Raw genomic sequence first — 139,552 nt, forward strand, 5'->3', positions numbered from 1 at the left:
TTGATTTCTCTTATGCTCACCAAGACTGTAAAAACACAAAATACAATTAGGAAATATTATTACAGTTTAATAATACTTTTCTATTTAAAAACGTTTTGTATAATAAATGTAATTTATTCCTATGATGAATTTTCAGCATCATTACTCCAGTCTTCAGTGTCACATGATCCTTCGGAAATAATTCTTATATGTTGGTTTGATGCTCAAGAAACATTTCTTAAGATCAATGTTAAAAACCGTTGTGCTTCCGTGACACATTTTTTTTTTTAGGATTCTTTGATGAACATAAAGTTCCAAAAACAGCATTAATTTCAAATAGATTTTTTGAAACACTATATAACTGTTTACTCTCACTTTTTGATAAATTTACTGCATCTTTGCTGAATAAAACTATTAATTAAAAAAAGACCCCAAAACCTTTGAACGGTAGGATATATAGCTTAACAACATAAATGGTCCCGTTAGTTACTTTGCAATCCCACTGAAAAAAAAAAAAACAATGTTGTAGGAACCTCCTTCAAGACACCTGACTCTCCTGTCAACAGCACTTCAGGTAAAAGAATCACACTCAGTCTGTCAGAGGTAGAACTCTATGAACATGCTTGCATATTAGTATAAAAAACCACAATGGCCCCATCCTTCTTTCAGATGACGTCAACCACTGTAACAGGATATATAGCTGGTGGTTGGGCAATCGCATGCACTGAGGTTCAAGGCCTTTGGATGAAAGAAGAGAAGAGATTGTGGCCTCTGTTTCCCCCTCTTGGCACTACAAAGTACTGCAGGTTGAATGAGCGCTGCCGCCCCGATACAGGGAGATGCTTGTGGTGTATGACTCCCTCTACCAGCGAGATTTATGAATTGCTACTAAGACGTCTGCGTAAGAGAGAGGCAGGTTTTGTGCCTGTATCCTCCTGATCGCTCTCGCAGTCTCTCTGATTGGAAAACACCAGGAAAATGAAGCATTGAATTATTTACAAGAATTAAGCACATCTACCCTGTATTTCTCATTAAGATCTTTGCAAAAGATATTTGGCATTTAAAGGTGCAGTATGTAAAAATGACATAGGAAAACACGAAACTGCAGCCCAACTTCAAAATATCAGAAACCGTTGTTTCCCCCGCCCCCTTCTCCTCAGACTCGACGCTCACGCGGGTTGCCAGTTTGAGGAAACGCAACAGGAGCGAGCGCAATTGACGACGAAAACCGAGGAGACTGCAAGTTAATGAGTTGATTTATCCACGTTTTAATATGCTCTTGTTCATATAGATTTTTAGATGGATACAGAGGCTTTTTAGGTTGTGTGGAATCTGCAATCTCTGACCAGTTTGTTTGCTCGTTTCCAAGGCTGCGATACGCTGTTTCCTGCCAACTGGCATCCCCGGGTGTCGAAATACTATTGGGTGAACCGGCAGTCGGCGAGATCACACAGACCAAAACAAAACCCGACTGACAACACGGAACATATAAAATAATATATACAGTGCTATGCATAAGTTTAGACACCCATGCTAAAGTTGACTAAAAAGAGGAATAAAAAATCATCTTTGGGGAATTGAACTTAATGCCTTAATTAAAAAAATTAGGAAAAATCCAACCTTTAAGGACACCAATTTTCTTTGTGAATGAATAATGTATCGTAAATAAATAAATGTTCTTCCTTAAAATACAGGGTGCATAAGTCTGGACACCCCTATGTTAAATTCCCATAGAGGCAGGCAGATTTTTATTTTTAAAGGCCAGTTACTTCATGGATCCAGGATACTATGCATCCTGATAAAGTTCCCTTGGCCTTTAGCCCCACATCATCACATAGCCTTCACCATACCTAGAGATTGGCATGGTTTTATTTCAGTTAGCCTAATAGCTGGTTTGATTTGCATTGAGAGATGATCTTATGGAAAGTACTCCATGCCAATCTCTGGGTATGGTATAGTATCCTGGATCTATGAAGTAACTGGCCTTTAAAAATAAAAATCTGCCTGCCTTTATGGGAATTTAACATAGGGGTGTCCAAACTTATGCACCCTGTATTTTAAGGAAGAACATTTATTTATTTACGATACATTATTCATTCGCAAAAGAAAATTGGTGTCCTTAAAGGTTGGATTTTTCCTAATTTTTTTAATTATGGCATTAAGTTCAGTTTCCAAAAGATTTTTTTATTCCTCTTTTTAGTCAACTTTAGCATGGGTGTCTAAACTTATGCATAGCACTGCATATAGAAGCGTTTTTCAGAGAAACGAGTATGTGAACTTAGCATGTTTCCTAAATATATGCAAACATATTATGTTATTTTTATGCTTTAGCAGAGTAAAAAAGTTACATACAGCACCTTTAAAATTGTATTTATACTATACATCATGTTAGTGTTTATTGTAATGTCTTTAATTCAGATTTAAAATATTTAATAAATAAAAAAAAATATGATTTGATGAAGTTTTCATCATTGATTCTTAATACTGTGAAACTGCTTTGAAACAGTTTTCTATTGTAAAAATAAATATTAAATAATAAAAATAACGTGAGATTTGGTGGCTTGCTGTGCTTAACTGTTCTTAAAAATAATGTCACCATACAAATAAAACAAAAACTCAAGTACAAAATTGGGTTTTATTTTATTAACCTGCTTGATTATTTGACTAAACTTAAATTTTAAATAGATTGAAGTATATTTGGGGGAAATATGAACCTGTTTTCATGAGACTCTTACCAGTTCTTGTTGCTCTGGACCGCGGGCCTTACACAGTAACTGCAGTCGACAAAACCGATTACAAGCCGAAACCATGTTAAAGGACATCTACAGAGTGAGATGAGAAAATCAACAAGATTTACATAGTTAATAAATATTACATTGTATTTCCACAAAATATGTGTCACAATCCAGACAGAAAAAGAGCAACAAAAAGGCATCATGATAGGAAAAACAGTGACTCAGTATTTCTACTGAACAGCAGGTGTCTCTCTTTACGCATTGGTCTGTTAGGTCAGAGGAGACATTTAGTCAGCTAAGGTAGTGTTAGCAACCACTTCAGACCTTTAAAGGAACTGTTCTTTTTAGTCATGGTGTTTTTTTAGAGCTTAAAAGCCCCTAGTTGCGAAACACCTGTTGTTACATTCCTTTGCTAATTATTTTATGTATGATTTATGGAAATAAAACCCCAGCATGTGTATGGAACAACATGATGCTGAATCAATATCAGATTTTTGGGTGTACTATCCCTTTAAGAGAAAGGCTACCATTGACATCACAATGAATAAAAAGAGTGTGCATCATCAAGACTCATATTATGTAAAAACATGGCTGCTAATTACAGTTTTTTTTATTCGCTTTGGTACTATTTTTACAAGTAAGGTGTACATTTTCAAAACTCTTAGTACAAAAATCCAAACTGATCACACTAGTAACACAGCGAGTCATTCTTTCAAAACCTGATGTAATGCTTTCAGTCAGTTGCACATGTTTTCAGTCCACATAATCATTGTTTCAAACACAAGATTATTGTAATATGTAATGAGAACATTTGGTTTAATCACAGAAACACAACAGTATGATCTTCTTTCAATTTAGTACTTTTAACAATCAGCTCATTCAACAGCAAACAATGCAAGATACATATTTCAAATCACCGTTTTTGCTGAATTAATTACAGTAAAACAGGCTATGCCACATTAGAAAATACACGTGCATAACCTAACTTATGTAATTTTATCCATGTTTGTAATAGTATCTATCCAGTGTGTTATCAAAAGGTGTGCTGAAGCGAAAGCCATGATGTTCTGTGCTAGAACAGAGTTTGCTGGCAATGAATACAGTAAATGAGTTTGACTATTTGACTGAATATACTGTAGTGGACCTTTACAGATGAAGGTTGAGTTACAGTAATCTAACTACAATGTCTCTACCATGTTTACAGTATCACATGGCATACATACTGTAATGTAAAATGCTGTATTTGATGCCGTCTGTCTCCCTTCTACTGATGCATCTCTGACCAGGGCTGGACTGGGACAGAAAATCGGCCCTGGCATTTTGGCCCAGACTGGCCCACTACATATGATCATAAACACCACCCATCTTTGCACGCCTTTGAATATGTTTTTGTTTAACTCCTATTCATTAAAACCGCTAATGCCATGTAATGAGTGAGTATAAACGAGTGAGAGTTAACAGATGAAATAAGTACAAAATTGTAATTTATTAATACAGTCGAACTATACTCCACAGTGATGAATCCAAAAAACAAGCTATAAGCTGCATTGACAGTGTTTCTCAAAGGAATTTTGGTAAAACTGTGGTGGGTGGACCTCTAGGGGGGTTTGGGGGCATGGTCCCCCTAAGAATTTTTTTTGCATTTTAATGTTAAATTCATCAATCTGGTGCAGTTTGAGGGTTCAAAATTAAAAGCTCCAACCCATATTCAGTGTGCAAGTATAACAAAGAAAACAAATCAAACCGCTTTTAGTAACAGTGTCTGTCTATATTACACTACTACATAATAATAGTTATAATATTAATCTCATGATAGTAGCCTATATATTGTAAAAAATAATGCACCGAAAAATAAAGAAAACTTTCATAATTAGTTTTGTACTAATTTCTAAACTTGAAAGAGATAAGCACATGATCTTTTATTTTGACGGAAACTGCATCGAGCTTTTATTTTGGCGGAAAACATGGATACAAACGTGTCTCATTAAACTTCTAGTAAATTGCTGTAATTGTCAACTATGCAGATGTGGAAATAATCTGTAACCGGGTTATGGGTTCCTACACTCATAGCCAAAGTGTTTTGAAAGTAGTTCTGCTTACCGCGGAGTCGACTCTACACTTTCTCATCTCTCTCTCCTGATCCTCCTCACTATCCTCCTCATCAGCCACTGGAGCTGATGAAGGTCCTGCTGCTGCAGAAAACATATCTTGACACATTTTACAGCGTCAGCTTGAAGGGCCTGTATCTATTTTTCACGCTATTTCTCTGCACATTCCTTGCGTTTCCTCTCCATCTCTCAGACTATTTTGACAGATACACACTTGACACTGCACGCTCGCTCAGAGCCCAGAGGGGGAGGTGTTTAATGATGTGATTGGGCCAGCCCAGTGTCAATCAAGATAACAACCAATGGGCCGCTGATCTACGCGTTTCATGGGCCGGTCTGTCAGTGGAAAAAAAAACTAACGCTTACTTTTTTTTTGACCAATGCATTACACCGGCACTAACCCAGCGCTGTCAAAACAAAACGAATGGGCCGCCGATGTACGAGTTTTATGGGCCGTCAAAAAAAAAAAAAAAAAAAAAGTATGAGATGTATCGGCCCAAAAGCACGTCGGCCCACCGGGCATTTGCCCGGTATGCCAGATTACCAGTCCAGCCCTGTCTCTGACCAATCTAATGTTTTACAGTCATTGACTGTCTCCTCCCCTTATACTCTATTCTGCTTTACAGTATTTGCACAAATGGCAAATTTCTCTGTATCTTTCTCTCTCTCTCTCTCTCTCTCTCTCTCTCTCTCTCTCTCTCTCTCACACACACACACACACACACACACACATGCGTGTTCACACTCTTTGAACATGATGGAGGTTATTATCTATAAATCACTTATGTAAAATTTGGTTTGGTTTTGGTTTTCCATATCAGAAATTGCAAACAAGTTCTATAGAAACTGTATATAGAATCAATATCTATTGAAATCTATAGGTGTACCAAATGATTCATTGATTAACCATTAAGATAAGTTGGATTAAATAATAGACAAATGTATTAAACTGAACAAGAGGAGATGCAAATCAAAAGTTTGGTAGTAAGAGTTTTATGAAAGGCAGTGACTGTGAATGAAACATGTATGTAGATGAAACACTTATTTTGTGTTGTGGAAAGGATACTTTGTGATTTTGTGTATTGTACTAACACAATTGAAAACATAATGAAATGTTTGAAAAAAGTGCACTTTTGATGATCTGTTGTGATATTAGCACTAAGAGTTTGGAAAATGTACACCTAACTTGTGAAAATAGTACCAAAGCGAATAGAAAAAACTGTAAATGCAAAATCACTGAATTCAGAAATAAAAAGGCTGATATGAAAAATTATGCAAAACTAGATGTTTATCAATAGTACAGGAGGGACAAAGATTGACTGAGGGAGACAGAAAGACAAAGCATGCAGAAAACCAGGTAGTGACAAAAGTTGGTCTGTGGGTGACAACAGCCTACACACTCCAGCCAATAGCGAGTTTCTCTGACCATGCTTACAAAACCCCCAGCAGGGCTGTTTAACAAACTAACACCAACCTTCCATTTCCTCCTCGCATTGAACTTCTTAAAGTTTTTCATGTTGATGGAGGAGCGGTTCCTCTTGGCTATTTGAGTTCTATTGAGAGGCTAAAAGAGAAATGGATATGGAAAAAGGTTACTGAAATAATCCTTATGAGAATGTAAAATGATGTATAGTTACGCCATAAAATATAAAAGAGGAAAGGGGAAAGTTTATGCATCTCACCTTAATCCAGGGATGAATGAGGCACTCGTCTGCTGTCATTCTTTCACTAAATACAAATGAACAGAAGTAAAATAAAAATATTTAACCCTTATTGAACTTATTTATTAGACAAAAGTTAGTTTAGACAGTTAAAGATTCAAATAACAGCTTGAAATCTCAGATAGATAAATAGATAGATAGATAGATAGATAGATAGATAGATAGATAGATAGAGACAAAGACAGATAGATAGATAGATAGATAGATAGATAGATAGATAGATAGATAGATAGATAGATAGATAGATAGATAGATAGATAGATAGATAGAGACAAAGACAGACAGACAGATAGATAGATAGATAGATAGATAGATAGATAGATAGATAGATAGATAGATAGATAGATAGATAGAGAGAGAGACAAAGATAGATAGATAGATAGATAGATAGATAGATAGATAGATAGAGACAAAGACAGACAGATAGATAGATAGATAGATAGATAGATAGATAGATAGATAGATAGATAGATAGATAGATAGATAGATAGATAGATAGATAGATAGATAGAGAGACAAAGATAGATAGATAGATAGATAGATAGATAGATAGATAGATAGAGACAAAGACAGACAGACAGATAGATAGATAGATAGATAGATAGATAGATAGATAGATAGATAGATAGATAGATAGATAGATAGATAGATAGATAGATAGATAGATAGATAGATAGATAGAGACAAAGACAGATAGATAGATAGATAGATAGATAGATAGATAGATAGATAGATAGATAGATAGATAGATAGAGACAAAGACAGACAGACAGATAGATAGATAGATAGATAGATAGATAGATAGATAGATAGATAGATAGATAGATAGATAGATAGATAGAGAGAGAGACAAAGATAGATAGATAGATAGATAGATAGATAGATAGATAGAGACAAAGACAGACAGATAGATAGATAGATAGATAGATAGATAGATAGATAGATAGATAGATAGATAGATAGATAGATAGATAGATAGATAGATAGATAGATAGATAGAGAGACAAAGATAGATAGATAGATAGATAGATAGATAGATAGATAGAGAGACAAAGATAGATAGATAGAGAGACAAAGATAGATAGATAGAGAGACAAAGATAGATAGATAGAGACAAAGACAGATAGATAGATAGATAGATAGATAGATAGATAGATAGAGACAAAGACAGACAGATAGATAGATAGATAGATAGATAGATAGATAGATAGATAGATAGATAGATAGATAGATAGATAGATAGATAGATAGATAGATAGATAGATAGATAGATAGATAGATAGATAGATAGATAGAGAGACAAAGATAGATAGATAGATAGATAGATAGATAGATAGATAGAGACAAAGACAGACAGACAGACAGATAGATAGATAGATAGATAGATAGATAGATAGATAGATAGATAGATAGATAGATAGATAGATAGATAGATAGATAGATAGATAGATAGATAGATAGATAGATAGATAGATAGATAGATAGATAGATAGATAGAGACAAAGACAGATAGATAGATAGATAGATAGATAGATAGATAGATAGATAGATAGAGACAAAGACAGACAGACAGATAGATAGATAGATAGATAGATAGATAGATAGATAGATAGATAGATAGATAGATAGATAGATAGATAGAGAGAGAGACAAAGATAGATAGATAGATAGATAGATAGATAGATAGATAGATAGATAGATAGATAGATAGAGAGACAAAGATAGATAGATAGAGAGACAAAGATAGATAGATAGAGAGACAAAGATAGATAGATAGAGACAAAGACAGATAGATAGATAGATAGATAGATAGATAGATAGATAGATAGATAGATAGAGACAAAGACAGACAGATAGATAGATAGATAGATAGATAGATAGATAGATAGATAGATAGATAGATAGATAGATAGATAGATAGATAGATAGACAAAGATAGATAGATAGATAGATAGATAGATAGATAGATAGATAGATAGATAGATAGATAGATAGAGAGACAAAGATAGATAGATAGAGAGACAAAGATAGATAGATAGAGAGACAAAGATAGATAGATAGAGACAAAGACAGATAGATAGATAGATAGATAGATAGATAGATAGATAGATAGATAGATAGATAGATAGATAGATAGATAGATAGATAGATAGAGACAAAGACAGATAGATAGAGACAAAGACAGACAGACAGACAGACAGACAGATAGATAGATAGATAGATAGATAGATAGATAGATAGATAGATAGATAGATAGATAGATAGATAGATAGATAGATAGAGACAAAGACAGATACATAGACAGATACATAGACAGATACATAGACAGATAGATAGATAGATAGATAGATAGATAGATAGATAGATAGATAGATAGATAGATAGATAGATAGATAGATAGATAGATAGATAGATAGATAGATAGATAGATAGATAGATAGATAGATAGATAGATAGATAGATAGATAGATAGATAGTCCCAGTGATTAAAATAGAATGACTGCTATAACTACTCGTTACCTCTGGTCTTTAACTAGTAGTTTCAGGATGAAGTCTTTGGCCATGTTGCTGGTTTGGCTGAAGTGGTGAGGCTCAAACTCATAGTTCATTGCCACGATGTTCCTCAGCGTCTCTTCATCAGTGTCCCCTTGGAATGGTGACAGGCCACTCAAACTGATGGCATAATAAACATGAATAAGACATTTTTAACTTGGGGGCAAATGTTTGTTTGCCTAGAGATCCTAAGGAGAGAGTAAACTCTGCAGATATAATTTTACGCACTGAGTTTCATATGGGGCAAGAGAACCACAGTCAACATCAAGCACACAGTTTTCCTTAGGCCCAAATATAATTATTTCAGTTTTATTTTCATTTAAATTTAGAAAATTACTCGAAAGCCAAAGCCCAGGTCCTTTAAACAGGCCAACAGTGGTTGTAAACCATTTTTAATCATTATGTTTTAAAGGAAAATAGATCTAAATATCATCAGCGTATAGCTGAAAGCATACTCCGTATTTATTAAAAATGGAAGCCAGAGGTAGCATGTAAAGGGTAAACAATACAGGCCTGAGGATTGATCCCTGTGGGACTCCACAGTTTAGAGGTAAAATAGAGGAGGACTGATGACCAATACGAACACTAAACCATCTGTTGGTCAGATAAGAATGGAACCAATGTAAGACAAGCCACGAAAGCCCACAGATATCTCCAGACGTCTCAACAGGACCTCATGGCCGACCAAATCAAATGCAGCCCTCAGGTCTAAAAAAACTAAAGCCATAGATTTCCCAGAATCAGTTTCTGTAAAAATATCGCTTGAAACTCCTAAAAGCGCAGATTCAGTACTGTGTAGAGCTTTAAAACCAGATTGAAACATTTCATGAAGAGAATTTACAGCCAAGTAAGATTGTAATTGAGTCAGTGCAACTCTTTCAAGGATCTTTGAGATAAAAGGTAAATTAGAAATATGACGGAAGTTAGAAAAAGAGGAAGGATCCAAATATCCCCAAAGTTTTTTTTTAAAGGTGCCCTAAGCGATGTCACACGTTTTTTAGGCCAAAACATTTTTTGTCACATACAGCAAACATCTCCTCACTATCCGCTAGCTGCCTGTCCCCTGAACAAATTGTAAAAAACAGCAACAAAAACAAACTGGGCTAACCCGCACCACGAAACATAACAAACTGTTCCAGCCAATAACCGACAAGAAGGATTTGGGGGTGGGGTTTGGGGGGTAAGTGCAGGATGAGGAGGAGGGAGGGTCTAGCTAGCCTCCATTTTGTTTGACAATACTTCGAATGTCAACAAGAAGTGACGTCACCCAACATCACTTAGAGCACCTTAAAAGGAACACTCCGACTTTTTGGGACTTTAGCTTATTCAAAGTATCCCCCAGAGTTAGATAAGTCCATACATACCTTTTTCATTTCTGTGCGTTCTGTAAGTGTTATTTGACGCACCCACCGCTAGTCTAGCTTAGCACAAAGACTGGATGTAAAACTAGGCGTAGGAGCACAGCTACTTGGGCGGAGTGGCTACTTTGTTTACGGAACCATCAACAGGGCGTCTCGTGTGCTGCGCTAATCACTCCGCCTAAGTAGACACTCCGCCCAAGTAGCTGTGCTCCTACGCCTAGTGAGAATATAGTTCCCAGTATTTATACGATTAAAAATGGTCTCTGTCTCATATAGCCTTGTTATTTGTACACGCTGTGACTATACAGATCACAACATGTAAATAGGAAAATGTTTGCATTATTTTGTCACTTATTGGGATTAGTATGCTACCTTATCCATTTACATCCAGTCTTTGTGCTAAGCTAGGCTAGCGGTGGGTGCGTCAAATAACACTTACAGAACGCACAGAAATGAAAATGGTATGTATGGACTTATCTAACTCTGGGGGATACTGTGAATAAGATAAAGTCCCAAAAAGTCGGAGTGTTCCTTTAAGATATGGCGTTACCACAGCAAATTTAAGACTTTAAGGAACCAGTAGACAGGCATTTGTTAATAACCAATAACTGGCCAGGACCAACTGTGTCCATGATTTGTAAGATTTAAGTGACCAACGATTTCATTACATGAATCCAGATCAATCGGCTCAAACTCAGACCAGATGGAAGAACATAATGGAACATCATGCACATCATGCAGTATATCCAGAATTAGACTACTGAGATATTCAAGTTGGGATCTTATCAACAAAACAACTTTCCAAATTCGTCACAGAGAGCAGTAGAGGGCTCTAAAATGGAATGCACAGGAGGATTTAAAACAAAGTTAATAATGGAAAAGAGAACTTGAGGTTAATGAGAATTGTTTGTGATAAGTTCAGAAAAATATTAGCATTTTTAGCAGTGACCTTTGCAGCTTTCTGAAACAAGCTGTAAGAGTTTCAAGATTTCATTAGGATTGTGCAATCTGTCTTTTTTCCATTGGCGCTCAGCCCGTCTACAGTACATACCCGTCTAAAGCCTGGTTCACACGGCAGGATAATTAGGCCGATTTTAGCCCCGATTCACCCTTCCGACAATCTTAAGGATGCTCCGATTATCGAAAAATAACCTGATCAGATATTCCTGCTGCCGTGTGTGGTGTGTTAAGACTGCTCTCGTCTGCTCGGAAGGACTTCGGGACCGCTCCGATCTCAAATCGGGGATATCCAACATGTTGGATTGTCTTGGCCCGATTTCTCCTCGTGTGTGGACAAACGAGCACGCAGCCTGTGGACTGTGGCATGTAGATTTTTTCTTTCATCCATTGGCTGCTCTATACTATAGTATTTTATTACGCTATCATTCATTCAAGTGCTAAGAAACAATTCAAGCGCGATAAAACGCAAAACAGAACTTAAATCTGTACTGGCGGCGCGCTGTCTGTAAATCTCCTCTCTGTGTGATGAACACACACACACACAGAACTCATGCGCACAGAATGCCGCTTCAGACAGCGCGCTGCCGCATTGAGTTCTCTTTCACGCTTGAACGGACAAAAACACACAAAAGTATGCCAAAATGTTCACTTTGTCAAGTATCCTCGTAAGCACAGTATTAAATTACGTTTGATCTCGAGGGATTTTGCGAGATTTTCCGTCTGACCTGGGAATGCTCGGGAGTCAAATCGGTTCGTGTGTGATGTGTTGATTTTGCCGTGCGGCTGCGCACCACACACTGTACGACCAAAACTGTTAGACCTGTGATTTTTTATCGCCGTGTGTGGGGTCTCTCAGGTTTGGAAAATCGGCCGACAATTTTAAAATCGTCCCGTGTGAACCAGGCTTAAAGGTACGTGTAGTGTCAGCGTGCCAGGACACTGGTTTAGAAGCACAGCAAATATGAATGTTGAATGTATTCTTATACTAACACCTACCGGCGTGCATGCAGCAATATGCATATAAAGGTTACAGTAATGAATGTGACTGTTAATGCATGATTTATAGTGACCATGATTATTCTGTGTGTTTCCTAGAATGGGCAGGTTGCGTGATCAACAACATACAATAGCACTGTATTACACAACATTCAGTGGCACATGCCACTCAAATACAGATGTGCCACCAGCTGAATACATGTTTGAAAAATATTACCGATTTGTAAACATGTTTAATTGATATTTATTTAAAAAAATCACTAAATTATGCTATTTATTTAGGATTTTGCATCACAATTATGTCAGTATAGCTGCTCAACTCTGTCAGTCACTACTGGAGGTGCCACAACATAAGGTGACATGTTCCACAGAATTGTCAGTGGTACATGACACAATCCATCGGCATATCACAAGTTTTAGTGCCGCATGTCACTATCTGCTGGCTCATGCAATGAAAACCGCCAATGGCTTCTGTGCGTAAGATGCCATGCCACTTAATGTTACTCCATCAGCGGGAGGTGTTTGATGCACAGTGGGATTGTGCTAATTTATTAAATCCTGCTATGAAAAATGTCAAAATTAAAATGAGGTCCATGTTGCTTGGTGGTTGGATGCTCCCTCAGGCCTGGAACTAACCTACGAAACTCAATGTGTCATCTGGATTGCAGAAGTGAAGCGAGAAGTCAACTCTAGGATATGCAGCACACATTTTGATTCTGGTAATTAAATTTTTTTTTTTTTTCATTTAATCATTTGTATTCCTTTACATGAACAATTTAAGCATTATGCAGGATAATTTGAGCTAGCATTATGGCTTCGTCATTGTTTACATATGTAGCTAGCTAGTGTTTTGATACGCGTGTAGTGAAAAATTCGCATTAATTGTCTATATATCTAGTCACCTGACAAATGTAATGAGTAACAATACACATTACAATAATAATTTATAGGTTAACATTAGATAATTGCATTAGTGCGAAATACTTTTTCATCACTTATTAAGCTTGGCTATTGTTAATTCAAACATGCACTGATGCATTAAACAATAACAGTAGTATCTTTAAAGACTGTGCAATAACCAGATTAAGTTAAATAATTACTGTTTTTCTACTTTTGTCTTTAGGAAAGCCATCAGATGACCTTGTACAGACTACAAAAAGAGTTGTTTGCATGCTTGTTTTTAAAGAACCATAAAAAGGTCTTGTTTCTGTGTCTGACATATCTCCACAATAATCTGTGAGAAAATATGTTAACATTTAAAAATTACACACACCCCCTTTAAGATCAACTGCTTTATTCCTGCTTAAAGCTGCAGGCTTTTACTAAACATTCTGATGGTTATCTACTCCATATCTGGTGTGCTTCATTTTTGACATCACTGATCTCATCCCACAAGACCTGACCTATAAACTTGAGAAAGCACATCGCTTGTCAAAGGGAGGCTTTATTTCGGAGGCAATTTATGTTCTAGTTAAAATCTGAATATCTGGAGCAGGACCTTGGTTTGCAGAATAATTCCTAAAGGATTTGGCTGTCTAGAGTGTTATCATATGATGAACAATGAAAGATTACTTACAGAATGTAGGTAATGACACCAATACTCCTGAAAAACATCACAAGAGCATGATTAATCATTAGTAATTGAATCTTAAAGTCTATGCATAGAATTCTGAGCTATTCAACATGCAAACCAAAATAAATATTAATGACATAATAAAAAATATTTAATTAACTATTTTACATATATTTTTAAAAAAACATTAAAATAAAAATGTTTATATAAAGACTATTTGTATCTCACAACAACGAGTGAAATTACTATTGTTATTATTATTATAAATATATAAAATGTTTTCCAAAAATAATTAAAAATATTTTTTATTAGCTATTTTATATATAATATTTTATAAATAAATATGTAACATTTTTATTAAAATAAACTTATAATTATAAAATATTATTCACAAAGTCTACACTTTGATATAGAAATTCACCTTATTAATTTAATTTTTGCTAATAATATATGCTAAGTGACATGAAATTGCTTCAGATTTTACAAGTGTTCTCTGGAAACTGAACCCATGACCCCGGCTTTGTTTATGCCATGCTCTACCAGTTGGGCTTCAGGAACGATTGAGATGTAAACCGAACACATATTATGCTAACAATTATGCTAACCAGGCATGAGTTGTTGTCTTTGGCACAGCAGACGATAGCTACTGCTTTTTGTCAAAAGCCAAAATAGCTTGCCTTCTGACTATGTTTCGTAAATGACATCCATGTTCAGTTGCATATTATGACCTACAAATACATACACGTTGAGACAGATGCACACACTTAAATGAGCACCAGGTAATGTCTGAGGAAGGACGAATCAAGTCTGAGCATGCCTAAAACTCCCTTATGCATTCTGACACTGTAGTAAATTTGAGTGTTTGTTACTAATTTAACCAGGCAAGACTTACCACATATCAGCCGCCGTACCGAGAGGCTCAAAGTTGATGATCTCAGGGGCTGAGAGAAAAGGAAAGATAATGTAGAGTTAAAATAAAACTCACAAACTCTCCTGTTGGCTCTCATAAAAACTTTTTTCAGTTACAACAGCGCACTGATCTCATTTTATTGCATTAATCAAGAGTTTCAGACAGCTTTGGCCAGACAGAAGCAAGCTTTTTTGAGAAATCACACCATAAAGTGCATTCTTTGAGATCCACATGTCCTCATGTGAACCACAGAAGACTGTGCTCTGTTCCCTACTGAGTTTCAAACGAACAAAGCTTCACTTTACCTTGACAGAAAATCTGCAGGATTTTTTTTTTTTTTTGGTTTAAAGTAGCTGACTAACAAACAGACTGCCTTAGTTAACATTCTAAGAGATGAAGGCATCTTCTGTTAATCTCTAATTGTTTTGTGACTGAAAATGACAAAGTAATAGTAACAAAAAAGTCAGTAAATGAGGAAATTGTACTATTTAGGTGAACTATCCCTTTAAACCTACTAGTCTATCAAACGAAAGTGTATTTTAAATGACACAGTGGTGGTGATAACTTAATTATTTGGGATAGGTTCAGCCATAAGTAGGGCAGACTCAGGCACTGGTGAGTTACTGAGATCACAATTCGGGCCTATCACAATATGTGCTTAGAAAAACACTTAACCTCTATTGTTCACAAAGGATATCCTCATGATAAATAAAGTGCTAGTATCTTTAGACAAAGGGGACAACTTAATATCAAGTAGCATACTACTTCTGCCTAGTCTCATCTGGAAAAAATCGGAATACTTGCTTTGCCCAATACCAATATTGACAGTTTTCTACTTACATTTACATTTATTCAACATGGTACAAAAAAAAATTGTATTAAAAAGTATTTCTTTAATAATAGACAAAAACTAGTAAAATATTATTATTAAAAACTATTATTATTAATTATAAATGTATATTTATCAAATACATTATTTATGATTTATTATTTAATATTCATATTATGCATATTTAACAAAATCTATTTATATGAAGTATTTATATCTCAAAACAGCTACTAAAACTATTATTATTATTTACAAATATATTTATTACATTTCTTGATTTTTTTATCATTCATAATTTAATATTCATATTAATTAAGCATGTCAAATCTAAAGATTTGACTATTTATTATTGTGCCAGAAATCAGATTAAATAATAATAATTAAAATCGGTTCTGCATTTAAGTATTAAAAATAATCCCTATTTGTATTGGTTGTAAAAATAATATTGGTCCATAGTCTCCTGAAGTACAGTTTGAGAGTACAAAATATATATGCATGTGCTTTTCTGTCAAGGTTAATATTTAAAAGAGCACTGGCAAGTGTGGCAGGCCAACCAAAGGATGTGCGTTTGTGACATTTCAGTATGTTTTCTACACACACACACAAACACACACACATTCACACGCAGTAGTTTAAGGGAACTGATGAGCTGTTAAACCACTCAAGGCCATTTGTGAAATACATCAGCCGTGACATCACATCTCACAATAATTTTTTCTGTTCATGTCCACTCATTTTTTTTTTTAGCTGAACTGACGCAGCTCTGCCATTTCATCTGAAGTTTGCCCATCTCCATGGAGACGGCTAGAACTAAAAATTGTGCATATTGCTAAAGGCAGGAACAACACATGCAGAGACAGAAGAAGGTGCTGACTGCTGAGTCAAACACACTCGAGCAGATGCAAACTAAACATGCGCACACACACTTAGCCAAAAAAAATTAAATATACTGTACGCAGTTATGCAAATGCAGAAGCAATTTAGTTACAAAAGCACACACTCAGCTGTTGACACATTTATAGTTAGCTGCTTAAATAATAACAAAACCGGTATAACAGCACAGACAACTGAAGGTAACTCTTTTTTTACCGCCATAGAAGAACGCAAAGTATACAATATCATTCAAATAAATGGGGTCAGTAAGATTTTATATGGACAACTAAATATGACGCAAAACAAAAAGAACTGTGATTGGTTGTGTTACATGTCAGTCAAACGTCCTCTTGGGACCAACAACACCTGGCACAAAGGGTTTAGAGAGCGCATGCTGAGAGCGCCGTGTTCGACCCTCCACCAGCACGTCTCTCGTCATGGTGCTTTTTTAGACTCTGCTCTGACACAGCGTGTGTGTTTTGGAGGAGCCGTGGCTTTGGAGAGCACTCTGAAGGGAGGGCGGGATCTTATGCTTTCAAAGATAGCATGCTATTGCTAGCTTCTCCAAAACTGCCTAACCTATCTTTAATCAAAGAATCCTGAAGAAAATGTATCATGGTTTCTAGCAAAATATTAAGTAGCACAACTGTTTTTAACATTGATATTAATAATAAAAGTTTCTTGATAACCAAATCAGCATATTAGAAAGATTTTTGAAGGATCAAGTGACAATGAAGACTGGAGTAATGGCTGCTGAAAATTCAGCTTTGCCATCACAGGAATAAATTACATTTTAAAATATGATAAAATAGAAAACACTTATTTGAAATTGCAATAATATTACACAATATTACGTTTTTTACTGTATTTTGGATCAAATAATTACAGCCTTGGTGAATGGTAGTGCATGTCTCATGCTTTTGTTATTGGACAAGCATTCAGGGCTGCATTTGCATATTTGTTTATGGCTTTTAAATGAACACATTCACTTGAAGTCAAAACCACACAGACTGAACCACTCACCAATATACTGAGGGGTTCCACCTAAACTCTTATACTCTTCTCCTTGAATGAAGCGATGAGCCATGCCGAAATCAATGATCTTGATGTCTGGATTGGGAGCGAGCTTGTCCGACAACATGATGTTCTCCGGCTGAAGAACAAAAATATAAAAATGTCTTTAGCCTGACTCACAAAGTGTTTATTGATTTTTATTGTAAATTATATATTTATCCTAACCTTGTTTTTTCTACATAGTAAAATTCTGGTATGGTTTCTTTGAGAATCTCAGTTAAGTTTGATGACACAGATATAAATAAGTATTACAGATATTTTGAATGAATATAGCCAATATAATGCATTTCAACAATGTTCACATAATCAAAATATCTGGATAAACATCGTTGTCGTATGAATATATCATCAGGAAGTGTCTAATTTTGGTCAGAGGTGACAGTTTAAGTGAGAAAGGTACACAGTCTACTTCCTCATTACTATGTTGAAATCTTTATAGGAAGTGACAAGCTTGCTACACATGGAGTTAAAAATAACTTTTGAAGGCCATTTGAAACTGTTGGTGTGGTTGAACGGTTCGCTTTTCTGACTTATTAAGCTGGGAGTTTCAATACAGCTGGGCATCCCTCCTACCTTCAGGTCAAAATGGCCAACGCTTTTTTTATGCACATAGCTGACACCTTCCAGAATCTGCTTCATAAACTCAATGGCCTCCGTCTCGGTGAGGTTTTCTTTCTCAGCGATGAAATCAAAGAGTTCTCCACCCTTTATGCTATATAAAAAATAAAAAATAAAATAAAAAAGCTATGTCAGAGAAGACAGGATTCATTGTTGCAATGCAAAAACTTTTTATTTCATTGTATTATTTATTAAGCTAATAATATTTTTATATATTTTAATAAAACATGAAAATAATTTCACAATTTAAACCGAGGTTAAAAAAAACCTTTTTGCAAAATATACAGTATATTTAATATTTTACTTTTGATTTTATTATAAAAAATATGATGGACATTTCCTTATAATATTTATTATATTATCACTTTCTGTTTTATTTTCTATATTAAGAAGCTTCCTCCACCTTAAAAAAAAAATTGTAATTTGAAATAAAAAAATAATAATATAAATAAAAAATTGTACCGCAGACATATACATTTACTCACAGCTCAACGATGAGGACCACCTCTGCCCTGCTCTCGAAAACATCTCTGATAGCCATGATATTTTGATGTTGAAGGCTCTGTAGGATCTCCACCTCCTTCTCCACATTCTTCCTCTCCAGGCCCAGCCTGCTTCCTGCACCTTTCTTCAGCTTCAGGAACTTCCCGGCCCACAGAACGCCAGTGGCCCGCTCCCGCACCTCACGCACCTGTCCGAAGTGACCACTAAGACAACGGCGATGGACAGAATGAACCGAGATAAGTGTTAAGAACTAGGAAGGTATTCAGCTGTGTAAGTCCAAGAAAAAACTGGGCCAAAACAGATAATCATAACAGTACATGCATGTACAGTGCACCAGCTGTGTAATACACATAGTAAAATACTTCATATATATGGCACTATAAATTATTTGAATTATATTTATTTATTTTAGATTCTTCATTTTACCAATAATTTTTTCTCTGCCAAGTAATAATTTATTATGGCACATTTTAATGTAATAATTAACCAATTATAATCACTTTATTTAAATAAACTAACTGTAATTCATTTTTTGTAGGAAATTTTGCCATGTTAATACCAAATTATTATTCGAAGTGCCTTTAAAATACCAATGTATATGGATATGATCATAATATTGTTATAAAATATAATATTTTGATAAACACTACTGTCCAAAAGTTTGGATCTGTACGATTTTTTATGTTTTTGAAAGTCTTGTATGGCCACGAGCTGTATTTACTTGATTAAAAATACAGTAAAACTGTAATTTTGTGAAATATTATTACAATTTTATTCATTCTTGTAATGGCAAATCTAAATTTTCAGCATCATTACTCCAGTTTTCAGTGTCACATGATCCTTTTTTAACTCATTTTTTAACACATTTCTTATTATCAATCATGAGTTGTGCTGCTTTTTGTTAGGATTCTTTGATAAGTAGAAAATTAATAATAAATTGATGACCCTAAACTTTTGAACAGTAGTATATACCATGGTACGGTCATCTTTTTTTGAAAGGAAAGAGAATATAGCAGAAAATTGTTTTACATCTATTTACCTTCCCAAAACATTTCCAATCTCATAAAGGTCTTCAACATTATCCAGCTTGAAGACAGCCATGCTCTCTCTCTCTCTCTCTTTTCAGTGTCCTCTGTCTGTGAATGTCCAAAGGAAAGCTATGAGCTATATAGTGCTCATACTGAGTTAAGCATTTGATCCATACCTGAAACACAGAAGATAGTAGTTAGTGGTCTATATCTGTTCCATAAGAAAGCTCCAAACCTGTTGAATATATTTCCTTCAGCATTTAACTAAACTAGCACAATCATTTTGCAAAGTACAGTATTTGATGACTTTAAAGGCTGCCTGATGGCACTACAGAACTAGCTGGGAACAGAAAAGGACAGATATCTGGAAATAATTTACATCCCTAAAGGGTAAACATCTGGAATCCAAACCCCTCTGATATGCTAGAACTACATACATGAGAAAGAATGTTGCTCTAAACGCTCTAGAATGTCGGTCACAAGTAAACAAACCAGTCCTTTAAACTTCTGCCAAATGTGGACAAACCGTAAGGTCAATGTGCAATACAGAGCATGAACATACTGTGAGAGACTGCCTAACAGACCTCAGTCACCCTCTCATGGTTATGTTAACACATTCTTAAATAATGAGACCCTTTCCCACATTTAGTTGTTGTGTAATTAGTTTTCAATGGCTAACATTGTTTGTTACTAGGGGAGGAAGAAATGAGAAAACTAATGAGGAGGAGATATGAGGAGAAAGATTATTTATGGAGTGACGAGATACACAAGTTATTATTTTGGCATATCTATCTGTCTGCCTGTCTGTCCATATAATGTATAATTTCTCCATTTCAGATGAGAAAATGTGAGTTATAAATCTCAATTCTACCGGAGACTGATGATTTCCCATTTCATGGACACAGCTGATGTGGTTCTGTTTATTTGCATAAGCTAAATAATGTAAATGTAATGTGAATGTGGAAAAATTGGCATTGAGAAACTGCAATTGGCACGGCAGTTTATCTGATTTGAATACAAGCTGTTCAAACACTAAAATTAGAGATGCACAGACTTCAGGAAGAACTTAACCGAAAATAAATGATAAATAAATAATCAATTCATTAATCAAACTTATTTCATAATCAACACTTAAATAGCTAAAATTGAGTACAAACATTAAAATTGCATTTAGGCAGTTCTTTCTTTTTTTTAATAAACCTTTTAATAACAGAATTGTTTCTACTCCAGTTTGTTAGTGAAATATAAACATTTAAACGACAATAAGCTGTAATAACTGGTTTTTGTGACAGATTTATTCAAACATAGCCTACATTAAATAAAAAACATCAAGTAAAAATATAATGAATATGTAATACAGTGCATATATTCAGCAAAATGCTAAATTAGTTATTTTTTTATAACTAATTAATGAGCTTTTTTTCTAGTTTATGGACATTGAATAACTTTTTTTTTGATAACTTAAACATCAGGTGTCATTGTATAGCCTACAAGCTGTTTTATTGACTGTCTTTCCCCTGTTGAAACACTGATTGAGCGATTACAGTGCAACCTAACTAAAATGCAATGACACTCTCTTTCTTAGACTGCTGAGAGGAGCATCACTATTATTATTCCTTATTTAACAAATCCCAAATCTAAAGTTCTAAACTTCACTCTTAACAGCCACCCAGCTGTGATTTTTCCAAGCAACATCTTTTGTTGATCATGGAACAACATTCCAGTCCAATCACTGTCCCTAAACCTAACACTACCCATTACTTATCTCTACAGTCAGAGGGAAATAATAGGTAGGCTAAATAAGAAGCCCCAAACCTTGTTATAAACCTAAGTGAAGTTCCTAAACGTAATTTCGGAGGAGTGAACCCATCTAATCTTTCAATTAACTACTGGAGGAGCATATAAGCAGCCGCTCACTAGGGCTGGGTACCGAGTTCGATACTTTTTAGGTACCGACCGAATTGTCTCGATACTATCGAGTATCGAAAAATGACTTGTTTTTCGGTACCAGATTTCGATACCTAAGGGGTTAACTCGTCAACGTCAGTGCTCAAACAAATACATATGAAATGCACAATGACACACCCAAAGTCGCTCACGCACATACACGCAAACTCTACACACACGAGACGCGCGGGCCTCTCCGCGCACATGCTAATATGAGACGCGCGCGCGCACACAAACTGTCCACGCACATACTCAAATAAGACGCGAGCACACACACACACACACACACACACAATACCCTAAAGATGTGGAAAAATCGATCAAAAGTGTGGGTACGTTTCTCCAGGCTCGATGCCAACAGCGCGCGATGCAGTATTTGCGGTAAAATAATTGCTGCAAAGACCGGTACCACGACAGATATAATGAAGACCTTGACAGTGCACGATAAGAGCAGAAAGTTGCTCCGTCTTCGACTGGTAAATGAAGAGATACCTTGTTGATCACTCTGACAGTAATTATATTGCAATAATGACCTACTGAATGTAGCCTACACTGCCGTTCAAAAACGTGTTGGTTAGTCTGACTTTTTTTTTTAGTAAGGATGCATTTAAGTGATCAAAAATTACCTTAAAACATGTGTAATGTTACAAAAGATTTCTGTTTCAAATAAATGCTGTTCTTTTGAAATTTGTATTCATCAAAGAATCATGAAAAAATTCATCAGTTTCCAAAATATTAAGCAGCAAACTGTTTTCATATTTCTGAAGGATCATGTGACACTGGTGAAATAAACATCAAAGATGCTTTGCCACAAGCTGCTTCTGCCACTGTAGGAACTACACTAACTATGGTGATGCAGATCTTCCTCCAAGATGGTATTCCTTGGAGCATCCACAATGTTGGAACCCTTCCGCATCATCAGCAGGGATCTCAGGGTCTCAGGTGTTTCGCCCCTTAACCTGAACACCTCGCCTGAGTGGGGCCATGAAGACTGCCTAGCCTTCACCTGCAGAAGGATTCCAACTGTGGGCTCTCTTCAGCCACAGCCATCTTGAGCTGGACTCGGCTGCTGCAGCTATGTCCCTGGTGGCTTTCTTCAGCTGTTTCGGCTCCAGGCCTAACTTCTGGAGGAAGTAGCGCACCGATTTTGCTGGGAACCCGCAGCACCCGACTTCAATGGGGTAGCTAATTGCATGCCACCCCTTTAAAGTGGCTTCGTTGACCAGGTCTTGGTACTTGGCTTTTTTCAGTTGGTGTGATGTGGCTAGCCTCTCTTCCCAGGGCACCGTAAGTTCAGCAATTATGATGGATTTCGTGCTCCTGGATAGCAGGACCATGTCTGGTCGGAGGGATGTCGCTGCCACGTCCTGAGGGAAGACAAGCTTCTTCTTCAGGTCCACTCTCAACTCCCAATCAGAGGCTCGCTGCAAGGTAGCTGAAGTAATGATTTAGAAAATTCAGCAATTAAATGACTAAATTACATTTTAAAATATATTCAAATAAGATTTTAAATTGTAATACTATTTCACAATGTTACAAGCTTTACTGTAACAAATTCAGCTTTGGTGAGCATGAGCTCTTTATATAAAAAAAAATGTTCCTTTGTGCACTGGCTAAGGAGCATGAAAAAATAAAACCAAAGTTTTTCTGAGGTAATGTGTAATGTAATATTGTTAAAATGGATTTCATAAAATTGGTATCGAAAAAAGTATCGTTCAGGAACCGGTATCGAAATCAAGGTATCGGTATCAGTATCGACATTTTTTGAACGATACCCAGCCCTACCGCTCACCTTGTTCTGGCATCAGCTGTTTTTACATCCCTCCACCTCCCCAACATAATTTAGGCATCTTGCTACCAGACACATCTTCCAAGCATTATTAGTCCCACTGGGGGGTATATACTGTAGCTCGAGTTGAAGCTGCTTCCTCGAGCCCCTCCACTGCGGACAGCAAGCCAAATACGTTTAACCTTAATAGCTGAATGATTATATGGGCAAACAAACTTGTGAAACTTAACAAAAACTATTTTTCAAATCTGATTGGTTGATTGGAGTGTTGTTCCAGGATCAACAAGGATGTTTGAACAAGGACGTTCACCACAAACCAGCCAACAATGCCCTAGCAACCACCCAGAACACCTTAAAAATCATATAGCAGTGCCTTGACAAACCAACAACACCCTAGCAAGTTAGCAACCACCCTGAATACCCTAACAACCATATAGCAATGCGATGGTAATAATCCAGCCAGAGCTTAGAAGTAGAAAAGACCCCCCAAAAAAGAAAGAGGCTGTCTTTTGGGAAAACAGAGATACAATTAAACATTTATATTTAGAGAACACACGCTACATATCCTTACATATCACAACGCACATCTTATGTTTCTTCCTGAATGCATTTGCATTGCTCAGTGATAATATGGACAACAGCACTTATTTCTGTGTGCCAAGCTGAAGTTTACAAAGCACACTGGGCATTCAAAGCGTGCTTAGAGCGCGTGTTAATTACGTTGTTTAAAGTGCACGTCAATTGTGTTTAGAACGGAACAGAGATGGAAAGGCTGCATCGATCAACAATTCTTTTCCAAAATAACACCCCACCCATCTCACTTCAGCTTCCTACAGTAACATACCAGGAACGCAGCCACAGCGCAGAACAATAGTGTTCATTGCAAAACAAAAACTCCCCTTTTGCTTCATTGGAGCAACAGTCATTCAGCTGTGTTGAATTACACACTCGTATTATCTAGTAAAAGTGAAACTAGGCTAAAGCATCTTAGTTCCAGCTTGCGCTTGAATGCAATGTTTGAATTAGTGCATTTTGCAACTGTCTAGTTTAAAAAGTACATACACCATAGGCTATACGGATTCAGCTTATCTTCCCTCACCTAATGTTAGCTACTTTATTTTGCAAACTCAGATGTGTGACTGACAGCCTGCGGGTTCAAGTGTGTGAATCCTGAAATTTGAGCATGAGCATGTTTTCATTCTGTTCTATACAATATCAAAGAAAGAGCTTGAAGAGCAATTCCAAGACCTGGAACCTGCCTGCAGATGTAGATATCCAGCCATAAAACACCCAAGATAATGATCTCATTCTTGATTAGGATCAAAGTCTCAGGGCTTCAGCTTCTTCCCAACTTATAAATGAGGAAAACAGCAAGAGAAAAAGACCAAATAAATAAATAAATAATGGGAAAAGAGAAATGTCATATTCTAAGAATAGAGATAACCAAACGAAATTAAAGGCAACATTGTAATTCTTTCACAATAGCTTCCAGGAAATCCCCCACAGCAAATAAAACCTGTTCATTTAGATTTTAGGTAACAACATGTTTTACAGTGTGAGGACAGACTTACACATTTAACCAGAAACGCCTACTTTAATTGAGCGTTTGCTTAATAAATGTGCTGTAAACCAAATATGGTCAAAAGAAACATGCATTACGGTGTGGATTTTTTTTTTTTTTAAACATTAATCCAGGAGGAAGATCAGGTTGGTTACCCTCAGGGCCTGGGAATGGGAGGTTTTCTGCCAGACTGGTCGTTAGATCCAGGTGATAACCACTACGAAACTAACACTCTGTGTTACTTGGCTATTTAACATAACAAAGTCAGTGAGTCGCCAACAAAGTTTTGAAACTCATTATGGTTTTTACACAGAAGCGGTCTTGACCAATTTTGAAAGTGAATGAGAGAGAGTGAATGTTCCAAATGTCCGTTTGCTTTAGTCTGACGATGACAGACAATTCCACACGGTATGAAACGATACCCAGGGCCGGTTCTAGACATTAGGAGGCCCTAGGCAAAATTCATGTTTGGAGGCCCCCCACCCCCAATAAAAAAACACTTGAAACAAAAATGATTCCTAACCTTTTTATTTATACAACATTTAATTTTAAAAGCAGTATATTTTTACTTACACAGTACATAAGTTTGGACACATTACTATTTTTAATGTTTTTGAAAGAAGTCTCTTATGCTCATCAAGCCTGGATTTATTTGATCAAAAATACAGAAAAATAATATAGTGAAAATAGTTAAAATTTAAAATAATGGTTTTCTATTTTACTATACTTTATATTTCTGTGATGCAAAGCTGAATTTAGTGCCACGTGATCATTCTGATTTATTATGTTAGAAATGGTGCTTAATATTTATTTTATAACCTGTGATACTTTTTTTCAGGATCTTTGATTATTAAAAAGTTGTTTTAAAAAAGTCTTCACTGTCACTTTTTATATATTTAACACATCCTTGCTGAATATTCCTGTTTTTTTTTCTCTGTATTTTTGATCAAATAAATGCAGGCTTGTAGAGCATAATAATAAACTTCTTTCAAAAACATTAAAAATAGTAATGGGTCCAGACTTTTACCGGTACTGTATGTACATATTAATCAAACTTTATCTAAGGTAATCTCTTTTTTGTTTAATGAAGATGTTATTGTTGTTGTTGTTATTTTGCTGTTTTATTCAATTTATTCACAGTTCCAGAATCCCACTTCAGTAGATGAGCATAAGTGATTTTATATTGCATTGCTACCTTAAATATGCTATACACAAATCAAGTGGAAGAGAAAGACACGATCGCTACTGAGCAGAAAAAAATATATAAAGTGATATTATTGGCGTAATGTCAGGAATCTAATCATCAGCAGAATTTAGAAGATAGACCCATAGATATGAGATCCTTTATTTGAAACATTTAAAAATGTTGTAGTGTGTTGGCTTTTTAACTTAGAATACAGACGTCTTGTCTTTTAATTGTGTAGCTTTTTTACTAGTCAGCTCCCGACGCGATGTTATTCATTGTACGCGCAAATTCAAAGCGTCGCGTCTTGGGCACGTTACGCTCGCGCTCCTCGTAATAAAGCGGTGAATGATTTTTCCAGAAATGACGCTGATCTACAGTACAAGTTTATATTTAGAATACATTGCAATCACTCCAAAATAGATGACGACAACTCACACACCTGCATTATGAGATGTGCTTCTTTGTGTGCTTATTAGGCTTTTGCCTCGCAGCACCTGATGGATGCGTTCTTTACACATACTTTCAGAAGCCGGCACCCGCTTTGTAACGGACACATTAATTGGTTTAACTGTAGTAATGTAACAGTCTATGGTTAAGATAAACATCGTCACTATTTTTTAGTTAATAAATAAATATTGAAATAAATTGTAGATAGGACATTTGTACATTTTTTTTTTTTTTTTTTTTTTTGTCCCTCTGTCTGGGCCCCATCCCGCCAATCGGGCCCTAGGCACGTGCCTAGTTTGCCTTTGCGTTAATCCGGCTCTGACGATACCACACAATAATTTAAAAATGAGAACGTCTCCTGTCAACTCTGTGCTGAACACGACCGAAACCTGCGTGTGGAAACTTGTTCGTGTCTCATTCTTGTAGGCTACGTCGTTTGTTTGATATTCCACTGCGAGTGTTTCTGAGACTCGCACCTACGAAGCCCCCGAAAGTCTGTCACGACCACGATGCAACGATTAATGTCCATTTTCTTATAGTACAACTTATATCATGCAATGCGACACATGTAGCCTACACATTTTATGTTTCTCCCCCCCTCCTTATCTCCTTACTTCCATATAGGATAGCCTATTCCATATGAAATCCCATGTATCAGACGAAATGGTTGATTTATGTGACGTACCTGGCATAGATCGTCATGAAGCAGTGTCGTGTGTGTTTCACGGACGGTATTTCCTCTGGAGCTCCACTCGCTGCAGAAGCGCTCGTAACTGAAATGAGGAAACGCTCGTGTTGACCATGTTAGTGCAGTGCCCGAAATGTGGCAAGCCATTTTAACACTACCGTCTGTTTTTATAATGTTACTGATTGGTAGTAGCCTACTGACATAAATTAATTTCTAGTAAGCATGACTCTTTTTAATATCACTGGTAGGCTGTTCATTAGATTTTCATTTGATACTAGCAAATACTTAGGCTATTCCAGTAGGCTAGTGAGTAGCTAGTAGTGTAATGAGTCTAGTGGCTGTAGAAAGGCGCACAACGGAGATGGTAATAGATACAAAGTCTGAATGACTTTGAAAAAATGAATGAAGCTAACTTTACTGAAGCTAACGTCTGTCATTTTTTTCTGTAGTCTTACGTTATAATTGTAACGTTACGCCGTCATGCCTGAGTGTTTTGTACCAGACTGCACACATACGATGCATGTTGGTGACATAGCCTACTTAGTGCGAGACGAGAGATGTAGTTCATTGAGCGACTTTCACATAAAACGAAATGTTCCTCTTCTGTTTTATGACAAACTGCGACTTTCTTGACTTTCATAATTATCTTTTAAATTGACAAACATCATATGTGTAATTCAGGGAACAGTTCAGACGGAATAAAAAGATAAGTTGTCTCTCGCCATTGATGACTACCATACATATTTTTTTCCTAAATAAGGTCCCATAAGGCTCTCTATTAGAAACCATAGTGACTAATTAGAACTAATACAGACAAGACAGAAACTGAACTAAACTGAACATATCCTGCATGTGACAAGTAGAGCTATGCATTAGTTAACAACCAATCACATTCAACTATGTATTTTGACTGTACCTTACAGTTATTTCATATTTAATAACTATCCATTGTAGTAATTTACCCTTTAATTACTTGTAAGAAATGCTAATGCAGCTGGGAAAGATACAAGAGTCCATAAATAGGTACCAGTAGGCTACTGTATTCAATAAATAAGTAAAACTGGAATAAATTATTGGAACTAGTTGAAGAGTAACCAAGTATGTAATCAAGTTGTAGTAATTAATAGCATATTAGTAAAAGTGTAATGCGTATCAGAAATTGGAATATACTAGTTGAAAGTGAATTGTTGATATCTGAACCACAGATGCCCATAGAATTTACAAATATTCACTAGTAACAATGATATAGTTACCTGTCACCACTGAGAAAGTAACTAGCAAATGAATAAGAATCAGTTTCTAACGAATAGTTACAAATGATTAGCCTGGGTTTCCCCATACTGCCTTGCTCGCAGCGCGATTTTATTCACGCTGCTAGGCAGTCTGGACACCATGGACCAAATTTTCCCCTGCAAAAGGGAACCAATCACAGAACGGGGAGGGAGCAGCAAGACGATGACGACACCGAAGCAGTTTGTTTATATCTATGGATCCAACATGGCATCAGACTCGACGTTATCTTCTACCCTCATGCTTATCTTGCACAAACGGTAATATTTGCTAAACGCCATCGTGTACAAATAAATCTTTGACCCATCGTCTTTTTCCTCGTCGAATTTCTGTCACTCTAAATACGTCATCTGGTATAATTGAAGCGATTGGTTATGAGCTACATACAGGCGCATTTGATAGACATTCATAGCGCCCAATAAACGGCTCTGGGCATTCGTAAACCACGCCTCAAATACGAGAAAATGAACACGTGGTTCCCAGACCAAGTCTCAAATGAGACTTGGTCTGACGTTAGCCAGGCTAACAAATGATATCGAAAACAATCACTTACTAAAATGAACTTTTTAATATGGGAATGAATACTCACATCTAAAAAAGTACTGCCTGTCTAATGAATAGTTACTAAATTCAACAATTAATTAGTTAGTTGCCATTGAATTACTTAATATTAAATCAATCAATCAATAGTAGCAAATACGCACTAGTTTTCGAGACTAAATGTTAAAACAGCTTGCCACAGCACACCTCAATTGAAGAATAGGAGGTGGATGTATCAAAGGTAAACTCTCTGCAGCTCCATAAAACATCTGGGAATCACGGTTGATAGATTGAGGCTGAATGATTCATTTCTGCAGCAGAACAAAAATGACTCATTTGAAACAAGTCAGAAAAATAGGAACAAGTCAGACAATTATCGGAACATTAGTTAAGGTGACCGTAATATGTCAGGCAAGAATTGGACTAAGCTATGGCTGGAGTCTGGACATCTGTTCTTATTTAACCAACGCGATTTTGAAACGCAGGAAAAAACCCATTGAAAGATGGCATAATGTGCATGAAAATCGCATACAAATAAATCCGTTGAATAATTAAATTGGTACGCATGACTTATTGTTATTGTTTATTGTCGAGTGCGACGGGTAACAGGCAATTTTCATTCCTGTCTCGTGCCGAATTTCATGCTCAATGTTAATGTAAGTGGGCCATCTAGTGGAGGTATCCTGTAACTGTAAAATAAAATAAACAAAAACAGACACAAACGTATATTGTTAAATGAAAATTATTTTCAGAATTAATAAAAACTAAATGATATATGATTTCACGGTAACACTTTACAATAAGGTTCATTAGTTAACATTAGTAAATGTATTAACTAACATGAACTAACAATGAACAATATTGTTACAGTAGGCTATTGAATCTTTGTTAATGTTAGTTAATAAAAATACAACTGCATTGTTTGTTCATGTTAGTTCACAGTGCATTAACTAATGTTAACAAATACAACCTTTGATTTTAATAACGTATTATTACATTTTGAAATTAATATTAACTAAGATTAATAAACGCTAAAGAAGTATTGTTCACTCTTAGTTCATGTTAACTAAGGTAGTTAACTAATGAACCTTATTGTAAAGTGTTACCGATTTCACTAAGATAATATAGGCTTAAATTAAATAGGCCTACAGAGAAAACAGAGAAAGAAAATGTCAATAATGACTCATGACCCAATACATAAAGAAATGTGGCTTTTCTGTCAAATTTAACCCTTGTGTGGTGTTCATATTTTTTGTTATTCAGCCAGTGTTCGTGGGTCAGGTGGACCCGCTGCATTTTTGGGTTTTTAACTGAACACAATCAAAAATTGTATGTTAAAATACTCGTTTTAAATAAATTTAAGTTTACTTCATCCCAATTACAAGCAATATAAACAGCATATATGGTTAATATGTTCTCTTTACCTTTGTTAGATCACATTTAAGAATTGCAACCCTGTGCGGGAACGGCAGGGGTAGGAACACAAAACTCACTATTGCACTCACACATACACACAATCTCTCTCTCACATGCACACACACACGCACACGCACACTCACACACAATAACAGTAGGCCCTGACAGGAGGAGGACAGAGTAAAGGTACAGGACCTACAATTTCCACACTTTTATTAGCCCCTAAGTCCAGTGGATCCGAACATCCTGTGTGTAATATAAATGTGTGTGTGTGTGGTGTGGGGTGGTGTTGGGTGGTGTGGGGTGGGGTGGGTGTGTGTGGTCATTGAAAATGTGTTCAGATATATATTCTTCACAGAAAATGAGCCAAGGCCAATGAGTCTGAGTTTGAAAATATAATTAATCATATATATATATTTTTTTTTTTTGATAAAAAAAGAAAATGGGTCCTACAGACTCGAACACCAAGCTTGTGGGTGCTGGGCGCATCTACTCTTATACTTTCTTTTGTCTTCTTTATCTTCCTCACCTCTCTTGCTCATTGAGGTCGTTCTTTCTCATCCTGTGTGGTGAGCAAGTCACAACGTCACATGACACCTCAACTGCCTCTTCTCTCTCTCTCTCTCTCTCTCTCTCTCTCTCTCTCTCTCTCTCTCTCTCTCTCTCTCTCTCTCTCTCTCTCTCTCTCTCTCTCACCCTAACAACACACTCACTGTGCTTAAACATAAATAAACGTGCACATATATACAGATTGACAGATTTTGTGTTGAATATGGAAGAGAGTTTTAAACAAGAAGAGTTAGTGTTTTATTGACAGACATTCATCAACCTAAAAAATCTACAGGACCCAAACAACACTGCAGTAACAGGGTATTATGATACAGTGAGTAGTTTTAAGAGGAGCTCCACTTTTAGACATCAACTTTGCAAGTTATATTAATACATATCTTTTCAAAGAATTGGTTTGGTTCTGAATAATTTGGTAATTATGTGCTGGTAGTTCAAATGATAAAAAAAAAATGATAAATTGTGGCATATTGCATGCATGGCAGCTTTTTGAAAATCAGCGTAATTTGGTCCGGTTGTTTATTTGAGCTTTATCAGCTGGATATTCCACAAGGAGTTTGAAATTGAAAACTGCATGCAATCACAGTTGCAGTTTACCATTGGTTATGTGCTTATGACCTTTTCTTTTCCGCGTTCTTTCGCTCTGTCACACACATGCATTTAAACAGGATGAGGCAAAAACACCCAAGATCTGATAGGAAGAGGTAGCGTTTTACATCCTGCGCTTCAGCATGGACTTTGACTACCAAAAACTTAAAGGTCAGCTATTTCTCACCAGCTTTTGAACTTACATACTCATTCTTTCAGGTAGAAATTGACTGTTTTAGTATAGAAATAACAAAACACAATCCTGATGGTTTTGAGATGTTGTGTTTACTTGCTTTCTCTGACGATACACTGAAAACTAGAAAGGCTTTCTTTTAAAGCATTAAAATATGAATGCCAGAAACAACTGTTATTCTGTCAAGGTTATACATTTTTATTTGATCATTTTGAGAAGTTAAATATTCTTTTGGTTATACTTTATTTTAAGGTGTCTTTGTTACACTGTAATTATACATTTAAGTACTGAATATTATTATGTATTTACTAGTTAGGATTAGGATTAGGGTTTGGTTTGGTTTGGTTTGGTTTGGTTTAGGGATGGTTGCATGTATTATCCATGATTTATTGTTATTACTATAGTAACTACATGCAACATATAGGTTTACAATCAGAATGAAGCTATATGGTGTTCAGGCTGTGCTTATTCTATTTTAATGTGTTAATATAGTTTATAGGCAATCTAGCATTAATATAGAATTGAGACAAAAAAGCAGAGTTGTCCAAGACTTTTTGTTGTACAAAACATCAACACAAATCTATATAAAAACCTACTCCTCAATATCCTAGACTAATTCTCAAAAACATCAACTGATTCTGACTGTATGTCACATAATCTTTCAACAGCATTAGTGCTATGGAGCCTGTAATATTTGTAACATTATTACTTTTTTTGATTTCTTTGATGTCTAAAAGTTCTACAGATATGCATGTTGGTGACGTGCTTGTAAAGAAAGTGACATTTCCGTTCGAGGGGTTATTTTGAGCCTGACTGCACTACTGTTATTCTAACTACATCTAAACTTCTTAAGCTCACACACTGACATCTGCTATGTTCATATAAAGAATCTGAATGTATTTACAGATAAATAGATTTGAAAGGAAATTCAAATCAGCAGGCTGAAGGATTTATTAAGATAATCACACAAATTCAATCTGTTTCATGTTCATCTTTTTTATTTACTTTTATTTACGTTGATGCTTTAATGATCAAACTGCCCTTATTTTGTGTGAGAATGAGTAAATGTATTGCTGTACAGATGCTGAATCTCGGCAGAGAGAAGAGCGACTGAGCGCTTTTTCTGTCCGTCACCCAATACCAAAGCCCCGTCCATCTGTAGCTCCAGAGAACAATCCCACAACCAAGAAACCTCCAGTAAAACCCCGGCGGAGCATAAAGTGTCGTCCCGCAGCACAAGAGGCCGAGCAATTACACCAGGGCCAGCAGAAGGAAAATGAGGTGAAGATATGTAGACATGACTTAAAAAGTTTGAAAAGCCCTGTTCCATGAAAACCTTTAAAAAGTCACAATATTGAATTAAAAAATTTAAATAATGCTTAACATACTTAAACAACCCGCAGTCTGTAGTACCTATCATTTATATATTAATATAGTATAGATTTTCTTAATTATTTTAAATACAACACTTCAACATCTCATATTTAATGCATAGCCTATATATATATATATATATATATATATATATATATATGCATTTACATATGAGATGTTAAAGTGTTTTTTTAATTTTTTTTGTATATAGATGCATTTGAAAAAACATATGAGGTTTGCAAAAAACTTACAATGCCCTCAAAGATAAAATATGCATACGCTACAATTTCCTCAAAACAAGATGACGTCTGTCAGCGGTTCTGCTGCTCTACATTATCTCTAAAGAGCCTTTTGAAGCAAAGAAATAGTAAATTGGTCAGTACAGCATACAACAAGGTCAAAACCAACCCTTTTAACTTTTAGGCAAATATATTATATACAATATTTGTTTATGTTTTGTGATGTTTAACGTCTATCGTGTGCAGTTGACATGAATGTTTTCTTTAATCACAGAGCGATATGCCCTGTAAATATTATTTGCATATTACAACAATATGTGGGGACTTTTGAAGCCATATTACTTTAGTTTCGTTTGAATTTTTGTAGCGCACTTCTTCACACTTCTTCATCTTTAGGTCTATTTACATCTCATGTTCCTCATGCAATTTTTTGTTTATATACACAGTACTCACTCTTAAAATATAAGGTTTTATATTGAAACTTAAAGGGTTCTGTCAGGATCTTCAGGTTCCCATCATGTGATCATTTTATGGATTTAGTTTTAATTAGATAATTTTGTTTTAATTAATTTGGTTAAATTTTATGAATAAGCCTACTTTATCACTAGAAAAAAAATGAAATAATTTGTTAAACGTAAAAGTATTATGCAATAATTTATGACATTTTATAACCTTTTTGAGTCAAGAACCCTAGGGTTCTATATATAGCTTTTTGAGCCTATTTTCTAAGAGTGTGGTATTAAATTTACTTGTATAGCAAAGGTACATGTAAAAGACATTTAAATGATCTAAATCACATCATACTTGGATTCTCTATGTTAAAGCCGACAGTGAAGCGAATGGATCCTGCTCTGGTTTTGGGTCCCGTGGGGCCCCTGGAGGCCCTGACTTCATCTCTGCGAGCTCACACTCTGCTGTGGTTTGAAAGGACGCAGCTGCCTCGACTGCACTCACCCGGACTGCCTCTCCCCTGCTGGCTCCATGGTTTCGCTACACGCAGGTTACACCCACATTGGAATATTCTGTAAAAAATATTACAGAAAAAACGTGCACAAGCAAAGTTGCACACGTACAGGTGTGAAACAGTGTCAAACACATACTACTCGGTTTACATTTTCACACAACCTGTCTTTCTCACCATCTCAGGGAAGCAGAGCAGCTGCTGGAAGATAAGCCGCAAGGCTGTTTCCTGTTGAGACTCAGCGAGTCAAAGATAGGCTTTGTGCTGTCTTACAGGTAGGCCTACTTTCACGCATACGATTGGTTGTCTGATACGTATTTTGGACACTGAAAACCATTCTTAAAATGTCATTCTTAAGGCCTGTTCACACTATGTTACTATAAAGATAACTATATCAATAACATCTCGGCTCCGTATGTAACCCTCGTTCCCTGAGTAGGGAACGGAGACGTTACGTCAGTGACTGACGAAATTGGGGTTTCGCTTAGAAGCCTATCACATTCGAGTTCTACACAACGAGCCAATGGCATGGGAAATGCCATGGGTCTGCGGAATTTGCATGAGGGACGTAACGTCTCTGTTCCATACTCAGGGAACGAGGGTTACATACAAAACTGAGACGTTCCCTTTCGTACGGTCACTACAAGTTACGTCAGTGACTGATGAAATTGGGGGTCCCAGTATAATCACGCCACATCGGCTGTCTTCCAGTGCCCTGCGCAAGACTGAGCTCCCTGTCGTGGGACTAGCACGGACGAAGGGCTAGGCTTAATGCAGGAATACCAAGGCCGGGGTCTCAGGATCACGTGAGAGTTAGCCGGCCCGAATTCCAGGCACACTTCATCAACCGCAAATGCCTGCAGGTCCCCTACCCTCTTGATGGAGGCCAAAGTGTCAGGAGCGCTGTTGACAGGAACTTAAGCTCCACTGACCATCCATTTATAATCACGTGTAACAACACAGAATAATTGTAATTTGACCATCGGGTGCAGATACTTAAATCAGAGAAAATTATTGGGGCGGGTGGATGATTTATTTTTGGCTGCGGATTCGGGTGACGTTGGACAGACTAAGGAAACCGCACGGACGGATGACAGTCGAGTCGTTGCAGAAGGGCCTCAGTCTGCTTCTGGGCGGTCGAAAACTGTTGGACGCAGTCCTCAACCACACCGCCGAAGATGGCGTTCCTGGACCACACACATGTGGACATCACCTGGCCGAGGGATCACGCAGTGACCTACGTCGCCCGTAGAGTAAGCCAGGGAAGGACGAGCTTTCCTCGCCGCCCCGGGCTGACAGAAGTCCCGGGTCAACACTTCCTCACCCAGGGAGAAGCACACACACTATCAGCAGATCACTGCACAGATCAGCAGCAGGCAATGTGATCTCACTAGAATGCGCCGTTGCACCAACACACTGCGAGCCACTCGTCTCGTAGAGTAAATATAATTCCGAATGGCTTGTGGGAGTGAAGAAAACTCTTGGCTCCAAAGCGAAAACATAATGCGAGATTGCCGGCGCTCCTCCTTTATACCCACGCGGTGGAGCGGAGGTGCGCCATGCAAATTCCGCAGACCGATTTCCCATGCTATTGGCTCGTTTTATAGAACTCGAAGGTGATAGGCTTCTAAGCGAAACCCCAATTTCGTCAGTCACTGACATAACTCATAGTGACTGTAGTACGAAAGGAAACTATATTACATAAGATACAACATAACGGTTATTAAAGCGCACGCTGCAGTCATGTTGTTTGCCACTTTTTAAATGCTCAAGCTCTTGGGGTGGGGTGGGGTGGATTTTGATTGGTTGTCAATGTATTTCATCATTTATCAGCTGAGAAGTTCTGAAAGTGATTCCAAAGATTTCGTTCCTCTTTGTCATCAATGGTGTAGTTTTAATTCCCTATTAGAACAATTACCAAAACTTTATAGTTGTAGTTATAATTGTTCTTGGTGTGAATGGGCTTTAATAATGTGGATTTAAAACTAGTTCAATAAACATATAGTAAATATTGAGTAACTTACATTTTGGACACGGTATTGTCATTTGCATTGTCTATTTATGCTCTGCTTAAAATGGTTCTAAACAAAGCCAAAAGCAGAATCATCCATTTGCCCATTAGTCAAGTCAAGTCAAGTCAAGTCAAGTCAAGTCACCTGCATTTATATAGCGCTTTTAACAATGTAGATTGTTTCAAAGCAGCTTTACAGTGATCATAGGAAATTAAAGTAACAGAGATTGTTTTGGCTTTATATCAGCTCTAGAATAAAGTTATTGTCCAGCTAAAGTTAGTTTTGATTGATTCACTTCCGTAGCAAAGATCATTAGTTATTAAGGGGCCGTTAACATGGCACCGTTCTAACAGAAAACCCTCAATGCACTCCGGCCAGCTCATTTGCACAACAGCAGTGCCTGGTGGCTTGAGAACGCAAACCTTGAAATAGGTTCCAAGGTGCAAGCCTTGAAAAAAGGACTATAATGCGTTAAGAGCTCACTCAAGTACTGCGGATCTAAACCATTTAGTGCTTTGTAAGTGATCAGCAATATTTTAAAATTTAAACAATGTTTAATAGGGAGCCAATGCAGTGTTGACAGATCTGGGCTAATATGGTCATACTTCCTGGTTCTAGTAAGAACTCGAGCTGCTGCGTTTTGGACCAGCTGTAGTTTGTGTATTAAGCGTGCAGGGCAACCACCCATAAGAGCATTACAATAATCTAGCCTTGATGTCATGAACGCATGAACTAATTGTTCCGCATTAGTCATTGAGAACATATGACGTAATTTAGATATATTTTTAAGATGGAAGAATGCGGTTATACAGATACTAGAAATGTGACTTTCAAATGAAAGATTGGTATCAAAGAGCACACCCAGGTTTCTAACCGACGACGAAGACTTGACAGAGCAGCCATCAAGTGTTAGACAGTATTCTAGGTTATTACGTGAAGATGTTTTTTGTCCAATTATTAGAATCTCTGTTTTTTCAGAATTAAGTTGTAGGAAATTACTAGTCATCCAGTTTTTTATATCAGCTATGCATTCCGTTTATTTTGTGAATTGGTAAGTTTTGACAGGGCGTGAAGAAATATAGAGCTGAGTATAATCAGCATAACAGTGAAAACTAATGCCATGCTTCCTAATGATATCTCCCAAGGGTAGCATGTACAGAGTGAACAGCAATCTGTTCTGTTCCTTAATAATTAATAATAGTGGTGTTTAATAATAGTGGTGTTTTTGTTCCTTAAAAAAAATCAGCATTTTTGAACGAATTGAGTAGCCTACATAATCCAGTGACTCACTAATATAATACTAACTTATTTTGTTCCTGTCTGAATCAGTGTTGGAATAAATTGGTTGAGTGAATGATTCAATGACTCTCTAATAAAATAGTCCCTTGGGGTGCTTCTCAAATGTAAGGCTGCATCCTAGTAAGGCTGTGTCCTTCCTAGTCCAGAATGAGAAAGTCTAGTAAGTGTGCATGGCTACGTCACACATGTTCCAGCCCCCACGGCATGAAAATATTAATAAGATATATAAATGTATAAAAAAAAATACTGTCTGTGGTCTCCCAATGGCTTATATTATATTTCAATTATATTTTAATTAAATATATTATATTTATATTATATTTTAATTAAAATTCGATCTGAATTTTTTATGACGGACGAAAGTTCCAGAGGCAGTGTGTAAACAAGACTGACACAACGTGAGGTTGTATTTATTTTTTTTACGTGTGAAAATTTTCGGACGAGAATTTCGGACTGGACTCAGTGTGGCCATTGTTTTGTTCCTGCAAGAAATCAGTGTATGAATTAATCAGTTGAGTCAATGATGATAACGAGTAATAAAGACAGTTTTTTGTCACTTCCTATACTGGGTTCCAATGTTTCTTTAATCTTTAAAAAGCTGCAGGTGTCATCAAGTGTCATCTGCTCACACTTCCCTTTTCTGAGCAATTTTTTTGGAATTGCAATACTTTTTTTCTTTACTTTATCTATTGTCTTATCATTTAAAATCTAAAAAATAATTAAATCTCCAGAGGAGAGGACCGATGTCGTCATTTTATCATTGAAGAGGAGGAGAGTGGAGCTTCTGGTAGTCTATATCTAATTGCTGGAGAAAACAGCCGTCATAAAAGCCTGGACAACCTAATCAGCTACTACACCCATAATCCAGTGGGGCCCTTTAATGAGTTGTTGACTGTGCCTTGTATGCAGGTACACACACTTTTGTATGATTTTTAATACAGAGAGGGGGAAATTTAATGATTTTATTTTTGAATTTTCTTGTAATCCCACTTCATATACTGTATTTTTTGCTATCTAGCCTAGTGGTGGCTTTGATGAAATTAATAGGTGGAAGGTGAAGGACAGGGAAGCAGAGAGAAATGGAAAAGAAACTGATCAAGAGGAGCTGACAAAACTGCCCATGGCCATCGGTCCAGCTGTTCTGATCCCATTACCCACAAACCTCTCCAATCAGATCCCTTCTGCTACAGGAGAGACTGTGCAGTATGCAGCAGTGAGAAAGCCACTAAAAAAGAGCTACTCATTGCCAGAGTGCACAGCGCCTCCTGGCTTAGAAGTGAGTAATTACTTACAATGAAAGCTAAAACTTTTTCCTCTTACATTTCTTGTATTAAACTCTGCAGAATGATACAAAAGTAAAAATAAAAAAAGCAAACAAACTTAATTTAAATTCATATCTGGGGACATTAATATCATCATAAAATTGGGCTTATTTGTCAATTAGGCAACCTTTTTTATAACCAATTACCTTACAAACCGCCTAGTTATACCTTAGCAACCAAACCAAATCACCATAGAGACAACATAACAACAAACTAACTGATTGACTCTGATTCTTTTAACCCCATAGCTGTCACCACCAGTGAACACTTTAAAATGCTATGTAAGTTACCTACTCACATTTTCTAGTTAACACAGCTGTTGGGCAAAGTTTCTATTGTCCTGTGCCATCTTCTCATTATTACAGTTGTCTCTGTGATGTGTTACACAAAGCTTGACTAACAAAGGAGGAGTTTAATGGTGGCTTGTGCTCATGACTTTTTTCATTTGTAACTTTTAAAGTGTTTAATGGGAAAGTTATTATATTATACACTAACAAGTCACACTATTTATTTGCCAGAATGACAGTTCTGAGCTTGCTGAAAGACCCTCAGATGATCAAGCTCCTCCTGTGGATGCCCCATATGCCCGAGTTAACAAACCCCCCAGAGCAGTAGGCCCATCAGAAAATACCCCCAACTTCAGTGCCCACCCTCACCCAGACCAACAGGGAGCGACAGCTGCTTTTACCTCTTCATCCATCCCAAGCTTTGACACAACAGCAGCAGACCATAAGTACTGGAAAATGGAGCCCATGCACACCTATGAGGAAACCCCACACATACGTAGCCGTCCTGAGGAGATTGACTGCTACGCCATGGGGTGGAGGAGGCAGGTGGAAGGAGATGTAGGTAAGAATGAGAAAAACAGGCATCAAAACTCACTCAAGACTTGCTAATTTGAATCAGTTCCTGTTATGTAGTTCATACTTAAAGAATGATCGGAATTGGTTTCAAAAGAACCACATACTCAATAGAGTCAGTGAAATAATAATATACAGTATTAATCATATAAAAAAACATATATTAAACATACTTATTTGGTTTTGATAAAGCTTTATCTGTTTTGATCCTTTCCTCAGTGAACGTTCCAAATAATCATCTGTATTCAGAGGTGAACATTAAGGGCGCCCAAGAAGGCGGTGCTGTACCAAGACCCGGGCCTAATCTTCCTCTTAGACCACCCCCAAGATCTCCTCATGGTCCTTTGCGACCAGAGATCACTGGGCAGGTAAAGTTATGTGCAATATTCATTCAGTATAGTATACAGTGTTGTCTATTATAAAACAGATCAAATTTATGATTTTTCCCTCAGAGTTTTGGTGTGCCCCCACTTATGGCTCAGACCCAGTGCTCTGGTTTCCATCCTTCAGAGCAGCCACATCTGGATGAGTCCTCCAGCTCTATTTATGAGCAGATTCCACAGAGACCTACCAGCTCTAGACCATCTCTGCCCCCACCTCCCCTCAAACGCTGACCTCAGGGTTGTATAGACCTCTAAAATCACCAAAGAAGCATTTAGTTAGCATATCCTTGATAAAATATATTTAGAAAAAAGCTTAGTGATAAACAATAGGATGACATGCATATATGTACCAATTACTTATACCCTGTATATACATTTATAACTTAACTTATATATAACTGCAAGCTTGTGAATACGGTTGTTGGCATGATCTGCAAACATCAAGAGATTATTTAAATTGATTTTATGAAAAATATATATCCAGATTCAGTCACTCATTCAAATATGCAATTACACAGCAAATATTTTATATTTTGATTAAACAATTCAGATTGCTCACTACTGTTTTAATTTGTTTCTTATGAATGTATATGGATTGCAGTCCTCTCTAGTCCTTTGTAATCAACCCAATGTTTGATGATAGCCTCAAGTGTGTTTAATAGAATTTTTTGACCAATGATAAGACCAAGAATGCACTAACCACTGCATGAGAAAAACATCACAGAACACGGATGAAAGCATTTTTCAGCAAGTGACCAGACACACAACAGCATCTCTGTAAAACCTTTTTATTTCCACAAACTAGCCCTACATTGATCATGAAGGGCTGTAATACAGTTCCGTTGAGCATTTGAGCATCATTACAAATAAAACAAAACAAGATGGTGCACCTGAGGCCGCCATGGAATGGCCACTTTAATGTCAAAAGCAAATGTCATTGATCCTACTTTATGCTTCCATCCCCAGATCTCTTAAACAAATTATCTGATGAAGACCAACATCACTTAAAATCTGGTTAAATCATTGACTATTTACCCCAATATGGGTAATTAAATGTATTCAAAAACAACATTTTAAGCCCACCATTAATTCTCTCAACACCCCCCTCCCTCCACACTCACACAATGATCCCTGATCTGTTTTTGTACTGTAATTGATATCTCAGTTCTTTTTGCTCTTCGGTGAGTCGTACTTTCTCTTGCTGGAGTACCACAGGAGCAGAGGAATGCCAATGGAAGGAAGGGTCATGACACCAAAAGCTGCCCAGTCCAACTATTAGATAGAAAAAAAAAAAAAAAAAAGAATTAAAGAATTACACTTAGATATCATAACAGGACAGGATACATTGACGGCCACTTTCCATATTAAAGTATTGATGAGTTACTTACGTAATGTGGAGAAAAGCGTCTGTCAAACTCTCTCTGGGCGAGAATGCCTCCCTGACCCGGAGCACTTGTGTAACCAACCTGAGAGATGTGAAGAATGAGAAAGACTTAGCTAACATCCAGTAACTATAATGCAATAGTTTGCACAATTTTAAGTTAATTATTTTTGTAATACTGTAATTTTAAAGGAACACTCCACTTTTTTTGGAAATAGGCTAATTTTCCAACTCCTCTAGAGTTAAACAGTTGAGTTTTGCCGTTTTCAAATCCAAAAATATGACCAAAGAGTTTTGATATTTTATCTATTTAAGACTTGACTCTTCTGTAGTTACATCGTGTACGAAGACTAACGGAAAATGAAAAGTTGCGATTTTCTAGGCCGACATGGCTAGGAACTTTTCTCTCATTCCTGCGTAATAATCAAGGAACTTTGCTGCCGTACCATGGGTGCAGCAGGCGCAATGATATTACGCAGCCCCTGAAAATAGGCTAACTTCCGTCAACATAACCAACCTGACAACCTGCTTTGTCAGCTGCAACTACACAAACTTAGTGCTAGTCATGTTGGAAGTTACCTAGCTGGGGACTATTTTCAGGTGCTGTGTAATATCATTGTGCCTGCTGCACCCATGGTATGGCAGAAAAGTTCCTTGATTATTCTATATATAAAAAATGAATAATGGTATAAGTAATTAATATATTTAAAATATTTTGCACTATTTAACAATAGAAAATGCTATCATACCATTTATTACCATTCAATATTATGGTCTGGTGTATCTAACTTATTGTAATTAGAAAAAAAATCAATGGTCAGATTAATGCAGAAAAATATTCAATGGTGTAAAAAAAAGTCTCACTGACTTGCATTAGAATCTGACTGAATAAGATAATTGTGTATTAAGCCACAATCAAGGCCGTTTTCATATTATGGCTAATTGAGGCAGTGAAAAAAAAAAAGTCTTCCTTATGCTGGCTGTGTATATATATATGAAAGGTATCGGATGACTCAACTTACCACAACCTGTCCACCTTCCTGTGCCAGGTAACTAACTGAAGCAGAGGTGAAGTTGAAGTATCCAGCTTTCAGTGGCCGCAGAACCACTGTGTGAGAAACATTACTGGCACTATAGAGAGGAAGAGTTAGGGAACAATCTACTAAAGAGCAAGAATAAATAAAGCATCCGGACAGTTTCTGATGATGTTAAGTACTATCAGTAAAGACAGAAGTGATTGTTTAAAGGTTTAATGGGATTACTAACAGAGTGTAAAGTACTTAGAATGCACCTAAACTGTAAAAAAAAAAAAAAAAGTGTAATCTTTATACTAAGCTTATATACACATACATTTATTATATTCCACAAAATGTGTGTGTGTGTGTGTGTGTGTGTGTGTGTGTGTGTGTGTGTGTGTGTGTGTGTGTGTGTGTGTGTGTGTGTGTGTGTGTGTATATATATATATATATATATATATATATATATATATATATATATATAGAGAGAGAGAGAGAGAGAGAGAGAGAGAGAGAGAGAGAGAGAGAGAGAGAGAGAGAGAGAGATGAAAAGTTTAAAAAAGGATAAACAGAACAGCTATTGAATTTAGGAGGATACGGAGCAATACGATCCCATTTCACATTCAGCATTCCTGAGACAATGCCAAAATCTTCAGGGGGGAAAGAGTCATCTGACAACTCAACCTCCAGGGCAGCACTAGGCAAAACAACAACAACAAAATATTCAATACAGTTAACTAGATTATAAATCATTCCATTAGCATCTGTTGAAAATGATGTGCTTAACTTCTGAGAGAAACAGGACAATACCTGGTGCCCACATTGTAGATGCTGTACTGCAGGGTAAGGTCTCGTCCTTCTACAGCGTATCGGTTCAACAGGGACTTGGAGGCCAACAGACGAGCCCCTTCTTCTCCTGCCACCAGACTCACCGCAGCAACCAGAGCAAATATACACAGCTGTCTCATCTGTGGGGGAAATGGCATATTTAATATACATAACAGACCAACTGCTAACGAAATACAAGGATAATCAACATTTAAAGGTGTTGCATAAAAAGACACAACAAAAATGCCATCACTAGTGCAATATCCTACATCTGTATGTAGTGGTGAGTAACATTAGAGAAACAGGGAAATATAGAATGAAGTCACTTGATAAAACAGCGATTTATATTCAGTCTTACAGTAGGTTGAGCTATAATAAAGTGTAGGCTAACGTTAGTCTATGAGAGGCAGCATTAGCATGCAAGGAACGATGAATGAAATGTCCAAATAAAAGGCACACGTTGTCAAATAACGGTTGCATAATACAGAGACCTGTTCTTAAATACATTACACCTTTTAAAACTGGCATTTAATATTTTTAAAATAAAGACAGTTCATTTTGTATGCTTACGTGTACAACACCAATCACACACACAGCCCCTACAAACTACTGAATTTAACCGGCATTACTGTACTGAACGCGGCTAATTGTATTTAATGCACTAAAATAAAACTATTACACAAATAAATTAAATTAGTGGAATGATGCAATTCTTATTTATTCATTTAAACAAGGTGACAAACGTGATTACGTGTACTTCGCATTCGTCTTAAGACTATTAACGTTATACAGACAACGTCTATTGTTTACTTATATACAAATACAATCACAGACCAAAGCGTTTTCATAAGTCATTCTCAGCATATACATTTTTTTTAAATATAAAATTTAGCAGACACTTTACCTTCGTCCGCTGGTTTGAGCCTCAAAATTACGAAGACAGATCAACGCACGCGCAGATGATTTTAGTCTTCCGCTAGCATGACGTGTCCACTGTGTGTACGGATACGCGCTGAATCCCACAGCGCCGCCTATTGCTTCGGGTGGGACTTTGTTTCAAAATAATTAGCCTACTTGACCATACATGGCAGCAAAAACACACTTTTATTAATACTTTAATAGTAATAGAGTAAAAATGAAAAATAAAGGGAAAAGTCTGCATCTAAAGAAATATAAAGGTATGAGACATTTGCATTTTAAATGTTTGTGTAGGCTATGTATGGGATAGTAGATACATTTGCATGAACACAATTGTAAGTATCTCAGTTACTAAATACATGTAGCCTACATGTAAGTAAAGAGAAATTCTAGAGTCCTCAAACAATCAACCAAAATCTCCAGAGAGGGAAACATCCAAACATCAACACAGCAAGTAAAATACAAAATATGTAACTGCAGTTTCCTATTTTTTTAACCAAATTAACAGTTGTTAATGATGTTTAATCAATTTGAGAATTATGATATAAACATATCATAAATGTCTATTTTTCAGTTTTGTATAATTGGCCTAATCTTCCGTCTCCAGTGAAGCCATTAGCACATTCCTTGCATCTTCTGCAATTTCATTAAGAGCTTTTTTCAGTACTCTTGAGACAGTCAAAAAAGACAATGGCGCTCCAACCACAAAGCCTATAATGGGTAAATTCAAAATAAAATGCTCAATTGTCTCTTGTTTTACAAACAGAGATTCAGCACCCAGTAGTTTAGTAACTGAACTTTGATTTATCCCCTGATGAAGAGACGACTTCATCAATCTCTTGATTTCTTCTACGGTTTTCCCAGATCTTTCACAGAGCTTCTGTAGGGATGAATCATCCAAACCAAATGCACTGCAGTACTTTTTTAGCTCAACGATTATGATAAGAAGATCCAAAGTAATCCAAACCTCAGAAACAGGCAATGTAGTGAAAAAAACAGACCGGAAGGCTACTCTTCTAATGTTTTCCTCCAGAGCTTTCTTCTTTTTCTCATTAATCTCAAGAGTGATATTTAGCAATACTAACAGCAATAGATGATTTTTATGCTGTGGAAGCTCTTTCTCCATCCTCTCCTGCAGCTGATTGAAATCATACTTGCCGAGCTCAAAGCTAGAGATCAAGAACACTACAGGATCTTCTTCACCAATCTTTCTTAGCCCTAGACAGAAAGATTCATAATAGCGTGAATATTAGTACAATAATAATGATTATTATTAATTACACAAGCAAATATGCATAAAATCCAGAGAGTATAATTTTCATAAACCAACCGTTTTCACAGTCCTCTCGAATGGTATCCAGTGCCTTTTTCTGGTCAAAGCTCTTCTTCCTCTTTTCAGCATCAATGCTTGAGTCAATCTTGGAACGAACAAAATAAAACTTTTTCCCCATGTTCATGATCTCTTTGGCCAGCTGAGTGTGGCATTCTCTGAACCGATCCGAAGCAATGATGATGAAAAAATCATACCGTTCAAACTGAACCAGTCCAAGATACTCGCTGGCTTTGAAGTTTGGTGTTCCAATGCCAGGAAGATCCCACACTTTCACATTTTTGTATTTTGGGTGTAGGTAAACCTCAGGTTTCAAAGTTGTCTCCACAAGACCCGTTTTGGCAGAACCCTCTTCTTCATCTCCTAAACCCCTAAATGCATTAACAAATGTGGACTTTCCAGAACCTGACTCTCCTGTCACACCAATATTTAACTCAATGCTATCTTGCTGTTCGAGGTAATCCTTCACAGTATTAATGGCTGTTTGCAGATCTTGAGTAGATATGAATTCTTTAAATTCATCCAGTTCCTTCTGTGTTATTGTAAAGTCATCATCAGATGTAGCCATCTAAAAAAAAAGAAAAGAAAAAAAAGACCTGTCAATTATATCAAGGTAGTAACTGCTATAAAATTGATAGGCCCTATCTTTCACAGTAAAGTGACTGTATAAACAACCAGAACTATATATCAAAACAACATAATTTAACACCCTTTTACCTTGAGAGCAAGCGGTGTAGCAGATTCAGCTTCTTTTTTCCACTTTAAATCAAACACACCTGAATCAGATAAAGGTTGACAATTATTTTTAAAGTTGGACATAGAGACTATACAACAGAGGTTGTTTTGTAGATTTAATAAATGTTAGCACAGTTTGCACAAATGTTTGTTATTGCATCATTAAAGGAACACACAACTTTTTGGGACCTTAGCTTATTCACCGTATCCCCCAGAGTTAGTCCACATACGCTTTTCATGTCCATGTATAGTTCCCAGTATGTATAGGGTTAGAAGATGTCTGTGTCTCATGTGACCTTGTTATTTGTACACGCTGTGACTATACAAATCACAACATGTAAATAGGAAAATGTTGGCGTTATTTTGTCACTTATTGGGAGCAGTATCCTAGCTGGAGCCGTTTGGTATAGGTGAGGTTACATTGACCATTGGTTCGATCATAAAACACACAGTATCAAAAAAATAAAAGAATAAAAAGACACTACACAAGACAGTAAATATTTCACACAATGTTCTGGGACGCATGTTCATTTATAGATCAGTTCGTCTATAAATTAATGCAGGAAAGTCTGTTTTAAGGTCTGTTTCTGTCTTTCCTATGTCCTCTGTCTTGACAAACTTCCACATTTTTAACAGCAATAAAACCATCTTATCTGATGGTAGTCATGGTTCTTGCCTTAGTTGGGAGGATGAGACCATAGATCCCAGAGTGAGTTTTAAAGATTATTTGTTAAATAAAACAAATAATTGTGTCTGATTTGTCTCAGTCAGCTAAATGGACTTTTCGGGTTGTGTTCACAAACAACAAGGGTGCTTGTCTGCGTGTTTCTGCCTTCGTGTACCAGATCTTCTCTTGTCTTGAGGCAGGATCATGACAGACCCATGTTTTATGTGTTAGCACATGGCCATTTGTTTGGGCTGTGTGCTTGCGTTGTCTCGCCATGTAACCCCGCCCACTTGTTACCCTCGTTTAGTCTTCATTGCTTTACCCTTGACACCTGTGTCCCTGATTAGTTTGCTCCCTATTTAATCCCCTCATGTTTTCTGTCCTGTGTCGGTACATTTTCAAAGTGTGTGATACGCTGCATGTTAAATGCTGTGAGTACTTTGTCAGAAACCTGTTTAATCAGAATTGTGAGTTTGTTTCCTGTCATCGTCAAAGTCTAGTCTTTGTTTATTATATTGTCAAAAGTTACCTCTCCTCAGTCCTGTTTTGCCCCCTCGTGGGTTTTGTTTTCTGTTTTGTGTCAAAATAAACCTTTAGTGTCTGCATACCGTCTGCTTTTGGGTTCATTCCTGCCATCCCATGACACCTTGAAAGTGGACAATAACGAATTTTGTGACAAAACGTGTTTAGGGTTTGGTCAATATTGTCAGGCATCTATTTCAGCTGAGAAAAGTTGCGTGAGGATGTGGAGATTGTCAAAATAAAGGTACCATTGATATTTTATGTGTGGCATCAATGCATCATATCATTAGACGTTTGATCGATGCATCGATCAATATCGATGTTTTCTTAGACCCCTAATCTATATTGCTGCATTTCATCGGCAAAGATACGTTTGATATTTACAACAGCTTCCGAATACCAGCAGACGAGTTTAAATTGCAAACCGTCATGGCTAGATTTGAAGAGTAGGCCTACTTTGTTCCCAAACATAACGTTACATTTGAAAGGTACAAATTCTTCTCTTGCAACCAAAAAAAGTGAGAAAGCTTTGATCAGTATTTAGCAGAGCTTAATACCTTGAGTAAAACCTACGATTGTGGCGACTTGCGTGAATCTCTGATAAAGGATAAAATAGTGTGTGGCATTCTAGACAATCTGGTACGAGAGACACTGCTGCGCAAGAGTAGAAGAAGAGACGACTGAGTAAAGATGAATGGGTTGTACCATTAAAAGTGAATGTAATAGTGCCATTTAAGCTACACACAGTCAAAATAAAGGTCACATGCTATACAGGATTAATGTGCCTGTGACAGGGAGCTGCATAGCAAACATCCTCCACAGAGAAAAGCACCACAGAGTACAGTTGCTGGTTGTTAGCAAAGAGGTGCAGCCAATTTTGGGCTTAACAACAATCTGGTAAAGAAGGTTTTAGTGGCTAATGTGCACAAACACAAACAAAGATACACTCTTCAATGAATTCAGAGACATTTTTGAGGGCTTGGAATGCCTCCCAGGTTAACATAAAATCCACATTGACAACCAGGTTGCTCTAGTCATACATGTATGTTGGAAGGTTCCCTTTGCTTCAAGAGGAAAGCTTAAATAAGACATTCTCTGCATGGAAAAAATGAGTGTTATAGCAAAAATAGAGGAGCCCACAGACGGGTAAGCTTGTTGTATATAGTTGAAAAGAAAACCGGCCAGCTCTGAATCTGTCTCAATCCAAAGGGGCTTTCGCACCAGAGAAACCTTTTCATAGTTCCTAGAACTATTTGCGGAAGCACCCGTATTTTGGCATGTTCGCACCACAGGTACTAGGAACGATTTAAGTTCTAGGAAATCCTTTTGGAGGAACTAATTTAGCTTCGTAGTTAGCTAATTTAGCTTCGTAGTCTACTGGAACAAATAAATGAATGGATCCATAAAAAAGAAAGCTGCTGGAAAATTAAGATCCAGAAAGAATTTTAGCTGATGCATCGTAGTGCAGCATGGGAGCTGTGCTACTTCAGCAGTACAATGATGAATGGGAGCCAGTGGCCTATGCGTCCAGAGAGTGCTATCTGATACATAAGCAAGATACGCCCAAATAGAAAAGGAATTGCTAGCCATTACTTACGCATGCGAGAGATTACACCAATTTGTCTATGGTTGATCATTCACAAGACTTACCGCAAACCACTGTTTCCCATTATGGCCAAGTTGCTGAATGATTGTTCCCTAAGAATACAAAGAATGCTCATCAGGCTACAAAAATATGTGAATTCACTGTACATGTACATGTTTGATGCTGACACCCTGTCCCGTGATGTAGATAGACAAGAGAAAACAGAAACATGCAGTGCTGAAATTAAAGCTTATGTGGACATGGTGGTAGCCACGGTCCCAGTATCTGCAGACAGGACGGACCAGATAAAACAAGAGACAGAAAAGGATGATACAATGACTGAACTGAAGGTGGCTATTCAGGAAGGATGGCTGGAGGAAAGAAAATGACTGTCCAGTGAGAATTAGGGATTACTGGGCTTGCAAATCAGAATTAACTGTAGTAGATGGCATTGTATTCAAGGACAGCACATTCATCATTCCAATGAGGAAAGAAATGCTAACAAAAAAAATTATAATCACGAAGGGGACTTGGGGGAAGAAAAGTGCAAAAGGAGAGCTCAAGAAGTGATGTTCTGGCCTAGGATTCATCAGGATATCTCACAGTCATGTGAGCTTTGTTTGACCTTCAGGCCCAAACAGCAGGCAGAGCCACATCTTCCACGTCCTGTGCCAAGTAGGCATTACTACAAGGTTGGAGCAGATTTTTTGATTACAATGGGAAGAGCCACATTGTTGTAAATGACTATTATTCCAATTATTCTGAAGTGGCCACATATTCTATGACCAATAAAGCTGTCATTACCTTTATGTAGTCCACGTTTGCTCGCCATGGCATCCCCTGTGTAGTCTTTACAGACAACAGGCCACAGTTTTCAAGTAGTGAATTCAAGAAGTTTTCTGAGGACTGGGCTTTTCACCATAATGAATCCTAATTACCCCAGATCAAATGGAAGAACTAGTGAAAGGATTCATGCGAAAGGCACATGCTGGTAAAGAAGACTTTCCAAAAAGTCTCATGATCTACAGAAGTGCACCACTGGAAAACAGATTTTCCCCGGCTCAAATGCTCATGGGGAGAAGAATCCGAACAAACTTGCCCGTTAAAGAGGATCTTGACCCTCCACATTCGAGTCAAGTAAAATGCTTTAAGCAGAAAAAAAACTCAAACAAAAGAGACTATGGAACAGAAAAGTGAAGCCACTGACAACTCTGAAACCTGGTGCCACTGTCAAAATAAGAGACAATACCACTGGTATTTGGAAAAATAAATTGCTCCAAGGTCTTATAAGATTTTGACGGAGGGTGGATCAACACTGCGACAAAACAGAATTGACTTAATAGGCCTAAGCAAAGGTCTGAGACTGATATACTGTATTTCATATGTAGTAGTAGGGGATTTTCCTTTCCCTTTTGGTGTTCGTTACCCTTATGGTAATGGGTGGATGAGGTAATTAGGGCCGGTGTATTTAAGTGTGTAGACAGGAACACGGTTCGTGTTGTTTTTCAAGTTTTCTGGATCTTAGAGTATGTGTTTATCTTTGAAGTGATTGCTGCAGCCGTCTCGGCGGCGTGCCCTGGGAGTTGCGTCAAGCGCTCATGGAAAGCTTTAAGGTATGTCGGCTATCGCAATGTATTGTGGTTTCTATGGTGTTAGTCAAGTTTAATGGGGGTTATTGTGTGTTTTTAGCGGAACGTTCGCGAGTGCATCCTGACATCGTGATTATGTGATTTCTCGTGTGGTATGTATGATTTAGTGAATGTTTTGTATCTCTTGATTGGAGTAAATCCTTGTCTGATTGTTATGTTTTGTTTTGCAGTCTCTCGCGTGCCACCTGATGGTTAACTCGGGTTGCGCTGCTGTTTTTCGTGATTAGGTTATTTTCTTTGTCTTTCGTGAACGGATACTATCCTCAGGTTCTCATAATTTCACTATTTTTTGTGTTTTGTTTCTTTTATCTATATGGTTTGGGTTATGTTACTTATTTCTGCATGTAAGTTGATTCGACCAGTGTGATTTGGGCCGTAGTGGCCATGGTGTAATTATCTAGCAGCGTGTAGTGCATCCATCTAATCGTCACCCATTGAGTATTTTGGGGTCCTCAATGCTGTCGAGGTAGGACGGGTTATCCGTGAACCAACTGATTTGGTCAATCATCATAATTGTGTCTAATGTGATTGTGTTGATTTGTATTTGTAGCGCACCCACTAATTTTTTTTTTGTCTCTTTTGGTTCGAGTCAAGGCTGAGTGCGCCGAGGGGGAGGCTAGTCACCTGGGTGAAACACATTTGCTGTGAGTTTGGAGCACCAGGGTTTGAGCACCTCTTCCTATTTTGTTTGCTGTGCACACATAAGTGGTTGAGAGCACAATTGATTACAGCTAGTTTGCCACCCCTAAGGTAAGCTTTAGTCTTGCAGCTTCTATTCTTTTTGTTACTAATTCTATTTATTTGGTGGGAACGGTATAGTATTTCTATTATGTCTGGTTTGTGATTCAGTGTTTGAATCGAGCAGTCTGGAGGAATGTTCTTTTAACATTGTGATACTCCTAATTGTTATAATAACTTGCCTATACCATGATTAAATGATGCCAGTGAAATATTCTTCCTTTTAAATAAAATTATTCATTTGTTTATTGGACGACACGACTCTTTTCTCTGCACCACCGAATCTGTGTTCCTTTTATATTTCCTTGGGTGCCAATTCCCAAGGTGGCGTAGTCCATTCTGGGTTTAATCATATCGAAAATACCACTCTGGTTACACAAAGTACATATAAAAATGTACTAAAGTCCCATTTTGTAATGAACTCAGGCTTGGCGTTTGTTGAGAATCCATATGCAGAAGTGTTATTGAAACCAAAGATGTGATATCCAAAAGGCAGGCAAATGGTCATAACTAGAGGCAAAAACAATGGCAATGGATAGAACGCTAAGTAAGGCAGGTAAAACTGGCAATTCTTCGCAAAGTGTTAGTGGAAAGCATGGGTCTTTATATCAAACAAACAGAAAGTGACTGTAGAAGAAATGGAGTGATGTCAGTATTCAGTTGAGGGCTCCCTCTGTTGGTTGGAGGGAGCAGATGTTACACATTTAAGTGGTTAAAAAAATAAATCAAAAGTTCAACTAATTGCATTTAATATGAACTTAATCTGTGATATATTTGAAATGAATTACAAATAAAATGCACTTAAGTGGCAAAAACATTACATTTAAAGGGTTGGTTGATTATGATTTCATTTTTCTAACTTTAGTAAGTGTGTAATGTTGCTGTGTGCATAAACAACATCTGCAAAATCACGACGCTCAAAATTCAGAGCAAAGGGAGATATATTCTTTTACAGAAATCACTTTATAAGGACAATAACAAACGACTGATAGGGATTACAACAAGCTTCCTCCTGGATTAGTGACATCACAAACCCTAAAATTTACATAAACCCTGCCCCAGGAACACACAACAAAGGGAGTGAGGCCATGTTGAGAAGAGGAAGAGTTTTTTGCCCTGTCCCAAATGGAACCCTAAGCACTCGCAGTCTTCCTCTGAGTCCGCACTTTCGTGACGTAATGCCACTTTGACTGTCGGGAAGAAGTCTGCTGCGGAGTCCGCATCAGCACGGGCTCGGCAAAAGTGCGCATCAAGGCCGCAAATCGACCACATGGGAGATCTAAAAATGAGAAATAGGACACACTGCGGTCTCGCGGACTTAACGGACACGCGCACGCGGCAGCCATTGTAAGTCAACAAGACCGAAAGTGCACATGAAGTGTGCCATTTGGGAAAGGGCCATTGTCGAGCACATTTGGAAGTCTGCTCAAGCTGTCGCATCTGTCTTTTCACATTTATTGCAATGCAGTACGTAACACAAATGCAATAGCATGTCACACTGTAGGCATCTTACAACAGTTCCCACACAAGCAATTTATTGATTATCATGACAGAACATGCTAATATGACTTGAAGATAGTTAAATCCACATCATGCAGCTACATAAATTCATCAACTAACCATTCAGAAACATCCTGTTGCATTCTACATGTTGTCACTTCTTCGAGTCTCTCCATCAGTGTCCGACTCCGGTTTGAACATAAAAGGCAGAACAGTTTCTGACATTTTAGTGTGTGTCTGCAAGCTGCTAAGAGCTGTTGAAGCTCCGCCCTCTGTGCCGGCAGCAGCAGCTCATTTGCATTTAAAGGAAAACACTCAAAGCGACACATTTTTGCTCACCCTCAAAAAGGGACAATTTTAACATGCTATAAAAATGATTGGTGAGGTATTTTGAGCGTAAACTTTACATGTGTGTTCTTTTAAGGTATATTTGCAAACTAAGTACACTTTATAAAAGTCTAGGCTACTAAACTGCACTTTTTTACAAGGGTTTGAAAAAAACTGTTATTCTGAAAATATAATTATATTTTCCTTAAATAACATGTTCTCCTTAACTACAGGCCTTACTATTCTCATATCATAATTGTGATGTTCTGCAAAACAAGCTTTAAAACACCTTTTTTTCTTACTATTAAATATCACTTAACATGACATCCATCTTCTATCAGGTAGCCTACATCGCCATATAGGCCTAAGCTTTACAGCGAATACTTCTTCATCACTCTTGACAAAGTCCATAGCAACAACAAAAACGTATCTTTATCAAAACGACTTAGTAACAGTAGAGGTACCCCACTCTACCCTAAATTATTTTCAGTCTCACTTTGCCTCCGATGACAAGATACAGGAAGAATTAATAGACCAAGAATAGAAGTGCGTACCCAGCAAACACATTTACGTTGTGGCAATGTCTGTGGCACGCTGCATTTCTAGTATGGCAACGCCGCTGTCTACGAGCTTGCAACATTGTAACAATGTAGAATTGTAAGATGTGACTGGGCTCTAGCAACGTTGCCATATTAGTCATATGTTAGATAATTATATACTTTTTAAATATTGTTTATCCTTATTATTATTTATGGGCCTAACAGTAAATTAATCAAAATCAACACATGCAAGTGTACACCCTTTACCTAAGATTTACCTTTATCTACTTATCTAAGATATCCTCCTGAGATTCAGACATATCTAACCTCTGTAGAGTAGGAATAAACATTTTAATATTCATCTGACATCACAATTGTTACATTTGTAAAATCGATTTGTCTGACATAAATGGTCAGTATATTTTATAAGCTTTATAATATTTATATAGCCTACTTATTATATATAATATTTAGGCATACAAAAGCAGATAGGGTTGTGGTTCCCTTTCGAGAACGGTCACTTTGTATTGTATTGCTAATACGCAGTGGGGAAACTCCTTTCCTCGAGAAATATTGAAGCCTATATTTAAAACACAGTACAGCTGCACAGCGAGCACAGCAGAGCATCTAGCTCGCCCATTGGCTGTGCTGCAGCAACTGTACACCCTATGGCGAAGCGCCTCTGATGCGCGAACCAATCAGGCGACAGCGCGCCAGAGCATGTCAGAGCCCACCAGAATGGGTGGGACTTATGGCTATAAAAAGCCCATATTTCGCCATAATATCAGATTGTATCTCCTTCAGCGACACTTCATGGCTCTGTCTCCTCTGAAGCCTTTGCCATGGAAACAAGCTTTTTACAGCAAGAATGAGCCTTGTATACATCGAACAGCGCCTTCTTCACTCACCTAGAAGCCGCTTCTCTTCTGTTGCCGTTCTCCTGTGGCCATCCAGCAAACTACGCATATCCTTTTTGCTACTGTGTGCTCGCTGCTGCAACACTCAGTCTAAAAGAGCAATTTCGTGGGCGTTGTTCCAAATGCCTCGCTCTTCATGCACCTCGTGCAGATCCCTTCTGCACAAGGCGGACGGGCACACGGAGTGCGTCACATGCCTGGGAACCGCCCATGCTAAAACTACACTCTATGCCGGAGGCTGCTCTCATTGCGAGAGCCTGCCTATTTGCGGAGGCGGTTAGCTCTCTGTAAAGACGGCAACACCGCTTCTCCTGCTCTTCCTTTTCCCGCTCTACTTCAGCCGCGGAAGAAGCAGTGCAGCCCGAGCACATGGAGGTAAGCGAGCCCACGCCGGCCACGTCCCCGCGTGCCTCGCTTTTTCCATCACAGTTTCCTTCACCGGTCCTGTTCACGCAGGCAGACCAGCGTCCCTCTTTTCGAGCTGCGGGTCTCGTCTCCTTCGGCGGATCGGATGAAGAACACGACGACAGCCTCTCCATTGCTGCATCTGAGGAAGAGTGGTTGGGCTCTGCTGACCCCGCCCTCCTCTGACAGTCAGGTCCTAGTGCTACTGCTACCAGGACTAATTCAGAGGCTGAGATGCTGAGCATCCTCACCGCGCCCGTTTCTGGAGTAGAAGTAATTTTCCTCTTTGAAGTCGGTTGGATAATTGGTTTCTGCCAGGGCGCCAGCTGGCCCCCCGTCACAGACCAACGCCTTTCTTTCCTGATGTTCACGATGAACTCACAAAGTCATGGCGCGCCCCCTATTCAGCACGCACAAACGCTTCCAATTCTGCAACGCTCTCATCTGTTGATGCGCAGCAGATAAAGAATATAAGAAGCTGCCGTCTCTCGAGGAAGCTGTCGCCGCTCACCTCTGCCCGCCCACTGCTGCTGGTTGGAGATCTAGAGCGGTTCACCCCTCAAAGCCCTGCCGTAACACTTAAGCCTTTGCCGGACGCGCTTTTTCGGCTTCTAAATCTCCCAGATCCCTGTCCAGCTCAGGTGGCTGGAGATTTCTGTACTGTAGACAATGGGCCTGCTGCACTGCGCCTCTACAAACAAACACTGTTTTTACAGCGACCCAAATAAAGCACACAAAGAGTATGTTTCAAACACACAACACCCAGGTAACCAGTCCCCCTTCACTAGGCGGCCCTTCCCCAGTTGTCACTCTATCTCTGTCCAGGGCTCAGGCCTGTCAAGCCAGCCCCAAGGAGAATATGTGCACAAAACACAACACAAGAATATTAGGTCCCCCTATGTTAGGTGGCCCAACCCCAAAATTCATTCAAACCCTAGCCACAAGGGCCAAGGCCTGGCAAGCCATCCCCGATGTGTCGAGTTGGGTTATGAACACTATAAAGCGAGGTTACTCAAGGTTTCAGGCGGTCGTTGAGACTTCGGTAAGAAGCAGCGTGGTTCACGTGCTTCGCACCGAAATATAAAATCTACATGCAAAAGGAGCAATATAGTTTGTCCCCCCCGCGCTGAGTCAATCAGGGTTTTACAGTCGCTACTTCCTTGTACCAAAAAAGGACGGAGGCACCAGGCCCATTTTAGACTTGAGACATCTGAACAAAGCCCTCATGAGATGGCCATTCAGAATGCTAACTACCAAACAACTCCTCGAGCAGGTTCGCCCAGGGGATTGGTTCTTTATGGTGGATAAAGCCCCATCACAGGCCATGCTTGAGATTCGCCTTGGAGGGGCAGGCTTATCAATACACGGTTCTACCGTTCGGTCTGTCCCTGGCACCCCGTACATTTACGAAGTGCATGGACGCAGTGCTTTCACTCCTGAGGCAACAGGGAGTGCGCATGCTGAATTATCTCGACGACTGGCTCATTTTGGCTCTGTCGAAGATCGAATTATTGGCACACAGATCTTTGCTCCTCAGCCATTTGGAATGCCTAGGGCTCAGGATCAATTTTCCCAAGAGCAAACTGTTACCCTGCCAGAATGTAACCTTTCTGGGCACAATTATCAACTCAAAACGGATGCGAGCTCAGCTCACACCAGAGCGCGTTCTCTCTAGTTAACAGCTGATAGCCTCCTTCAGCCTCCTCAGATGATGGACAAAGTCCCCTGGTCTGTGCCAGTGAGGAAGGATCTCCTCATGCAGGCAAGCGGGACGATTTGGCACCCTCGCCCCAACTTGTGGGCCCTCCATGTGTGGCCCCTCAACGGGTATCCGGGGACCTCCCTGAGAAGGTCTTGAACACTATCACTGAGAGAGCTCCGTCTAACAGATGCCTCTATGCCCTAAAGTGGTCAGTGTTCACCAGCTGGTGCACAGCTAGAGACTTCAAACCCCAGTCATGCAAAGTATCAGTGGTACTCTCCTTCCTACAAGAGCTGTTGGATGCAGGTCACTCCCCATCCATGCTCAAAGTATACGTGGCAGCCATAGCAGCCTACCATGCTCCTATGGCTGGCCAATCACTGGGGAGAAACAACCTCATCTTTGTTTTCTCAAAGGAGCCAGGAGGATCCCCCCCCCCTCTCTCTCTGTGAGCCCTTCCTGCTTGGAGTTTGGGGTTGGTGACTCACTCAAGCCAAGGCAAGGATATGTGCCTAAAGTACTCTGAACTCTTTGCAGGAGTGCAGGTTATTACATTTTCAGGTCTTCCACCCTCGGAGAACGATGGGGAGGCTAATTTGCCCTGCCCTGTCAGAGCTCTAAACATTTACCTGGAGCGTTCTGCACCTTTCAGGCAATCAGAACAGCTCTTTGTTTACTTCGGTGGCCACACCAAAGGGACTCCGGTCACGAAGCAGTGACTATCTAGACTATCTGGATAATGGACGCCATCTCTCTAGCATACCTCCCCCCCTGGTGGGTCAGGTTTGCCCCATAGGCGCTAGAGCCCACTCTACAAGAGGCATGGCCTCTTCGTGGGCCTGCTCTACTGGTGTACCAATTCAAGACATATGTGCGGCGGCCGGCTGGTCCTCGTCGTCCACATTTGTGGGATTTTATAACATGGAGGTTCCTTGCCTGCAGGCTTTAGTCCTCTCAATATGATAAATAGACCCGACGGTGTCCGGTCTAATCAGTCTAACATATTACTGTCCATAAGCACAATTGTCCTGGGACCTATGTTATAGAGATAGCCTGGTTCAGGTGCTCCAGCACCCTTATTCATGAAACCCGATTCAGGTCCGGTTACTTTCACTTATGTTTTTTTATTTTTTATTATGGCTTGTTTCTGTGAGCCTCGGGGTATTTCCCTAGGCTCCAGTGTATTCAGCCAGTTGCTAATAGTGCGGCGTGTTACATTGCTTATAGCTACGCAATACGAAGTGACCGTTCTCAAAAGGGAACGTACTCGGTTACTAACGTAACCTTGGTTCCCTGAGAGTAGGGAACGAGTATTGTGTAGCCTGCCGCACTATTGCAATCTGTCAGAGTTTGTCGCTTCAGTCGATCTAAACCTGATATTATGGCAAAATATGGGCTTTTTATAGCCATAAGCCCTGCCCATTCTGGCAGGCTCTGACGTGCTCTGGTGCGCAGTCGCCTGATTGGTTCGCGCTTCGCCATAGGCTGTGCAGTTGCTGCAGCACAGCCAATGGGCGAGCTAGAAGCTTCGCTGCACAGCGTTTTAAATATAGGCTTCAATATTTCTTGAGGAAAGGAGTTTCCCCACTACGAATTAGCTACGCAATACTCGTTCTCTACTCTCAGGGAACCGAGGTTATGTTGGTAACCAAGTACGTTTTCGCTGCATTAGAATGTATGGTATTATAAAACGTATTTCTATAAAATATGAGACATTGTCTGTTCCTGAAATTTCTGTTTTAGTGGGAGATGGAGAAAAATTTCGGATTTTTTTCTGAATTAGCCGTCAAAGCATGCCTGGTTTGTGAATAATAGCCTCTGCTATTTTATTTAACTTTAATAATACACCGCATAACTTTCTAATTTGGCCATTGCAATAATCAAATGTGGACTAGTTAGAGTATACAATCAAAGCATAAGAAGTTAAACTAAGGTAAGAAAAACATAAACGTGTTACGTGTCTTCACACATAAACAACACATTGGGAAGACGATCAGTTACTCGGACTTCCGACCGGTCGCCATAGGAACACGTAAGCACATGTAGGAATGTGTTACATATGATTTTATGAAAATTATCAATAATTTTGTTTTTGCTCATTGTTTATATGTGGCAGACATGAAAATCAACGAAATTTAATTACAAAGTAAAGTATATTCAGCTGACCACTTTAACATTTATGATGTTTATTTGTGAAAGATTATGATAATTTAGTAATTTTATGACAATTGAGTCAGTGTTGAGATCTCTTAGTTCTTGAAATAAAATATTTTAGATTTTATCCAATTTTTATTTGTTTGTTATTTGTTTGATTTTGCCTGTCTCTGTTTAGCATTTTGAAACATAAGTGCAGAGTTTTGCAAAAAGAGTGCATGAGATTTGCAAAGAGTGTTTTAACTACCGGAACTTGTTTAATGTTTTATACATAGAGTGATTTATTCGACAAATTGGTTTAGGCCAGTGGTTCCCAAACCTGTCCTGAAGGCCCCCCAACACTGCACATTTTCGTTGTCTCCCTAATCAAACACACCTGATTCAACTCATCAGCTCAATTAACCCATGTGATAATGAGCTGATGAGTTGAATCAGGTGTGTTTGAGTAGGGAGACAAAGAAAACGTGCAGTGTTGGGGGGCCTTCAGGACAGGTTTGGGAACCACTGGTTTAGGCTATTGAGAATTTGGTTCAGAGAAAGGGGTTTTGTGTTTTAGCAATTCAGAAAAAAGTACTCGGTTACCTAACGTAACCTCGGTTCTCTCTAGAAGAGGGAATGAGTATTGCGTAAGTTGCTTACGCTACGGGTAAAGTCATCTTTTCTCGAGATCTGAAGCCAAAAATTATCCTTGATTTTGAATTTATTGTCAACGCAGTGCGGCAGCCAGCAGACTATAGCAGGCTGTATAAGCGTGCTCATTGGCTGTCCTGCGGCAACTGCAGCAGCCTACCGGTGAGCCCCGCGTGACGTTGCGCCCTCCACGTGTCACAGCCCGCCAGAATGGGTGTGGCTTAGCGTATATAAGGGAAGGGCTCACAGGCTGAACTCTGGTTTTCATAGACTGAAGCGAATAAGCTCGTGAAGCGAGCACGGCAGGTTACGCAATACTCGTTCCCTCTTCAAGTGAGAACTGAGGTTACGTTAGGTAACCGAGTACGTTCTCTTACGAGAGGTTCTCTCGTATTACGTAAGTTGCTTACGCTACGGGAACCCCTTGTCAACGGCGTGCGCACCGAGCATCCACTGCATGAGTCCCGGGGAAGCCCGGGGAACACAACATGCGGGAACAGGCGGCCAGCAACGCGGGCCAGCACATGTAATAAGCACTTCATAGGAATACAGAGCGGCTCTGCCGGTCTATGTATAAACATGTAGAGAAAAGGCGGCCAGCAGCGAGGGCCAGCACAAGTACATAAGCACATCATAGGGAGAGTATCACCCCCTTGTGCAGCTGTGTGGAGAATAGGCGGCCAGCAATGCGGGCCAGCACAAGTGCACAAGCGCGTGATGGGAAAATACAGAGTGGCTCCGCCGGTCTATGTATAGAGAATCTCAGCCCTTAGTGCAGCTCAACCAGAAGAGCTAGTAGTACATGAGAGTAGCCTGCACATGAACAACTGGGCAGAACCAAGGGGCAACATTCTAATCTGAAAAATGAAGCCTACCCGGAAGTGCGAAAAACTGCAATACATTGAAAATCCGCTAGGGGCAGGTCCCAAAAGGGAGCATATGTCCATAGACCCCATGTTAAAATGTCCGTTTTCACAGCATAAATTCATGTTTTTACAGGTTGGTCCCATGGACTTTTATTGTATTTTTCGATAGGTTCCGAGTGCCTGACAACTGTGAGGGGGGTGAATTTTTTTCTAACTCATTAGTTTAGATAGTATTTAGATATAAAATGTATGACAAATAAGGCCGTGGTTAACTTTGATTGACAGCTTGATTGACAGCTGATAACGAGCATAGGCTGCGCCAAGGAGAATGACAACATAAGAAGCGCCATTTTTTAATATACAGTTGAAATATAATACTCCTGTTTTTGTCTCATGAAATGTAGTTTTAAGAGTTTTTCAGGCGAGAATGTAGTTGTTTAAAGCTCAAATCTGTGGTTTATTTATAAAGATTTATGAAAATTTTATCCAGGTTGTGAGATGCAGGCGATCACCGGGCGCTCGGCGCTCATGTACCCCGCCGGGAACAGCCTTTCCTCGGCTAGTCATTCTGACGTTTGCCGCTGACTCTGGCGTCTCTGTAGTGGTTAAACATGAGATATAATTCGTCTTGTGTATATATCTAACGGGCGATTTTTGGTCTCGTGAATCTATAATTTGTTCCCTGGCCAATCGTTTTGGCTGAGGGCTAAGTGAAGTTTCATAACTTTATAAGCTATTTAACTTTACCGTTGTATGGTTGGTTAGACTAGAGCGCTGACTTTGTATGTTTGACTGAATTGTTTGCTTTATTTGTATAGCTTCTTGTACCTTTTACTTATACTTTTATAATGGCTAATATTGATAAAACTGAAATTTAACAAAAAGAGACTGGGTTGAGTTTTGTCATTTTAAATTTTAATACAACGAAGATGATCTGTAATGTTGTTTACTGCAACATCTGTTGTTTAGTACAAATGCACATATTGCCTGGACCATATTAAAATGTTTAATATTTTTATATTATATTTAAACGAAATGAGGCAGGGTTTTGTTTTATATTTCGTTTTGTTATAAATAGGCTAACGTTATGCAGTGAATATAATCAATACGCGTTGCCTGAACCACATTTGTATGGCTATAATGTTTAAGATTTCTTTAAATTAAAACGAAAAGAGGCAGTGTGGTGTTTTATAACATATTTCGTTTTATTGTTGCCTAAAATATACATACAGAGATAACCGGAGTAGCCGAGCGAGCGGAGTGACGCAGAATAACCGGACTCGCGTCCTCGGGACTCATTCTCCTGAGTCGGACTTGGCAATTAAGTCCGAACTTTGCGTACTTGCTATCGAATATTCATATTCACGCGAAAATGACATCGTTCCAGTCTCACACAAAGCCCGCCCTTTTACCCATATATGGATTGGCCAAAAGGTGGGCGGGGTTAGGATTTCCCGAGATTTTCCAAGATGGCGTCGCCCATACCCCCCATAAACGGCTTCAAACCCGTTCTTCAGAAAGTCTATGGGTGACGTCACAGATGCTTTGTCCATATTTTTTACAGTCTATGGGCAGAACATACACATCACTTAGACTGATAACAGTTTAGCCTGCAAGGCGTGAATAGAAATCCCGCTGGACCAAGCCCACGATGAGGCCATGCCTCTAGTGGAATGGGCCCTGATGCCCATAGGGCACTACAGGTGTTTGGACGCATAAGCTGCTGCGAACGCGACAGGCTATGTTTCGAGGCGGCGAGACCCTTGGTGCGCCCACCAAACGAAACAAAGAGCTGCTCAGAATGCCTGAAGGGGGCGGAGCGTGTGATGTAAACTCTCAGCGCCCTGACGGGGCATAGGAGGTTATCACTGTCCTCGCTATCGGATGCTGGCAGAGCCGATAGGGAGATGATCTGCGCCCTAAAGGGAGTGGCAATCGCCTTGGGGACGTAACCGTGTCTCGGTTTGAGGATGACTTTAGAGTCATTTGGTCCGAACTCGAGACATACGGGACTAACAGGTCCCCCACACGTTTTACTGATGACAGAGCTATCAGAAAAACGGTCTTGAGCGAGAGGTATTTTAGGTCCACGGATTCTAACGGTTCAAAGGGAAACGCTTTCAGGTCCTCTAGGACCAAAGAAAGATCCCAAATAGGAACCGAAGGGGGCCACGGGGGGTTCATCCTCCTGGCTCCTCTAAGGAAGCGGATGATGAGCTCGTTCCTTCCTATCGTACAGCTTTGCCGAAAAGGCGCCATAGTAACTGGACTGTCTGAGGGTGCAGGGACCATTCTCCCGGGGGAATGTTGTCTCTGGACAGTCTGTCTGGGCCGACATTCATGTAGCCCGGCACGTGCACGGCTCTCAGTGAGCGCAACGAGAGATGAGCCCACACGAGAAGACTTTCTGTCAGATTGCAGAGATTTCTGGATCTGACACCGCCCTGGTGGTTCACGTAGGACACCACGGACATGTTGTCCGAGCGGACTAGAATGTGGTGGCCCCGTATGTGTGGGAGGAAATGCTTGAGCACGTTCTCGACCACTATCATCTCCAAACAGTTTATATGGAGGCATTTCTCCTTGTCTGACCACAGGCCAAAGACCGGTCTGCCCTCGAAAAGAGCGCCCCAACCTAAGTTGGAGGCGTCTGTCGAGATAACCTTGAGGTGCGAGACGGCTCCCATTGTCACTCCCCGCTGGTACCAGTCGGCCGCTAACCAGGGTCTCAGTGCTGAAACGCAGCTCTGAGTCACTCTGATTCGTATGCCGCCGGACGCCCAGGCTCGGTGAGGCACTCGAGCGTTCAACCAGCGTTGTAGCGGGCGCATACACAGTAGACCCAGCTGAAGCACTGCTGCAGCTGATGCCATACAACCCAGCATCCTCTGAAATGTTTTTAGAGGTGCGGCGCTACCCATCTGGAAAGACGTGGCCAGGCGTTGAACACGGCGCGCGCGCTGTGTCGACAGCCGGGCCGTCATTGCCACAGAGTCCAGTTCTAAACCCAGAAAAGAGGCTGACTGACTGGGCAGTAATGAGCTCTTGGTCCAGTTGACCGTGAGACCCAGGCTTTCCAGGTGGCTGTTCTGTGAGAGATAAGTTCTTCCTCTGACTGTGCTAGAATCAGCCAATCGTCCAAATAGTTCAGAATCCGCATGCCCTGACTTCTCAGGGGAGCGAGAGTATGGGGTGCTAAAGACAGGCTGAACGGCAGGACGGTGTATTGATATACCTGACCGTCGGAGGCGAATCTCAAGAATGGCCTGTGACGGGGTACTATCTGAATCTGAAAGTAAGCGTCTTTCAGATCGAGGGAAATAAACAGTCTCCCGGGAGAATCTGCGCGAGGATCTGTCTGGTTGTGAGCATTTTGAACAGTCTTCTCATAAGAGCTTTGTTCAAATATCTCAGATCTAAAATTGGTCTGAGAGCTCCGTCCTTCTTGTGCACGAGGAAGTAACGGCTGTAAAAGCCTGACTCGCTCAGAGAAGGAGGCACTGGTTCTATGGCCCCTTTGCACAGAAGTTTCGCTATTTCTGCACTAAGTAGGTGTGCTACTTCTCCATTCACTCTCGTCTCGGTTCGTGCCTGAAAGCGCGGGGGACGGCGAGCGAACTGCAATGAATAGCCCTGCTTTACTGTGCTCAGCACTAGGGCAAAAAATATTGGAAAAAAATTGCATTGCAATATTTTTTTCCCAACGATATATATTGCGATATTGCGAGCTATCAATCCAGGCTAAATAATCAGTCAATAATTACCATTCCATGATATTAATAATTTCACTAATAAGCAAGCTTATTACAAGTGACAAAAAGGTCACTTAATATTTTATTCCAAAATTAGAACATATTTCTGTAAGAATTCGGTGAACGATCCAACGTGGCGCTCTTAACAGATGTTTGTTTATAATTCCTCAAATTCTCTCTCTCTCTCTCTCTCTCTCTCACTTTCTCTGTCGGTGCTGATGTGAATCGTTCATGTAAACGGCACCTAAAAGCTGTCACTAAGAACCAGCGAAAGTAATGTGCAATGAAACATTTTAATTGTTTATTAATAAACAAGTGTTTTCTGTGTCGGCTGCAAAGATGAAGTTGACGATAGGCTACTGACTTGCGATCTTCGCAGTAGTGAACGCGCCAGAGAGAAATGCACATTTCATACAAATCATAATTTTTTGCGGTGGATCCTCTTCGTCGCCCATTTTTAGCTATAAGATTGCCAGTGAATGTTGGCTGTGAGCGGTGAGCAGTGGCACAGCGAACCAATCACTGTGCAGGCACGCGGAACGTGCAAATGTCACCGCAGCAACAAGCCATACAACAAACTCGTGTTTACTGTGTGCTACACTGGTTCTACCGTTCTCTTAATACACCATGAGTGCTACTACCCTTCACATCGCATGTTCCGGCGATGTGACTATCGCTCATGCGCACATCGCGATGTCGATGTTAAAACAGAATATCATTCAGCCCTACTCAGCACCCATTCTGACGCGCCTGGAATAGCTTCCCATGCTTTTGCATGTACAGCTAGGGGCAGAATGGCCTCCGGGTTCCGATCGCCGCATTCCGCAGGCTCGAGAACCTGATTCAGAGTGCGCGCGCTCTTGGTGCTCGAATGCGGTGGCTCGCAGACAGCAATGGCTGGCTGTTTTAAACACGATGTCCCGGTGGCTTTGGACGGTGAACATATTGTGCAAAGAATGGGGCGCGTGTGAGCGCACGTGAGCGGGCACAGGACTTACATCTGTGATGTGACCGGCAGGGAGTGGCCGTGTAACAGAGCGGGCAGTGAGTAGGAGTGGGCACAGGGTTGTGGGCACATGACCTACATCTAACACTCAAGCGGCTTTTGCCAGCTTTATAAGAGTGGGCTCTGTGAGAGACACCGGGGTTATAGTGCTTGTGTGTAGGGGTGAACACGGAAATGTGGGCACATTTTCTACACTTAAAACACATGCGGCGTGAGCCAGACAACCAGACATTATGCTCTTTTCGAGATTTCTCGGGGCCGCCGTTAAAACGGCGGTTGTATGCAGGCGAGCGGGTTGTATTTCCGGCTCGTTGGCAGTAGCCATGACTACGGGGACTGGCAGAGCGGGAAGCTTTGACGGTGGTCCGGCCGCGGCGGGACTTAACCGTCTTTTCCTCCTTTGAGCTGCTAGCGGGCTCGGGTTTCAGCGTGATCTTAGGCCGGGGTCCCCGCGGGGGAGGCGGCCTGTGACGGCTGGTCGAGCGCGATCTAGGGCGGCCGCCCTGTCGTCGCTACGAAGACGGAGGCTGGGCTGGACGCTAGGCGGAGCTTTGCGCAGGCTGGTCCCGAGGGCGGCGTGCGGCTGAGCTCGAGCGTCGAGGCAGGAAAAGGTTCATAGCCTGCGTGGTCTTTTGTACCTCCGAGAAGCGGTCTACGATCCCGTTAACCAAAGAGGCCGGTGGGGGAGAGCGGGGCGTTGAGGAAAACAGCCCGCTCGGACTCCCTCATGTCGGCGAGTGTCAACCAGAGGTGCCTCTCTGTGACGATCAGCGAGGACATGCACCTTCCAAGAGCCTGGGCAGCGGATTTTGTAGTGCAAGGGAGAGATCCGTCGCGCTGCGCAAATCCGTGATGGAGGCAGGATCCGAACCTTTCTCATCCAGCTCACGGAGAAGATCGGCTTGGAGGATTTGCAGAACTGCCATGGAGTGCAAGGCTGAGGCATGTCCAGCGGCGGCGAAAGCGCGGCCGACAAGGGCTGATGTAGTCCTGCAGGTTTTGGACGGGAGGGCAGCCTTTGAACGCCATCCAGAGGGCAGGCAAAGGTGCGCTGGGGGGATGGAATTATACCCCTTCTTGGCAGCGCCGTCAACCTGTGAGAGCGCCGAGGAGAAATAAGAGTGGACTCTCGCGGAGAATAGAGCACTCCACGATTTTGAAAGTTCAGCGTGGAGCTCTGGCAGGAAGGGTGCAGTCCTGGACATGGGTGTTCGGCGGCGGCGATGCAGAAAGCAGCCGTCGAGTCTGTTCGGTGTGACCACTCGAGGCCAAGTTGGTCGACGGCCTTGGTGAAGAGGCGCAGAAGTTCCGCATCCTCGCCGGCTCGAGTACGGCCGGACTCCTGGACTGACGAGGAGGCAGAGTGTGATGACCAATCCTCGCTGTCAGAGGCCAGGATGGAGCAGCTGTCAGCGGCGGCGTCCTCATCCACTTCATCCGCTTCGTCCCCTGAAGCGGCGGCGCGGGTGAGGGCCGGCGGCTGCGCATCCGGGAGGGGGGGTGGAGAAGGAGAGAGAGAAGCTCGAGGGAAGGGTTCCGGCGAGCTTTTAGGCGCCACATCGGCCTCCGGTAGCCTCTGGGAGCGGCGCTTCTTTCTGCGCGGCCCGGCAGAGACAGGCGGAGTGACAGCTTCGTCATTGAAAGCTTCAAGTCGAGCCCGCAGGGTCGACATTGAAAGCTCCTCGCACTCAGGGCAGCCGCCCGAAGAGAGCGTGATGGCTGCGTGCTCGCGGCCCAGACAGAGAGCGCAGATGAGATGGCGGTCTCCGGTGCTGAGCGGGGCTCGGCACGAGCCACAGGAAAAGCGATTTTAATAAAAACACCTCGCGCTCTTTCAGATAGAGAGAGTGTGTGTTGCGGCGGCGAACACACACAGCAGAAAAGGATATATGTCACCAGATGGCGTAGCAGGCACGGATGGCTGAAGGCGGCGAAGACGGCCGGCTTCCTCAGACGCTTCCTGGGCTTGCTGGTCGCTTGATTCGACGGCGGCGGCTCTCAAGATCCAGCGATGCGAAGAGTTTCGCTGAAGACATGAAAATCAGAGTTCAGCCTGTGAGCCCTTCCCTTATATACGCTAAGCCACACCCATTCTGGCGGGCTGTGACGCATGGAGTCACGCAGGGCTCACTGGTAGGCTCACAGTTGCCGCAGGACAGCCAATGAGCACGCTTATACAGCCTGCTATAGTCTGCTGGCTGCCGCACTGCGTTGACAATAAATACAAAATTAAGGATAATTTTTGGCTTCAGATCTCGAAAAAAAAATGACTTTACCCGTAGCGTAAGCAACTTACGCAATACAAGAGAACCTCTCGTAAGAGAACTGTAAACACAAATCCAAATTTTCAAACTAAACTCACAAAAACATTGACTCTTCTCAAAAAGTCAAACAATTGCTGTACTAAAAATCAAAAAATGCTTTCAGATCATGAATATTTGAATAAATCTTTCATTGTGCATTATTTTATATGGTGTATTTTGTTGCTTTAATTTTAATTTTATATTGTGGATTATTTTATGTGGTGCATTTTTGTTTTATTTGTTTCTGTAAAGCCCTTTGAGATGTACAGTTAAAGGAGCTATAGAAAAAAAAGGTTATTATTATTATTATTATTACTTGCATACTGTAAAAATACTGCAGTTCAACTGCAAAAGTCAAAAAGGTCAAATAAAACTCTAAATGAAAAGCAATACTGTAAGTTGTATAACTACAAAATCAAGGACAATGAGAGATTGATTCTGCTTCAACATCATGTCTTCTTGCTGGCTCTGGCCTAAGGACTTTGTCCATTTCACAGACAATGTTATCTGCTGCCAGACGAGGGAAAAACCTTCTAGTCTAACACATCCAGCCTTGACAACACTGTCCACACCTTGCTCTTTCTCGTCCTCAAACTCTTCCTCTCCTCTCAGATTGTTTCCATATATTGTTCATATCATCAGTGCACCTGTATCACCTGTACACTCTGAACTGGTTTGATCATAAGAAATCAGTGGGAACAATTTTGAATCGTTGTGAAGTTTTTCCTCTTGTGTTTAGTGTTTTGCGACACAAATGTATCTCATGATATGTGTTTTAATAAGTGAGAATGTGTTTAGAATTTTGAAAAAAGACTGCAGGAGATTTGCAAACAGTGTCTAACTGCCTGAACCTGTGTAAGGTTTTGCAGAAATTGTGATTTTTTCGACAAATTGGTTTAGGCTATTGATTTATTTGGTTAAGAGAATGGAGTTTTAACAATTCAGAAAAACTGTAAAAGGCTTATTCAAGTAGGCTACATTACAGCAGGATGCAGTTAATATTTTAGTGTTGTTTTAGGTGTATAATATCTATGTATTGCCTTTAATGTCCATTTATAGTGTTTACACATCAGTTTGGATACTTGCATGGTTGAAGCAAATAGCAAAACTGTTAATTTCAAGACGCTGATTTCACGTCAGGTCGTCACGTGGGTCACCCGTTCAGTTAGACGCTCAAAAGTACAAGACGTTCGGACAGACATCGGTCGGTCGGTCGTAAAATACGTCCAATAGCCACCCAAACACAGCCCTTGCATCAAAGCAAAAACAAGGCAAAATTTAGGCTGTCAGTGAACATGTATTAGACGTCTAACCATAGCCTAAGAAAAGATTAGTCATAAACGCACAGCTGCCTAAACCATGTCAAATGAAACCAAACACATTCGAATCACTATTGACTTTGCTTACATTTTGGCAAAAATGACACGTAACCAAATACAAGGTTAATTTGGCTAGAAGTGGTTGGGCCTAGCCTACTCATAGCCGGACTATCGGTCTAGTTAACCTAAACGGGGAATTGATGGCTATTGCTTGCTGGGGATATCATTCTTACCTAATTCTTCTGAGCAATCCACGCAGCAATAATGCACTTACAGTATATAATCTGAAATGAAAAACGAATTGCGCAAACCTAAACTTTTCCACCGGAAAGAAAACAGAAAAAAGGGCTGTATACTTTCACTTTCGCTATAAATCACCACAGTGACAACCTAGCTAATGTAGTAGTGTAATAGTGAGTACAGGCCGTTTGTGTTTGTACATTTCTTTGTAATATAGTGTGATGTTAATTTTACAATACTTTTAAATATGGTTTAAATGTTTATTTGTGCTTTATGTTTAAAAAGGAGTGTGTGTTATGCGCATTTATTCATATAATTATTTTCGCTTGGCATACCAGCGTGATGACGTCATCGCACGCATCGCATAGTAACCCGCGCGCTAATGATGCTAGTAGATACGTAGTAAATGCAGAGATGAGAAGCCATCACAAATGCGTTCTTCTCTTCATTGTCTTGTTACTTACAGGTAACTGCAAAATATAATGCAAAACACACTTCCGATTTAAGCATAAACACTGTTAATAATATGAATGTGTTGTGCGCGTGTTTAACGCAGTTGTTTTGTTATATGAATAGTGCGTCATGAGTTTGTCATGTTGAGCACATGGTTAGCATAAGTGCTCCGCGATTAGCGCAAAAGTCTGCCAAATAACTGGTTAAGGTATAAATACTATTTGAATCTCTATGTATAATATTGTTTAGCGTTATAAATTATTTCTAATTCACATAAGTGGTCGATAATCGGTGGTGATGTCTGTAAACTGTGTTATGCTTTACATTTGAGTGAATGTAGTTGATTGAATTTCACATGTCTCGTCATTCAATGTAATACATCAGACAACGAACTTGTATGTGCTCTAAACTGAGAATAGGGAGTGGATTCTTAATGTATTTTACATCATCATTTTCATGTTATTATTTAGATAAAGGGTAAATGCTAGTTAAAGTGTTTTATAGCCTATATATAAATTATCCATTAGAGTGTCACTTTGGCAATTGTAAACCCCTGAATATGCAAAATGTTAAAGTTGTAATGTTTTATTCAGGCATGCTATGCAAAAGTCGTATGTGTGTTGACCATGTAGTGTCCTGAACAGTTGTAATATGCATATACTTTTATTGATTCAGTCGTAGTAAATGCAGAGACGAGAAGCCATCACAAATGCGTTCTTCTCTTCATTGTCTTGTTACTTACAGGAGTACTACAAATTACAGTGACAACCTAGCTAACACAGTACGTTGTGACAACGACATCGTCAGTTATCGTCATTTGGTCAGCGTGACATTACTTTTTGACAACATTATGAGGACGTCGTGGTAAAGTTAAATTTTTTAGAATCTTGGCTAACGTTCCAGAAACGTTGTGGGCACATCCTCAAAAGACGTCGCTAGTTTATCCCATATAGAAGGTGAATTGCCCTAATGTGGGACATTTTTTGCACTTCAGACTTCTGTGACATATTGCGATGTGTAACCAAAACATTAAATCCACACCCAATACCATTTAAAAAACCCAGGATGTGTCCTAATCAAATCAAAAGAGAAAATTCAGATAACACATTCATAAGAGAAATTATAGGCATATTAGTGCTCTTATTGCAAGTCTCCCGAGACGGGGTCAGCCTTATGTTCCCACAGCCCTATGTTCCCACATTTCTAAGAATTTTTTTTTTTTTTTTTTTTACGATTTGTCTAAACCCCAGTTATGGGTAGGTTTAGGGGTGGGGTCAGGGGTAGGCCATTTGTGGGAACTAAACCCCAGTTAGGGGTGGGGTCAGGGGTAGGCCATTTGTGGGAACATAGGACTGTGGGAACATAGGCACGCTCCAGATGAGACAATCTGCAGCTTCCTAATGTGGGACAGCTGTGTCCCCAATGTGGGACACTGAAAAATCTATGATAAAAGACCAAAAATCACATGTAGAATAGTAAAATCTTATTTAATTTTAGATTCTCTTTTAAATCTTAGTTAGTAATTCTCTTGGTTATGGATGGATGAAACATGGATAACTGAACATCATCAGACCGATAATACAATATTATCTAGTTCAGTTTACTTAACAACAAACACAGCTTGAACAAACTTTAATTCATAAACGTGCTGTTAACTCAAGTTGAAAACGTTTCCAGTCGTCCCTGTCTTTCTCACCTTTGCCATTGTGATCTGAAATACATTTCATTGAATTACTCAGATGCATGAAATAAAGTGGAATGGCTTTATTGATTTTCTACTGCGTTTTTAAATTCTAGAGCTATTTTTCATTTTAAGTCAACTACCTACCTTTTACACACACACACACACACACACACACACACACACACACACACACACACACACACACACACACACACACACACACACACACACACACACACAGAGAGAGAGAGAGAGAGACACACACATATACACACTAAAAAAGAGCCTTCAAACCGCCCTCCAAGAATAAAAAATTCACATGACTGTAAAAATCTGCATTAACAGTATTCTTATATTGCATTACAAGACTAAAACCATGTAAATAACCATGTTTGTCCCACAAACCATGCCCCACCACACATTTTGACTCATTGAAGTACTGTCCCACATTAGGCTGATCATGCTGTCCCAGATTTGGAAACCACATTTCCTAATGGTGGACTCTAGGAAATTAGATAAAAATACAAAATATATAGTTTATACACACAAAGGTACACTTTTTTTTTTTTTTTGATGGACAAACATTTCATAAGCATATTAGACTAAAAAGTAGCAGGATTGCTTTTTTTATAATGTATTTAACACCTTATATCAAATTTGTTAAAACTTTGTCACTAACCTTCGGATGGCCTTCACACAAGGTGCCTTCTGTTTGATGATTGCTCCACCCTCAAATATGATTAGACATTTGATAGGTCTTGTGATTTTGATCACATGACACCACAGCTTTGTCTAACCCATAGTTTCACTGCCACAAACACTAGACCTTAGGTGAAATACTGTATAGAGGTAAAAACTATATAAATACTGTTCGTTTTCTCACACAAACCGCTCGTTTCGTGTCTTAGGCCATCAATGTGTACTTACGATGGGGAATTGTTTAATTTGGACTTCTCTGTGCATGCTTTTTGAGGTGGTGACCATAGACCTGCATTATATGACTGACAGACAAGAACGGTTTGACCTAAAAATATCAAAATTTAAACTACTGCGGAAACAAAGACACCTACATCTTGGATGCCCTTGAGGTAAGCTAAAACATACCAAAATTTAAAGGGGTGGTATAATGCCCTTTTCACAAGATGTAAAATATATCTATGATGTCCCCAGAGTGTGTGTGTGAAGTTTTAGCGCAAAATACCCCACAGATATTTTTATATAGCAAGTTAAAGTTGTCACTTTTTGAGGGTTTGGAAAAACGCACCGTTTTGTGCCTGGCCCTTTAAATGCAAATGAGCTGCTGCAGAGGGCGGGGTTTCAAGAGCTTGTGTCTGTTAGCAGCTGCTATTACCTCACGCAGACACACTAAAATGACAGAAACTGTTCTGCCTTTAATGTTAAACGGAGTCAGATAAGGATGGAGAGACTCAAGAAGAAGTGACAACATGTAGAATGCAACAGGACGTCTCTGAATGGTTAGTTGATGAATTTATGTTGCTGATGTGGAGTTAACTATCTTCAATTAGGATATTCTGTCATGATAAATCTATAAATTGCTCATATGAACTGTTGTGAGATGCACACAGAGTGACTTTCTATTGCATGTGAAAAGATGGATGCTAAAGTTTGAGCTGACTCACAAATGTACTCTTATACAACAACTTTTCCTCTTCTCAACATGGACTGCGTGTTCCCGGGGGCGGGGTTTATGTAAATTCTAGGGTTAGTGATGTCACTAACCCGAGAGGAATGTCATGTAGTCCCAACCAGCCGTTTGTTGTAGTCCTTTTCTTTAAAAGCAAATATCTTCCTTTGCTTTGAACTTTGAGCGTTGTAACTTTGCAGATGTTGTTTATGCTCAAACAGCAACATTACACACTAACTAAAGTTAGAAAAGTGAAATCACACTCAACCACCCCTTTAGTTTCAAAGTGAACTATCCCTTTAATTGAATCAAATGTTGATTATGAAAGTGAGCATGCAGCATGAGAAAGATATGAAGCCTAGCGCAAGTTCTGCCAGGAAGACTCAATCGTTCACGTCATGTATTACCTTCTCATCTATCCAATCATATCCTAATAGCCAGTATAAAAGGGTGGTACTTACACATGTATGAGTTCGCAGATGCTATCGCTTCAACCACCTCCATCCTCCCCATCCACCACCAAGACGGGACTTTTCCTTCATCTCCCTAACATTTCTATGCTGGGTCCTCCCCTCCATCCTCCCCATCACCTCCAGACAGGCTCTCCCCTCTACCCTGAAGACGCCAGGATGTCCTCTCCTCCTTCCAGCCCACCACCACCAGATGGCCCCCTTCCTTACTTCGCAGGGGGTGGGCTGCACCCCTGCCTTCGTCTTCAGGTAGGATATGCAGATTCCGTACCCTCGGAATGCGAGTTACGCACGGGGCCTACGCCAAAGAATTTGATTGTTTGCTGAGCTCTTAAATAAATGTTCATTGTCACAGTATTAATTCTCCCGAGTCTTTCTAGTAGAAATGATATACATCATGAGATGCGCAATATGTCTGGAGAGATGGAGTGGGTAAGACATGATTTTGAACACTTCATTGAGTTTTGTTTTGTAGAAAGACTCTTTTTAAAAGATTTGTTTTGTATAAATTGTATCTTAATTTTTATCAATGTTTTATCAACCAATTGCCTGCATTTAATAATTAAGAAGCAAATATATAGCAGACAACGTAAGGTGCCGGCACAATCACTTGCATTGCATGTGAACTGCACTGTAAAACCGGATATGTTAATATAACAAAAAAAAAATAGTTGAAACTGATTACATCGAAAATTTTGAGAGATACTAACTAAATTTTATAAGTTAAAGAAACATCCTTTTTTAAGTAACTGGTACTAGGCAATTTTAACTGATACTTAATCTTACAAGTTACTATAACATTATTGATCAAGTCATTTTATAAGTAGTTTTTGGGTTCACATATTAAAATTAATTAAAGATAACTTAATTTTTTTGTTACATTACAATTTTTTACCTTCATAAAAAGTTTTAATTTCTTAGTAACAAATTACTCTATTAATTTTTGTAAGTTTTTAAATTTACATTATCAAGTAACTAAATTGCTAACTATAAAAATTGAATTTAAATTCAAGTTACTCTTTTATTTAGAAACCACAAAACATCAACAATAAATTGTTTGTCAAATGGAAATTCTCCAAAACCGTGCAAGGCCCTTTAGAAATGTTTGAATGTTTTAGAAATTTATTTTGCAGCCAGTGTAGTCTAGCAATTCTCCGTTGACTTTCGAGCTGAAAAAAAACAAACTCTAGTCAGGCCAATCAAATCGTGTATAGAGTCGGTGGGCATTACTAACCCTGCAACCGCTGATTTTGCAGCGGTTTCTAAAATGGCAGAGCATGGCTACTTGATGCCGGTGTGGTGAACAAATGAGTCCGAGTTTAGGACCCCATTAGTATGCCTGATCTAAATCTGTTCTTGCGATAACTTGTAGCTAACGTGAGCTGTCTAAACTGTTAATAAGAAAAATAGTAATATACACAAATAAACATTATTTTATGGTTCTTTTCATTTAATTTTTTTATTTCTTCGCTTTTTGCTCGCGGGTTTCTCTATAGAGCTCCCCCTACAGCTTCGGAATAGATATTTGACAACACTGTCGTCAAAACTTGTCGGCGACTCGCTCCCCTCCCATCTTCTCCCGCTGGTCATGTGCATTTGTTTTCAAAGAACCCGGCGAACGCACCTAGCCATGTCCACTGAGGTATGTATGATACACAGAAGGCTAGTATATAAATGTTTAGATAGTGTATGTGTGCAGTGCCGTAAAGCAATTTGTTACATCGTGAGACCTGATATCACGCGATACTTCCTGACGCTGAGGCCGGCGGCCCGCCGACCCAAAGTTGCAAGGGTGGTTTTTCGGCTCATAGGCGCTCGGGGGGTGCGAGACGACCACCATTCAACCCGAAAACAGTCATATAACCCATCCAATGACTCCGAAGCTGTTCGGTTAAGGTAAAAAAGTTATTTAGTTCACCTTTAAAAGTGTACTTGTAACATATTGCACTGATTATTATGATAAAAAAATTATGACATAACTATAATTGCATTACGAATTGCTGTGAATACGGTAAGGCAGTATAAGGGCAGTATAAGCTCAGGTAAAGCTCAGCTAGCACGATCATCAGATAACGTTAGCTGTATGCTATGCTACTATCTAAGCTATCCAGCAGCCATGTCACCCTGTAGCCCAAGACTGGTTGCCCACTGAAGCTAAGCAGGGCTGAGCCTGGTTAGTACCTGGATGGGAGACCTCCTGAGAAAACCAGGTTGCTGCTGGAAGAGGTGTTAGTGAGGCCAGCAGGGGGTGCTCACCCTGTGGTCTGTGTGGGTCCTAACACCCCAGTGTAGTGACGGGGACACTATACTGTTAAAGAGCACCGTCCTTCGGGTGAGACGTAAAACTGAGGTCCTGACTCTCTGTGGTCATTAAAAATGTAACCCCGGCATCCTGTCCAAATTTGCCCAGTGGCCTCTGTCCATCATGGCCTCCTAATCATCCCCATATACTGATTGGCTTCATCACTGTCTACTCTCCACCAGTAAGCTGGTGTGTGGTGGGCGTTCTGACGCAATATGGCTGCCGTCGCATCATCCAGGTGGATGCTGCACATTGGTGGTGGTTGAGGAGATCCCCCCTTCTATGTAAAGCGCTTTGAGTGCCGAGAAAAAGCGCTATATAAATGTAATGAATTATTATTATTATTATTACTAATTAAAAAAACACACTAACAATGAGATGTTTAATTTCACAATCTATAGCTTTGGTTAAATACTAGTATATGAAACGTATTAGTTAAAATACATTAATGACTCATTATAACGTAGTACAAACGTCTTTTTGTAACCAGGCACTAAAGCGATTACCCATAAAACGTGCTTTGAACCAATCGGATGCTTGGGTCCTAAGCTCGGACTCATCTCTTCAGTAGGACTCATTTGTTCACCACACCGGCTGTTGAAAAAAATGCTCGCGGCCCATCTCACGCCGACTTCAGCTCCGGCTTGGAGTCACGGCCTTGCCATCCAAACCATGCAGGATTACTTCCGCTTTGGTTGGAAAATCATCCATGGCCGCTGGACATGCAGCAGCTTCTCTTCACTCCATGGCTTTACTCCAGGCTTATCAAGCAGAGCTACTGGAGGTGTTCTGACATGCTCTGACATTTGTGCTTATTTCTGTTACTTGTGACATTTTCATGGCTAAAGTCTGATTTCACTGTATTCAGCACAAACTCTGCTACAATAATATGTCAGCAACATGTATGTAAAAGTTTGTAGTTTTGAGATAATGACATTTATGCGACCAGTGAAACCCACTGTAATGACAAATCACTCGATGTAGGATCCATTTGCAGGCTTTATTAAATAACAGTGTCAGACAGGCAAGGGTCAAATACCAGCGATATCAGCAGCGCAGAATACACACAATCAGAGTCCAGGAACAGGCAAAGGGTCGGGGCAGGCGGCGAAACAATCAGAGTACAGAATCCAGGCAGAGAGTAAAGCAGGCAGGCGGCAGACAGCGAGAGGTAAGGTCCAGATCAAGTCGTAACAGGTAGACAAACCTGTGCTTAAAAAACCCCATTGACGAGCTACAGCTGGACCTGATGATCAGTTACAGCTGGACCTGATGATCAGCTTCAGCTGTGGGACTGCTGGGACTTGTAGTGCACACGCGGAAAGAGTCAATACTTGGGCCAAGGCGCCCTCTGGCCATCAGAGGAGGGAATCACGGAGTTCCTCCCTGTGACACCCACACTGATTATTTCTTCACAAGACTTTTGAAAATTGTATCACGTAGCCTAGAATATTTGCTTCAAATCTATGTGAAAATCATCCTGTGTACTCATTCAGATAAACAATATATTAATTTAAAATTTGTAAGACATGTTTTGTGTAAGAAAGCTTTATGCGAGGTGACGTGAATCATCATGAATATTTATGTTTCACACCTGAGATAGACAAAGACCCTCCCATAATGGCCCTATCAGGTGCTATCAGACCCTATCATTTATGAGGAACCTTGCACAAAGAATGAGGAGAGATTTTAAAAATGGATGGCTATTTGATTGTTTAGATTAGGGGTGTCGCAATATACCGGTGTGGACGATAATCGTGATATTCAAAGCATGAAATATCGACATCGTGTTAATTTAGAGTGTGACAATATACCGGTATTGGCAATAACCACAATGTTTAAAATGAATAGGACTCTGATGATAACATGACACGTAAATACTCCAGCGCCAGTACCTGGTTGACCTCTCAGGTGGCTGTATTGCATCCGCGGACACCTATCAAATAAGACGACGACGCGGCGCTTGCCCGCGCTCACGCAGCTAAAGTGAAACACTCTGTCCACACCCGAAAAAAGTACGTTCGCCAGTATGGAGTTCTTCGGCTTCAAAGAAAACAGCACCTTAAAGGGGGTCGCACACCGGACGAGAAGCGCAGCGCTGCGTCTTTAAAATTCTAACACATTATTCTCTATGAGTGTACACACACCGGCGGTGCCATTTGGCTCTGTCCGCGGCGCCCAGCAATGGCTCAGGACCGAGCGGCATTTACATTGTTTTATATAAAATTTACATTATATTTCTCTCAAATCATCGTAAATGACTTCACCCTGTGCTGTGTTAGATTTTGGTGTATTTGGCTGAGCAGTGGTTTGGGTGGCTTGCCAATGTATTAGATTTCTCCAATACATTAAATAAGTAAGCTTGACCAGAGTTCTTGTGGGGAGAAGAATTTATTAAAGGTTTGTAGTGTAGCAGTCCTTCAGCAGCGATGTTAGCATGTCGCCCTTCAACAATCTTTAACCCAAAGTTCTGTTTGTTAAACAGAACTTTATACATGAAGACATAGCCTATGGGCTACAAACAATAGAAACCTGTTAGGACCTCCCACAGGAGATCGATCTAACTTGCTAATCCACTCTGAGCAATGCTGATTCTTTTTATTCATTCACACCAATCAGTTTCTATGGGCCATACATCTGAATGGGCCATTCATCTGTATGGGCCATTTGGCACACACCTTTGCAGACACAGACAGAGTGGATTACATCTGAGTCACAATGTAAATGAATCTGATGACTGAAAATACAGAATCTTTCAATCCCTCATCTGATCATATTTGATCACATAAAAAAAGAAAAATAAGGAACATAAAACAAATAGATAGCATGTACACATGCTGTATACAGGTTCCTTCTTAAAATTACAGTATAAGAGTTCATGGTGAAACTTTGCATCCTCTTGAATGCTTGAATCCTCTGGAAGCTTTTATTTTGGAGTTGTGATCTTTTGGAAATGGCAGATAGTGTTGTGTTCTGTGTATATTCATGAGTTTTCATCTAGGTGGCCAGTGCAGTCTAAACGTTGGACGTCTTTGCTCATCCTCTGGAATGCTGGAACACCTGCAATCACACAAAAGAGAAAAGGGGAACGTATCTTGCCAAGGAAAATATTTTAAACACATAGTTCATAACTGCCTGAAAAACTGTCCCTATTTAATATTGGCAGGACACTACTGTGTTTATCAGTGGCTGTAGGTTAATGTCTTCGTCCTCAGGCGACAAGCTAGGGCATAAAAACCCTAGTCCCGCCATATATGGACTCTGATAAACACTGCCGTCTATCCCTTGTCTCTAGGCAGATGTTTTAAATCTCAATGGCTCACGTCGGTCCACTCATCTTTTCTCTGCACCTTAACTGCTTCATCAGTTACCATGAGATCATGAAGGCTTTCCCTCCTGGATTCTAATGGTGAAAATTGATTCTTTGCATTGTGTCCTACCAGGCTGAGTCTTTCATCAGTTTGGCCAGGGCTGTCAGATGTTAGTTTTTCATTGGACATGGGCCGGCCTGTGACATGTTCAAAAGGTTACAGTCCAATTTCCTCGTGGTCATCCTTACTGCATTGCTTGTCATTGAGTTTTGTTTTAGCTTCCGTTACTGATTGCATTTGTATTCTGGATGCTTCATTTTGAATCAGTTTACATGGCAAAACTTGCTGAAGTTGGCTTAATGCCGCTGTATGTGCACCTCTCTCCTTTACGGCTTGTATAACAGCACCTTCTACTAGGACATCATCTTTGGCTTCAGTTGTTGAGACTTCTGTGTATGCTTTTACCTTTGGGGTGGTGTTTTCATTTGTCATTTTTGCATACACATGGATTCCATCAGTTGTCTGATGAGATGTCACTAGTTGGTGCTGCAGAGAGAGGCTCTTCAGTTTCCCTGCGGCTCAACAGCATTTAGCAGAATCTGTTTTTGTTTGGCTGTCAACTGCTGAAACCTCCTCAACAGGTTGTCCTCGTCATCACTTTGATGTTTTAAACTCAGCTTGCAATCACAAACCCAATGTCCTTCTTCGTTGCAATACCTGCATCTTCCTTGAGTTTTTGACTGTCTATTATCTTCATTTTCTTTATGCTCATTCCACATTGTCCTGTTGTTGTATGACATTGTCTTCGATCGCAATGTCATTCATTCATGAAAACGGATTTACAGAAATGGAGCAAGTGGTAAGTATTTGTGATGATTATCAGGACCGGTTTATATATGAAAAAGGTGATAAAGACACAAAAGCTGTGTTTACATTTAAGTCTTCACAGTTGGTTTTGCACACGTAAGCAGCTTTCTCTACCGTGAACGAGATTATAATGTATTTCCCTGATGCTGATGTACAAATAAAACGTTAAATCTGAGGTAGTAGGCATATATTTCTTTCGGTTGTTTAGTTTTCTTAACTTTGTATTGCAGAGCTTTGCTGCAAAACTGGGGAATCCCTCAATATGTCATTCTCCAGGATTCCCCTGCGGTCAGGACACTTAAAGGGATACTCCACTTTAATGAAAATTCTGTCATCATATACTCACCCTCATGTTGTTTCAAACCTGTATGAATTTCTTTCTTCTGCTGAACAGGAAGGAAGATATTTAGAAGAATATCAGTAACCAGACAGATTCTGGTCTCATTGACTTCCATAGTAGGAAAAAATATATACTATGGAAGTCAATGAGACCACAAACTGTCTGGTTACTGATATTCTTCTAAATATCTTCCTTTCTGTTCAGCAGAAGAAATAAATTTATAAAGGATTGAAACAACATGAGGGTGAGTATATGATGACAGAATTTTCATTTTAAAGTGGAGTATCCCTTTAATGCTTAATGGACCAATTCAGTGATATAAAATACCAAACCCCCACCTTATTGGGGATGTAGTCTATACTAGATATAGGAACAAGCAAGCGGACTCAGAAGTTTCACGCTAAGCGATTCGCAGTGAAATACTGACATAAAGTTGGCATGTACTGCATATTCATTATTTGCACATTTAGGGACTGTCTCTAAAGTTACATACGACATTGGTACACACATTTCTAACTTAAATAGCATTTAAAGAGAATGACTTACAGTCATAAAACCAACTGTAAAGTGTTCATGTAAGTGCCAGGCATGCACACCTTTTAGATTTTTTTGATTTAATTAAATAAACTGTCAAATTCATGTGTAAATATTGCTATTTTTTTCAGTAGGCCTACCACATAATCTCATATTTATTTTAATATCAATTATCTAAGATGTGTATTATCTCAAGTATCATGTCTGACACATACATTCAAAATTTACAGTTGTTTTTAATCCTGGAGAATGACTTATTGAGGGATTCCCCAGTTTTGCAGCAAAGTGCAGCAATATAAAGTTAAGAAAACTAAACAACCGAAAGAAATATAAGTCTACTACCTCAGAATTAACGTTTTATCTGTACATCAGCATCAGGGAAATACATTATAATCTCGTTCACGGTAGAGAAAGCTGCTTACGTGTGCAAAACCAACTGTGAAGATTTAAATGTAAACACAGCATTTGTGTCTTTATCACCTTTTCCATATATAAACTGTGGGATAATCTATGTAGTGGAACTACATAATGATGTGTTACATGGTTTAGATCCCAAATACTGTTTCTGCCCAGGAGGGGGCATTGTTGGGAGTTCAATAAATGCGAGGCTTGGAAGAGGCCACAGAAGTGTGTGTGCTTTTTACTCAAGCAATAAACAAGAGAATACAACATGGTGTCAGAGTAGGATACTCTAATAAGCTTGCGGAAGAAGTTTTGTTTCGGGGGCAAGTCAAGTTTTAATAGTTGGAAGCTCTAGGTGATGCAGCTGCCGGGGAGAGAGAGCCGCCCACGCCGAGCCTGTGTGCTACGTTTAGCATCCAGCCACCTGAGCCATTTAACTTCTCCAAACCTACCGAATGGGAAAGATGGATTCGACGGTTCGAACTTTTCCGTCAGGCCAGTAATCTCCACACTTCCACGCAAGCCAATCAAATAATTCATTCATGTACTGTATGGGCGATGAAGCGGACGACATTTTGAAGGGGCTGAATTTGAAGAACAAAAACAGTGAGTGATACGACACAGTGAAGAAGGGTTTTCACACGTTCTTTGTTGAGAAGAAAAATGTAATTTATGAAAGAGCACGTTTCAACATGAGAAAACAAGGAGAAAACGAACCAGCCGACTCCTTTGTGACGGCACTGTACTCCTTGGCTGAGCACTGCAAATATGGGACACTGCACAACGAATTAATCAGAGACAGGTTAGTCGTTGGTTTAAATGATATACGCCTGTCAGAGCGAATGCAGTTAGATAAAGATCTAATGCTGGAAAAGGCCATTGATATGGCGAGACAGACTGTGAAGCAGCAGCAGAGTAACTTGCGTGGTGAATGCATTAATGCCAAAACGTCTGACTCTGTTGATATAGTCATAAGTAAAAGCAAGCCATTTCAAAGCAGGCAGAGAGTCAAAAGTGCTCATGGAGCAAAAGACAAGTTCAAACAGTCACAGTCAAGATGTCACAAGTGTGGAAAAAGCCCATTTCATCCGAAAGCGCTGCAAATACTGTACTCTGTCACGCCTGTGGGAAGAGGGGACGTTACCAAAAGGTGTGTGCTTCATCCAGAAAGGTGAATGAGATTCAAGAACAAGACCCTGGCATATTTTTAGGCACTGTGGTTGCCGAGGGTGACCCCTGGTTGATCGATATTAAAATAAACTGTGAAGTACAGTTCAAAATCGACACAGGCGCTGTTATGCCAGACCATGTGTTCCATGAGATATTTAAAGAGGGCAAAAAAACAGCACTCCAGAGAGTGACCAAGCCTTTACTTGGACCTGGATGCTCACCACGTGATTGGAGTTTCAAACATGCTGCCTCTGAAAGGAGACTCTCTGTTAAGAGTCTTCATTCGCCATTGCTAGGTAGACCCGCCATCACCAAACTGGGTCTTGTCACATGTGTTGATGGCGTAAGTATTCACACACTACAGGAATGCTATCCAAAGCTGTGCAGTGGGCAGGACAACTTGAGAAAGCACCTCAAATCAGACAGTGTTTGCTCAAATGTCATGAAAATGTGTCAGGACGGATGGCCCGAGTCAGGTTGTTGTACAGGGACTGAGAAGCTTTACTGGTCCGAGCGAGCTTACCTATCTGTTCACGACGGCCTCCTTCTGAAAGGTACAAGACACGTCATTCCCTCTGCTTTGCGGAATAATGTCCTTGACAGGCTCCACGAAGGGCATCAAGGAGTAGTTAAATGCTGAGCACATGCACGGCAAAGTGTGTGGTGGCCGGGACTTAGCCAGCAGTTGAACGAGCTGGTTCTGAAATGCCATGCTTGCATTAAAGAGCGCACTAATCACACTGAACCATTGATCCCATCAGATCTTCCTGAGAGGCCCTGGCAAAAGCTAGGGACAGATCTGTTTGTCCTGAAAGGGAAAACCTATGTTTTAGTTGTGGATTACTATTCACGTTATGTTGAGGTGGCAAATCTTTCACTCACCAGCTCTGCAGATGTCACTACACACCTAAAGTCTATCTTTGCATGCCACGACATTAGACATTATCTAATGTCATCCCAGAGACATTAGTGAGTGATAATGGGCCACAGTTCTCATCCAGCACTTTCTCAGTTTTTGCAGGTGCTTATGGATTCAGACATATCACCAGTAGCCCGAAGCATCCACACAGCAACGTAGAAGCTGAGCGGGCTGTACAGACCGTAAAAAAAACTCCTCAAAAAAGAGCAAGATCCCTACCTTGCCTTACTGTCATACAAGTCAACTCCACTTCACAATGGGTACAGCCCAGCCCAGTTGCTCATGGGACGCTGTCTTCGTACTACGGTGCCAACCCTCCCAAGACTACTGGTCCCTTTGTTACCTGATGGCACCGCCATAAGTGTTCGAGAGAGAGAGAAAAGAAGTGCAGATATGAGATATTTCAACAAACGGCATAGAGTGCATGACCTGAATAAGCTCTCACCTGGCGATCAGGGTCACAGATCAAAAGGTGACTGGAACTGTAGTGGAGAAACATCCAACACCCCATTCTTACCAGGTGGATGTGCCTCATGGAACTGTTCGTAGGAACTGTCATTTCCTCTTTCCTATGGATGTAAAATGGTTGTGACACCCATGCTGGTTCCCAGTTGTCGGAGAACAGTACAGAGACACAAAATGCACTGGCACCCCAAACATATTATGTCAGTCCAACAGGAGCAGTAACCAGAACCAGATCTGAGAGGCCAGTCGTAAATCCTAAAAGAAGATTTATAGTCACTCCACTGTAGCTTTAGGGGACTTTTTTCACAGTAGTCAAGCTGTTTACCCCCCCCCCCCGTGTTGCTGATGTATGTTGAAAAAAAATATACATGTGTATCTGTTGATAATGTGTTTTTCATAACCCTTCGTAGCCTAGCTCTCTTTTAGTTTTCAGGTAATGTTTATCTGTACAAAAGATATTGTTTATTGCTCATTGTTGAGTTGTTTTCTAAGCGATGTCTACTAAGGAAAATATGTCATTGTTTTTTTTTTATTGTTTCTTCTGTTAAAAGGGGAGATGTTGGATAATCTATGTAGTGGAACTACATAACGATGTGTTACATGGTTTATATCCCAAATACTGTTTCTGCCCAAGAGGGGGCATTGTTGGGGAGTTCAATAAATGCGAGGCTTGGAAGAGGCCACAGAAGTGTGTGTGCTTTTTACTCACGCAATAAACAAGAGAATATGACAAAACTGGTCCTGATAATCATCACAAAAACTTACCACTTGCTCCATTTCTGTAAATCCGTTTTCATGAATGAATGACTCTCTCAGCCGTTGCTCTATATAGTTTTCTAGTCAACACTTGCTTGCACCCCCTGCTGGTGAGGTCGACTAAAAGCTATGGATATTATCAATCGGAGAAGAAGAAAGCTATACACACGTGACAATGTTTATTTTAGTACACCACCAATACCACACTACAAAAAGAATCATGTAAAACGTACTCTGTTACCTAATGTAACCTCGGTTCTCTCTAGAAGAGGGAACGAGTATTGCGTAAGTTAGCTTACGCTACGGGAAAGTTATCTTTTCTCGAGATCTGAAGCCAAAAAATTATCCTTAATTTTGTATTTATTGTCAACGCAGTGCGACAGCCGGCAGACCATGGCAGGCTACATAAGCGTGCTCATTGGCTGTCCAGCGGCAACTGCTGCAGCCTACCAGTGAGCCCTGTGACACATCACGTCAAATGAGGGGCAGGTTACGCAATACTCGTTCCCTCTTCGAGAGAGAACCGAGGTTACATTAGGTAACCGAGTACGTCCTCTTACTAAGGGTTCTCTCGTATTGCGTAAGTTAGCTTATGCTACGGGAACCCTTTGTCAACGCCGTGCGCGCCGAGCATGCCAAGCATCCAGTGCATGAGTCCCAGGGAAACTCATGAAAAACCACAGGTGGAACAGGTGGCCGGTTGGAGAAACGGGCCAGCACATGTAATAAGCACTTCATATAAAATAGAGCGGCGCTGCCGGTCTATGTATCAATGTAGGCAATGCGGCCAGCAGCGCGGGCCAGCACAGTACATAAGCACATCATAGGGGAAAATAGAGCGGTCTCGCCTGTCTGTGTAGAGAGAATAATCCCCAGCGCAACTGAGTGGAGGATAGGCGGCCAGTATGGCGTCATTTTTTAGTCAAATGTCATGAGCGTGTAAGACATGCTCACGAGCACATTATTATTTCACACGCGCAAAAATGAACCTTCAGCTGGCATGATAAAAGTACTCGCGCACAAATTCAACAACCGAGAGGTGTACAGGTAGCTGCGAGCGAGCGCCTGGCATACTCTCATGCTTGTACAGTGGAATCCTGCTCGCGCACAGCGGGCTTCTGCTCGCGGAGTGCTGTTTTGCTCGCGCAGTGGATTTCTGCTCGCTCAGCTGATTTCTGCTCGCTTGAGTCTACATGACTTTTGACAATTTGGGGGTGGAAACCAAGGAGGGCACTGACCCTCTTATGATTGGTCACTTTCATCATGGAAAATCTTTGGAAATCCTAACCCCGCCCACCTTCAGACAGCGCGAGTCACTCAGCTCGCTCTGCTACTCCGGCTATCTCTGTATATTTTAGACAACGAAATATGTGATAAAACACCATACTAACTCTTTTCGTTTTCATTTAAAGAAATCTTAAACATGATAGCCACACAAATGTGGTTCATGCAACGCGTATTGATTATATTCACTGCACATAACGTTTGCCTATTTATAAGTATATATATATATATTAATATATATATAAAACACAAACCTGCCTCTTTTCGTTTTAAATATAATATAAAAACATTAAACATTTTAATATGGCCCAGGCAATATGTGCATTTGTACTAAACAACAGATTTTGCAGTAAACAACATTAGGCTACAGTTTTAAAAATTTTAAATACAATTATTAGCCTACAATTTAAAATGACAAAACTCAACCCAGTCTCTTTTTGTTAAATTTCAGTTTTATCAATATTAGCCATGATAAAAGTATAAGTAAAAGGTATAAGAAGCTATACAAATAAAGCAAACAATTCAGTCAAACATACAAAGTCAGCGCTAGTCTAACCATACAACGATGACCGGGCGCTCGGCACTCATGTACCCCGCCTGGAACAGCCTTTCCTCGGCTATAGTCGTTCTGACGTTCGCCGCTTTCGCTGGCGTCTCTGTAGTGGTTAAACATGAGATATAATTCGTCTTGTGTATATCTAACGGGCGATTTTTGGTCTCGTGAATCTTAAATAATTTATTCCCTGGCCAATCGTTTTGGCTGAGGGGAAGTTTCATAAATTTATAAGCTATTTAACATTACCTTTGTATGGTTTTATAGAGCGCTGACTTTGTGTGTTTGACTGAATTGTTTGCTTTATTTGTATAGCTTCTTATACCTTTTACTTATACTTTTATAATGGCTAATATTGATAAAACTGAAATTTAACAAAAAGAGACTGGGTTGAGTTTTGTCATTTTAAATTGTAATAATTGTATTTAAAAATTTAAAAACTGTAATGTTGTTTAGTGCAAAATCTGTTGTTTAGTACAAATGCACATATTGCCTGGGCCATATTAAAATGTTTAATGTTTTTATATTATATTTAAAACGAAAAGAGGCAGGTTTGTGTTTTTTATATATATATATATATATATATATATATATATATATATATATATATATATATATATATATATATATATATATATTAGGGTGCATCAAAAAACACAATTCTTGAATTTTGATATGGCTGGGTGCTAAAAATGTTCCAATATATGTAGAAACAACACATGCAAAATATTTGTCCAGTACATGATGATTTAGGGGTGCCACCGCACATCTGTTTTTGTTGGATAAAGTGCTTAACAGTGCTCAATGGTCACAATGGAGATCTGAGGTAAACAATACAACAGCTCAAGAAAACTGAGATGATATTTCTGTTTGAGGTGATCTTTCTGTGTTGGGTATGTATTATTACATAATTACTATCATATCTGTAATTGTGTCTTTGTATACTTATTTATTATAAGTCATTTAAGTCATATTTATAGGTATTTGGTGTTCATTACATCTAGCTAACGTTAGCTAGCAACAGTTTGCTAACCAGTTAGCTATCTATGTTAGCTAAGCTATTAAGCTTAACATCAACAGTATTCTAGAGTGGACACTGTCATATTCAGAGTATACAGTGGGGAGAACAAGTATTTGATACACTGCCGATTTTGCAGGTTTTCCCACTTACAAAGCATGTAGAGGTCTGTAATTTTTATCATAGGTACACTTCAACTGTGAGAGACGGAATCTAAAACAAAAATTCAGAACCTGTATAAAATACACACGCTCAAACAAACAGACTCCAACCTCTCCACAATGGCCAAGACCAGAGAGCTGTGTAAGGACATAAGGGATAAAATTGTAGACCTGCACAAGGATGGGATGGGCTACAGGACAATAGGCAAACAGCTTGGTGAGAAGGCAACAACTGTTGGCCCAATTATTAGAAAATGGAAGAAGTTCTAGGTGACGGTCAATCTCCCTCGGTCTGGGGCACCAAGCAAGATCTCACCTTGTGGGGCATCAATGATCATGAGGAAGGTGAGGGATCAGCCCAGAACTACACGGCAGGACCTGGTCAATGACCTGAAGAGAGCTGGGACCACAGTCTCAAAGAAAACCATTAGTAACACACTACTCCGTCATGGATTAAAATCCTGCAGCGCACGCAAGGTCCCCCTGCTCAAGCCAGCGCACGTCCAGGCCCGTCTGAAGCTTGCCAATGACCATCTGGATGATCCAGAGGAGGAATGGGAGAAGGTCTTGTGGTCTGATGAGACAAAAATAGAGCTTTTTGCTCTAAACTCCACTCGCCGTATTTGGAGGAAGAAGAAGGATGAGTACAACCCCAAAAACACCATCCCAACCGTGAAGCATGGAGGTGGAAACATCATTCTTTGGGGATGCTTTTCTGCAAAGGGGACAGGACAACTGCACCGTATTGAGGAGAGGATGGATGGGGCCATGTATCGCAAGATTTTGGCCAACAACCTCCTTCCCTCAGTAAGAGCATTGAAGATGGGTCGTGGCTGGGTCCAGCATGACAACGACCCGAAACACACAGCCAGGGCAACTAATGAGTAGCTCCGTAAGAAGCATGTTAAGTTCCTGGAGTGGCCTAGCCAGCCTCCAGACCTGAACCCAATAAAAAATGTTTGGAGGAGCTGAAAGTCCGTATTGCCCAGCGACAGCCCCGAAGCCTGAAGGATCTGGAGAAAGGTCTGTATGGAGGAGAGGGCCAGAATTCCTGCAGTGTGTGCAAACCTGGTCAAGAACTACAGTAAACGTATGATCTCTGTAATTGCAAACAAAGATTTCTGTACCAAAGTTCTGCTTTTCTGATGTATCAAATACTTATGTCATGCAATAAAATGCAAATTAATTACTTAAAAATCATACAATATGATTTTCTGAATTTCTGTTTTAGATTCAGTCACTCACAGTTGAAGAGTCAACTTTAGAGATCAAAATTACAGACTTCTACATGCTTTGTAAGTGGGAAAACCTGATAAATCGTAGTCTGCACATGAACAACTGGGCAGAACATACATATCCACTACATATCCATACTGATAACAGTTTAGCCTGCAAGGCGGGAACTTCCAGGTTATAAAACCTCACGAATGTAGATGGGGAGGCCCAGCCCGCCGCCATGCAATTATTGTGAATAGAAATCCCGCTAGACCAAGCCCACGACGAGGCCATGCCTCTAGTGGAGTGAGCTCTGATACCCATAGGGCACTGTTTATGACCCCTTCTGGCAGGTCAACGGATATCCGTTGATTATCCGCGCATGCAGAGACCAGCGCTCTGGATGGGGATGCCAAATTGATCCACCGGCCTGAGATAGGAGATCCTTTCTCACCGGGATCGGCCATGGGGCTAATAGTCCGTGAGGCAGACCCCCAAATTTCAGAAATTAGTATCATAAGAGGGCACCAATGTTGCTCTTTTTTATTCAACAGAGGGATGTCCCTGGACCACAAAAATGCATGATAGCAATTCTTAGTGGGTAGCTTAAGGTACAAAAATCACCAATTTTATGTATGACCCTCCCAAAATTTGTCGAATTCCACGTAAAGTCAGTTATTTCTTTAATTCATTATTTTTGGTACCAAAACATTTATACTTGGTGATATCTAGGTTGGAATATTGTCAAAACTTTAACTTGTTTCAATAATATAGTTATTATGATTATTTTTCTGCATAAAACATAGTGGTGTACAGCTTTCACTCATTGTTTTAAACTGAAGACCAGTCAGTATATCCTTCCATGTAACAATATATTATACAATTATTGATTAATCTATCAAGTCAATTCATTGTATGCTAATTACCATGGATAACTAAACAACAAGTGAAGTGAATGCTAATTGCCCAAATTGTACATTTGTTGACTGTCCATGTACTGGTGCTTGAGATATCTTTATAATAATCCACCAGAGGGGTGGATTAAGAATGGCGACCTGGAGGTGGACTGGATGATTGGCCCAGCAGCTCCAGAGGCAGTACTTGCCTTCATACCATGCAAACGTACACGCACATGCACTCTTCCAAAGTGTACCTGTCTAGCTAATGGTCTTAAGTGTACAGACCTATGCAAACTGGGTTGTGACAACAGAGAGCAGAATGATGTAATGGAAAGTGACATTGACATTGGTGGGGATTAAGATAATGATGACACTCAGATAGCAACATTGTTTCGGCCCAGATCCGGCCCACATCTGGCACTTGTGGAATGTGGATCTGGCCCACATGCAGCGTGGAATGATGGCACTTGGGTGCATCACTCCTGTTTGCCAGATCTGGGCCACAAGCAGGCCATAGCAATGCCACATGTCAGCCAAAAGCAAATAAATAAACCAGAACTGGACCTTATCTGAGCCGCAAAACCTGTGTATATTAAATATGGAGTCATTTCAGCCTTAATAAGCCTGTTAACAAGCAGAATCACTGAAGCAAAGAAGAGAACAGAAAAAGAGACGAGCAGAAACACAAGAACTACAACTGACTTCAGCCACAGCCTTAGAGGAAATCCACTGAAGAGAAAAGAAGACATTAAATCTGTGAAGATCTCAGCAGAGGAGGATTAAACAACTCCACAAACAGCATTACCAGCTTCACTTATTACTAACCAGACTGACTTTATTTCTGTCAGATGTCTACAGAAGTTCTTATTGAGAATTAACAGAGGTTTAACTCTAATGTGTTTCATTTGAAGTCACCATCATGGCCGTAGCCAGCTATGAGGTCACCGAGGTCTGGACCTCGGTCATTTTTTTATATTCAAAAATAAAATGTCAAGCTCTCTGAATGATTAATTAGCCGTTTAAACCGCGTCATATGTGTGTTTGCAATTTATGTCGCTGCGAGAAGGTAGATCAGTGAACGGGGCTTGAGAGCGTGTTGTAAGCATAGACTATAAAAAATGCGGCAGAGCGCTTTATGTCACTTTATTATAATTTGTAAATAAAGCGCAAAAGAAACTACAAGCATGATGCAACAACATATAGTTGATGTCAATTTGTAATTCATGAAATGACCAAAAAGTGCCAATGAACTTTTTTTTTCTTTTACATTTCCGATAATGGAGCAAAAAAAAGACACCTTCTACTAAATAGCTACAGTTGCACGGGTCGTTGGGCGTGCGTGAGGTGCTTGAAACTCAGTAGCTTTTGAAGCGTTCGACTCGAGTTCGAATCCGCCTTTTGCCGAACTCGCTCTTCTCCCTTTTCCCAATACACATGAGATGTAAAATGTATAGCCTAACATAAAGGTCTCTAGCGTTATATTTTGCCAACGAACTAATATCGAAACCGTGATATGGTTTTGTGCTTTTATAAAACAGCACAAGAATTTAAGTATCCTATAGGCATTATGTTTGTGCTGCGTGATTTAAAGAAAAGTGCGCACTTTGCTCACGCGATCAAAGAGTTTATTTCTTGCAAGTGAAGACATTAGGACAAAAGTATTGTAATTTTCCTATAGTGTAATGTAAAGTATACTTTTGAAATATTCATTTTCATTATAGGCTATATGGATTTTAAGTCATAGGAATAATTATCTAAATCATTATTATATTATTATTATACTAATTGTTTGGCATACTAAAACACCAGTTATAATGTAATGTAGACTGAAACTCCATATCATAACTAAAAAATATGTTTGAGCCCCCTTTAATGTCCAGGTACAAGTCAATGTTTTTTCTTTGTGCACAGTTCATGGGTTGAAGCCCGTTGAAGCTCTTAATTTTGAGCTCTCAAAGAGCACCAGATTGATGCATTTAACCTTAAAATGTACAAAATTTTCTTACGGGGGAGCATGCCCCCGAACCCCCCTAGAGGGACAGAGGTTTACCCAACATAGTTTTACAAAATCCTATGGGAAAGATCGATCATTTATGAACTTTACTCCAGCATAGTACAACAAAGTTCCTTTTAAGTCAGTAAACTAAAACTCTTAATGCAAAATTAAAATGTCCTTGGACAAACTATACATTTGGCCTACCTAAGGGGGGCATAAGACATTGATTGTGGCCAGGGGCCTCTGAATTCTTAATCCGGCCCTGCACCTCACCCCGGACCTCACTAATTTTCAAACCCTGGTTACGGCCTTGGTCACCATAACAGTGATTAGTGTTTCCATAAGATGGGCTCTTAACTCTTCATATATCGTTTGTCTTTTTTGGCGGCTGTGACAGTGTGTTTGTCAAACACATTTACAGCTGCAAAGAAAGCTAAAGTGAAATGAGATCAGGTGATGATGGTTACCTGTTGATGGTTTAATAATCATCATGAAACAGCCTGATTCACTGAGATTATTATAATCTAACAATTGTGTTGTTCCATTAATATTTTCACATCACAAACCCTGTGTTACTGCAGCATGAGATCCAGCAATATTATAACAATCAGTTAAGATCTTAACAAACATGAGCATACAAAAGTCAGTTTAATATGACACACACAGACATCAACAATCAGCGTATGAATCTCAACAATGGTGACAATCAAAAGTACCTTGCTGCAATGCATGCTGGGTACCAGCATAGTACAAAACTCCCAGCATGCATTGCAACATGAATAAATTATGCAGCTGAATTGTCCTATAATTTTGTTTAATTCTAAATATGTGCTTTTATTTTTTGCTGCTGTTTTTGTTGTGAATTAGTAGCTTTTCAGTGATGTTCTGAATTGATCTGTTTATCTGAATATTTGTGATTGTCACCATTGTTGAGATTCATACGCTGATTGTTGATGTCTGTGTGTGTCAGCATATGCTTAGTTTTTGATCTCATGTTTATTAAAAGATTTAAACCAACTGTTATAATATTGCTAGATCTTATGCTGCAGCAACACAGGGTTTGTGATGTGAAAATATTAATGGAACATCACAATTGTTAGATTCAAAAGACATCAGTGAAACAGGTTATTTTATGATGATTATAAATCCATCAACAGGTAACCATCATCACCTGATCTCATTTCACTTTAGCTTTTTTGCTGCTGCAAATGTGTTTGACAAACACAGTCACAGTGGCCAAAAAAAAGACAAATGGTATAATAAGAGTTAAAAGCCCAACTTATGGAAACACTAATCGCTGTTATGGTGACTTCAAATGAAACACAGAGTTAAACCTCTGTTAATTCTCAATAAGAACTTCTGTAGATGCCTGACAGAAATAAAGTCAGTCTTGTTAGTAATAAGTGAAGCTGGTAATGCTGTTTGTGGAGTTGTTTAATCCTCCTCTGCTGAGACCTTGAGAGATTTAATGTCTTCTTTTCTCTTCAGTTGATTTCATCTAAGACTGTGGCTGAAGTCAGTTAGTTCTTGTGTTTCTGCTTTTCTCTTTTTCCGTTCTCTTCTTTCCTTCAATGATTCTGCTTGTTAACAGGCTTATTAAGGCTGAAATGACTCCATATTTAATATACACAGGTTTTGCGGCTCAGATAAGGTCCAGTTCTTCTGGTTTATTTCTTTGCTCTTGGCTGATATGTGGCATTGCTATGGCCTGCTTGTGGCCCAGATCTGGCAAACAGGAGTGGGCCACCCAAGTGCCATCATTCCACGCTGCATGTGGGCCAGATCCACATTCCACAAGTTCCAGATGTGGGCCGGATCTGGGTCGAAACAATGTTGCTATCTGGGACAGACACTGAATAACTTTGTTACCTGCATGTGACTAAGGGGTTCTTAAAGCTGCTCATTTGTACACTCTAGGATTTGATACACTTGACTTGGGGTTTAGTTTTCTTTAAAAGTTCTTCTTGGGGCTAATATCCAACTAGGTGGATGTTCATGAAAATATTTTCCTAAAAATGTTGGTATATTGAACCATATTTGCACAAAATATTATTTTGTGTTAATAAAATTTCAAAATTGCGTTATATTTTCCTTAGTTTTTTGTATATTTCCTATCCTAAAGAGCCTATATTATGATTTTATTTTACTTTATTTAATTTCACAGTGATATTTAATCATAAAAGAGATCTAAAGCAATAGATATGTCAATATAACACAGTTTGTCAATTATATTTTTTCAGCACGTTTAAATTTAAAATTAGTAATTTTCATACCTTAAGCTACCTACATGGCACTGCTATCATGCATTTTTGTGGCCAGGGGCATGCCTGTTTTGAAAAATAAACATTAGAATTGGTGCCCTTTTTGATACCAATTTTCTGCCCGCCTCACGGACTATAAGTGCGACAGCCTCACTAGCTCTGGGTACCAGATTTGGTTCTCCCATCGCAGGGCTATAAGGAGCACTGGGTGGTGCGTTTCCCTGATCCTCTTGATGACCTGTGGTAACAGGGAGATTGGAGGGAAAGCGTACAGCGGGAGGCTGGGCCAGCGCGTCCTCGCTCTTTGAGAATAACGTCGGGCAGTGAGCGTTGTCTTTTGACGCAAAGAGGTCGACTTCCGCCCTGCCGAATAGGCGCCAAAGTGACTGGACTGTCTGAGGGTGCAGAGACCATTCTCCCGGGGGAATGATGTCTCTGGACAGTCTGTCTGGGCCGACGTTCAGGTGGCGCGGCACGTGCGCAGCTCTCAGCGAGCGCAGTGAGTGATGAGCCCACGCAAGAAGGCGTTCTGTCAGTTTGCAGAGGTTCCTGGATCTGACACCGCCCTGTCAGTTCACATAGGACACCACGGACATGTTGTCCGAGCGGACTAGCACATGGTGATCCCGTATGAATGGGAGGAAACGTTTGAGCGCATTCTCGACCGCTATCATCTCCAAACAGTTTATGTGGAGGCATTTCTCCTGGTCTGACCACAGGCCAAAGACCGGTTTGCCCTTGAAAAGAGCGCCCCAACCTAAGTTGGATGCGTCCGTCGAGATAACTTTGCGGTGCGAGACGGCTCCCATTGTCACTCCCCGCTGGTACTGTACCAGTCGGCCGCTAACCAGGGCTTCAGTGCTGAAACGCAGCTCTGAGTCACTCTGATTCGACAGCCGCCGGAAGCCCAGGCTCTGTGAGGCACTCGGGCATTCAACCAGTGTTGCAGCGGACGCATACGCAGTAGACCCAGCTGAAGCACTGCTGCAGCTGAAGCTATACAACCCAGCATCCTCTGAATTGTCTTGAGAGGTGCAGTGCTGCCCGGCTGGAAAGACGCGGCCAGGCGTCGAATACAGCGCGCACGCTGTGTCGACAGGCGGGCAGTCATTGCCACAGAGTCCAGTTCCAAACCCAGAAAAGAGGTTGACTGACTGGGCAGTAATGAGCTCTTGGTCCAGTTGACCGTGAGACCCAGGCTTTCCAGCTTTCTCTGGGTGGCCGGTTGTGTGCAGGCGAGAGGGTAGATTTACCGGCTTGTTGGCTGCGAGGTAAACAACTGCAGTAGCCGTGGCAACGGGAACTGACAAAGCGTGAAGCTTTGACGGTGGTCCGGCCGCAGCGGGACTTAACCGTGGGCACTGCATGAGTGAATGACACAGGGGAAACCGTGCTTGTGTGTAGGGGTGAACACTGGGAGGTGGGCACATTTTCTACACACCATCGGCGCCATAAAAACAGTGTTTTGGTGCAGGCGAGCGGGTTGTACAACGTGCTCATAGCTGCGGAATACACATCTGCAGTCGCCTTTTTAAGGGGACTAACAGAGCGAAATGCTTGAAGGCTTGTATTTAGACGCTCAGCAAATACTCGAGCACCATCATGTGAGCGGGAGGGTGCGAGAGGCGGGTTCGCTTTCTGTATGTAAGAAAAGCTGGCCGCAAGCTCAGAGAAGCGAACAGCATAATATTTTTATCTGCCGCGAGAGCCGGGATCGAACACGGGTCTCTGGCGCGAAAGCTTGAGATTCTGCCACTGAGCCACAGGGGAGAACACATCAGCTTTCAGTTAGCGCGAACATATAAGAGAGCGTCATCATGTTTCGTGTCGGCGTTTGTTTGCAGGCGTGCGTGTATTATAACAGGCTCGTTTACTGCAATAGTAATATTTCCAGCCGCCTGAACTTAAGAGGGGTCTGAGAAATGTGTGAGAATTGGAGGTTGGTCCGGCTTCAGCGGGACTAAAACACTCTCTTCTCCTTTTTTCGCCGGTGAGTGAGGCGCGCGCGCTGAACATTGCTCGTGACCGTCCGCTCTGTCATCCCTTGTGAACGGCGCAATCTGCGCGGCTCAACAAGGGAGAGAGCGGGATGAGTGACGCACGCGAACGGGGCGAGTAGCCAGAGAGCGTCATCATGTCTTGTGACGGCGTTTGTTTGCAGGCGTGCGTGTATTATAACAGGCTCGTATACTGCGATATTAACAATTCCAGTCGCCTGAACTTAAAGTGTAAGTTGCAGGTTAACCACCACAGCCAATTAATGTGTAAATTAAAGTGCTCTATATGTATATATTTAATTATTTCTGTCTTAAAATGCGTTAAAATAACATTTATTGGGGTTTCTTCAAAGGTAGCGTGTTTTTTCAGTTACTGGGTGATGACGTCACAAGAGGAACTCGCAACCCATACTCTGCTAGATTCTTACTGTATTAAGGCTATTTGGAGAACGACTGAGGATGTGGGAAACCATCAAATTCTTTATGGACCACAGCCCTACAATTTTTAACCGGTCAGGCGTGAGAGAGGGGAGCCATAGCACTCAAAGAGTTATTAATGCTTGGTGTGAGGAGAATGAGTGGAGGGTTAGCCAGGTGTCCCGGTGAGTAACGTTAGCTACGTTAGAGCTAGTGCAACCAGGTGCAAACTTAACCCGGATAATATAACGGAACAAGCAAGTCTTTTTAAAATATTGCCGTCATGTAGAATAGCAAGGAGGGACAGCGACTGAAGACATTATTTACTTACAGTAAGTCAGTCCAAATCAGAGCTGTAACGTTAGAGATGCACACACTGCACAGGCACCAATCGCTAGTCTCGTCGACGCCTCAAACGTCATGTAGCTAATACCCTTCCTCAATCCACGCTTTAGCAATTTCTCACGATTTAATTAGCGATGTTTATTGTCAGAAAAGAAAAAGAGAGATCGATGTCCCCATCACTGTGTTTGTGTGGGCTATCAGCAGTGGAGAGTATGTGCTGCCGTGAGGTGAACGCGTTTTGTTTAGTGGAACAGCTCAACCCGCGACCATAGACCGCGACCGGCTGACCCCGTTTGTTTTGCGAATAGCTTATTCTCATTTCAGGCAGGATCACGGTCCCCTTGAAGTCAGCACACACGAGTATGTTTACAATTGATTTATTTTATCCATAATTTTTTGTTATCAAATAAAACATACAACCAACTTTTCTGTAGTTATGTAAGGCAGCTATGACTATGCCGGTAACTCTACTAGTGAGTTCCTCTTGTGACGTCACGCTCCATCTATTGGAAGGGAGCGGGAGCGGTTAAAACCACTGTTAAAAGTGCCAACTTTTCATATTATATCAGCATTTTGGTATAAAAAAACAATGGTGGGCGGTTCTTATCTTTATGTTTAATAAACACATTGCATTATCTTCGTGAAAAATTTAACCTGCAACTTACACTTTAAGAGGGTACTGAGAAATGTGTGAGAAATTAAGGTTGGTCCGGCCACGGCAGGACGAAAACACTCTCTGTTCTCCTTTCGCCGGTGAGGCACGCTCGCGAACGGGGCGTGAGGACGGAGTAGCTTTCTTGTAACGTAAAGAGAGCTCCAAGACCATCCGCTTCTGCCATCCCTTGTGAGCGGCGCAGTTTGCGCGGCTCGAACAGAGGGAGAGGAAGCTCGCTCCGAGACCGTCCGCTTCTGACATCCCTTGTGAGCGGCGCAATCTGCGCGGCTCGAACAGAGGGAGAGAGAGCGAGGAAGCTCGCTCCGAGACCGTCCGCTTCTGGCATCCCTTGTGAATGGCGCAGTTTGCGCGGCTCGAGCAGAGGGAGAGAGAGCGGGAAGTCGTGCGAGGCATTTGAAACAACGCCTCGTAGAAAATGCTCTTTTAGAAGAGGAGAGAGAGTGTGTGTCGCAGGGGCGAACACACACAGCAGAAAAGGATATGTCGCCGGATGGCGTAGCAGGCAGGGATGGCTGAAGGCCGCCGGCTTCCTCATACGCTTCCTAGGCTTGCTGGTCGCTAGATTCGACGGCGGCGGCTCTCAAGATCCAGCGATGCAAAGAGCTTCGCTGAAGACAAGAAAATCAGATTTTCAGCCTGTGAGCCCTTCCTTATATACACGCTAGCCACACCCATCCTGACGGTTAGAGGGGTGTGGAGGGTGCGAAGCGCCCTCATTGGGCGTGACGTCACACAGGGCTCATTGGTAGGCTGCAGCAGTTGCCGCTGGACAGCCAATGAGCCTTATGTAGCCTGCTATGGTCTGCCGGCTGTCGCACTGCGTTGACAATAAATACAAAATTAAGGATAATTTTTTGGCTTTAGATCTCGAGAAAAGATAACTTTCCCGTAGCGTAAGCTAACTTGCGCAATACGAGAGAACCTCTCGGAAGAGAACCCAGTAAACCCTGATATTATTACTTGTGACAATAAAACAAAATATATAGATATGAGAATGTGTATACAACATAACTAAATTAACTTACATATTTTCTAATTTCACTAAACATTTCATTAAGTTTCGTGAACATATTTATTAAACATGGACCTTTATGTTCATTAAAAATACTTTTTATGCTATTGTAGGCTATGCTCATTTTTTTAAATGTAAGCAACTCATTTAGACGTGCAAACTGGGTGCCGGTGTGGTGAAAAGTTCGAGCTCGGCCAGATTCGACTCGAAGTCGTTCATCTTCGGATGCGGAGCCGCGCGCGCTGTTACAAAAAAAGCCATGCACACCGGCAAGCGAAATGGGGTCTTGCGCACCCAACGCGCACGACCGCCCACACCGCAATGACGCCATTTTTGCCGCGCACACCTTCGTGCTCGTGCAGACGCGTCGAGTATAAACCTAGCTTCAAAGACTCTCAGCTTCATGTATAATGTTGGGTTTGCATCTCTTCTCTTTATTCCAGAGCATTTGATGTTTTGTATTGATTATGAAATTGGCATGATACATTTACCTGACATAATAAATTGTTACATTTGATTATTCTAACTGACTTTGACATTATTTTCATTAAAGAGTTAAAAAGAATAGTCAAACATTCGCTCACATTTAATGATGCAAAGATATCATTAAAACCTTTTCATTTATGGAGTCAGATAAAATAACGAGAGAATACATATTCAAATGTATTGCATTTAATCAAAAAATAGGCCTACTTTGCCTCGAGAAAAGACCACGTAAAGACCTTCTGCAGTGGTCAGATGCCAGCTTTGGGCTGATCGAGCGCGAGCTTACACCCATGCAAAAATGTCTTTTAAAAAAATAAAAATAAAAATTAAAATATGCTGACAAATGAATACACTTTAATTGATCACCACAACCCCTTTTCATTTAAGGTTCTTCACAGCATCTTTGTTTTTGGAATTGTTCATGAAGATGCTGTCACTACTTAAGACGTTATCTGCAAAGATTGCTCTGATTGCAAGACAAAAATTTCCAGAACCTTTTGAAAAAGACAAAAACGTTACCGGCACAGACGAAGATCTTTCTCAAGACTGTTGGACATAGTGAGCATAATACCATGGTAATTAATTAATAGCTCTAGTTTGGAATTATTTGTGGTTTAGATTATAAGAATATATTTATTTTTTCTACACAAACAGACAAAATTTCAAGCTATTGAAGCCATTATCACATTTCTGGCATCATTAATTATAAATGCTGCTGAATATACCTGTCATGTTTTAAGTCTACACATTAGTCTCAAGTGAAGCAATTAGCACAATTCTGGCATCTTCTGCTATGTCAATCAGAATTTTTCTCAGCATTGTTGAGACTGTCATATAGGACATCCCTCCTCCCACCACAGAGCCAAGAATGGGTATGAGGCTCACAACAAACATAAATACATCTTCAGTCAAACCCACGGATGCAGAACCCAGTAAGGCTAATGTTGAATTTGGATTTATCCCACCACGCAGAGGTGACTTCATCAGACTCTTCAGTTCCTCAATGGTCTTTCCAGATTTCTCACAGAGCTTCTGCAGGGATGGATCATCCAGACCAAATGTATTGTAGTACTTTTCAGTCTCTTTTGTGACACTGGCTAAATCCACAGCAACTGAAAGACCAGGAAGAGGAATAGCAGCTATACAAGCAGACAGGAAAGCAACTTTTCCAATGTTTTTCTCTAGGGCTTTCTTCTTTTTTTCAATAATCTGGAGTGTAATAATCTGCAAAGCCAACATCAGCACACGTCTCTTATGCTCTGGAAGCTCTTCCTCCATCCTCTCCAGCAGCTGATTGAAATCATACTTGCTGAGCTCAAAGCTAGAGATCAAGAACACGACAGGATCCTCTATACCGATCTTTCTCAGACCTATAGACAGAAACAAGAAAGGAATAAATAGATGACTGCTGTGTATTATATAATTATCAATGTCTCTTAATACATTATTATTTGGCTAACAGGCTATATTGTATACCTAAATCATTAACAGTATAATAATGACTATTTTTGAATAGACAAAATGTTTATTCAGTACAGCAGTTTTAATAAAAATTTCCTCAATTTAATACATTAATTATAAAAGAACTACTAGAGGTATCATAAGAGAATATTGCAGCATTCCTATTTGCAGAACTGCTTTAAGATTTTCTGTTACAGCATCTAAAGAATGGAATTTACTGCCAGTGCATTATAGAAATTACTTACTGTTCTTTTTATTGGTTAGTTGAAGGTCAAAGGTAATCATAGGTGTCAACACTGCTACAACTCTTTACAGATGTTTTACTTTTTTGTGCTTTTATATTGTGGTTTGCGGTGTATTATTATTATTATTATTATTATTATTATTATTATTATTTTGGTGGTACTGGTTTGAGTATGTATAACTTTATGTGACAACATGTTTTATTTTATTTTTAGATTGCTTTTTAAAGAACTGGCCAGGGACAACAGAAGAAAATTTGCGTATATTGGCCAACTCTGGCTCATTTATAGTTATTGTTTCTGTTGACTTATAAGCACTGTCCCTGTCAAATAAATATATATATATATAAAAAAAAACTATATTAGAACGTGCTCTCTCTGCCAAAATATTGTCTTGTCATTTAACTAAATTAGCTTACCATTTTCACAATCCTCTTGAATGGTATCCAGTGCATTTTTCTGGTTAAAGTTCTTCTTCCTCTTTTCAGCATTAATGCATGAGTCAATCTTAGATCGAACAAAATAAAACTTTTTCCCCATGTTCTTGATCTCTTTGGCCAGCTGAGTGTGGCATTCTCTGAACCGATCTGAAGCAATGATGATGAAAAAATCATAGCGTTCAAACTGAACCAGTCCAAGATACTCGCTGGCTTTAAAGTTTGGTGTTCCAATACCAGGAAGATCCCACACTTTCACATTTTTGTATTTAGGGTGAAGGTAAACTTCAGGCTCCATAGTGGTTTCTACTAAGCCAGTTTTAGCAGAGCCTTCATCTTCATCCCCTAAACCCCTGAATGCATTGACAAACGTGGACTTTCCAGAACCTGACTCTCCCGTCACACCAATGTTAAGTTCTACAAGATCCTGCTGTTTGAGGTATTCTTTGATTGTGTTTATCGCTGATGGGAGATCCTGAGTAGATATGAATTCTCTGAGATCTTCCAGTTCCTCCTGTGATACAGTATTGTACAATAATCATGCATGTTTTAAATCATGTTTAATCATGTTGTAAATACATGTTTTATAAAGCTGACAAACAATATTTAATTATCTTTTCATTAAAATGTTTACATTTGCATCACTCAACCAGATTCCTGTAGCCAATTCTGTAACGACCTAGTGTAGACAAATTATGCATTTTTAACATTTTAAACATGTATCATAATCAAACATGTGATATCTTTGACACAATTATATATTATATTTAATATCTTTGTTTCACAAGATATTTTGGTCACCTTTGTATTGTAGAAGTCCTAGAGTAGTGAGCTCAGGTAAAAATCACCACTTTTGGATAAATCATCTAAAGCAGCATTAAATGTCTTTGCATTTCCAGACAGATTATTTAGTGTTAAATCGGATATCTTACCTGCTCTCCTCTGATCCTTGTAGTCCTCTGAAATAAACATGACATAATAACTAACATGCTTAAAATTAACAATAACTTAGTTAAGTTGCATATTACCGGATACATATATTACAAATGAATACTGTTACAAAGTGGCAGAATTGTATTGTGATAATTTGTGATCATTCCCTTTCGTCTGATATTTTATGATTGATCATCATACCTCTCTGATAACTCTGATGACATCACTGTGCACGTTGTAGTTCAGTTTCCCCACTGCTGCACATTTAATCTCATACTCAGTGTCTGGACTGAGATCTGTCAGAGTAACTGTATCTTGACTCGGCAGCACAGGCTGAGAATTGTAGCCTGTCTCTTCTTTCATTCTGTACAGCAACCTGAGCTCCACTGTAGCAGGACATCGTGGAGGTACCTTTAAAACCACATGGCCATCTCTGACCTGTTCAACAATTGGAGTGGCTGGTTTTGATGGAGGAGTAAAGCAAACAGCTTCATCACATCCATTTTCATACAGGAGAATGCAGGAACCTGGATTATTCCCCATTTCTTTTGATGCAATGATAAACCTGGATGGTTTTCTGTCTTTTGAATTGATCAAGCTTTTAAACAACTTCAAGTTGCTCCTCATTGTTTTTTTTATTTCAGGAGTGAGACATTTATTTTGCTTGGATTTAATGGTGCTCTCATTGTAGTTTCTCCTTGATGAAGGACTCAGGTAGTCATTTTGTTTAGAAAGGAGAACATCTGACTTCTCAAAGGATGTAAAAGTGTAGCAGACCAAATTTTCAACTTCCAGATCCATCAAACATTTATCTAGGTTGATTTCTACCTTTGCCCCAAAATCATTCAGTTGTCTGAGCAAAGTTTTAATCACATCTGATTCCTTTTCTTTCTCTTTCATCCATTGTTCCAGATCACTTCCACTGAATGGAGACTCCTCATGCTCATGCAGCAGATCAATCAGAGCTGTATCCTTTTCCACGTCCCCACGGATTTTTGGCAAAAGAATCCCAAGTTTCTTCATGAAACTCAACTTGTAGTTGCAACAATTTTGCTTCATGTTTTGTATTTTGTCATTAAACGCAGCAAAAGTCAAAGCAGGTGTGTCTTTTAGAAGGTCATTGCATTTCATCTCAATTGCACTTAATCTCTCAATGACTGATTCAAAGGTTTTCATTAGATCTGTGCTGATGTTTCTTTGAGGTTTTGCAGCTCTCGGATGTAGTTTATCCAAGGGATAAAGCCACACTCTCAATGGCACGACCAGTTCTTTGTTCTCTCCCAATAACTTTGGAAGTTCAGCATAAATCTTTAAAGCATCTTCAAGAGAGGATGGATTAGATGGTAACTGGAAGTCACCATAAAATGTGCAACTGAATTTTTCAACTGCAGTTTTCTGATTGTCATTCATGTTCAGATTGATGTTTGCGCCTACTGAAATGCCCTTTAGTTTATCCAAGGCAACTTGTACTTCTCCTGCTATTGTCTTTTCATTCTCTTCTGATGAAACTTCTCTATCAAACACAAAGCAGGCATCTGCCCCATACAGCACTGCAGTCACTACATGTGTTGCTGCATCATTCTCAAAGACCTCATGGTGAGTTATATTTGCAGACGCCAAATGGTTCATGCTCAGTTCTTCAAACTTAGAGGTTGAATGATAATGCAAGGTCAGTCTTTGCTGTTTGAAGGACGTCTTGGTGTCATTAAGGTACTTTGCAGCTCCACTAACATGAAGGAGTCCACCTAAAAGACTCAATTTCAGACAGCTGTCAATGTTTAGTATGTTAGATTTGTCTTCAATGGAGTCTGAAGCTGTGACTTTAAAATCTGTATTGATTTGGGGACGAGTGCGTATGCTCTGCTGCAGCTGCTCTTTATCCCAAAGTGTGATTCCTGTAATAAGAAAAAGGAAAGCTTTCTTACTTTCAACAATTACAAATAAAATGTATGTCTAAAACTCAAAATATTAAAGAGACATGATCTACTGTATGAAAGCATATTTCTCTACATCTTTCGATTGATTGTATGTCTAAAACAATAGTTACGTTAGCAAACTATAAATATGTTAAGACACGTGGTGGTGAACCTTACTGTCTATATTTTGTCTAAGATTTGTTTTTATTGTTGTTTACTTTCTTTTCTGTTTGAATAATTGTGTCAGATTTTGCCTCAGTTTTCTTAATAAAACGTACTCGGTTACTAATGTAACCTCGGTTCTCTCTAGAAGAGGGAACGAGTATTGCGTAAGTAGCTTACGCATCGGGAAAGTCTTCTTTCTTCGAGATCTGAAGCCAAAAAATTATCCTTAATTTTGTATTCATTGTCAACGCAGTGCAGCAGCCGACAGACCTAGGCAGGCTAAATAAGCGTGCTCATTGGCTGCTCGGCTGCAACTGCTTAAGCCTATCGGTGAGCGCTCTGAACGCGGCAACCAATGAGGGCGCTTCGCGCCCTCCACACCCTTCTAACCGTCAGAATGGGCGTGGCCAGCGTGTATATATTCAGCGCTCACAGGCTAAAATTCTGGTTTTCGCAGTCTGAAGCGCAAAAGCTCGTGGCGCAACACGGCAGGTTACGCAATACTCGTTCCCTCTTCTAGAGAGAACCGAGGTTACATTAGTAACCGAGTACGTTCTCTTACGAGAGGTTCTCTCGTATTGCGTAAGTAGCTTACGCATTGGGAACCCTTTGTCAACGCCGTGTGCGCCGAGCATCCAGCCCATGAATCCCAGGGGAACCGGGGAAAACACTCTGCTGGGAAATGTGGCCGGTCGGAGAGACGGGCCAGCGCAGTACATGCACTTCATGCAGCATATGAAATAGAGCGCCGCGGCCGGTCTATAAACATAACAGTACAAACAGTAGGGCCGGCGGAGCGAGCCCATACAGCACATAAGCACTCATAAGGGTAGGAGAAAACGACATAGTCGGTCTCACATGAAGAGAAAAATTCCCGCGCGGCAGAGAATAATGCGGGCGGCCAGCAGCGCGGGCCAGCACCGATAACAGCGCGTAACGGGAAATAGGAAACAGAACGGATCAGCCGGTCTGAGTCAAACACTTCACCCTGAGTAGTTACCAGAATAGCGCCAGCATATGAACGTAGTCTGCACACGGGAGCTGGGCAGAGCATACATGTCACTTATACTGACAATATTTTTGCCTGTAGGGCAGGAACTTCCAGGTTATAAAACCTCACGAATGTTGACGGGGAGGCCCAGCTCGCCGCCATACAAATGTCGTGGATAGAAATTCCGCTGGACCAGGCCCACGACGAGGCCATGCCTCTAGTGGAATGGGCTCTGATGCCCAGAGGGCACTGCAGGTGTTTGGAGGCATAAGCTGCTGCTATCGCGTCCACTATCCACCTGGACAAGCTCTGCTTCGAGGCGGCAAGACCTTTGGTGCGTCCGCCGAAGGAAACAAAGAGCTGCTTTGAACGCCTGAAAGCGGCGGAGCGCGTGATGTAAACTCTCAGCGCCCGGACAGGGCATAGGAGGCTATCACTGTCCCCACTATCGGATGCTGGCAGAGCCGAGAGGGAAATAACTTGTGCCCTAAACAGGGTTCCAATCGCTTTGGGGATGTAACCGTGCCTCGGTCTGAGAATGACTTTCGAGTCATTCGGCCCGAACTCGAGACATGCAGGGCTAACAGATAGCGCGTGCAAATCACCCACTCGTTTGACTGAAGACAGAGCTATCAGAAAAACGGTTTTAAGCGACAGATACTTTAGATCCGCGGATTCAAGCGGTTCAAAGGGAAAAGCCTTTAGGGCCGCCAGGACCAAGGACAGATCCCACGAGGGAACCGAGGGGGGCCGCGGGGGATTCATCCGTCTAGCTCCTCTGAGGAAGCGGATAATGAGCTCATTCCTTCCCATTGCCCGGCCGCGCGTCGTCTCAGCGAACGCTGTAATAGCGGCCACATATACTTTGAGCGTGGAAGGGGATCTGCCCTTTTCCAACAGCTCTTGTAAGAAGGAGAGCACCTGCGGGACCCCGCATGCGCGCGGATCCAGGTTTTGAGTAGCGCACCATTTAGAAAACACCGACCATTTAGACGCATAGAGCCGTCTCGTGGAGGGGGCTCTCGACTGTGTGATCGTGTTCACGACCCCTTCTGACAGGTCAACGGGTATCCGTTGATCACCCATGCATGCAGCGACCAGCGCTCTGGATGGGGATGCCAGATCGATCCAGCGGCTTGGGAGAGGAGATCCTTTCTCACCGGGATCGGCCACGGGGGTGAGTGCGACAGCCTCACTAGCTCTGGGTACCAAGTTTGGTTTTCCCATCGCGGGGCTATAAGCAGCACTGAGTGGTGCGTTTCTCTGATCCTCTAAATGACCTGTGGCAACAGGGAGATCGGAGGAAAAGCATACAGCGGGAGGCTGGGCCATGTCTGGGACAGCGCGTCTTCGCTCTTCAAATAAAACTTCAGGCATTGAGCATTGTCTTTTGACGCAAAGAGGTCGATTTCCGCTCTGCCGAATAGGCGCCAGAGAAACTGGACTGTCTGGAGGTGCAGAGACCATTCTCCCGGGGGAATGTTGTCCCTGGACAGTCTGTCTGGACCGACATTCAGGTGGCCCGGTACGTGCGCGGCTTTCAGCGAGCGCAGCGAGCGGTAAGCCCACACGAGAAGGCGTTCTGTCAGCCTGCACAGATTCCTGGATCTGACACCGCCCTGTCGGTTCACATAGGATACCACGGACATGTTGTCCGAGCGGACTAGCACATGGTGATCCCGTATGAATGGGAGGAAGCGCCTGAGCGCGTTCTCGACCGCTATCATCTCCAAACAGTTTATGTGGAGGCATTTTTCCCGGTCTGACCATAGGCCAAAAGCCGGTTTGCCCTCGAACAGAGCGCCCCAGCCTGAGGTGTAAGCGTCCGTCGAGATAATTTTGCGGTGTGAGATAGCTCCCATTGTCACTCCCCGCTGGTACCAGTCGGCCGCTAACCAGGGCTTCAGAGCTGAAACGCAGCTCTGAGTCACTCTGATGCGAATACCGCCGGAAGCCCATGCTCTGTGAGGCACTCGGGCATTCAGCCAGCATTGTAGCGGGCGCATTCGTAAAAGACCCAGCCGAAGCACTGCTGCGGCTGAGGCCACACAACCCAGTAGCCTCTGAAATGTTTTGAGAGGTACGGTGCTGCCCGGCCGGAGAGACGCGGCCAGGCGTCGAATGCAGCGCGCGCGCTGTGTCGACAGGCGGGCCGTGTACTGATATACCTGACCGTCGAAGGCGAATCTCAAGAATGGCCTGTGACGGGGTATTATCAGGATCTGAAAAGCACGCGTCTTTTAGATCGAGAGATATAAACCAGTCCCTCGGGCGAATTTGCGCGAGAATTTGTCTGGTTGTGAGCATTTTGAACGGTCTTCTCATAAGAGCCTCGTTCAAACGTCTCAGATCCAAAATTGGTCTGAGTGCTCCGTCCTTCTTGGGAACGAGGAAATAACGACTGTAAAAGCCCGACTCGCTCATGGAAGGGGAAACCGGTTCCATAGCCCTTTTGCACAGAAGTGTAGCTATTTCTGCTCGAAGTAGATGTGCTACTTCCCCATTCACTCTGGTCTCGATACGCGCTTCAAAGCGCGGAGGGCGGCGAGCGAACTGCAGAGTATAGCCCTGTTTTACTGTGCTTAGCACCCGTTCTGATGCGCCTGGAATAGTTTCCCACGCTTTTGCGTCTGCAGCCAGGGGCAGAATGGCCTCCGGGCTCCGATCGCCGCGCATCGCGGGCTCGAGAGCTCGAAACGGAGGGGCGGGCGCGGCGCGCGCAGCGCGCGCGCTCTTGGTGCTTAGATACGGCAGATTGCACGCAGCGATAGCTGGCCGTTTTACACACAGTGTCCCGGTGGCTTTAGACGGGGAACATAAAGTGTGAGGCGCGACGCGCGATGGCGGCGTCGGGGCGCAAATGTTCGTTAGTATGTGTGAGCGCTCGAGGGCGGGCACAGGAGTTACATTCAGGGGCGGGCGCGGCGCGCGCGCTCTTGGTGGTTAGATACGGCGGATCGCACGTAGCGATAGCTGGCCGTTTTACACACAGTGTCCCGGTGGCTTTGGACGGGGAACATATAGTGTGAAGCGCGAAAATGTATGTGTGAGCGCTCGAGGGCGGGCACAGGACTCACATTTAAAACATGACCGGTCGTGCAAGGCCGTGTGACAGAGCGGGCAGTGAGTAGGTGTGGGCACGGAGAAGTGGACACGTGACCTACTTTTAACACTAAAGCGGCTTTTGCCTGCTTCATGAGAGTGGGCTCTGTGAGAGACACGGGATGTATAGTGCTTGTGTACAGGGGTGAGCACAGAACGTGGGCACATTCACTGTACTAGAAACACATACGGCGTCAGCCGTGCAACCAGACATTATGCTCTTTTGACATTTTTCTGGGTTGCCGTGAGAACGGCGGATGCACGCAGGCGAGCGAGTAGATACCGGCTCGTTGACTGCGGGGTAAACAGCTGCAGTAGCCGTGGCAACGGGGACTGACAGAGCGTTAAGCTTCGACGGTGGTCCAGCCGCAGGGCTGCGGGATTTAACCGTCTTTTCTTCTCTCGTGTTTAGACGCTCAAAAAATACTCGAGCACCCTGAGAAGGTGTGGTGCGAGGGGCGGGTTCGCTTTCTGTAAGTAAGAAAGACTGGCCGCGAGCTCGGAGAAGCAAGCAGCATAAATTTTATTTTCCCCGAGAGCTGGGATCGAACGCAGGTCTCTCGCATGAAAGCGTATTATTCTGCCACTGAGCCACAGGGGAATCACATAGGCTTTCAGTTAGCGCGAGCATATAAAAAGCGACCTCATGTGTCGCGTCGGCGTTCGTTTGCAGGCGAGCGTGTGTTTAAAACAGGCTCGTTTACTGCAATAGTAATATTTCCAGTCGCCTGAATTTAAGAGGGGACTGAGAAATGTGTGAGGATTGGCGGTTGTCCAGCCGTAGCGAGACTAACACACTCTCTTCTCTTTTCGCCGGTGAGTGAGGCGCGCACGCTGAACGCTGCTCGTGACCGTCCGCTTTGTCATCCCTTGAACGGCGCAATCTGCACGGCCCAACGAGGGAGAGAGCGGGCTTGTTTTCTGTATGTAAGAAAAACTGGCCGCGAGCTCGGAGAAGCGAACAGCATAAACTTTAACTGCCGCGTGAGCGGGGACCGAACCCGGGTCTCTAGCTTGACAGTCTAGGATTCCGCCACTGAGCCACAGGGGAGAATACATTAGTACGCGGTTAGCGTCATCATGTCTTGTGACAGCGTTTGCTTGCAGGCGAGCGTGTATTTATAACAGGCTCGTATACTGCAATAGTAACAATTCCAGTCGCCTGAACTTAAGAGGGGACTGAGAAATGTGTGAGAATGGAGGTTATAGTCCAGGCCACGGCGGGACGAAAACACTCTGTTCCCCTTTCACCAGTGACGCGCGAGGACGGAGTAGCTTTCTTGTAACGTAAAGAGAGCTCAGACCGTCCGCTCCTGCCATCCCTTGTGAGCGGCGCAGTTTGCGCGGCTCGAACAGAGGGAGAGGAAACTCGCTCCGAGACCGTCCGCTCCTGCCATCCCTCGTGAGCGGCGTATTGCACGGCTCGAACAGAGGGAGAGGAAACTCGCTCCGAGACCGTCCGCTTCTGCCATCCCTCGTGAGCTGCTCAGTTTGCGCGGCTCGAACAGAGGGAGAGGAAACTCGCTCCGAGACCGTCCGCTTCTGCCATCCCTTGTGAGCGGCGTATTGCACGGCTCGAACAGAGGGAGAGTACGGGTATCTATCACATTCACCTCATCTCCTGACGCGGCGGCGGCGCGGGCAGAGCCGGCGGTTGAGCGGCCGGGAGGGAGAGGGCGAGAGAGAGCTCGAGGGAGAGGTTCCGGCGAGCTCCTCAGTCACAACAGTCTCCGGTGGTCGCTGCGAGCGGCGCTTCTTATTGCGCGGCCCGGCAGGGACAGGCGGAGCGACAGCTTGGTCGAAAGCTTCAAGTCGAGCCCGCAGGGTCGACATTGAAAGCTCTTCGCACTCGGAGAGTGCGGTGGCGGCGTGCCCGCGGCCCAGGCGGAGAGCGCAGAGAGGTGGCGGTCTCCGTTGCTGAGCGGGGCGCGGCACGAGCCGCAAAAACGAGGCGTTTTTACAAAAACGCCTCGTGCTCTTTTAGAGTACACACAGAAACAGTAATAATGTAAAGGATATGTCGCCGGATAGCGTAGCAGGCACGGATGGCTGAAGGCGGCGAAGACGGCCGGCTTCCTCAGGCGCTGTCCTAAGCTTGCTGGTCGCTGGTTTCAACGGCGGCGGCTCTCAAGATCCAGCGATGCGAAGAGCGTCGCTGAAGACAAAAAAATCAGAATTTTAGCCTGTGAGCGCTGAATATATACACGCTGGCCACGCCCATTCTGACGGTTAGAAGGGTGTGGAGGGCGCGAAGCGCCCTCATTGGTTGCCGCGTTCAGAGCGCTCACCGATAGGCTTAAGCAGTTGCAGCCGAGCAGCCAATGAGCACGCTTATTTAGCCTGCCTAGGTCTGTCGGCTGCTGCACTGCGTTGACAATGAATACAAAATTAAGGATCATTTTTTGGCTTCAGATCTCGAAGAAAGAAGACTTTCCCGATGCGTAAGCTACTTACGCAATACGAGAGAACCTCTCGTAAGAGAACTGCTGCTTTTAGGGTTGACCTCATAACCATTTCCAAGCCAGCGTAACCATGGAGTCCACAGAAGTAAAATGTAAGAAGTAAAATGTAAGAAATAAAATGATTTTGGTTGGAAATGAAAGTCGGGTTGACTGTCCGACGTTGGATGTTGACGTCAACTCGAATTTCATTTCCAACCAAAATCCAACATCTGTCTAACGTTGAATGTTGACGCCTATCTGACGTCGGGTTCTGACGTCAACCAGACTTTCATTTCCAACCAAAATGCAACCCCTGCAACCAAAATCATCCCCTGACTGATGTTACTACTTTCTACTCAAGGACCTAGACAGAAATGTAGTGGAGTAAAAAGTGCAATATTTGTATATCAAATGTAGTTAAAGTAAGTAAAGTTTCCAGAAAAAATAATACTCAAGTAAAGCACAGATGCTCAAAAAGTGTACTTAAGTACTCAAGTAAATGCACTTCGTTACTGTCCACCTCAGCATAAATGTAATCATTTGACTGAACTAAACTCACCTATACAGTGGTTACATGAACAAGGCTAGACAAGAGAAAATGAGAACATGAGGGCTATCTATACAAAGACTAATGACTAACAAGATACACCTGAATCTAATGAACCAATCAAAACGTGACACATAAGACATGTTCCAAAAACAAGTTAATGGAAATGCAGAAACGGCAGAACTGAAACTGCAGAAAGAGGCATCCTGTTTGTTTTCTTTATAATACAAAAGCACAACGTTTTGTTTGTATTGTGAGCGTACATAAACGTTTTTTTTAAAGTTGTTTCTGCTGTTATAAGGAGACAAAATCATTTGCCATTATGCCGATTTGTGTCGTGGAAGTCTAACTACTACAGTCCAGTGATGAAATTTGCATGTCCTGGAAATGGGAAGCCTCAGGAGCCGCTTCACTCACTCCCTCCTTGTGAAAAGGTGAAGTAGGCTCAGATGACAGATTACACTTTTTTCTTCTTCTTGCTCATCTTTCTGTGATTTCTTGAAAAAAACGTAATATTGAACTTTGTCTGTTTTCACCGCATGTTAATGAACTCTCACACGCAAATAATATAACAGCGTAGGCTGCACACAACATGCGAATGCGATATAATCAAACCAATACGTTTGAAAAAAAGCAGTTGCATTTTACTATACAGCATTGGTCAATCTATCAATTAGAGTAATAAATCAACAATTCCTTAATTTGTTAAGGTCCCCTTTTAAAGGGGACCTATTATGCAAAATTCACTTTTGTATGGTGTTTGGACATAAATGTGTGTTGGCAGTGTGTGTACACAACCACCCTACAGTGATAAAAATCCACTCACTCCTTTTTTTTTAATCCGCATAAATCATAAGCAGTCTCTCCAAACGACCTGTTTTCAGAATGTGGCTTTAGTGACGTCACTAAAGCCACAGGCCCCGCCCACGAGTGTTGACTGACATACCGTTATAACTTAGACCCGCCCTGATCAAGTTCACTGCGAGTTGTACACATCAGCCATTGCTGCAGCAATGCACTCACGAGAAGCGTCGAAGCATCTCCCAAGCGTTGATCGTGTTGTAGCTGGATGTATTCATTCACATATCTCTCTCTATTTACTCTTGAAATCTGCCAGCCACTGAAGACGAGATGGATTCATTTTGTTTTCAAAGAAAATGCTCCCTCAACTCTACAGAAATTTATGTAAGTTACTTATGCACTTCTTATACTGTTTACTCAGCTCTAACAGTGATTTTCTGAAGAAAAACTGATGCTTCATCTTTTGTGTGACATATAGGAAACTTTATTAAACTCATCAGTATATTTTGTGTCATCATTCAGACAATTCAGATCGTCAGACGGAGTCCTACAGCAGGCTTGCATTAATAGTGTATACAAGCAATGCCAAATAGGTTATAATCGTAATTAAACTAAACGATACCTGTTCCAACTCCATACAGCATATATTCTCTGACTCAGTAGGCATTTTTATATTCGAAATGAACACCATTACTGTGACTGTCTGTTTTATTATTATCATCTTTCCTGTTCGGGCTCTGATCGCGGCTGCTTAGGCTCCGCCCCCTGTGCCGTGAACCAGCAGCTCATTAGCATTAAGGGAGAAGCACTAAAACAGTGCGTTTTTCACAGACCCAAAAATTATGATTTAAACGTGCTGTAAATAAAATTCTGTTGGGTATTTTGAGCTAAAACGTCACATACACACTCTGGGGACATCAGAGACTTATTTTACATCTTGTGAAAAGGGGCATAATAGGTCCCCTCAGAAATCTGAAATCAGAAATCTGAGGTCTGAACATTTGGATGAGGGCTTCCTCATGGCTATGCTACTGCTGTAGGATCTGTGAACAACTAAAACCGCTGAATTATGCATGCCAGGCCAGTAATAGTGGGTAACTTCACTTTGTAAAGAAAGAAACCCCACGTGCCTGCGCACAAATGCATTCTTTTACAGAGCACTCGTGCCAAATGCACATGCCTATAGACATGTTTTCACAGGTTCATGTTTTTTTTGTTTACTCAGAGACGACAACGGTATCATTTTTAAAAATGTGCACTTTGAAACCCGTTTTCAAAAGTTTGCGTTTTCAGGCCCCCTAAACGGAGTTGTCGAATGGCCAAAACATATAAAATGTTTTGTTTTTTAGTTGAAAACGGTGTTGTGTAAATGTTTTAATTAGTCCATAGTTTTGTGTGTGTGTGTGTGTGGTCTATGTAAACCCTACATTATGGGGAGAAAATGTCTCCACAAAGATGGTAATATACACTCACCTAAAGGATTATTAGGAACACCTGTTCAATTTCTCATTAATGTAATTATCTAATCAACCAATCACATGGCAGTTGCTTCAATGCATTTAGGGGTGTGGTCCTGGTCAAGACAATCTCCTGAACTCCAAACTGAATGTCAGAATGGGAAAGAAAGGTGATTTAAGCAATTTTGAGCGTGGCATGGTTGTTGGTGCCAGACGGGCCGGTCTGAGTATTTCACGATCTGCTCAGTTACTGGGATTTTCACGCACAACCATTTCTAGGGTTTACAAAGAATGGTGTGAAAAGGGAAAAAACATCCAGTATGCGGCAGTCCTGTGGGCGAAAATGCCTTGTTGATGCTAGAGGTCAGAGGAGACTGGGCTGACTGATTCAAGCTGATAGAAGAGCAACTTTGACTGAAATAACCACTCGTTACAACCGAGGTATGCAGCAAAGCATTTGTGAAGCCACAACACGCACAACCTTGAGGCGGATGGGCTACAACAGCAGAAGACCCCACCGGGTACCACTCATCTCCACTACAAATAGGAAAAAGAGGCTACAATTTGCACGAGCTCACCAAAATTGGACAGTTGAAGACTGGAAAAATGTTGCCTGGTCTGGTGAGTCTCGATTTCTGTTGAGACATTCAGATGGTAGAGTCAGATTTTGGCGTAAACAGAATGAGAACATGGATCCATCATGCCTTGTTACCACTGTGCAGGCTGGTGGTGGTGGTGTAATGGTGTGGGGGATGTTTTCTTGGCACACTTTGGGCCCCTTAGTGCCAATTGGGCATCGTTTAAATGCCACGGCCTACCTGAGCATTGTTTCTGACCATGTCCATCCCTTTATGACCACCATGTACCCATCCTCTGATGGCTACTTCCAGCAGGATAATGCACCATGTCACAAAGCTCGAATCATTTCAAATTGGTATCTTGAACATGACAATGAGTTCACTGTACTAAAATGGCCCCCACAGTCACCAGATCTCAACCCAATAGAGCATCTTTGGGATGTGGTGGAACGGGAGCTTCGTGCCCTGGATGTGCATCCCACAAATCTCCATCAAATGCAAGATGCTATCCTATCAATATGGCTAAAGAATGCTTTCAGCACCTTGTTGAATCAATGCCACGTAGAATTAAGGCAGTTCTGAAGGCGAAAGGAGGTCAAACACTGTATTAGTATGGTGTTCCTAATAATCCTTTAGGTGAGTGTATATGAAATCCTTGAAAGGGGTAGATTTACGGTTAGGGGATAGAATACACAGTTCGTACAGTCTTAAAATCATTATTGCTATGAAAAGTCATAAAACACAAAAAAAACAAAACATGTGTGTGTTGGTACCTGGTATTAATGCATCTTTTCTGCAGTCATACAGCATGCCCAGTTGGAAGGGTCTCCCCAAAGCAGCAGTTTCAATTACATTCACTCCCACTGAATCCATACTAAAGACCGAGCACAAGAAAGAGAGAAAATGACAAGTGCGATTACAGTTACCAGCTATCAAACCATGTCAAAACATCAGAGGTAAAAGAATAGTATAATAGTCACACTCAAAAGTAACATCTTATTTCTTTAAATGTATAGAGTTCCATAAATTCTTTATTGCCACTGATTAAAGGTATAGTTCACCCGAAATGAAAATTAGCCCATGATTTACTCACCCTCAAGTCATCCTAGGTGTATGTATGGAAGCGATGCGTTTGTGTAAGAAATATATCCCTATTTAAAAATGTATAAAGTAAAATAACTAGCTTCTGGCCAAGCGAACATACGGATTTCACTTAAGTCTAAAGCACAAATTAACACTACACTACTTCCGACGTCACAAGTTGCGCTTTAGGCGTAGACTGCATAGAATTTTACTTTGTAACGTTTTAAATATGAATGTTTTTCTAATACAAACTTATCGCTTCGCTTCAGAAGGCCTTTATTAACCCCCCGGAGCCATGTGGAGCACTTTTATGATGGATAGATGCACTTTTATGGACTAAATTCAAAACAAAAACGGCCATTCACTGCCATTATAAAGCTTGGAAGAGCCAGGACATTTTGTAATATAACTCTGATTGTATTCATCTGAAAGAAAAATGTCATATACACCTAGGATGGCATTAGGGGTAGTAAATCATGGGCTACTTTTCATTTTTGGGTGAACTACCCCTTTAAGGTTCAGTAGCTGCCTAACATTTAAGTACAATCAACTTGGCTGTATAAGTAATTTCAATTTCAATTATATTAAACTGACTTCCTTGTAACTTGAATCCCATATTACTTATAAAAAGTTAAAATTGCTAAAATGATTTCAATGAGTTATTTAATGTAAAAACATGACTTAGTGATCATATTTTTTTACAGTGTACATAATGGTAAAATTCTCTAAAAATCTAATCGTTTGATGAACATGCTTGTAATTTTACAATAAATTAGAATAAAATCATGCATGTTGTCCTTGGTTTAGAATCCAGTGACTCCAGTCTTAAGTCATTATATTATGGTGACAGTTCCACATTTAAAAGATGAAATCTGTACATTACATTTTAAATAATTTGAAATTAATTTGAAGTAAATAAATACATTTGTCAATTTGAATTATGATTTGTGCAGTGTACATGACATCATTAATAAGCTTCACCCATAATCGTTTATTGCAGCTATACTGTATCAATTTATATTTTTATTCCATATTTAAAGGTATAGCGGAGGATTTTCTTTTTCCGGGTGGGTAGTGTAAACTATTGGTCCACCTAAGTGTCAATCATTCTGGTGATATGTAACGTAAGGCCGTCGTACGTGCTCGTCCCTTAGTTTTCGCTTTCTGGGCACTTTCAGGTGTTTATGTGTGGTGGTGAGCTAGAGTTACGATTTAAGCCATTCATTGAAGCTCGCCGTTTCACCGGGTCCTTTGAAAATGTCTGAGGGTCGCAAGAGAAAAAGTTTGTACGAACTGTATGAGAAGAAGAGAAAGGCCTCAGAAGAGAGAAACAAGATCAGAGTGTTTTTGGGAGATTGTTTCACACGATGGCGTGCGCTGAAAACACAGGTTGGGCTTCCCACTGATGCCTCAGTCGCGAAGTTTCTACTCGACAGGTAAAGTTTGGCATGCTATTTGGTGAAAAAGTGCAAATCTTCTTTTGGAAAGTAATCTTGTATGAGTGATGCCGACAGCAACTTGTAAACAGAGCGTGCACGAGGAGAACCTCGCACACGTTTAATAGGCGTTCCCTCTCGGGAGCATGTAGTGTGTTGCGCATGTGCATTTTTTCAAAAAGTGGAGAGGGCGGTTCTTATCTAAAATTCGGAAAGATCCTCCGCTATACCTTTAAAAACATCTTTACAGCAAGAAACAGTAACCATATAATCTCATATAATTTAATCTAAATTCAGCAGTAGGTAGTGATGTTATTGTGACTGCTGTTCTTTGTTGAAACAGAAGGCTAAACCTTGCTTAGTCTTCAGATTCAATATGTAAAATCTAAAAAAATAAATAAATAAGCTGAATGTAAATGTTGCAACCCAGGCTCACTGAAAATGCCTGTGGCGGCATTTCTGGCAAATTATATCTTGCACGTTTTGCAACACTTTTAAAGTGAAAGAATTTTAGGTCTATAGGTCCAAGTCCCTCATCGATTCAGTCTTCCATGTATTCTGTACTTTATAGTAATACACAAATTTACAAAATAAGCAGACACTGCAAGGCAAAGGTGCATTTTGTGTATAAGAGGCTGTTCTATGAAGTCCTTCAAAAGTCCCGTTGGAAGCTATTCAAATCTTTTATATATTTAATGAAACAGTAAAAATACATTGCAATTTCAACTAGTAGCATGTATCTTACCAAATTCTTAACACAGCAACAAGACATTTACAGAATTTCTGAAATGCTGAATTCTAACAAGGACCTACACTTTTCCATTGGACCAAAACAATGGCAGAGCAAGATCTGCTTTTTACCTTCATTGCCATAAGTCACCATCAAGAGTTAGAGGCACGAATGGCTTTACTACTGGATAATGTATATTTTTTGCATCAATATGCTAGTATACCACTGATTAAAGCAGCATCCCAATTCAGAGGCTGCATCCTTTGAAGGATGCATTCACAACGGCACAACTAAGGCTGTCCCAATTCGAAGGATCCTTCATATGTGGCCTCCAACGAAGATACAGCAGATGAATCCTTCGCAAACTTGCCCACCGGTGACGACAGGATTTTTTTGAGAGAAATTGCTGAAGGTGTGTCCTTTGAAGTCTGTGTCCTTCGAAGGATGCAGCCTCTGAATTTGGACTCAGCTTTCATCCATTTCTTTACAGGAACACACGCAACACCACAATAACTCAACCTGGAGTGCCCTCCAGAGGCAAATGGTTAAGGTTGAATTAACCCAAAAACATCACATATAGGCTATGTCCCAATTCAAAGGCTACATCCTTCTAAGGACTCGGATTTCAAAGGACATGCCTTCGAAGGCCATGAAGGTCAGACTGAGCATAGTTAAATGGGATGGTCCAGCCTGCTGAGGACTTTCCTTGTTGCCTAGCAACTGTGACAGCTGCCGTTGAGTGACTAACCTTTTTGCTGGACTTTTTTTCAAAGTTGTAATAAATTGAAAATTTAAAACAACTGAAAACAGAACAGAGTTCACAAACTGTCTACTTATATTCACTATGTCCATTTCTGTATTTTAGAGTATGAACTATACATAAACACATCTTAGTAAGATATGTCAACATTTGGCCTTCGAGCACGCCCTTCGAAGGATGATGCCTCTGATTTGGGACGCAGCTGTGTTCCAAAAAGGCCACATATGAGACCTTCCCTGCACCCCATTCATAATTTGATTCTGAATTGATGCATGACCTTTGCTATCATTCCCAAAACAGAATTCCTGAGTGATCATTTTCTTATTTATCAGTATACAATGCTTGTAAATTGTTCTAAATTATTTGTGACTGGGTTATGTGTGCATGGCACAATAGACCAATCAGAATCGCATATGCCAGGGCATCTGTAAGATGGCAGTAAAATAAGCAATTGAAACTAATTTGGTTCATTTTTTAAAATTTGTGCAGAAGACACAAGAAGAACAACACATTAAAAAGACAAGACAAAATATTAGCACATTCAGAAAATCATGCATGTGTGAAACTTGCTGTTTTAGGATGCTTGCCGTTTACACGTCTTCTCAAGCCCTGTACTTTGCCTTTTGCTTTTTTAAAATCCCATCTGGCAGAGGAAACTAAATAATAATAATAAACTTTGTTGCAGACCAGGTTCATGACAATGGTGTCCCCTGGTGGAACTGGATTTCAGCAGGATAATGCACCCTGCCACACTGCACACATTGTTCAGGAATGGTTTGACAAACTTGGTTTGGGAATTCAAGGTGTTGCCCTGGCCTCCAAATTCCCCAGATCTCAATCCAATTGAGCATCGGTGGGATGTGCTGGACCAACAAGTTCGATCTTCATCGTGTCCACCTCACAACCTACAGGACTTGAAGACTACAACTACACGTCTCCACATCATGTAGACTAAATTATGTCATGGTTTAACTTATATTCATCAGTAATATCAGAACTGTTTTTATATTACACACCCATTTCAGCTGAAATGGCCATTAACTGGGAAAAAGATCATGGATATTTCATTTATGATCATCAAGACATGAAACCTTAATTTTTGCATACATTTTAAGTTTTGAAAAAATGATTTGCCCTGCCCACTTTAAAGGTCCCATTTGTCAAAAATGAAATTCCCTGGCTTTTTCCATGATAGCAGAGGTCTAGGGGCTATGAAACTTCCATATAAGTTTCAAAACATTCAATGCCCACAGCCTGCATAAAGTAGCTGTGCCTTTTCACAAGCTGTTGTGACTTCCGTAAAAATGTGATGTCAGAACTTCTCAGTTAGCGCATTCAGTCCCACCACGAGCACTGCCCACCGTACCTCCCTCCTTTTGCCCAACCCCAGACAACATTGTTGCTGAGCAACAACAACATGGAAACATGTCGAGAAAATGCTGTTCAGTCGATGGATGTAGAGGCATGCAGTCCCGTGGGACCCAACGCAACAGAGAGGGGTGCGGGACTAGATGTGATGGCCGAGTGAGGGCGCGGGCGGTAAGGTAACTTTACTCGTGTAGCCTATGTGCGAGTTGCGGAAAAATAAAACGATTCACGGGACTCCCGCAAAATAGAAATATCTAAAATATAAAACATCTAAAAACAAATAAATTGTTATTCATATGTTGGACAAAAGCAACAAGAATAATTAAAGCTGCAAGCAGCATTTATCGGGGTTCAAGCAGTTAAGGCCTTTAAAGGTCCCGTATTATGCCCCTTTTCACAAGATGTAAAATAAGTCTCTGATGTCCCCAGAGTGTGTATGTGAAGTTTCAGCTCAAAATACCCAACAGATCATTTTTTACAGCATGTTTAAATTGTCATTTTTTGGGGCTCAGGAAAACGTGCTGTTTTAGTGTGTGCCCTTTAAATGCAAATAAGCTGCTGCTGGACGACCCAGGGGGCGGAGCTTCATGAGCTCGCGCTCAGTCTCTGAGGACTATTTCATCTCACAGAATGATGATAATATTAGAAACTCTCAGTAACGGTGTTCATTTCGAGTCGGACAATAATCCCTACAGAGTCAGAGTGCTGTATGGAACAGGTATAGTTTAGTAGTTTAATTACGGTTATTATAACATATTTGTCATCTGCTTGTATGTATCCATTATTTATGAATATCCTACAAGTCTGCTGTTTCGGACCAGGTCCGAATGATAATCAAACATATACTGATGAGTTTAATACAGTTTATTGTAAATCACACAAAAGATGAAGCGTCAGTTTTACTTCAGAAAATCACCGTAAGAGCTGAGTAAACACAGTAAGTTATAAGAAGTGCGCAAGTACATAAACGAATTTCGGTAGAGTTGAGGGAGCATTTCTGTGGGCGGAGGTTAGTCAAAAAACTGTTCTACTGACGTCATTAAAGAAGGAAGTAGAGGGATGTAGTCCAAACGGGCCGTTCGATGTAGGCGAATTCTGTTAAATAAAATATCTCGCTTGGCATTGAACTTTGAGCTTTATAATTTTACAGATATTATTTATGCTCTAACAGCAACATTACACACTAACTAAAGTTTGAAACATGGGATCACGAAGAACGGCACCTTTAAGGCCTTTAAGCACAAAAGCATCAAAAGTTATTAAGTCTTTTTTAGCAAGCATGTAACCACTGACATAATAGATGGAAAAGACCTTTTACAGCCAATACAGGCAATGTACCATAGGAAATATATGGTTTTAAAGCTTTTTAACAGTTATAGCGCCACCTATCATCCTATCTCCATACAATTTTGCATGCTTGTTAATGATGTTATGACACATATGCTCATCAGTTTTTGTGAAGTTCTGAGTTTTCCTTTAGGATTTATAGGCTTTTGAGTGTATTTTGCCACGCCCCTTTTCTAAATGACCCTGTTACAGCCACCCAAATGCAAAAGTTCAACTTTTTTTTCAATAATTATTGATCTAGAGAGTCCAGAGAATTGTCCTAGACTGGTTTGGTTCCGATCAGGCGAAAAACTAGGGACTAGTTCGCAAAAGTAGGTTTTGGACAAAATTCGACATAGTAGAACATTTTTGAGCCAGGGATCACAGTGGTGTAAGACACTTGAGTCTAGGACAAACGGTCTAGGAGTTATGAGCGATTTTGTACTTTTGGTTGCTGTAGCGCCACCTATGGGCCAATCGGGGTCATACTCTGATAGGTTGTCCCCAAATTGAGGCCTACCATCTGGTTGTCTCTAGGCCTTACGGTTTGGCCTGCATGATGCGTTTTACAAATCCTTACAATTACAATAGGGTTTCAGCATTTCATGCTTGAACCCCATATAAAACTAAATAAAAACTATTTACAGGCCAGAACGAGTTTCTATTTATAACATGTTTGCAGCATTGAGCAATGTAGCCAATCACAGACATATGTGTTGATTTCTTGAACGCAATGGCCAATGAGATGCATTTAAGATAGAATCCACTCACCGCTCAAAACCACTCACCACTCACCGCTTTTTGTTCAGTGCTGAATTCTGCATGCTGTCAAATCCTCTGATTATAACAAACGAAGTGTTGACATTATGACAGATTTATTGTGCAGTCAGCTTCATTGATAATACTGACATGTCAGCTTTTTAGGAATTATTAGTCATGCCAAACCATGCACGGAGTTACCTGCTTGCTTTTATTTTAAATTAACAGTGGTTTGTGAGTGTTTATGCTTTAATAACAAATAATTTATCACCATCATTACAGGTGTTTTATTTACCTTGTGAGCATCACCAAGCCACAGCAAGCTACAAGCATACATGACCCTAGTCACTTGTGGTTGGCCTGGCCGCGCGTCACTCAGAAAACAACATGAATATTAATTAGACAGGCTAAAATCGACCTGTTCTTGGCAGACCTCCTGAAAAAGGAGCTGTAAAAATACATTGAGATGGTTTTTGGTACTTATATCGCAAATATATATTCTTATGGACATCAAAACCTAAAATAAAACTTCAGAAAGGTGTACGACCTTTAACAAACTGCAATATTATTTTAGTTGTTACTGTGGCAATATAGCTTATTGTTGAAACAGCTGATATTAAATCTTAACCTTTAACACAGCTTTATCTGGCCCATTGTACTTTTACCCTATTTCAAAATATTGGAATGTAATAGCGCTTCTGGAGTTATTAGCTACATTTAATCCAAATAAAAAGTAACTGAATACGATAGAAAGGTCTTACCTTTTTCAGTCTCACTTTTGAGCTTCCGAGGACGAGACGCTGGAAGATTTAATATAGGCCTACCCAGAATAGAAGTGCGTAGTTTCCTTCACAGATGAGAAATTTACTGCTGTAGGCCTACGAATAGAAATTTTAAGTACATTCAATAAATCGAATTACTCGTATGTAAAACTTGTTTGATTCGTTGTAGATTTGTCTGCTAAAAAGAGAAAATAAAGCTTCTCACAAAGGCATTTCACAGCTGTTAAATAGGTTTTATTTAAATACATTTACATTCGATAATCATTCTGTCGGCCGGCCAAACTAGCCTAAATGAGATTGCTATCAAATGTAAAAATAGCTACATTGCAATAGAGACAAGTAGCCTAGGCGGCATCATTCTTACCAAATTCTTCTGAGCAATCCACACAGCAAGAATGCACTTATTGAAATGAAAAACGAATTACAAACCTAAACTTTTCCACCGGAGAGAAAAATGAACCACAGAAGGACGAGATCCACCCAAAAAAATACTTTCACTTTCACTGCTATAATCACCATAGTGACTAGAGGCGCGTTCATATTTATCCGGAGTAGGTAGTAATTTGTTGAAATCTGCGCATTATAATTTACTAACCAAAACGCAACAAATCAGAAAGTTATCAGAAAGGTAGGTGTGTGTGCGCGTGCGCGACTTGTCTCTGTTTACGTGCGCTCTGCACTCACATTAACCCCTTCAGACCTGATTTTCCCCCACTGAGCAACTTTATGTACTTGATACTTGCTCGTCTTCAATGTAGAAATGAATATAAAAATAAAATACATTTTTTTTTTGCCAAATAATATTTGATTCGATTTTTTACGTCTACTAGGCTAATGGACACCACGACTGAAGCAACATAAAAATCCTCATTTAACCACAGAGTTTGTGAACTAGTGTTGAAGATTTTAAAAAGAGCATACTGTAAGAATGAGCAATACAATTAAAATGTAGAAAAAAATATGTGTTTACTGCTTGTTTTGATGAATACATTATTTTGTGCATTATAGCACTGAGGCATCAGTGTGTGTGGAGGTTGTGTGAGTGTATGTGTTGCTGTGTATTCATTCATCTCACATCCACTGTTGCTGTTTCTCACTAAAACCAATGAATAATTAATGGACAGTTTATTGTCACTTTGAAGACATAAATAAAATCATATTAATAATTGTTATGGATGCAGACACAGGAGAGGAAGAATGATGGTGAATAGTGAGTTTATTGACAATAAAGGTGCAAGGTATGGCAAGCCGTTTTAACTTTTATTCATTTCCAGGATATGAATCCTTGATATCAACAATTCAATTTTCACTAGTTAAAATTATAATTCTTGATATCAGGAATAATGTTTCTACTAGTAACAATGGCAATTTTTGATATCAGGAATTACATTTCAACTAGTAAAAATGTTAATTCTTGATATCAACAATTTAATTTTAACTAGTAAAAACTATAATTCTTGATATTAACAATTGATTTTCAACTAGTAAAAACTATAATTCTTGATATTAACAATTTATATCCTGGGAATGGCAATAGGCAAGCCGTTTTGACTTTTAATCATTCGCAGGATATGAATTCTTGATATCAACAACTAAATTTTCACTAGTTAAAATGATTGTTATTGATATCAGGAATTAGATTTCTACTAGTAACAATGGCAATTTTTGATATCAGGAATTACATTTCCACTAGTAACAATGCTAATTCTTGATATCTATGGCAAGCCATTTTAACATTTAAAAGCTAGACTGGATATGTGTTGCAGATATCTGTAATTCAGTTTTGCCTAGTCAAAAAGAACATTTCAGATATCCGCAACTACATTCTTCCTATCCTTCCGAATAAAATAAACACCTTGCAAACACATCATTACAACTTTTGCACCAGGTGTTAAAGCGGGCACGCTGTTTGATTTGCAAGGTTTTCCACTCACACTGTGTGAGTAGATTGCATGCGATGTAAAGCCAAAGCTCACGATTTATGTGCTCACACTATATGGTCCGATCGTCGAGCAGCAACTTGACTCACATGTGTGAAATATGCATGATAAACCCCTGTGCCGGGTTGCACCGATAGACCATGCTACCGTGTACCCAGAGATATTGTCAAAAACATCAGCTATTTTTATCAAGAGGATTTAGCATTTCCAATTTATGTATTAAATTAGTGTAGGCCTACTTTTATTATTAAATTGACAATTAATTTTCCAATTCAACTGATGCGCTGCAAGGATAATAAAAGATTAGCTAACTCCTCATTGAAAATGATTTAAAAACATTTAGGTCGATTATAAATGAATTCGTCACACAACAGAAGGGAACAGACAGGTAAGTGGATTTATAGATGTTTATTGAATCAAGAGGGTGGAATGGTAGCAGGAAACAGGCAATGGTGAGTTGATGACAGAGGTGTAAGTCCAGGGGTCAGAAAGTAAAAGTCCTGCCATATGTTTATTCCACCCATGAACTCAGCCAGCTGATTTCACTAATTAGTTCTATCTCCTGGCTGAAAAACTGTGCTAATTAGCAAATCCAGGTGATTGGAACAAAATACTGATGAGAACTTTTACTTTCTGAATCTGGACTTTACACCTTTGGTTGATGACAACAGGAAATATCAGATGGTGACTTGATGGAAGTGTATCTCTTTACAGGCGGTGGAAGATGGTCGAAGGTAGACGAGGTGTGGCGATCTCAGTTGAGTATAGCAGGTAGGTAGTCGGTCCGTGTAACTTTTGGTCATTTGATTTCCTGTTTGGAATGGAATAACGAGAAATGAAAACCAGCTCGTTTATTAGTTTTTTAGTTTAGTTTAAAGAACAAAAAAATTTGATTTTGGCTCGATTTTTCATTTTTCGTTAGTGGTTTATAAATCGGTTTATGGGTTAGATATTTCATTTGCACACGTGGGCGGCACAGACACGCCCCTTTCATCTGATGGTCAAAACGCTCTGCCTTCAGTAAGCTACAAGCTTTTCTTTCTGTCAGGCAGAATAAAAGTCAGTACGAGTGCGGCACTGACAAATGCACTTTAATAAAATAATGTCTGAAACCACCACTCACTGTTAACTACGCACAATATTTGAAGCAGAAATATGTTGCTGGTCACGTAATTCGTGCTGCTGCGACTTGCAAGCGACCCCAATAATGTGAGCCACAGTAGGCCTAAATGACAGGTTATTTTAAGCATGATGTATTTCCCGTTGATAAATACAGTGAAAATAGTTCCGTCTCTTTGGATAAAAGGGAAGTGGAAATAAAAATAAAAAATATAGGCTGAACTGTACCATGATAATATGTCCGTAACATTAGATGTCCGGTATATTACTGTTTTCATGGAAAACAGCATGTTACTGTAAAATTTGGCCGTTTTTTTTTCCAGCAATTTTTTTAACAGTGCTTCAAAATGCATGTGAAATGCTAGCACAGCAAAAATCTGTTTTTTAGGCCTATTGTATGCTTAACACATAGAACAGTTACATTTTTTTTTTCTTTTTTATTACCTGTAAATGAAAAGAAATTAGGACAATTTTTACTTCTGAACAACCAACAAGGCAAAATGGCAGGGAAAGCTTGTGATTGTGCAGATGTAAACTTTGCAATCAATCAGAAAGTAAACAGCATGAAGTGACCATATAGCCTACTAGCTTCTTTATATTTTATAGTTAAAATTTTATACAATTATACAGTTATAAAAATCATAATTTATAATATTTGTTATTTATTTATAAAACAGTGTGACAGTGTGACAAGACAGCACACTGTATCAGCGTGCAAATTAAACATTTCCAAGTTTCTCTCTTTTATCTTAGGCTTATGACCAATACAACTATTTCATTACCTGACTTTCACCTGTATACAGATACCTAAAGCTTTATGGTTGCTTGGATGCAAATATAAATAATACAGTTTTAACTTGCTGAATACAGTTTAAACTTGCAGAGAGATCTGGTATCAAACCTGTTTAGATCTGTACAGTCAAACAATGTTCTTTTCAGTCATGCAATATCACTGCAATATAAAGGGGTATTCTGGAAACAATAAAACAGCAAACAATGAAGAAATGTATAACATCACAATTTAATGTGTATTTCCCTCATATGATTATGTAGTATCCACAATCTATTTCACTACATTGTTGAATGTGTATCCTGTAAATTAATCAAATGATGAATTGCCATGACAGCTAAGGAGCAAACACGAACATTGAACAAAGGAAACAGGAAACAAAGATGAGCAAACTAAGTCCAAAAAAACGAAACCAAAACAGACTAAACTAAACATAACTGTGAAAACCTAAGATAAATATAAATATAATGAGTATAAATATGTTGAAGTATTATTATATCCCATTTACATAATCTATTTAAAATTGCAATACATATGTATATATTTCTAAAATAACTGATTTGGAAAATAAATAATAAATAATATTCCATATCCCTGTTGCAGAAGATCTAAGTTTACAAAAATGAAAAACATATTCACTAATGGGAAGAGAAATGAAAGCTTTAGCGTAAGTTCTGCCAAGAAGACTCAATCAGCGCGTCACGTATTTCCTCACTTCTAACCAATCATGTGCTAACACTCGCAGTATAAAAGATTGGTACTTACATTTGTCTGAGTTTGCAGATGCTGATGCTGCCAATTACCTCCATCCTCCCCAACCACCACTAAGATGGTACCTTCCCCTTCATCCTCCCCACCACCACCAGGATGGTCCCTTCCTTTACCTCCAGGGGGTCGGCTGCGCCCCTGCCTTCACCTTAAGGCAGGATATGCAGCTTCCGCTATACCCTCGCATTGCGCGCTAAGGACAGGCCTACGCTAAAGAACTTTATAAATTTATGCTTGCTGGGCTGTTAATAAATATACGCTTGTTATATCAATTTATCTCCCGAGTCTTTCTGGTAGAACTGCCTTTAAACTAACCTTTACTAGTGAGTTGATAACTGACACACACACACACACACACACAAAATAAAAAAATAAATAAAAAATAAATTCATAGGAATATATATGCCAAAATCTAACCCTACCACCACCCCAAGCAACAGCATCCCAGCAGTGAAAAGCCATATACTTTAATTGAAGTTAGAAGATTTTAATTTTGATTTTAAAATAACAATCAATATAACATAAATATAATGACAACTCTCAGAGTGATTGGCATGGTAATGGGTATGACAATGTTGTGTGTTTGTTATTGGTGGAATAGATCTGCTATGCTGCTGCTGCTGCGGCAGAGCAAGTACGGGACTTGCTACTGCCAATACATACACGACACGCTGCTGTGAGCAAGTGAGACATGCTGCTGCTGAACAATATAGCGTACATGAATTACCCGTAGCAGATCTATACAGGTGGAGCTGGGGAAGGTGGAGGTTTTCTGAAGCGTGCTGCACTGCTAAGGCAAATGCTATATTGAGCAGAAGGTTGAGCAGTGAGCTCATTGGCCTCTGATACAACAAGAACCAATCAGCTGTGCCCTATAGATAATGATGTGATTATGAACAGGTGAGTAAAAAAACCTTTTAGCCTGCACCATCTAGAGTTTCATGCCAGAACTTTGTATTTATGAACTAATATGTACTTTCCGATAGAATTAACTTGTAAGTATGCAGAATATTACAAACTTTGAAACCACTGGTTAAATATGCTGGTATGTTAAATCTGTCTAACTACACTTCAGTCTCCAGTTAAGCCATTAGCACATTCCTGGCATCTTCTGCTATGTCATTCAGAGCTCTCTTCAGCATTGCTGATTCAGCCCAATAGGACATTGCTCCTGCCGTTATAGAGCCTAAAAGGGGCAAATACCTAACAACAGACTCAACAGCATCTTCTGTTACCAGCAAGGATGCATCTGTTAGTATAGATAAGATTGAACCTGTACATATTCCTTTATGCCAAACTGACTTCATCAGACTCTCTACAGTCTCTATACTCTTTCCAGACCTTTCACATAACTTCTCCAAAGATTGCTTATCAAGACCAAAGACGTTGCAGTACTTCTCTATCTCAAATGCTATGATGGCTAAATCCACTACAAGCGAAATACCAGGTAGAGGAATTGCAGCCACACAAGCAGACAGGAAGGCTACTCTTGCAATGTTTTCCTCTAGAGATTTCTTCTTTTTCTCATTAATATTGTGTGTAATATTTGGCACAGCCAACATCAGCACACGTCTCTTATGCTGTGGAAGCTCTTTCTCCATCCTCTCCTGCAGCTGATTTAAATCATACTTGCTGAGCTCCCAACCAGAGATCAGGAACACGACAGGATCCTCTATACCGATCTTTCGCAGACCTGTAAAAAGGTATAAAATAAAGGTATTATGAGTGATGTAATCATAATTAAAAGAATATTGTATTATTCATGGACAATATTTAGCAATAATTACATGCATGTTAATATCGGTTTTACCAAAGATATATCCACAAGAAAGCATAATGTTATTGACAACCTGAATTTTTTTATTGCTCTGTTTGTCAAAACATTGCCATATCATTAACTGAATAATCTAACCGTTTTCACAGTCCTCCCGTATGGTATCCAGTGTCTTTTTCTGGTCAAAGTTTTTCTTCCTCTTTTCAGCATCAATGCTTAAGTCAACTTTGGAGCGAATAAAATAAAACCTTTTCCCCATTTTCTTGATCTCTTTGGCCAGCTGAGTGTGGCATTCTCTGAACCGATCTGAAGCAATGATGACGAAAAAATCATAGCATTCAAACTGAACCAGTTTAAGATACTCGTCGGCTTTGAAGTTTGGTGTTCCAATGCCAGGAAGATCCCACACTTTCACATTGTTGTATTTAGGGTGAAAGTAAACCTCTGGTTCTGTAGTGGTTTCCACTACACCTGTTTTGGCAGAGCCTTCATCTTCATCCCCTAAACCCCTGAATGCATTGACAAACGTGGACTTTCCAGAACCTGACTCTCCCGTCACACCAATGTTAAGTTCTACAAAATCCTGCTTTTTGAGGAATTCTTTGATTGTGTTTGTCGCTGATAGAATATCTTTTGTAGAAATCATTTCTTGGAGCTTCATCAGCTCGTCTGTTATGTCAAAGTAATTGGCAGATGACATCTAAAAATGTGTTGGAATACAAACATAAGCCTCATGATTGGAATATCTTGACATTATTGATGTATTTAACACAAGTACAAATGTGTAGATATCTCAATCTGAGACAAACTCTTACCTTTATGCTTACAGATCAAATGCTTGAAGCACAGTTGTTTCCTTCACAAAGGGGTGCTAATGGTATTTGAAGTTTCATACATTCAGTTAGAGAATTACTGGAGGGACAAAAAGTGTGCTCATTCTGATGAAAACTATAGGATTATCGTATGTTTACTTCAAATATCTTTAGAGAGCAGTTTTGTTTTTGTTTTTGTTTGTTTTTTACCCAAAATTGATTTATATCAATAAATCACATCTCGCGATGTGAGCATTATGGAACTCTAAACTCTTACATGTAATTTGTTTCATTCATACTTGACGACGGAGGTTGCTCTCGCGCAAAAAGTCCACAAGGTTCTAGAAAATCCCTAAAGACATCCAGCTATAAAATGCAGATAGAGACATTTTGAATGATGAAGCATGAAGAGAATTTGCATACCATTGAGACAATAGTATATCTGTGTTCTTTAAGACATCTCGGGTACTTTCATAAGGATAATGTACATTTCTATAATGCAATACCAATCAGCATAGACTTTAGCACTGTATAGAATACGATAAAACCACATCAGTTCACAGAAGGAAGTTATTTCAACTTGGTTGCCAATAAGTGTAATTGTTCCTTTTGTATGCAATGGTGTGATTCTTTACAAAAAAAATTAAAGATGAATTTGACTGATAGCATTTTTTTTTTCAAGATTTCAATAAGCCTCTGCGACTTTGGTAAAGATGCAAGGAGACAGGGACAACCCGAAGGGAAGGATCTTGTACTGATATGCCTGCCCTTTGAAGCTGAACCGAAGAAACAGACTGCATTGATTAAGTTTGGTCTTCCATGTTTCAAGGCAAGTAAAACTAAAACTATTGCAACTGTTTTTTTTTTTTTAATACCAGGGACATATACTCTTGTAACAAGCACCACTTTAACCTACAGCCCACAGATGCCACACTTACCCTGTAACTTAATAGAAAAAGAAGGTAACAAGCACTGACCCTGTAACTACATATATTAGTTATATTTCCCCAGTATAAAAAAAAAGTTTCAAGTTTTAATTTTACTTGCCTTGAAAGAAACTAAAAAGCCCAAACTAAAACAGCTGTACCTTTACTATCAAAACATTACTGTATAAATGCACTGATATGTACCCCATAGTTTTAAAACATGTATTCGTTATTATAAAAAGCTACACAGTGTATGTTTCTCACTAAATTGCTCCCAATTGTAAGATTTCTGCCTATTATAATAGTAGAATAAGTACCCCTTAGTCCTAAAATACTTACAGTATAAATAATTTGTTGATTTTCCTGGTTTATACTCCTTTTTCCCTCAAACTTTACCTATTGTTCCCTTATACCTACAAGTACGTACTTTATACTATAATTACCGAAAGGTACGCTGTAAATTCGTTTTACTTATGCAGTACTTTGTGCGCTGTAATCTAAAGCGCTACCAATGTTTCTTTAACTAGGTTTAAGCGCAGCGTGAAAAGCCCTTTAGAAGACCATCGTCTTTTCTTTTCTTTTTTTACAGGATATCAGAAATGCATATTGTACAAAAACTGGGTTCTGGTGCACTTTTTTTGGTAAACAAACTCATACTTTCTTAGTCGAAGATAAAGATCAAAACAGGATGTTGAATTTACATGAGCATATTTGCATGAGTATTTGAGTATATTTGCATTTGGATAACAAAAAGTATGAAATCGCACTCACACAGATACACGAACATTGATTTAATTATTTTGTCTTGTCCTTTGCAGTGTTTTCCATACATTGATTTATCTGTGGTGGCCCCCCACATGGAAAGAACCTATATAAACATATATGTTTTAATATAGGTTTTGATATAGGTTTTTAATATATGTGACATATATAAAATTGGCCGTTTTTCTATATTATATGTACATATATGCATTACATGTAAGAGTTTAGAGTTCCATAATGCTCACATCGCCCAATTTTGGGTAAAAAACAAACAAAAACAAAACTGCTCTCTAAAGATATTTGAAGTAAACATACGATAATCCTATAGTTTTCATCAGAATGAGCACACTTTTTGTCTAAAGGCCAGAGGAATAATAAAACACAGAAAGGCGTCAGTAGTTAAGAGGCTGATGCAACATTTCCCGTTTTAGGACCAGCAAAATAATTACAACTTGCTTTCTGTACAGTGGCCAAATCTGGCGGGAGGCCTATATTGACACTCCTAAGCTTTATATCTTAGCATTTCTCCATTTAGATCCTGTCAAGACATGATTCATGAAACCATTAAATGTTCAATAGTTCAATATGAGTAAATCATACACTCATTTTAAGTTTTGTGAAATGATTTTCCCTGCACACTTTTCAATAAGGGGTATTGTGTTTATGCAAAGTAAACGTGTAGACATCACGAGACAGAGATCTTAAATGCAAAATTGTTTTCAGAGCACGAGACACACAAAGAATTTAGACAAAGAATAGAGGAGCTGTTGTTTCCTTCACATTCCAGGAGTCCAAATGAATGTATGATTATAATGTAAAAATTATATTTAGCTTCAACCCTAATTAAACACACCTGATCAGCTAATCAAGTCCTTCAGGCTTATTTGAAAACTGCAGGTGTATGTGTGTTATACAGGGTTGGAACAAAACTCTGTAGGGCTGTGGCCCTCCAGGAACTGAGTTTGACACCTGTGGATTAGGGCATTCAATTTAAACACATTTCAAGTGTTCCACCAGTAGTGGGCACTCCTGCACCGTAAGCAGTGATGTACATCTGAGCGAATGAGACGGAGGGAAGTGAGCGAGGGAAGGGCATAAAAAAAATTAGACTTAAAAAAGCAGCTGTAGGGCTGAGCAAATATGGGCAGAACTCTTTACTGCCCTAGTACTTCAAAAAGCTTTTTAAACGTATACATGTGAATTAAACGTGGCACAATGGCCTTCATCATCACAATATGCTAATGCCTAGTACAAGGGTTTCATCAATATGCTGACTGAGGACTGTTGGGACACTCCAGGCACAGGATGGTTCTGTCGGGAGAGACAGAGTCATTTGCACCTCAATGACACGTCTGTACCATTTGCTTCACAGGACATATGCTTTAAACTACATACTGTTTTTTTATTAGTGTGTTCTAATATGTAACTATGCCATGTTTGGTCTCATCCAACAGCTTATAAACTGAAATTAATGGTGGTGAACTTAATAGAGATATTAAAGTGTCCTAGGCACTATTGCTTATAACATACATTGAGGAGAATATGTTAATGTTCTTCTCCCCCTCTGGATCACTACCCATTTGCCTCATCTTTTGGTTTCCTGTCAGTTGGGTTTGGTGTTGGTATTCCACTCATATTTAACAATGCTTTGCTCAGGGTATAAGAAGGAAAGGTAACTGCTGACCTTGGAGAAAAGGCTTTAACCCCGCCACTCCCGCACACCCGGTAACCTCATACTACAAGAAAGGCTTTTACAGCCTCTACTGCAGGACAGTGCATTATTTGTTACAACTAAGTTTCTATACAGTATGTTGTTCCATTCTACTGTCTGTATATTAAATGTAACTTAATAAATACTTTGCCTGTGTCGTAGATTTTTCCCTAAACCTAACTAAGTCCTATCTCATCTGACCTAAGCCTACCTGGGCCTATAATAGTTATACTCTAGCGCATCTACACATTGACGGTGGCTGAGTCTAATCCTATACCCTAGCGCGTCTACACATCGACGTCGGCTGGGTGCAAATCCTATACTCTAGCGTGTCTACACATTGACGGTGGCTGAGTCTAATCCTATACCCTAGCGCAGGGATCAGCAACTCCGGTCCTGGAGGGCCACTGTCCTGCAGAGTTTAGCTTCAGCCCTGATAAAAACTCACCTGCCTGTATCTATCTAATCCTGAAAACACTGATTGCCTTGTTCAGGTGTGTTTAATTAGGGTTGGAGCTAAACTCTGCAGGACAGTGGCCCTCCAGGACCGGAGTTGCTGATCCCTGCCCTAGCGCGTCTACACATCGATGTCGGCTGGGTCTAACACCTGTTCCCGTAACTAGCTTACTTCCTGCGCAGGAATAATGGACAAACAGACCTTAGCAAATGTCCTTTAAATACTTGAATCACGGCCTAGAGATCTTCCCGAGCAGTTCTCAGAGAATCTCCCCCACGAAGAAGCAAGGCCGGAGGATCTCAGACAAATTCCATTGAGAATCCCACCAACTAAAAGAATACAACAGTTTTTATAGAATAAGGAGGTATAGCAAAAATGTCATACTGCATTACATAATTTCCACACAATTTGATTGGTTTTCATAGACAAACCCTTCTGTTACCAGGTAAAGCAAACTTTGTTTTAATGATTACTTCATTGTTAATCACAAGGTTCAAATTTAGTCACATGTCTAGTTTCATTTCCCAAATTTGTTATTTTTATACACTCACAACCAAAGTCAAAGGGGTATGGCAAAAATACAACATCCAAAAACACAGAACAGAACGTTTTAGTACATTGTGTTTCAAAGTGTTATCATGTTAGGCCTAAAAAGAGAAGTAACGTTAGAAACATGGTTACTTCAATATACAGTTTACTATTTTATCTAGCCTATTAAAAATCTACAACAGTTTCCCCTCTCTGGTCGTAATCCATGACCAATTCCAGGATTTTTAATTCTTCTAATGAATTTTTCATACCTGCTTGATTTACCTGCTCTTTACCAAATCATCCCATAGTACATTGCCTTTTAACTTTAGTAGACCTTGAGTCAAGTTTCATCATCTTTTGCTAAATTTCGAATCACATTGACCTATTAGGCCTTTAACAGGCTGATAACTGCTGATTAACCATTTTTCTTAACCTTATTTTGCTAGCTTTTAATTCAAGCAGGCGATTGTTTTACATAGTCAGATCTATTTAAGGATCTGTGTAATAAAATCTAACCAAAAAAGTTATTCTAGTATTTTTCATTTTTATCCTTAACACAAATATCAATAATTGTATTATTTTGTTTCAAACAATGTCATTATTTTAAAATCAACTCTGTTTAACCCAGCTCTTGCCATGAGAATAGCCTTAGCTGCTGACATGCCATTTAATCTTTAACTACCTATCTTCATCTTATTTCCCCAGAATTAACTGATAGACATAACATGTCCTGCCTCTATTTTTTGGCAATGCGGAATAGTTCATAATGGATCCATTGATCCAGATCATTAAATCTGTAACTTCATTGTGAATTAAGAAAGCTTTTCAGAATTTTTCTTTATAGTTTAAATTTAATATGTTTGGGTCACATTGTTCTTGGTCTAGGTTTTAACTTTGTGCCCCCTGCATAATTTGTTTTAATTCATGCTCTGGGCTTCATTAAAACATTAATATCTTTAGTAATGTGTTGGAAATTTGATTATACTATAAAGCTCTTCAACCAATAATAATCCATAAATTAAATATGTTTCCCAAAATTAATCTCCTTTTGAAAGTTTTTCTTTTGCTATTTTAGCAAATGGAAACGCCTAAAATATATTTAATTTAGTCATTCATTCATCGCTATAGAAGTTTACCCAATTATCTATTCGGACCTAGTCCGGCAAAGTAACTTATCATCCATACTCTAACTATTGCCACTATTAATTTCTTAGCATCTATGATGTCTGCATTAGAATTTGAAAACCCTCAAGTTTCTTCAAAAATAGTCCCTAGATTATTTATTATTTTTACAGTAATCTACCTAGAGTCCCCTATACTCAGAATTAAGAGATTTTCCTCTTCTCAATTTACGTGTACCTGAAACATTTTCAAATTAATCCGTAATTGTTCAAATCTCAGTCCTATGGTATAGTTTGATTGAACCAAATAAAACATCAATAAACATCACACATAATCAATTATTATGCTAAGCTTAAACCATTAGTTGGTCCACATCTTCCTCCAGATGCGTTGATCATCTCGTTGCCCCATGGACGTTCCATCTTCACCAGGGTGACTCTTTGCGAACCGTTGCAATGGGCTTTCCTTCGCTGGCAAGAGAGGTACGTTACTAGCACGTCCTTGATCCCCCACTTTATGCTTCGCGTTGGCGTTGGTGTGTGGGGTTTGCTCAGGCTGGTTGGTGTAGTTTAAGGTGAGATGCTTGGACGGCGGTGTCACTCTACAACCTTGCTGATAGTTGCAAGATTTTTCCTCAGAACACAACTGCACTCCACTGGACCTTGTTTGTGGAGTGAACCATTTCCTGGCTGCTTTCACCTGTGAATGGAGACCTTAAGTATTTTTGTTAGGGGCTTTTACACCTGGCCACTTCATGCGTTTTCTCAGATCGGATAGCTATCTGATTTATCAAAACGATTCCATTTACACCTGGTCACATAAATGTGTTTTTGCGAAACGGATTTAAATCCGATCTTCAATTCCCGCACTATATGCAGATTTAATGGAGTGCACGTCACCAAAAGCAACAGATATGAGCTTTTTTTTATTGATCATCAGCTAAAATTTCAAAATAAGACCGCAATAAGAGAGAGCGGCAACAGCCCTGGTAAGATCATTTTGTTTCTTTACTTTTAATGATGATAACTGTGTGTTAAGCGTCTGCGACTTACTTTCACTTTGATTTGCGATAGTTTGCACGTTGGCTTAAAGGCACAATATGTAACTTTTTTGCTTAAAAAATAGCAAAAATCACTATATCTATGTTATATATTTTTTTTAGTTGTGTACTTACATTATCCCGACTGTTTCCAACAACTTTCAAACCAGGAGAAATTTGTCATTTAATTCGAGAAACGTCCCGTTTCTTTATTTCCGTTTTGTTGCCGTCAATGGTGTCATATCCGCGTTGTCCCTGGTTTCCGCTCGTACTGCCATAGCAACCAGAGCCCTCTGATAGTAACCAATGCGACTGACGCGGACAACTTTGCAGTTCGCAATGTCTATTTGCACGCTGTTGTTGTTTCGTTCAAACATTATGGACCATGGCAAGCAGACTTTGGATAAAAAAGGAGAACTAAAACGAGAATCAATATCAGCGCGGTGTTTTCGAGATGCCTAGAGCTCCCATAGACAGTATATAAACGAGAGCTCCACGTCCGAGACTTCGACCGCTCCTAAGTTACATGTACTTTATTAAACAGGTGAGCACATTTACATAAAACTAATCAATGTTATATAGTTCAACAATGATAAAATGTCAGAATATGATCTGTATGTTATTCTAATGTTGATCTAGCTTACTGCTAGTCTCATACAGACAAACTAACACATACATTTAAACACATTCAAATGCAGTTTAGTGTGATAGTGTAATGTTAGACCAAGTGAAACAGCACTGCGTTACCTCACAAGTTTAATTTGTCTAATAAACTGGCCTGTGAGTAGTAATTCTGCGTGTAGTTTGGTAGAATGAAATGTCCATATTCCTTTTATATCCGCGGGACTCGAGTCCCGTGTGGAGCTGATAGCTGTCTCTTAGCAATCCCGAACTGCTTCATATCACAGTCATGATAAAAACATCGATGTATTCAGTCATCCATAAACATTATTAGATCGGTCGGCTTGACGTTGACGACAAGATCCATAATTCTTAGCAAATGTTGCGTCATCAATCTACGCCTTTGTTATTGTAAATAGGTTAGCGACCCCTAGTGGCGGAAAATGCCATACTGTCCGTTTAATGAATAGATGCTCAGCTTCTCATCTGTGGTGATGCGTGTTCCAGTAGCGTCGTCATGGAAAGAGGATATATGCGCATATATGAAACCTATATGCAGTTTATATGCACATATATGCTGCATATATGCAAATATATGATAATATATATGCTGCATATATGCGTATATATGCCACATATAGGCAAAATTGAGGTGCATATATGTGCATATACAGGCCATATAGGTCTCCTGTATTGCTTCTTTATATCCACATATAAGCCCTATATGTACATACAAGATATGTCTCCTATATAGCTCATGGCAGGATCTGTTCATTTTGTTGCTCATATCTCACTTTGGCAACTGTCATACATGATGCCTAGGTCAGATAGGCTCAATTCGAAGCTCACGGAGCTGAGAAGATAAAAAAGATTTTTTTTTTTCTTTCTGTTCAGTTGTTTGTCTTATTTTTGTTCTTATACTATTTGATTGTTCTTAAGTAAATAAATAATGTAAATTTCTACATTTTGGGCTTTTATTTATGTTGCCTAGTAGCTATGGATTTTTAATAATTTTACTAATATATAGGTAAACATATAGGTGAACATATAGGTGCATATATACGTGCATATATGTACCTATATAGGTACATGTATGCACGTATATATGTATACATATATGTACACATATGTGCATATATGTACATATAATATAGGAAAACGGACAATTTTATATATGTCACATATTAAAAACCTATATCAAATCCTATATTAAAACATATATGTTTATATAGGTTATTTCCATGGCTATAACATTACATATAGCCAATAACACGCTCTCACACGGTTATATTTTTAGCATTTTTGGGAGTAGTACAATTTACATATGTGGTTTCAACAACCAGATGCATTTACACTTGTCCAGTTTCGTCTGGAATGCGGCCCAGACCACCTCCTGAAGTGGTTTGAGCGATCGGATTCAAATCTGTCTCGAATGCGTTTCGGAGGGCATTTACACCTTGTCTTTTCATGATCGGATAGCTATCCGATCTGAGAAAACGCATGAAGTGGTCAGGTGTAAACAGCCCCTTAGTGACAACATGTATTAACTCATCTGCTTGTCGTGCCGGTCGTCCTTTTTTGATGAGACCTGTGAAATTTCATGTTAAACAGTAACAAGACAATATTTTATATACATTTGGAACAGAATCAGTTCTGTTCGATGAGATCCATCATGACATCCTGCAAAAGGAAAAAGTTAATGTGGGGTGGACAGGGCAAGCTTGCTTGCTCTCTGCCTTCCCAAAGTTATACGCTGCGCAGGTGTGGCACTGTTTCTTTCTGCCACAACAATAACCCAGCTCAGGATAGGTAGCCAAATTCATCCATGGCCGTTATTTTATTGGGCATATTTTAAAGGGGTGGTTGATTGCTATTTCACTTTTTTCATTTTAAATACTGTGTAATGTTGCTGTTGGTGCATGAACAGTATCTGCAAAGTTGCTGCGCTCAAAGTTCAACGTAAGCAGAGATATTGTCTTTTAAAAATCAGGAAGTTTAATGCCTACAAAAACGACTCGAATGGGACTACAACGAGATACTTCCCGGGTTTTATACGTAACTAACCCATACATTTACATCAACCCTCCCTCCGGAACATGTTCTGCTGTCGAAGAGGAGGAGTTATAGTGGAGAGCTGTAGCTGTCAGGTCTTCTGTGTTCAGGCTTCCTACAGACGCTGTAGTTCGTCAACTCAACAATGGTTAAAATTTAAGTTTGGTTATGTTCCTGACAATTACAATCGTAGTTTAGCTCTCTGTGCTGCGCATTTTACGGAAGACAGCTTCCAGAATCTACACGAGTTCAATGTCGGATTCAACAAGAAACTATTACTCCAACATGAAGCAGTTACAGCTTTAAAACCAGAGGCCACAACCTGCAAGTAAGATTTAATCATTTTAAATGTATTTGCCTGTATAATTTAAGACGTACGTTTTAGTTTTATCAAGGATGTAAACAAATGCCAGCGCTGGCTTTAGTATATGACAGATGCGTATAAACATTTTGGACCCGAATTTGTATATGTACAAATTTTGTAAACGTATTTTCCATGTATACTTTATGACGTAATTTTTTGATTTGATCAAGAACGCAAACCAATGCCAAAGCTGTTTGGTTATAGTAGCTAGTTAGTTCGATGTTATTTTGTGTGTATAAGAAACGTGTACAAACTTAAAAAAATTATCGCAACAGCAAACTTCAGCTGCTGTTATCAC

General features: G+C 40.1%; 6 protein-coding genes across 14 annotated transcripts; 1 reads left to right on the plus strand and 5 right to left on the minus strand.

Moving 5' to 3' along the window:
* Positions 1 to 268: 268 nt before the first annotated feature.
* Positions 269 to 27,562, minus strand: LOC308697758 (death-associated protein kinase 2). Its single transcript, XM_081377283.1, has 12 exons — positions 27,438 to 27,562; positions 19,834 to 19,998; positions 18,776 to 18,997; positions 18,246 to 18,384; positions 17,622 to 17,751; positions 14,879 to 14,927; positions 13,990 to 14,016; positions 9,064 to 9,216; positions 6,505 to 6,550; positions 6,297 to 6,386; positions 2,715 to 2,801; positions 269 to 935 (listed from the first exon to the last, which is right to left on the minus strand). Exons 2-12 carry the CDS (start codon positions 19,893 to 19,895, stop codon positions 855 to 857), a joined length of 1,086 nt encoding a protein of 361 aa, XP_081233409.1. The 5' UTR covers positions 19,896 to 19,998; positions 27,438 to 27,562; the 3' UTR covers positions 269 to 854.
* A 3,877-nt stretch (positions 27,563 to 31,439) lies between these two features.
* LOC308697715 (uncharacterized protein) lies at positions 31,440 to 41,263 on the plus strand. 3 transcript variants are annotated; one of them, XM_081377170.1, is made up of 11 exons: positions 31,440 to 31,569; positions 31,922 to 32,012; positions 33,116 to 33,315; positions 34,472 to 34,647; positions 34,794 to 34,883; positions 38,651 to 38,828; positions 38,938 to 39,195; positions 39,490 to 39,522; positions 39,760 to 40,090; positions 40,321 to 40,469; positions 40,554 to 41,263. In XM_081377170.1, exons 2-11 carry the CDS (start codon positions 31,985 to 31,987, stop codon positions 40,713 to 40,715), a joined length of 1,605 nt encoding a protein of 534 aa, XP_081233296.1. In that variant the 5' UTR covers positions 31,440 to 31,569; positions 31,922 to 31,984; the 3' UTR covers positions 40,716 to 41,263. The 3 variants fall into 3 exon arrangements, with proteins under 3 accessions (XP_081233296.1, XP_081233297.1, XP_081233298.1); XM_081377171.1 differs by lacking the exon at positions 31,440 to 31,569 and having other exon boundaries at positions 31,894 to 32,012; XM_081377172.1 differs by lacking the exons at positions 31,440 to 31,569; positions 39,490 to 39,522 and having other exon boundaries at positions 31,894 to 32,012.
* Positions 41,257 to 44,748, minus strand: ssr2 (signal sequence receptor, beta). Its single transcript, XM_081377177.1, has 6 exons — positions 44,614 to 44,748; positions 43,692 to 43,849; positions 43,480 to 43,578; positions 42,888 to 42,996; positions 41,873 to 41,950; positions 41,257 to 41,756 (listed from the first exon to the last, which is right to left on the minus strand). The coding sequence occupies exons 2-6, from the start codon at positions 43,847 to 43,849 to the stop codon at positions 41,646 to 41,648; spliced, it is 555 nt and encodes a 184-aa protein (XP_081233303.1). The 5' UTR covers positions 44,614 to 44,748; the 3' UTR covers positions 41,257 to 41,645.
* LOC308697716 (interferon-inducible GTPase 5-like) lies at positions 44,614 to 69,674 on the minus strand. 4 transcript variants are annotated; one of them, XM_081377176.1, is made up of 5 exons: positions 69,507 to 69,674; positions 69,041 to 69,203; positions 46,675 to 46,733; positions 45,958 to 46,525; positions 44,614 to 45,845 (listed from the first exon to the last, which is right to left on the minus strand). In XM_081377176.1, exons 4-5 carry the CDS (start codon positions 46,523 to 46,525, stop codon positions 45,217 to 45,219), a joined length of 1,197 nt encoding a protein of 398 aa, XP_081233302.1. In that variant the 5' UTR covers positions 46,675 to 46,733; positions 69,041 to 69,203; positions 69,507 to 69,674; the 3' UTR covers positions 44,614 to 45,216. The 4 variants fall into 4 exon arrangements, with proteins under 4 accessions (XP_081233302.1, XP_081233301.1, XP_081233299.1 ...); XM_081377175.1 differs by lacking the exon at positions 69,041 to 69,203 and having other exon boundaries at positions 69,507 to 69,657; XM_081377173.1 differs by lacking the exons at positions 69,041 to 69,203; positions 69,507 to 69,674 and adding an exon at positions 55,128 to 56,703.
* Positions 69,675 to 99,080: 29,406 nt separating this feature from the next.
* Positions 99,081 to 123,142, minus strand: LOC308697558 (stonustoxin subunit beta). 4 transcript variants are annotated; one of them, XM_081376879.1, is made up of 8 exons: positions 122,896 to 123,142; positions 122,446 to 122,562; positions 114,996 to 115,096; positions 102,426 to 104,119; positions 102,224 to 102,250; positions 101,926 to 101,970; positions 101,274 to 101,805; positions 99,081 to 100,521 (listed from the first exon to the last, which is right to left on the minus strand). In XM_081376879.1, exons 3-8 carry the CDS (start codon positions 115,093 to 115,095, stop codon positions 99,893 to 99,895), a joined length of 3,027 nt encoding a protein of 1,008 aa, XP_081233005.1. In that variant the 5' UTR covers position 115,096; positions 122,446 to 122,562; positions 122,896 to 123,142; the 3' UTR covers positions 99,081 to 99,892. The 4 variants fall into 4 exon arrangements, with proteins under 4 accessions (XP_081233005.1, XP_081233006.1, XP_081233007.1 ...); XM_081376880.1 differs by having other exon boundaries at positions 122,831 to 123,141; XM_081376881.1 differs by lacking the exon at positions 101,926 to 101,970.
* A 5,023-nt stretch (positions 123,143 to 128,165) lies between these two features.
* LOC308697343 (interferon-inducible GTPase 5-like) lies at positions 128,166 to 129,557 on the minus strand (the record flags this gene model as incomplete). Its single annotated transcript, XM_081376527.1, has 2 exons — positions 128,166 to 128,776; positions 128,996 to 129,557. 2 exons carry the CDS (start codon positions 129,555 to 129,557, stop codon positions 128,166 to 128,168), a joined length of 1,173 nt encoding a protein of 390 aa, XP_081232653.1.
* Between the last annotated feature and the right edge of the window lie 9,995 nt (positions 129,558 to 139,552).

The sequence above is a fragment of the Scardinius erythrophthalmus genome, assembly GCF_964197995.2.
Source record: "Scardinius erythrophthalmus genome assembly, chromosome: 10".
NCBI classification, from domain to species: domain Eukaryota; kingdom Metazoa; phylum Chordata; class Actinopteri; order Cypriniformes; family Leuciscidae; genus Scardinius; species Scardinius erythrophthalmus.

Excerpts from the sequence above, each read along its gene's own strand:
- LOC308697716 (XM_081377173.1), bottom strand. The coding sequence starts at position 55,185 with ATGCGTAGTTTGCTGGATGGCCACAGGAGAACGGCAACAGAAGAGAAG. Across the intron at positions 46,734-55,127 it reads AGAAGAGAAGCGGCTTCTAG|GTGTGTTTGATTTAAAGTGG; the intron begins GTGAGTGAAGAA and ends TATCTGATTCAG. Across the intron at positions 45,846-45,957 it reads TCGAGAGGACTGTGAAAACG|GGCTAAGAAAGATTGGTGAA; the intron begins GTTGGTTTATGA and ends CTTTCTGTCTAG.
- LOC308697758 (XM_081377283.1), bottom strand. The coding sequence starts at position 19,895 with ATGGCTGTCTTCAAGCTGGATAATGTTGAAGACCTTTATGAGATTGGA. Across the intron at positions 6,551-9,063 it reads CTACTAGTTAAAGACCAGAG|TGAAAGAATGACAGCAGACG; the intron begins GTAACGAGTAGT and ends ATTTGTATTTAG. Across the intron at positions 936-2,714 it reads GTCCAGAGCAACAAGAACTG|AGAGACTGCGAGAGCGATCA; the intron begins GTAAGAGTCTCA and ends TTTTCCAATCAG.
- LOC308697558 (XM_081376879.1), bottom strand. The coding sequence starts at position 115,095 with ATGGATTCAGTGGGAGTGAATGTAATTGAAACTGCTGCTTTGGGGAGA. Across the intron at positions 102,251-102,425 it reads TCATCAGAGTTATCAGAGAG|AGGACTACAAGGATCAGAGG; the intron begins GTATGATGATCA and ends TGTTTATTTCAG. Across the intron at positions 101,806-101,925 it reads TCTGGTTGAGTGATGCAAAT|GAGGAACTGGAAGATCTCAG; the intron begins GTAAACATTTTA and ends ACTGTATCACAG.
- LOC308697715 (XM_081377170.1), top strand. The coding sequence starts at position 31,985 with ATGGACTTTGACTACCAAAAACTTAAAG. Across the intron at positions 34,884-38,650 it reads GGCTTTGTGCTGTCTTACAG|AGGAGAGGACCGATGTCGTC; the intron begins GTAGGCCTACTT and ends TTAAATCTCCAG. Across the intron at positions 39,523-39,759 it reads TGAACACTTTAAAATGCTAT|AATGACAGTTCTGAGCTTGC; the intron begins GTAAGTTACCTA and ends TTTATTTGCCAG.
- ssr2 (XM_081377177.1), bottom strand. The coding sequence starts at position 43,849 with ATGAGACAGCTGTGTATATTTGCTCTGGTTGCTGCGGTGAGTCTGGTG. Across the intron at positions 43,579-43,691 it reads ATCTACAATGTGGGCACCAG|TGCTGCCCTGGAGGTTGAGT; the intron begins GTATTGTCCTGT and ends TGTTTTGCCTAG. Across the intron at positions 41,757-41,872 it reads GACGCTTTTCTCCACATTAC|TTGGACTGGGCAGCTTTTGG; the intron begins GTAAGTAACTCA and ends TCTATCTAATAG.